The 115593-nt window shown below is 39.6% G+C and overlaps 4 protein-coding genes and 1 long non-coding RNA gene across 6 annotated transcripts in view; 1 reads left to right on the forward strand and 4 right to left on the reverse strand.

The window, feature by feature from the left end:
- The window catches only part of LOC147141958 (uncharacterized), a 10630-nt gene extending 10470 nt beyond the window's left edge, over window positions 1–160 (forward strand). Inside the window, exon 5 of one of the 2 annotated variants that reach the window (XR_015088181.1) lies at window positions 62–160. This is a non-coding gene — a long non-coding RNA (uncharacterized LOC147141958). The remainder of the gene's footprint in view (window positions 1–61) is intronic. The other variant, XR_015088183.1, reaches the window with a different exon arrangement.
- Window positions 161–16923: 16763 nt separating this feature from the next.
- On the reverse strand, window positions 16924–20187 carry LOC147141959 (PAK4-inhibitor inka2-like). The gene is made up of 3 exons (XM_086040927.1): window positions 20101–20187; window positions 19953–20000; window positions 16924–17995 (listed from the first exon to the last, which is right to left on the reverse strand). The coding sequence occupies exons 2-3, from the start codon at window positions 19953–19955 to the stop codon at window positions 17060–17062; spliced, it is 939 nt and encodes a 312-aa protein (XP_085897053.1). The 5' UTR covers window positions 19956–20000; window positions 20101–20187; the 3' UTR covers window positions 16924–17059.
- A 1822-nt stretch (window positions 20188–22009) lies between these two features.
- LOC147141960 (guanine nucleotide-binding protein G(i) subunit alpha-2) lies at window positions 22010–69677 on the reverse strand. Its single transcript, XM_086040360.1, has 10 exons — window positions 69530–69677; window positions 69224–69390; window positions 42282–42324; window positions 39797–39938; window positions 33860–34020; window positions 28648–28776; window positions 26420–26549; window positions 25509–25662; window positions 24612–24804; window positions 22010–23919 (listed from the first exon to the last, which is right to left on the reverse strand). Exons 1-9 carry the CDS (start codon window positions 69538–69540, stop codon window positions 24614–24616), a joined length of 1128 nt encoding a protein of 375 aa, XP_085896486.1. The 5' UTR covers window positions 69541–69677; the 3' UTR covers window positions 22010–23919; window positions 24612–24613.
- A 1686-nt stretch (window positions 69678–71363) lies between these two features.
- LOC147141961 (serine protease 33-like) lies at window positions 71364–85634 on the reverse strand. The gene is made up of 7 exons (XM_086040284.1): window positions 85605–85634; window positions 82123–82273; window positions 80503–80523; window positions 76987–77149; window positions 75398–75666; window positions 74052–74191; window positions 71364–72669 (listed from the first exon to the last, which is right to left on the reverse strand). Exons 1-7 carry the CDS (start codon window positions 85617–85619, stop codon window positions 72385–72387), a joined length of 1044 nt encoding a protein of 347 aa, XP_085896410.1. The 5' UTR covers window positions 85620–85634; the 3' UTR covers window positions 71364–72384.
- Window positions 85635–89223: 3589 nt separating this feature from the next.
- On the reverse strand, window positions 89224–114377 carry LOC147141962 (sodium-coupled neutral amino acid transporter 3-like). Its single transcript, XM_086040351.1, has 17 exons — window positions 114135–114377; window positions 106039–106194; window positions 105834–105854; window positions 105615–105696; window positions 105420–105535; window positions 102466–102539; window positions 102105–102197; window positions 100871–100952; window positions 97955–98037; window positions 97737–97795; window positions 97092–97262; window positions 96764–96843; window positions 96577–96677; window positions 95711–95835; window positions 95453–95597; window positions 92847–92950; window positions 89224–92760 (listed from the first exon to the last, which is right to left on the reverse strand). The coding sequence occupies exons 2-17, from the start codon at window positions 106140–106142 to the stop codon at window positions 92656–92658; spliced, it is 1545 nt and encodes a 514-aa protein (XP_085896477.1). The 5' UTR covers window positions 106143–106194; window positions 114135–114377; the 3' UTR covers window positions 89224–92655.
- Window positions 114378–115593: the final 1216 nt, after the last annotated feature.

Below are 115593 nucleotides of genomic sequence, written 5' to 3' on the forward strand. Positions count from 1 at the left end.
AAAAAACATTTTCAATTAATTTAGTTTTATCCACTGAACATTGTCTTTATGTGTTTTACAGTTCTCCTAGTATCCAGTAAAGGGCTGAAAAGTGCATCGGCGAAGATATGACAGCAATTCAGAGGAACCTCGGTTTTTGCACCCAAAAAACAGTTGGGTTAAAAATAACACAATTTTGGGTCAAAAATGGACCGATCCACAACTTGGGTCAATTTGACCCAACTTTCTTGGTTGTTTTGTAGAAAACAAGCCCAAAAATTGGCTCTTTTGTACAAAAGAATGCAAGAAAGTTGGTCAAATTGGCCCACTTTGTGTATCGGTCCATTTTTGACCCCAAATTGTGTTGATTTAAACCCAACTGTTTTTAGAATGTGTGATTAATCCGTTCCTAAAAAATCTGACTCAAACCAAATGATATAAACTGCTATTTAAACATCAACTTTTCTTTCTTGTTGTGCTTCTCTCTTGCCATTTTTTAGGACTGACAGTCATACACATGGAACATAACCCACTTGTTGTCTCGCTAAAAGTGTTCTGCACACTCTAAAAGGAGTTGGGTTAAAAATAACACAATTTTGGGTCAAAAATGGACCAATCCACTACTTGGGTCAATTTGATCCAACATTCTGCAAAACATTCTACATTCTACAAAAACAACCCCAAATTGGGTAGTTTTCCATGAAACAAACCCACAAATTGGACGGTTTTGTATAAAACAACGAAAGAAAGTGGGTCAAATTGACCCGAATAGTGGAGCGGCCCATTTTTGTGTTATTTTTAATCCAACTGTTTTTACAATGCAGTTTCATGGATGGTGCACTTTGAAAACTTTTGCCACAGAGTGCATATCTTCTCCCAAGCTCTGGCGGTCCTGCGTCTGGCGCGTGGTCTAGACATGATCTCACCAGATAAAGTGGCAACACACGGCCTCAGCTGATTGGATTTTGGACTACTGCTTTATTGTTGGACATTTTGTGTGCCACTGGAAGCCAATGTGTGCGTAATAAGTTATTATTAGATCCTGCAGAAATGAAACCAGCAAACGTAATTCTCGCTTTTAGCTGTTATCTCGCTCCTCTCTCCGGGGTTTATAGAAGATATTAGCCGACCCCTTTTCAAGCAGCTACAGACGTGCAGCTGTTAAATATCAGTGATCAGACATGCGCTATCAAGAGATCACTTTACCACCACTCAGACGTCTGTCCTCACAGGTCTCGGTTCATTCCTATCAAGTAACAGCCTTCATAGCCGTCGTGGTGCAATGTTAACCGACGCAGTGCGGCCAGATGTTGATCAGCCAGACCATCATAAACATGCCCCGCCCCCTCACGATACCATAGTGAGGCTGAGTGATTTTGGAAAAAGTACTTTTGCACCTCTTTGCAGTTGTATTGCTTTAAAGCAGATGTTTCCCCTCCCCACTCACCTTTGGCTTTCCTCCATTACTCCTATCCTTTGTATTCTGGCAGAAATATGTCAACAAATATGGGAGGCCGGCCTTATCAGCTCAACAGTTGGATCTTTCGGAATAATATTCTTCTATGTGGAGTTCGGAGGATAACATCCCGTCTCACTTGCAATAACTGGATATTGAAAGAAGCGGAAGGGTACAAAAGGTTCAAAATATTCCGATTCAATACAGGGTTTATTATTGGCAATTAAACAACTGTACAAACCGTCTTATAATTTTAATTCGTCACTAAGTGGAAAAGTGAGTGGATAAGGGTGAAAACAGAATGTTCTCGAAACATTGGAAGTGCAACATAAAAGTAATTTGTATGATGCGGTACACGAGAGTTTAGTAATATTTGTACAAAAAGACATGCCGTGTTCTTTAATTAGCAGAAAACTCCCATTATAGGAAGGAGCCTGCTGCAGATCATGCTTTAACAGGTTTGCTTTGTGAAATTAGAGTATTTTTTTTCTTTTTTACATTGTTTTTTTTCTGCCCAAACTAAGCCACTTAAGTTAAAAAAAATGGCGTATTTTATGGAATTATGTCAGGTTTGTTTTTTCTTGCTGCTTGTGTTGCTACAATATTCCTGGTAAGGAGTGCTCTAAGCTTTCCAATGTAAGCTCTAACAGTAATATTAGTAGTTATAATTCAGTAGCATTTTGTACTCATGGTCATGCACTTAGATTTATTTATTTATTTATTTGTTTATTTTTTAACCTTTGTTTTCTGGCAGGCTATGTCGCTGAAGTATTAATTTATATAAATATTCTTAATTTAGTTTATTTTTTGTGCAAAAAATATTGGAGTTGTAATAAGCAGAGTGTGCATTTTGGGTGGTCTTATTAAATATCTTTGGCCAGTGTTTATGTACATACGTATGTATGCATTTATTCATTTATTTAATTATTGTGTGCACATGTTGCTACAATATTCATAGTGAGAAACATACTATGGCAGTAATTCCCATGATATGGTGGTATAATTAGAAGTATTTTCGTACAAAATGGCCTTCATGTCTCAATAGAAAATGGACATACTATTAAAATGTGTGCAAAATCTTCATTTTTTTTTTTTGCTGGCTTTATAGCTTATAATATCAACATATTATGATATGATTAGTACACGATACTGTACAACTACCAGCATCTTAACACATACTCCACAACCTGACCTTAACTAGGTGCCCTTTCACGCTTCCCCGATGCTTCTCTTCCCAAGCTTGTCCTTTCACTCTCTTATTGAATTAGCGGTGTTGGAGGGAGGGACCAAGGTCAACTCTACACTGGTTTCTTTGTTCAACCCTTGCTGAAATGCTGGCTATTTCCTGCCTTGCCAGGACGCTATGTATAGTAAGTCAGAGTGCCGAGTCGGCATAGCACCCACAAGGATTTTGTTATGCTCCGCTAAGCATGCCAGAAAATAGGTTTCCCTTTGACTCTTCAAAAAAATGGTGCACATTAAGTAAAGTATAACAGAAATATGAAATGTTACCTAGCGTTGGCCTGACTCTTCCCTGATATTTTTCTTATATCGTTTGCAATTAAAAACAATATATATCGCATTTGTCAAAACTGTCAGCATGATCTGACAGGAGTACATGATTTTAAATGATTGGTGAAAAACATCTTATCCGGCCCCACATTGTTCCACTAATTTGATCTTCAAGAATCTATTGTGCGAAAACAACCCAGTCAGAGACATAAGGCGTGACCGAGGAGGTGTCATTCATTTGCTGTACACTTGTGGGCACACTAATAGTGGGCAAACCTCCACAGACCTGCGCTGTCTTGTTAATTTGGGATTCAGGAGCTGTGCCAAATCTATGGTGAAATATGTGTATATGCAATGAAAAAAGTAGCAATTCAAACTAATTGAATTGACAATAAAAAGTCAAAGTGAAAATCAAAATTTGAAAAAAACCCATCTATTATAACCTTGCTGTCTATTTACTGTGGCACTCCCAATCGGAACATATTCGATAGCTATCTGAATTGTACCCACATTCGTGAAACGCCTGATTCCAATCTGAAGATATTTGATTATTGGAAGAGATTTGATTTCTCTGTACGCTGCAATTGTGCCACTTGGACCACGCAGTGTAAATATAACCTTAAGAGGAATACTTTAGACAGTGTTAGTCTGACGCACGCAGTAAGTCAACCCATTTTCTTTGTGATATGAGACCATGTTCACATGGTCACACATCTGCGGCACAAATAACAGGCTTTGGAAAAGAAAGAGATGGATTCAACAAAGGAAGAGATTTGCCTCACATGTGGTTCAATCTGTGGTCCGCCTGCGCTGTGCCAGCAGAGGGATGACGAGAACCTGATCCGAGGCCCTCAGTGCTCCACCGGGAGCTCCAGCGTGGACCTCCATTGTTTGCTTTGTAACTCAAGACGGAGACATCAGTCATGAATAGTGCTCACCGCTTGGTGAATAATCAGCCGTCGGCATCGATGGCTTGTGCCTCCTGTTGTTTTCCAGACGCTGTTTGTTAATTGTGGCGTTATCGAGTGCTCCGTCTTGTTTTGTCACGATAGTAACTTGGTGGTTTTTTACGGACATGTTGTCCTTACTTTTCATATATCATCACCTTTCATGGTATTGGCATCAACATTGCTCTATGTCTGTTTTCTACAGACATGAGAGCGAGCTAAGAAACCACTTCAGGCTATATTAAGCAGAGAGCGTATGAGTAATACACCAACTATTTTATAGAGGTATAAAAGCACTATGGAACTGATGAAAAAAACATCCTGTCTCTCCCCAGCCGTTTTTATCCAGCTCGTCAGCAAGAACGTATTCAACATTTATAAGGTTCATCTGTTGCAGTGATTACAAGCAGAAGTCCTCTTTGCTGTTTTGGAGACAGAAAGCCTAATATTTGATAAAGGCTCTCCAAATCCAGTTTTTCAGTTAGAGCTCAGTGACGTTATTAAAGCAGAAGTCAACCCAAACATATTTTTTTCAAGAATATGTTCTACGCAAGCCCACTAGTTGAAACAAGTGTTAATCCACCTGTTTTTGGCCATCTCTGGGGGCGGCCATTTTGTCTTCTGTCGACTGAAAATGACATCACAACTGCTCACAACGAGCAATCACGGCTGACCTGTTTTCTGAATTTGAGCTGTGATTGGTCGTTGTGAGCAGTTGTGATGTCATTTTCAGTCGACAGAAGACAAAATGGCCGCCCCCCGAAGTGAGAAAATGGCCGTCCCCAGAGATGGCTAAAAACAGGTGGATTAACACTTATTCCACAAACGCAATATTTATCAGAATGCCTTGTTTCAACTAGTAGACTTGCGCAGGACATATTCTTGAAAAAAAAAATTTTGCGTTGACTTCCGCTTTAATGAATTGATCGCTATGAATTTGCTCGATTGTGTGGAATTGATTGCACCTTGTAGTAATTGCAACAAAATGGAGGCACTGGTGAGTGAAAGGTGGATAAATCACCTAATGTGCATCCACCTTTCCTGACTGTATTAATTTGGCTCAATATGACTCTGGGAGCAAAACAGGAGTTCAGAACATTCAGATTCAACCTTTGCATTGGGTTGGAGGGTTCAGTTCACGGCGGTTCCAGACACTCAATGTTTTGAGTTTACAAACGGTGTGTGCAAGGAACTAGTTTAGCCCTCCGTCATAAAACCAATGACCCCCTGTGTGGTGTAAACATACTCTCCGACTGACAATACTAAAGCTTTCCATCACGTGCAAACTTTTGCTTTTGAACTTTTTTCCCCGCGCCACGTGTAAGTGATTAAAAGTGTCTGTCCTTCTGTTTCATTATTTTCTAATTAACCTAGCAATGCTGGCGGCAGAAAAGGGCAGCAGGTTTCTCATTAGTGAGCTTAGTGTGACGGCCGTTCCAGATGTTTTACGCGTCCCACAGATTTTTGCCCAAAGACTCTCACCTAATGACTTGATGTTTTGTTTTGTTATTTTCGCTGTTATTTATGCGCGTCAGATATGTTTCTGGAATAAAGAATAGTTGGAACTTTTGTACTGAAGTCACTGAAAACAGTCATCCTATATCCTCACTCACTTTGTATACAGCTCCAGAGTGAATTGAACCATACTGCTCATGGTTCACAGCATGGTTCTGATTATCTGCCATGTTTACATCCATGAGACGGCCCTCATTGGATTTGCACCAATACAAAGAGCACGGGCCTCCGGTTCAACATAAGAAGCACCAATGTGTCTGCGTAAAAGGGGAGGAGGGGAGTTGTTTAGCTGCGGTCGGGTCGGGTCTGATGAGTGCAGAACCAAAGTATAATGAACCCCACAACACACATGCACATTTATGACGTATTCTTGTTTATTCCTGTAGATTGCATGTTGGAAAATGTAGATAAGTAACAAAGCTTTTGTGGTCATATAAGCATAGGTTTTCAGTTCTGTGTATTTGTTTATTTAGTCAAGGGCCACAATGAAAGGTCATTTTCTGGGCGACCATTTGGACAGCCTGGGAACACTTTTACTTTCTTGGTGCAATTTTGCTCAAATGTTGCAACCTAATTGTGAGGTTACAGACAACATGGCTCCATATTGACATTAAATGTGAGTGGAAGAAAGGGGGGGAGGCATATGAATACAGTTGACACTATTATGTTAATACCAAGGGTGTCATTCATTTGAATGGATATTATCTAATCCTTCAATGAAAAAAAAGAACATTTTGCTAACGCTTGATAGCCTCTATTTTTTTATTGCATTTTTAGCCTCCAACTTTGCCGATTTCCGGTATAGTGAGTCAATATTTACTTTTGTCATATTTACCACCTATTCCTAGTTGCTTTTTGATTTTATTGTGATTCAGTTGCCTTCGTTTACTAATCCAGATCAGATTTAGTTTTGCGCCAGCTGCAGAGACATCAATTACAATATTTTTCATAATTATTCATTTTAAAATTTGAAGTGAATTGCCTGAACTTTTTCAAATATTTCAGTACAATTCAAGTAATTTGTAGGATGAGCATGTGTTGAGTAATTCAACCGTTGACAAGAATCCAAGCTCATATTTAACCCCACTTCAATAAGTTGCTCCAATGGCCAATATGTGGAAAAGTCCATTGTGTTTTATGCAACACCGACAGTGTGACCTCCGCTTGCTTAAAGCATTTGATTAATCCATGCTCCGTGCAGTGATAAAAGCCGTTTCCGATATGTGCCAACAGTACATGACCTATTGTCAATTGCATCATCCTGTCGTCAATATAACATGTGATTTTTGCACAGCAAATGTCGCTGTTGAAACGTACATTTAGACTTCATGTCTGTAAAAGTGGGCATGACTAAAGGGGGCACTACTATCACTAATTAGCAGCCATCAGCCATTTGCTGCGCTCACGTCTCGGCAGGCTCCAGCGTGTCCGCAGCCCTCCGCTTTATTTTTTGGGGAGTGTTTTATTGACTTTAGACCATCGAGCCTTAGGTCATTATCAGTCAGGTGAAGTGCTGTTATCTTCACAATTGAAAGACAATCGCATTGAGCTGGTGTTTGCTGTTTTACACCTCAATGGGAGCCATTGAAAAGGCAGAGGGTCAGCATGTCAAAGCTTGCACTCTCCTGAGAAGTGCCTCGGCTGGTTGTGTTTTGTAAAGCGGCTGCGCTGACCAGCCTCCCTGGTGTGTGCTGGATAATTGCAGGGAACAGTTGGAAGTCCCGGCCATCTGTTTATTCATGGACGTTGATCAATAGTGATCAGGTAGCAGATGACGCCTCCCCATAAAAGAAAGAGCACTTTTACATGTAACACTGTTATTGTCAGACATGATTTTTGTAGACTCTTGTGGTAGTTTAGTCTAGTGTTTCTCAAGCTTTATTGAGCAGAGGCACATATTTTGCATTAGTAAAATGTCACAGCACACCATCAAACAAAAATGTCACGAAGAGTATCTACTGAATTCAAGCAACATCACACTTGAGGTTGTGACGTTGTACATGTAAATCATCATAGCTGTGATTCGGACCAAGGCACCAGGCCTCGTGCAGAAAATAATCTTTTTAGCTTCAAGGGTCAAAATAATGGTAAAGCTTTAAATAGTCCTTATATAAGATCCCTGATCCGACAGCAGTCCTGTATTTTTATTAAGAAACCCAATACAGAGTAATAATTCAAATTCGAGTTTGATTAGCTTTAAAATTATTCAGTTTTGATACAGCTCTTGTACTAGATTTTACTGGATTATCCAGGTGTACTTAACGTTTTGTCTTCAAGTCAATTAAAGTTTCTCCTTTTCAGTCCGTCATCATCAATCAAAGTTTGTACAAAACTAAGAGCGTGTAACATATGGGTCAAATGTGCGTGATCACTTGGCTTGCATGTTCTTATGTCACAGGCATAAGGTCATTGACAGTCAGTTTCCCTTTGCTGCTGCTGTTATGACGTTTGTCACGGTGGCTAGTGGATGCATAAAGTCAATAAAAAAAAAAAGAGGAAATTGATTGTCTGACATTTATGTTTCCATTTGTTGTTGCAGCCAACTGTTCCTGTTTTCACGCTGCCTGATGATGACATTTTTTTTTTTTTTTTTTTTTACAGATTAAAAACAATGAGGCCTTATTTCTAAAAGAACTGCATCATAATTTGTATGAAAATTAGAGTAGCAAATTCTTTCTCAAAAATAAGGATATTTCTGAATTACCCAAAACTTTTGAATGAATATGCATGAATGCTTTTTCTAAAATGTCAACAATTATTACCACCTGGTTGCTGAAAAATGATGGTTGACAACATGGCTCCATTTAGGACATCACGATAAGATAATGGCTCAGTAAAGGCGAACCACATCATGCACACAAAAAGAAATCTTAAAGGAGATTAACACACACACACACACACACACACACACACACACACACAAACTATGACGCAAAAGATCACACAGATGCTGCGTGTTTCTCCCCTAAAGTTCACTTTGATGTCCTGAAAACCAGGAGGGTTGCTTTTGAAGAAGCAGGCCTACAGCCACATGGCATGTAAAAATATTTCCACTGTTGGGATTCTGGTCAAGCTAATGAAGCTGTGGCAGGAGAGCAACCTCTTTTTTGTGGATAGTCTCTTTAGTCAGACTAACCTCCTGCCTCCAAAATCCTCCATCGGCCTAAACTAAAGAACAAGGTTAAGGATGCAGCTGGTCCCAGCCAATGAGTAATTACGGCACAGACAGGCACAAAATGACGCTAGCTTGTACGTTTAGTCACGTTATGGCAAGGGATCCTGGTAAACGTAAGCCATTTTAAACGAAAAAGAAAAACTCTTCCAGAGGGAGAAGCGGCAGCCAAAATGCGCCAGCGTACTCAATAGAAAGTTTTGAAACATCAACTTTTTTTTTTTTCTTGGGTTTGTTGCATGGCCTTTTTTCGGAATAGTATGATTAAATTCTGATTCGGAATTCATTCGCTACTGCCGACACAAATAAGAAATTGGGATTTAGAAGTCTGAGCCCTTATATTTTTTTAATATTTGAAAACAGTATTTCTGTAATAAACACTTGGAAATACCAATAGCTGCCCTTTAAATTTTACTCACACAATAAAAGGCGAAAAAGTTGCATAATACGCAGTATACTTCGGACTAACACCGCATTTCTAAACATTAGCATTAGCAGTTTCCAGTGGTGCAGTTTTGGGTACTTTGAGGAGCTAAATCATGACAAGAACAAAAAAGAAGGAAAAAAAGTACTTTGTGTATTGTTTAAACTCGAGCAGATGCTAAAAGAAAATTTTCCACACTGGTCACATGTTCACAATCACATTTTCATCTTTCCTTGGAGATGAACATTTCGTTTCTTACTGTTTCAAGGAGAAAGCTGAACTTGAGGCTAACGTTTGTAATTGTTTCCAGGAGCAAGTTGGGCTCCGGCATTCTCGTTCAACTGTTGTTTTTTTTTTTTTTTTTCTCGCTCTGCTCTGGTGTTGAATAGTTGACGTCACTCTTCATGCAGACCGATTATAGAGAGGCATTGATTGGCTCCTGCCAAAGGTTGTTTGGCTGATATGAGCGAGCGGAAGGGAGTGGAGGGAACAAAAATATGTTCAGCTTGTGTGGAAAATGTGCATGTACAACATAAAGTGTGTGAAACAACAATGAGATTTGGATTTGCAAGAGAAATGAAGAGAAAGCTCCTAGACGCCATCATCTTGCCAAAACAGCGTGCTCACGTGCGTCCTGAAAACGAAGTGCCCTACTTACTTTGTCTTGAGTGTCAGTTTGTAAAATTAAAGCCTGTAATTGTCCAACATCTTCGTATACCAGCGGTGGGCAATGTATGGCTCGCAGAACACATGCGGCCCGCTCTGTTCTTGAACATTTACATTATCAACAGTCCTGTAATGTGTCATTTGTTGCTAGCCAATTTCCCTATAAAATAGTATTAATTACAATTTTTTAAACATTTCATCTTATTAAATAATCAATTTATTTGATAGATTCCTTATGAAATAAAAAAATACACTAACATTAACATATATTCTCAAAATTGTGTTCAATCGCTATTGTAATTTTAATATGCTAAAAAAAATCCTACTTTATTATGCTCTCATTGGTTAAAACGGGATAGGAAGGCATCAAAGTCTGTGCTCAAGGCAACTGCTTTACCGCACAAAAAGACTAACTAGCTCACAAAAGCAAATAACGTGGTTACATCATCATCCCAAATCGATTTCTCAGAGGTCTTACAGGCACGAGTGACGCAAAGAAATAAAACAATGAGCTGATTTAGCAGTTTAATAGCTGGAATTGAATTTTCACACACTTACCTTTGTGGCTGACCAGTTCCTTCTGTACAAAGCATTACAGTGATCAATTCTTAACAAAATAATCTTATTTAAAAGTTTCTAACCCAACTATTTTCACTTGTTGTTGCCTAAAAAACATGCAGACGTTCAATCTCGAAGGAATATAATGCCGGCTTCAGCACAGTGAGGGAAGAGACAGAGTTTTACAACACTTTTCAAACACCTGTGCGAGTTAATATATTTGTCCTCAAGCTATTTGGAAAACTTTAAATTGGTTAATAAATATGTAAAAATAGCAGGCAATGTGGAAACAGACGAATCGTATCAATTTGTGATAAAAAAAAAAAAAATCAATTGATCATATTTGGATGTTGAAGATTTCCGTCCGACAGAGAAGGTATTAGTTTTGCAAAATTAAACTTACAAAATATTTGTTTAATTAGTTATAATTGCAGTACATTTATGTTAAAACACAATGTATTCAAATATAAAAATAAATATATATTTATAGTATTTATTGTTAATTGTTACCTCATCTACAGATGACCTGACCCATCTGTTTCCTTAAACATCAAATGTGGTCCTTGAGCACAAACGTTTGCCACGCCTCATCTAATTGCTTGGCCGCCGGAGCAGGCATAATTGGACCACACTCGTCTCCGGAGAGGAGCCAAGTGCACTTCTTGAAAAGCAAACAGCACACTCGCACATATTTGGACATGTTTTTTTTTTTTTTTCTGCATGGGAGCAACGTTGACTGGCTTCAAGTCATGTGAGTTCACATGCGTTTGCATGATGATGTTTACTGTAACTTATGTAACATTCATCCGCTTGTCCTCATTAGGGTCACACTTGAGCTGGTTTTACAGCCGACTAATGGGTGAGAGACACCTGACTGGTTCCCAGTCAAACTCGGGTCACAACAAGACAAACTAAAATTCATACTCACATTTACACCAATAGACAATTTAGAGTCTTCAATGAACCTAACATGTATTTTGGGGGGAATGTTTGGGGAAGCGTATCTGGAGAAAACGTCTGCAAGCATGGGAAAAACTCTATTTGAAATTTAACTATTTAAAAAACAAATCTATGTTTTTTTGCCTTCAGTATATTTAAAACAATTACAAGTTGGAACCCTAAAATAATAATGTCATTAATCCTTATTTTACAAACGAAACATTTTATAGCAGGCTATTTTAATAATAATCAGGCATATACAGTGTATCGTAATATAATATTATGTTATGCTTAAAATCAAATTACTTTAAAGTAATGAGTGAGAGCCAACAGTGTAGTGACAGGCACGGACATATTTTAATTTAAGTAGTTGATTGAAAAAAACCAAAACAAACAAACAAACGAAAAATACATATATATTATATCAGCATATAGAACTTTCTGTTAAACCGAACTTAATTGAACAAGAAACCTCAGTCAGCATATACTCTTCCACTCTGCTGAGGCTTGCATTTTATTCACGTCCCGCCTTCCTGCACAGTGTGATATTGTACTCATGATCGGTCAATTCCTCACCCACTGTCCATGCAAAAGTTTGACATTCATTGGACGAAGAGCCACAGATGGTACTGTCTCGACCAAACCTGCAGCCCTACCCCATCTGCAGGGGGCGTATGGCAACATCATCTGGAGAAACTGCGTAAATATTCATCAAAGACGTTTGGTTTTGGACTTCCTGGATGTGTTAAGCCAGTGGTTGTAAGAAAACGTTTTATTCAAACTGAAAAGCTGAATGTGACATAGATTATAGAACATCTCTAGTATTTATTTTTTAGGGCCAATAAGGATTATTTGGCCAAAGGTCATCTGAAAAGCCTTCAACTTCATTAAGCATCCTCTTTCTTGATCATCAAAATAGTGTTCTGATATTACAAAAGTGTTGAGACCAACATCAACTCCATCCTGAGAAAGGCCCAGGAGAGGATGTACTTCCTGCGGCTGCTGAGGAAGTACTGCCACGGGAGCTGTTGAGACAATTCTATTGAATCAGTCTTGTGCATCCTGGAACCACGGTCTGGTTAGGTGCTGCCCAAAAAAATGGGGGGGGGGGGGGGGGTGGGGGGGGGGAAGAACAGACCGGAACAAACAGTTAGAACTGCCGAAAAAATAAAAATCATTGGTTACCCCCTCCTGCACACTCTTGAGGACTTGCACGCTCCAAGAACCAAGAGAAGAGCAGGGAAAATGATCCCACACCCTCCACATCCTGGTTTTCTAGCTCTTTCCCTCAGGTAGGCACTATCGAACCATGCACACTTAAATCGGCAGACATTCCAACAGATTCTTCCCTCCCGAGTGACAGTATTACAGTCTCTATATATTTGTATAGTTGTTGTTGATCAATATTCCACACAATTGGACACTTGAAAGTTCCATAAATTGATGACTCTCCGCATCATTTGCGCAGCTGTCGTTGTTCGGCACGTAAAGACTCTCCGTACTTATGTCTAACATACTAAATATTTGTTTATATTTGATTGTTACTGCAGTACTAGTTTGGTCCATACTACCGGAAACAAATTCCTTGTGTGTTTTTTACATATTTGGCCAATAAAGATGATTCAGATTCAGATTGTTGACAGTATTGGATGACACTGAAAAAGGACGTCTCATATACTGTAGCTGCGCATACACTCTATGAGGAAGCCCCTTTTTGACCTTTGACAGCTTGCTGGGCTGTTGCAGCCTTTTTAATGGTGGAACAGAAATCTTCACATCCTACACACACGTACTCCATCTGTCAACTCTTTGTGTGTGTGTGTGTGTGTGTGTGTGTGTGTGTGTGTGTGTGTGTTGGATGCATCGTGTCTGTCAGCAGCTTGCAGGGACGAACACAACTTACACCACGACTTCCTCGTTGAGGGATGGACAGGGAGGCCAGCAGGAAGTGACCTTGGGAAGTCTTCCAGCAGTTCCAAAAGTGGAATCGCTGCCCCCCCCCCCCCCCCCCCCCCCCCACCAGGCACGGCTCTAGGATTTTTTCTCTCCTGGGCTAAAGAGGAGCTTAACCGATACATAAGGGGGCTGAGATAATCATTTACAAAGATATTTGATGATGATGATGATTATTATTATTATTATTATTATTAGTGTATTAGTATCGCTGAACGCTGAGTTGTTCTCTTCAACTTTTGTGTACTTATGTTTGGTGGCTGATTTGTTTCTTTTCCACTGACTTTTTAAAAACAATTCATCCGTAATGTCTTCCCTTCCATTCAGTACGTACTTTTCATACTTGCATGTTGCTTCTCTTCCACGTATTCCAGAAACATTTTTACATATATATGTATGCACAGCCGTCCCTTCCTTCAGGCTATTTGTGCCGAAATCTCTTCACACGCCCAATGAACCTGGCGGCGTTCGTTCTCAGGCTTTGTTTACCTTTGAAAGCCCAGGTAGCTGCAGCGTGTTTGCAGAAGCCGCCGCCGTTTGAGGTCACAGGTCATCGCCAGACCTTTTGCTCTGTTTGGACACATCTACACGGCGTGCCTCCATTCACCGCTGCCCGTGGCCCTGCGCCGCCTCCCTGGTGTTTGCATTCCGATTGCAGGAGAATTATTGGTTCATGAGGAGGGAAAACATAGTTGGAATGTCTTGTCTAAGGAGCTGATGATGTTGAAGCGACGGAGGGGGTGGAGGAGGATGGCGAGGTTTTATTTTTTTAAACAAGGACGCGGCCGCGGGCATAAACAGTAACTAGCTTTGTTTGGGTCAAATCTAATCGTCGGATGAGGTGTTTCCTCCTCCGAGCCTGTTGACACACACACACTTTAACAAGCATCAGTGGGCCGTGATGATTGCAAATGCTCCTGCTCAGGTTTCCTAGTGTTTGTTTTAGACCGGCTAAAGATGGAGATTAGCGGGAACGTTTGCAGGTCGTGGAAGCCTCGGGCTGCTGGAAAGGAATCAATGACATTGTCGGCATTACAAAATATGGACACTGCGGGATGCTGTGATTCCACAAGGGCAAAAGTTAAAATCATGTTCAGAGTTTTGAGTGGCATTATCAAAGGGAAATCTGTGTTTACATTGGTGCACAGCAGCACGTTAGGGTTGTGTGCCGTCAAGCCTAGCGTCTCTGGGGAGCTGCTGTTGTGCTCGGAGCGCCGACCATGTGCGCAGCAGGCCCGCACGACAAATGCCCCCCTCCACCAGCTTGTCACATCCTGTGCATGGCTCGCCCCTCGCTTCCTGACTTTGGGGGCAGGGAGGAGGCTGGAACTGTATATACACAGATGGCATGGAGCACATAAAGAGCCTGGAAAGTCAACTCAGAGATTAGTTTTCTCAATACATTATACGTGTTTGAGGATAACTGCTGAAAACTTGCAAAGACTGAGAACTGTGTAGGACTGAATTGTTTTCACCGTAGCAGTTTTCAGATTTTTGGGGGCATTTGCTAAAACAGTGCCTTGGGATGCTCCGAGTCACATTTACCAGACGTTTTTATTTTCACTTTACAGGGATTTATTATTGTTTTTAAATACCAAGAGATCCGCTCAGTTTAGCAGGAATTTGTGCAAAACTTCAGTTAGCAGAATCCCTATAAATACATTTGCAAATAATCCAACATTTTTTAACATGTTAATTTCATCAAAATATACTTTAACCAGAACAGGCATGAAAAAAACGATCTAACAAACACAAAATTATGCATTATGGTAATTTATAGCAGTTATTTATTTGTACAGTGTTTTATATTCTCATGATATTTTATGTATTTTGTGCACATAATGTTTTGATGTATATTTGTGTTTAATTTAGTTCAACCTTTCTATCAACTCTTAGGCGCCAGAGTTTTTTTCTAATTAAACATTCAGTTGTTGGCCTCGGGCAAAACCTCATAAATCACATTTTGGTTGATTTCATTTTTCTTTTTTTTCCAAAATGTATACTATTGGGTGTTGTTTTTACACATTACTGACCAATATAAAGTGTTGAAAATGGCTTCCTGTCTTTCACGATGCAATGCAAACGGTTGGACTAACTTGCCATTTTTGAGCTCCCTCGAAAAGTGACAATTCTGGAGGTACAATAAAAAAAAAAAAAAAAAAAAAAAAAAATATATATATATATATATATTTGTTTTTTCTTTTCTTTTTTTTTCTTTTCACAGGTTACTAAAAGACAGTTGAACCTTGCAACTGGACTCACAATGATTCAGTGAACGAAAATAGATTCCCTGGATGCGATCAAATAGTTTTTGCATTCATACACTTTGGCCTTAAATTTATATTGAAAGAAAGAAAGAAATGACACCAAGAAGCAACAGTATTTCAGGCCCACGGCGATAGGGGGGTAAATGAATCGAAATGTTTGTTTGTGTTGCAGCAGATTTGGAACCCACTGACCTTTAATTACGCTTCAAGCTTTGTATGGCAACATTTGCATTTGGGTCATGTGAGTCCTCGCAAGGTTAAGAAGTAGAAGCTGGCCTCTGCCTATGGATTAGATGATCCACTGCTGCTGGAGCGCTTTCAAGTTCTAATTGAGGACAGGCTGAGACCGCTGTTGAAGGAGTGAAGGCAGAGCCGGCAGCTGGCCCAGAAGATACTGTACACTGCACAGCTTTGACTGGTGGAAAGACTCTGCCATCTGGACACAGCTGTTTGACGTAACGACATTACCCCCCCTGCCCTTTGAGCACGTGAGCTACTTGGATAAAGAAGTCGGACGATGAGGTCTTTGTGTGTCCTCGCAGGGTTCCTGTTTGGCTTTTTCATATAACCTCAGTGACCCGTGAACAACAATACGTTTGCAGTGGAACCTTGAAATATGCATTTATCAACCTACATTCGCCTTCCTGGTCTCAGTTCATGTCATAGGGTTCTTGTATTGCCTGAGTTTATGAAGTGGTTTTATATGAGCTCATAGCAGTCGGTATATTCCCCTTCTACCACCACCACTGGTATTACCCAAACTACCCCTGACCTTATGTTTGTTTGTTTGTTGTTTTATGCTTAGGATCTGGGCATTTTACTAAAAATTTGCCGTCTGTTTTTCACCTTCCGCCTTCAGCTGGGGTAGCCTTCCACCATCCGTCTATCGGCCTTTTTGTCCAGCCGGAATTTTTTTTTAGCGCCTCTCGGTCGGTCTATACTTTTAAACGGGCTTCCGTTAGCGATTCCATATCCCAAACTTTGACCTCCACTATCACCCCTCACTTTGGAAGTTCCAATGCGCGCCACAATATGTCAGAACTGAAAGGTTGGTATAAAGTGGGAAATGTTATTCTGTAGGGACAAAATACTACAAACAGACATAAAATGAGGTTTGGAATGTTGGTTCATATGTCAGAGCCTCTGGTAATCTTCAGATACCATGCAAGTAGCAAGGTGAGCCCAACAGTACGGGGATCGCATCGTGAAAGAAATCAAAATCAATACCGCAAAGCGTACCCTGGACTGGTTGCTAGTCAGCCAAAGGGCGCATATGGAGACAGACAACCAATCACAATCACCGAGTGGGAACTCAACTCATGTCAGGCGAATGAAACGCCATCAGTGACACATTAGGGGAGAACATTTTAAAAATCACGCGGAGATATTCGAACAGAGATTTGAACCCAGATCTCCTGACTGTGAGTCAGATGTGTTAAGCACCATCTTCACCCTACTCCACATTCATCTTAATCGGTTTCATATTAGCCAATGATTGGGAGACTGGACTGTTTCTTTTGTATGGGAATTGTTTTATTGCTCATCTAGGGTAAAGAATTGTGGTTGAAAGGATTGGGAAGCAGTTTACAGATTTTTACAAACTCAGTGCAATTCAGTATAAGAAAGTTTTATTTGGGTCGATAGTCTGGACGAAAAATCCATCGTATAGAGTCAGATGTAGCCGATGATGTCGTTGCATATTATGGGCTGTCGGCTGCCCGTCTTCATGAGCGCGGTGACGTGGTAGAAGTCCGAGTCGAGTGCATGCAGGCCCGTGTGTGACTGGTGGAAGAAAGGTTTGAGCGACTGGAGTCCCACGGGGCAGGATAGCCGCTTAGGGGCCGCGGCAGCCGCGCTCCCCCGAGCGGACTCTGCCGGTTTCTGCCTCATCTCCGCACCTTTCGACATCCCGGCCAGTCGGCGCTTCATGTTGGTTAGAATGTCCTTGGCGAGACGTCGCCCAGCACTTGGCTTGAGTTCCGCAGGTTCTGGACACTCCGGTAGGTCCATCCAGTTCTTAATTAGGTCCGCAAAACTGTTGTCCCCCAGAACCAGAGGCTGTCTGTTCCTACTCCTGCTTAGCAAGGCGGTAGTCCAGTCCTCTGGGTCGCTGGCCTCAAAAGAGGTCCAGCGCTCTAAGCAAGCGTCCGACGTGGATTTGGGTCGGATCCGACCCGAAGGTCCCGTGTTTGTTCGGAGGCAAGCAGAAGAGGAAACTCGCACGTTTCTTGTCCTTCTCAGAACGACACCTTCATCGTGCCAGGAGGCCTCCGAGTAGCCGGAGTCAAAGTCCAAACTCTTCTCACTGTTGGGGGAGCCTCGGGCCAAGCGCCCGTTGGCTTCTTCTTCTTCTTCTTCTTCTTCCTCCAGCGGGTTGGCCAGACAGCAGGCCGAGTCGTAAGTGCTGGCCTCGCTGGCTTGGGAAACGCGTTGGTTGGCGAGTCGCTCCTGTTGGGCCCTCTGCTTGCAGAGGCGGCTCACGGCAAAGGAGCCGTCGCACGGCTCGCTGAGCGGCCTCGGCCTGCCCGGCCGCTTCAGGTCCTGCAGGGAACGCATCACGTGCTGCGCACCGTTCCGGAGGACGTTGCCGGACTCTCCCGCACGCAGCTGGAGAACCAAAGAGAGACAAACACAATCAGATGAAGAAGAGGACAACAGCGACCAGGCCGTCTTCCAAGCACGTCCCACCGCGAGGCGAGACCTGAACGCTTCCTCGTGTTGTCGTTCTGGGCCGGTGGGATTTTTAGCAGCTGAGATCACCGGCCTTCAAAACATTCCTGACAAACCTCCAGGCGCCCATCGGCACGTCAAGCGGTGTGATCCACCGAAAAAGTCAGAGAGCAGGATGCACATTTCAGATGGGGAGAACTCTCCCTGCTTCCTCTGGCAGGAGAGGAAATTTCGAAGGGGGAGAAGTGCATCTGAATAGCACGTATCCTTTCACACAGGATGTTGACTGCTCCGTGTTACTGTGTGAATGCGACATTGTGGATTTAAACTATGAATCACAATGAAGTGTTCAAAGTCGGTCAAACTCAAATCCGAATGATGCAGCATCACGCGTGAGTCATGTCATTAATAGAAATGGAAATTTTGGCTCTGGATAGTCATAAAGTAAACTTTTCCAAAATACTACCTAACAATTGGACACTTTATTAGTTATACGCGTCAAATCTAAAACGATTCAACTCAAGAGAATGGGGTGAATAAAAGCATAATATTAAATCAATATTCCTCCGTAATTTGATCTATCCATATGGAGTTGGAGCGCACAAAACTCACAAATGAACGGAACGGGAGTGACCACCTTGTGCGGTTCTGTGTAGACAGCGTTTGCGGGCTAAATCATGACAGTGGGCGGAGTCTAAACTAAAAGGCCCGTGTCAAAAATCTAAAATCAAAGTAAGGCATAACATCGAGAGCAAGAAAGAAGCTATCCTTAATGCGGGATCGGTCAATGTTACACAATAAACATAAATTAAGGAACAAATCTGAATCATTTCTAAATAAATAAATAAAGCACAACAAAACAAAAGTGGAACACCAAATTTTCAATTTCAAACAAATATGTATCGTAAATAAATGAAAGTGATGAATGATAAAAGAGTAAATTTGCTTTGAAACCAATGCTCTTCCCATAGTTTAATTGAGAGGGGAGGAGGGGCATCTGTCGACACGAGTCCAGAGACCACCGTCCACCCCCTCCTCCCCTGCTCCACCCGTCGCCTACTACCACCGCAGGTCCAGTGTCACACACCCCACCTGCCAAATTTATTAATATGATATAGTATAATTATTCATAATTGCTCTGAATTTTTCATTGCCTTTACACAGATTAGAATGATCAATTTTGATTGACATTGTCATACATATAATACATTTAACACTATGCTTTTTCATTGCAGTTTGTCATAACGGTGCAGCTGACAGCTCTTTTGGTTATTCGGCTACACGAGAAGGTCACGTCATTAGAAACAGCCCTTAGTAGGATGTAGTGCCGTCATACACTTACAACCACCACAATAAAAACAAATGAATACCTCTCTGACAGTCAATCAAAAGTGAACATTACTCTTCTCGTGAATGTGCATTTCTTGGACTGGATCTCACTGTGGCCACGCAGTGTTTTCATTTCTTTTGCGACTAATGGAAGAAAAAATGTCTTAAATGAGTCTAGCCTTTGAGTGTTTGGCCTTCAGAGAATCCATATGACATGATGTTATCACAGCTGTGAGTTCTGAACCATTTGGGACCCCTTCTCCTTCTCCACCTCCTCCATCTCCTCCCCCTCCCCTGACTTATCTGGTTGGGGCGGCATTGCCATTTGCCACACTGTGCCTCCATGTCAAAATGTTCAAATGGTCAAAATGCTGCCTTCACACAACACACAATTGATTTGTCAAACATGTGGACTCTCAGCAAGAACTGTTAAGTTTTCCCTCAGGCTGGTGGTTGAGGGGGCAATTAACACACAATGCCCAGCAATGAGGGGGCAACACAATCTTTTACTAAGATGTTACAGACTGTCGCTGCATGCAAGAAAAAGAGAAGAAAAGAAACTTACCATTGCTTGTTAGTGTCCGCAGTGAACCTTTAAAGTTTCTTAAGTGTTCTGCAAAGCAAAATACAATTGTAACGATGAACACAACTTATTACACTTTTACTTTCTGTAATATAAATCAGTCTTAATTTATAAAAGAAACATAACTAACCTTGGCATTTGGTTACCAGCAAAAAAGTATAAACCAACTCCTCATGTAGATTTGACTTATGATGATGCTGTGGCTGCTGAGTCCTCACTCTTTTGCTCAACATGAAGGCTGACAGCACGCTTTGTAGAGGCCGACGTGTGTGGCCTCAACCAATGAGCGCCACGCAGCTAAACTCTCGACCAATAGCAAAGCGCTTTTAACAAAGACCCGCCTCCGGCAATTTGTCATCAAAATAATGGTTGTGCAGGAGTCACAAGTGAGGATGATGAACGGAAGAAATATGATATAAGTCTGTGAATTACAACAATTAATATTCGGCCCATTTCATTCTTTTATTTGACCGCCTGAGCATTTATAATAAAACTCCTGTTTCCCCCTCCCGCAATAATAGCTTTATAATGATGGTTTATTCATTTATATAATTGGTTATTATATTAAATATAATACTTTTTAGAACCATATTGTTGGTCTCCATATATTTAAAACTTTTGTATGTATTTTATTATATAATTAGCTCATTAAATATAATTGATTAAAGAATACTTTAAAAAAAATAAAAATAGCATTGTATGATTAAAATATTCAATTACACACGTACATTTTAAATTTGTGTGCGTGTACATTAACTTTATTTATTTTCGTCATCAACGAATGGTGTGGCCCAAACCGTCCGTTTTAAAAATCAAACGTGGCGGTTGAGCACCAGTTTGCCCATTTCACGGTGCTACGGTGGAACTGCAGTACACCCCCCGGCATAAGGCTCCTCCTGGTGGCCGCGTCAAGACATCACTTATCATAAAGTATTAGCATATATTGATTGTGACTGCCGGAATACAAACACTGGACACATTTCTCTTGACGCGTCAATGAAAACCCTTCAGCATTCTTTGGTTTGGAATTTGCATACAAGACATCTGACCAAGGGACACCTCATTTCGTTTGCAAGTGAGGAATGGTAGCACCTTGTGTTACAGACGAGAGACTGAAGCATAAGAAACTCATTCATGTCAAGAAAATAGTTGGGCATCATCACACAGGTCGAAACATTTGCATGCAGTGCTCTAAAATGGATGAACTCTTGTTTATTACAGGTGAAGAGACAAAGGAATGTGCATTGCATGTTCGAAATAGGTCTACTTAAAAGTAATACACTCATAAACATGCTTACCAGCCAAAACATTAGGTACGTCTCCACAATAGGATGACAGTGTATCAAAAACATTTCAAATAATAATTGCTTATAATAATTTTATAATAATAATTTAATATATAATATATAATTTATTAGATAATAATAATATAATAATTTTCATAAACTTTTCTAGTTTATATTTTCTAGTTGAAACAAGGCATTCTGATAAATATTGCGTTTGTGGAATAAGAGTTAATCCACCCCTTTTTAGCCATGTCTGGGGACGGCCATTTTGTCACTTCCATCGACTGATGATGACATCACAGTTGCTCAGGGCTCAGGTAATGACCAATCATGGCTGACCTGTTTTTTTTTAATTGAACTGTGATTGGTCGTTACCAGAGTTCTGAGCAGTTGTGATATCATTTTCAGTCAACAGAAGTGACAAATGGCCGTCCCCAGAGATGGCTAAACAGGGGTGGATTAACTCTTATTCGACAAACGCAATATTTATCACAATGCCTTGTTTCAACTAGTGGGCCTGCATAGAACATATACTTGAAAAAAAATGCTTGGGTTGACTTCCTCTTTAAAAAGTAATCATATTTTTTTACTGTTGTTGTAGAAATAGAGTTAGAGAAATGTTTTGTTTTTCTTACTGCACATGAAAATCATATAATACGGTATGGTAAATGTGGTGTCCCACTTTACTCCCACGTTTGCATAGTGTTGCTCAAAATATTGACATTTTGGACAAAAAGACAGTAGAAAAGCAGCTCACAGGACAAAACTTTTATTATTTACATTAACCAAGCGACTTGATTTGTACTTTAATATCAACAAACAAGTACTGCATCATCCTTCAGACTCTGTGCTTGGACGCATCGTAAGCTATGGATACAGAGTAGAAATAGCCCTAATTGAAACACTGTGAATAACAAATATGAAGGTACACATGTAAACAGATATCAAGGCACAAACATAAAGTCAAAACTAAAGACTCGGAGTGAAACAAAGAGTGCACAACAATCTACAGTAGGTCAGCAACAAACATCATTTAAAACCTCACAGATTGTGTTTAGTGTATTTAAAAAGGCGGTACATAACGGGTGTCAAATACAGTAATCCCTCATTTATCGCGGTTAATGGGGACCGGAATCCCCCGCGGTATGTGAAAAACCACCAAGTAGACGTTGACTTATTATTATTATTATTATTTTTTTATTATCATTATTTTTTATTTTATTAAATTTATTTTAAAGTTTGATTTTGAGGGGATTTACGCCTCTTTTACGCCGTTGGGAACCCCCCCCGACATGTTTCCCACCCGTTTGTATACTTGTTACACAACAAATTTAACTTTAAAAGTGCAAAATGAAGAATAAATACCAAGCTGCAGGCTGTGAGAGAAACGTGACCCCGGCAGTGGGCGATTACGACGGAACGTTGGCTAATAACTACGTTGAAGTTTTAATTTTTATCCTAAAATTGGCTTTTTTCTGCCAAAGATACAATTCTGATGTAATGCACTTTTAAACCCTTGTCGCCGTTGTTGCGCAAAGCAAAAGTCTCATACTTCTGTTGTTGTTGCTGCCACTTCTTCTTCGCTTGTGCTCTCATTGATCAATCTCGCGCCGTGAACCAATCATGCGCCTTTTATGAGTATGTACAAAGCCTCCGAGTCAAATCATCTCTTTGAAGCAACGCATCTTTCTGCAATATGGCTGCCGATATGGCTGTATTTTTCCTTTTCATTTTTCGATGAATACTTTTTGAAGACCCGCGATGCACAGAGGCCGCGAAATGGCGAGGGATTACTGTAGATCAGGGGTCACCAAGTCTGGTCCTCAAGGGCAACCATTCCTGCATGTTTTCCATCCCTCCCAGCTGCAACACACCTGATTGAAATAATCTGCTCATCGGCACGCTTTTCAGAAGCCTGATAACGATAAAGATCATTTGAAACAGGTGTGTTGCAGCAGGGGGAGATGGAAAACATGCGGGATAGGTGACCTTGTGGACCGGCCTTGGTGACCCCTGCTGTAGATGGTGTGAGTGGGTACAAGCTAATTAATGGAATGTCATGCAGGAAAATACTGTGATCATTATTGATTGTAAATGGCGTACAAAAATTTGTCCCCGCCCCCACACAGTCACTCACATTCTGTATGTGTTTTAACAGTTAGTTGTTAACATGAGTTGATGTGATATAAAATATTGTTTCGTACTGTCTTTTAACACACCTCAAGGGCATAATGAACATCTTAAAAAAGTCACTGGTGAAGAAAAATGGTAACTTAATCATAATTACCACGAGATCTTCTTGATGGAGGAGAAATATTCTTTGTGCACTTTACATGCGATCCAACAATTCAGTTAAAGCCAACTCATTTTTCCACACGAGCGGCTGCTAAATTATTCACATCCAATGAGGGTGTTCAAACATTCCTTTTGTGGAGTATGAAGAGTAAAAGAAAAAAAAGAGGCGTGTGACAACTTTGTATGCATTTGTATGCAGGACCAACGTTACGCAGAGCGCGAGATGGTAGCCATTCACTGATTGTTGAAGTTCTTTCTCGGTTTCCCCTCTTGTAGGAATTACATCTGTCACGGTTTTCTTTACGAAAAGCAGTCATCGTCACATGGCTGCTGCAGTCTCTCATGCAGTGTGCGCGGCCGCCACCGTCCTGCCGCAAAACACAAACACAGTAAGTGTAGGTGAACTGGCAATGAACTCTTTTATACACTTATTATATATACATATACATAATATTATTTTTAACCCAGAGTAACATTATATAGATATATACTGTACAATAACACTGCACTTAAATATAGGAAAACAAAAATATGTACATCAATCATGATTCAATTAAAATTGGTATAAGTTAAATACAAATGAAATGTATTTAACAAATGTACTGTACTGGTAAAAAAAAAAAAAAAAAGTTAAAGCCACTGGAAAATTATGCAGTCGACCAGTTCATTCAGTGATTCTTTTGCGCACCACAAGGAGGAGCCGGCAAACGACACCACACTTTGTATCGCAGTAATTTGAAAGAAGAAGAAGAAGAAAAACAACTTAACCAATTTCCTTAAGAAATTTAAAAGAGAATACAAGAGGCATTAACACTTTGTCAACTTCTTTGCTTCAGATCCACAACTGATTTTTAAAACTGACACATTGGCCAGGTCATTCCTAGGTGAAAGAAACAGTTCAAATTTGTATGAAAAGTCTGTACAATTGTTTGACTTTAATAATGAAATAATTCATCCTTATTTTTAATTGGACGGTAGATGTTCCATTGAATGTACGTAAAATGACCAGCAGGCCTCCTAAATATCCGAACAGACTTTATAGCACTGTAAAGCATCTCACCTTCAGAAAAGCCCGCAGTCCTTCAGGTTGTTCTTGATGATGACGTCAGTGACGGCGTCGAAGACAAACTGCACGTTCTTGGTGTCGGTGGCACACGTGAAGTGGGTGTAGATCTCCTTGGTGTCCTTCTTCTTGTTCAGATCCTCAAACTTTGTCTGGATGTAACTGGCTGCTTCATCAAACTTGTTGGCCCCTGGGAAGAAGAACAAGAAGATTTTTTTTAGTTTATCTGTTGAAGCCACATTTTTTTTCAGCGATTATAAACTGGTTGGTCACTATTTTTATTCAAATTAAAATTAGTTAATATGCATCCAATGAATGGGGGGACAATTTTTTAGGGGGGGGGATCACCAGGTGTAATTGAGGCACTGAGAACTAGGGTGGGCTAACTCAAGTTCCATTGTTTTTAAGTTAAGTGTAGAAATAATAGAGAAAAGGCAATTTCATAGACATCAGGGTGCCTAAGGGTTCAGGTAACGACCGTCACGTCTCACCGGTTTTCTGGGTTTGATCATGTGACGTTTGTAAGCTTAGGCAGTGTGATGTCATTTTCAGTCAACGGCAGGTGGCAAGACAAGGCAAAATGGCCGCCCCTTGAGATGGATAAAAACGGGTGGATTTAGCTGCCTAACTCATATTCAACAAAGAGAATATTAATCAGAATGCTGTGTTTAGACTTGTGGGCCACAACGAAAAAAAAAAAAAAAAAAAAAGAATTTACCTGACTTCCCCTTCAAACTTTATATTAACACCGAAAATGGAGGTAGCCCACTCCAGCCCTCATTGGCTCAATTATGATGATATTTTTTTTTTCCGCTTTAAAGTGTCTCATGACTTAATGGGACCATGTTAAAATGTGAGTTCCAGGGTGAGAATAGTTGTAAGTACAGCTTGTACCTGTGTACTCTGGGAAGCAGATAGCAAGGGGGCTACGAGTGATCTTCTCCTCAAAGAGGTCCTTCTTGTTGAGGAAGAGGATGATGGACGTCTCTGTGAACCACTTGTTGTTGCAGATGGAGTCAAACAGCTTCATGCTTTCGTGCATGCGATTCTAAAGGAAAAAGTCATCCACTGAGCACCCCGGCAGTGAAAAGACTCAAATCGAGCCAGGACTGAAGATATCAAATCAAGGTAAAATATGCTGTGTGTGCCAAGATATCAGGCGCAATTGCAAGTTACTTAGTTATAATCACCAGGCCCATTTCTATCACTACAGCAAGGAGTCAGCTAGCTAGTCTACAGCCTGTTAGCTTGCGAGCTAGATAGTGGCTAGTGTCTCTTGTTGAGTGGAAACTTCAAATGGATGTTGGGATGTGTACTAGGCATAAGAAATATGATAGACAAAAGCATTACGGATTATGATTACATCTTAATACCATACTTCTATAGGTGTAGGTATCTTTGTGTTTTTTTGGGTGAGAGCTAGCTTAACTAGCAGGCTAGCTGTCAATTTGTTTAAAGAATCAAGCTAAGTAAACTGTTCTCTGCTCAATTCGCAGAAAAGTTTCCAAGAGTCATTACTTTTTTTTTTTTACATCATGCCACCAGAGGGAGCTATTATTCAATATTTCAAATGCAAGCATTAACGTAACATTGGGGCACGTTGAAGCATTAAACTCATAACCTGTTCAAATAATTGGGGTCAAATGGGTCAAGCCACTTTGGATTTGAACACTCAATTAGTTTAGCAGCAAAACGGATTGTGCAATCATAAGAAGACATGTTCAAAGCCTTGTAACGACGAGCACGTGACGTTCATCATGGGTGTAGATGAACATGCCACAGGAGGGTGGATCGCCAATCCTCACCATCTCCTCATCCTCGGCCAGCACCAGGTCGTACGCGCTGAGCGCAACGCAGAAGATAATGGCCGTGACGCCTTCGAAACAGTGGATCCACTTCTTCCTCTCGGATCGCTGGCCTCCCACGTCGAACATCCTGCAAGGGAGAGGTGATGAAGAGGAGACACATGAGCGAGTTAATGTGTGTACGAGGTGGAGACAGATGGAGCCCAGTGGTACTAAAAGACACAAGGAGAGAAAGTTCAGGTGAAATTCAATCCCTGAATGTACATTAACATTTTATGAGCTTGCTTTTGGAAGTGAAGGAGGGGGAAAAGCATCTGGCCTGGCAGCAATAAGAGACGTGATAGAAACTCTTCAGAAAAAAGATTAAGGGTTGTATTTCCTCTTTTACACGTATGAGAAAAAGACAGAACTACCGGTATAAAAAAATGAAAAGAAAACTTTTATTGATTCCATTCATGCATTATTTAAGTCAAATATTAAGACGGGCAGAAAAAGTATTTGAGAGCTGATCAGGGAACAGGTCACACCAAAGCCTTCCGACTGCTTCTCACTATTTTACTACCTGCACCACTTAAATACGTATTCCTGCCAGTAGCAGGCGCTCCACAAAATTATGAACGTGCCATAAACGTTTCTCAATACAAAACCCCATTGTTTGCATTTGAAAATGCAGAGCTGCGAATATGCTCGGGTTCACTATACTCGACAGCAGGGACCAAACTGTTGCCAATAGCAAAAAAAAAAAAAAAAGTACTGCATATTCACCACTCGACATTCATGAATTCACCTTTTCACATTTCTTTTGAAGCTATTCTCTATTATTTGCTGTTTTTGTGCTGAGACCAAAGCATATAAATATTTCACTTTGCCATAATGCCTTTAGCTAGGGATGTTTTCATCTTAGAAATGGGTTAGTTAAGTTAGTTATTGGTAAAGCAGTCGAAATAGGAAAGCAGCATCTATGTATGTAGACCCTCACATACTTGCTGTTCGGCACCAGCGGAGTCACATACTTTTTTTTTTTTCAGTATTTGTAATATTTTTTGCTTGCCCCTCTTTTGGTTAAAAACACAGTGAATGTTTGTCAGACTTTTTGGAAGATTTTCTTTTTAGTTTGAATGTTTTTTTTCCAAGACACTTGAATAGCTGATCATTACACACCAATTTTTGCTATTCGCTGGTCGGCTCGGTCACAATCGCCCTTGAATAGTGGGGATCCAATGTACTCTGTTTGTAGGCAGTAGGGACCAAGTGAATAGCAATAAAAAATAAATATGAGCACAATGCATTCACAGTTTGGCTTTCGCGAATTTACCTATTCATATTTTTGGGAAACTATTCTATTTATCATTATTATTTATTTACTGTTTTTTTACTCGCCAAAGCGATTCCATTGTTCACTTTCCCGTAATGCTTTTTTACTCATAATGATATTTTTAACCAACGATTAATTTAAAACATAGCTGGTAGTTAACTTAGTTATTAATAGAGTAGTACAATATTAATAGGAATAACAATGTCATGGTTGTAGGTGACAGATTTGTGGTGTTTTCTTATAATTATTATTATTACTAAATTACATATGTGATATTCAATCTCTATACTGTATAATCATTTACTAGGATTACTACTAATACCACTACTGGCTTGAAAGTACAAGTACAAAACAATGCAGCAAATATATTTTTAGATCAGTTATTGCACTGTTGCATAAACCTTGAGAATGACCGCTAAAGTTTCCTTAAAAGGGGCAACTACGCTACGATTTGGAGACATATTGTTCTCGTCTATATGCACATACATAAGTGTTAGCACAGGCCCATTTAGCAAATGTCTGAACACATAAACCTCCGCTGTCCATACGTCCTCCGTTAACAGCAACGTCAGTCCATTAGTATCCCACACAAGTGCTCGTCCAGCCATGTTTTGTGTTGCATACAAATTGTTTTTATAGACAGAGAAATAGAAGGTGGGGGTGAAGAACTAATTTATTTACTCTCTGTGTAATCATAATAATTAAGCTTTTAACTGCTGTTTTAATTTGGCCGAGTTGCGCATTTCAAGGTTCTATTAATGTCGAAATGAGCACTTTCTGTTCAATGAGACTAATGGCCGTGGTAGCTTTGTTTAAGAGCAGATAAGCACCGATTTGATGTGTTTTCAGCGCGAGTGGGCGGGAGTGGAGGTCTGTTTTTACTGCAGGAAGATCAGCAGCGGCGCGGTCTTACTTGAAGTGCAGCTCTTTGAACGTGAAGTGAGTCTCCACAATGCCAGTGGTCTTGACACGAGTTCGTAGCACATCCTGCTGGGTGGGGATGTAATCTGCTTTGGCTATCCTCTCCAGATCGTTCAGGTAACTACAAAGAGAGTGAGAAGGGAGATAATCAACACCCCAAATGATGCTCCTATTTTACAACTAGCACTAAAAACACTGGAAATGTGTACAGAAAAGAGTATAGGACTTTGAGAATCTAATCATATATTTAATGATTTGTTTGCAATAACATTATATAGTGTTTTTTTAATTTACTTTATTTTCCCCCAAACAACTATTGTGCTATGAAAATAGAGTAGTATGGTGTGTGTGTGTGTATATATATATATATATATATTTGCTTTTCAAAATAAACGTTTTTGGGGAGAAAAAGTTGCACTATTATGGGAATTAGTCATCATATTAATTCATAATGTTGAATAATGTCAATACCACATGCAGCAAATATTGAAGAATTTGAGACAAAATCAGCCTAAACCTGGAATACTTTGGCATCTTCCATTTCTGTTTCTTTTCCTGGTTCGGACACGCGCTACGCCAAATACATTTTCCAACATTTGAGGTGATATTTGTTAAATCAGAGGAGGATTCTTTTGAACAGGAGAGCCGGAAACGAGATGATGGATGAGGCCAAATACGAGCCGAACAAAGCATGATGCGCTTCTCAGGGGATTTACCACCTGCTCAACCAAGGAGCAAATGTTCAGTCAGTACCCAGCGCACCATAAAATGCTCCCAAAGCTGCACATTTTCACTGTTTACAAAAAAGGCCGGTGTTGTTTTTGAAGGTCAATAACTCCTAATGAATGAAATCTCTTGCTGCAATATGTGAATACTCAGTTGGGAGTGTGTGTGTGTGTGTATGAATGTATAAACAGTTTATGGAGGATGAAATTCGAATCAGAGTATATAAAATTGACTTGTCTGAAATCATAGTGTAGCTAAACCTCATACATCGTTGATTTTTGACCCCGCTATACGTAACTTTTATTGCTGACCCAGCTTGTCTACATTACACAGCGTTGCATTGGAAATCCTTTGCCAGAAACAATGGCTTTGTGTTATAGACAAAGTCCCGGACTGCATTTGAGGTCTGTTCACACAGGATAAGCAGTATAGGAAATGGATGGATGGATGGATGGATATATCGCTATTACAGCTTCTGCAGCGGCGCGACGAGGACGGGGTTGTCTTGTGACTTGATGTGTCCTGCGTGCAGTGGAAGTGTCACATGTACTTCTTCCTTCAAATAGGGCAGAGTTTGTTTTCCAGTGTTTCTCAAATGATCTTTTTCAAACTCTTGTTCTACATCAACGCAAGCACCCTACTGATTTTGAACGATAACCGACACACGATGACGGAGGTTGCGAACGTCACACATCAGATCACCGGTACGCCTGGGATAATCCTCCATCTCTTTTGCATCAAACCTATAAGCAGAACTGCCCTACGGCAAAGCAAGTACCCCATTGATTTTAAATACCCGACAAGATTACAGCAGGAGCTAAGTAGGACAGAAATAATTAATCAAAAAACTCAATTCCGTTACAAAAGAAAGTCGAATGAAAATTTCGATGCTTTGCCGTGATCATGTTTCCATTGATTAATGTTACTGCAGGCGCCTCTCCTCGCGGAAATAAGTTGGCTCGATGGCAGCAGGCTAGGCGTAAAGACTGCATAAAAGACAAAATGTCCCCACTAGTGGTCAAGTATAGACACAAACGCCGGCGTGCTTTTAATTGCTTTAAGGCACAAATGGTAGCAAAAGAAACACATAATCTTACACAGTTGCCACGGTATTGGCCCTGGGACTCAATGTGCAGGAAAGCTAACGGTTAGCCAGTTAACTGCTACACTCTTATTCACCGACTCCCACGTCACTCACCCACCTTTTCAAGCCACACACGATCAAAGTCACAGATATTATGGTATGGAACCTGAGAAGTCAACACAAAAAAAAATCTTTACAATAAGTTCTATGCAGCTGCACTAGTCTCAACACGTAATTCTGATTAATATTGAATTTGTGAAATATAAGTTAAGCAGCAAAATCCACCCGTTTTTAGCCATCTCAGGGGGCGGCCATTTTGCCACTTTCTGTCGACTGAAGATGACATGTAGTTGCTCAGGGACCAGGTAACGACCAATCACAGTTCACCTGTTTTCTGAAGCTGAGACGTGATTGGTCGTTATCTGAGCCCTGAGCAACTGTGACGTCATTTTCAGTCGACAGAAGTGAAAAAATGGCCGGCCCCTGAGATGTTTAAAACCGGGTGGATTTTGCTGCTTAACTTATATTACACAAATGCAATATTAATCAGAATGCCGTGTTTAGACTAGTGCAGCTGCTTAGGACATATTCTTTCCGAGAACACTTTTGGGTCGACTTCAGCTTTAATCAATGGGCTAATCGGTGGCGTTATCGATTCTAAAAATGTTTGATAGGTGCAGTCCTACAGCTAAGATTAAAAGGGTGATTAAAAGGTGCATAAATTGAAATTTTACGCAGTATGCGAGGACGACAACAGCCGCTGAGGCTAAAGATCTTACAATAGGTTCAAATTCCATGCTCAAGCACAGCCAACAACTTGGGATGGGCGAGTACCCATACCAGGTATTGGTATCGGACCAGTATTGGCCTTATATCGATACTAGCCACTGATACTGACATTGAGTAAATCGTCTTCTGCAGTAGTTGGTGCTGTACTGCGGCGGTTATACACATCGGCGAAACATCATCTGCTTCAGAAAGAAAGGTCTTGGTTCACAATTTTTGAGTCATTTTGTCAATCTAAATTTTATACATCAGAAGCACTAGAGGTATCGGAACTAGATATCGGTGAGTACTCAAAGAAAGTATGCCACCGGGCAAATCAGTTTATATTTTGGATCTTCAAACTTTACTTCTACTTCAAATCAAAGACATGATACATTTAAAAAAATATATATATAATGTACATCTTCTTCAACTAATGAAGTCTTTTTCTGGCTTTGAATGAATCTCATGAAGAGTCATTAAAGAAGCTACTCATCTTGGAAACATGCTACTCATCGCAAATATTTTCCAGCAGGATGTCAGTGAGTGAGCGAGAGAAGGCGCATCTGTGTTTACAGCCCACCTCCCTTACAGCAGCATTACATCATTAGCAACATCTTCATGGCCAGCTGGGAGCTTGTCTAGCCCAGTCAGCCATTGTTTCGCTCAGAAAGTTGCATTATGCGCAGGCCTTGGACTTGAATGCATTTCAGTTAACTAGGGAAAACAATATGAATTTCACTAAATGTTTAATTGACACCCAGCAACAATTAAACTTTGTTTTTGCCAGCACTCCAGGTGAAACTGAATGATTCTCACTGTCCAAATTGCTGGCAAAGAGATAACACTATGGCACAAGATTTTAGCTCAGGATACTGAGAGAATAAAAGTGATTGTGGTCAGTCAAGAGTCTCAGATTAGAATTTTATCACATATATATTTTTAAGCATTATAACTTGGGCACACAGATACTATTCTTTAGCTCATCCATGGCATTTTACATTGTGTTTTAGTGTTAAGCTAGCAGCTATTGACAGCGACGTGTTTGTTTTACATACACAACAGGAACTCTCTTTGTTTTATGTTAAGTTTGACAGTAAACTTCAATTTGGAGTGGCAAACAGCTTTAAGCCTCATTTTTTGCTACATTTTTCACTATCTGCTAAACTGTTGATTGTTCATCTACATACAATATTGCTCATACAGTATGAAAAATTTTGGTTCGAACGTCAATGCAAAAAAAAAAAAAAAAAGTCAAGATATTTAGACGACATTAAATGCGATTGAGCTGACAAGAATTCCTTTAAATGCATAAAAGAATAAAAATTAAACTTGTGCATTTGGGCCTTGTGAAAATTGTCTTTCAAATGTTGAAATTGAGTTTGAAATTATATTCCTTTAACTCTAGAACACTAACGTCGGGTGATTTTCACCCACACATTTTTTTGATGTGATGTTTTGTATTGGGAAATTAAAGGAGACAACATCTAATTTAGCATACAGTGTTGGACTTTTACATAAATTAATGAAAACTGTATTTTATCCGCGATATTACGGGTATATCGGTTAAATGTACCCGACGTTAGTGATGGTGTTGCAAATTTTAACGTGAGTGTTCTACGACTAATTGCACTTGAAGTACAATTAGACCACACTTGCTTTGTATGCACTCAGTACACAATGAAAAGGGTGAAGCCGCAAGAAAACAGTTATATGGCAAAGAAAAAAATACTAGTACACACCATTATAAAGGAGGATTAAAGTTCCACAATTGACTCGCTTGTATTATATTTCAAAGAAAAATTGGCACTCTTGTTTGTGCATATAGCAGACTGATATAAAATGTTGAATTTAGATTGTTGTTGTTTAAGACTTTTCATCAACCAAAATTCATTTGAACTGATTTTTAAAATTCAATGCAACCACTATTAGCAACTTGGTTTGCAATTAATGGTCATCATAGTGAAGACTTTTCCAAAGGTTGTCTGAAAAAAAAAAAACACATCATCATCTCATCATCTGAGCAACTCTCGCAAAACATGTGCAGTTTCAATAATGAAGGAAAGTATTTAGGGATTCATCATCACGAGGCCTGTTGTCATAGTTTACTCCGTTTTTTTTTGTTTTTTTCTCAAGCCATCCGGCAAGATGATTGCACTCATCTGCTTGCAATATTAAAGTATGAAACCGCAGGGAAGGCTAAATAATCAGGTTACAGATGATATCTCGCCAGTCTCTATGGCTCTCCGGGGAGGTCAAAGCAGGTTTTCCAGTGCAGACAGAGGATATAACAGAGGCGCCTTTCGATACGTCGCAAAATCTGCAGAAATATAAGCAGCCGCGTACGCGACGCAAAACATTCAATCAATAAGCACCACGGTACAAACAAACATCAGTAGCGTTCCTCTTCTGATACAGTGCGAGATGAGTAAAAAAACACACATTTAAAAAGACATCCTCTCAATAAGTTGCATTTTCATTTATGGCGGTGGAATCGAAACTGTTGTGCAGTGGAGCAGAATGCATGTGAACTGATGCAAAAGTGGCGTCCCACTTTTCTGCATCATTCGTGAATTCATTATTTCCCCGACTGGAAACGAGCCCGCCAAGCATAGAGATTCCAACTTACTATGCAGCCGAGTCGTTGAGCTGGTATTCCCGCGAGCGGGCGAAGCAGCTCTTTATGCCGCCGTCGGCCCACAGTCGCAGGATCACGTTGGCCAGGTCGTCGGGTAGGACGCCCTGCTCCTCGGCGGCGGCGGACAGAGCGAAGAGCTGCTGGGCGTCGTCCTGCGAGGGCCACACAAACGTACACGGATCCTAGTATTACAAACTCTGAAATGGGATAATAAGTGATTATTCTAATACGTTGGAAGAATTCTGTCCTGGGTGAGTTGCTGCTCTCCAATGGCGAAATTCACAACAATGAATTGGCTATCTCCTGGTTCAAGTTTGTTTTAATTTTCTCATTCTGTTTGTATTTTGACATCATGAGACCAAGACGACGACTAAGAATTGGTCAACGGTAGGTTTCAAACGGGATCCCCTCAGAGGGAAGTGGCCAATGAGCTTAGAGTGTCTCAGAGTCATCAGCAGGTTGCAACAGAGATACAGAGAGATTGGAAGAGTCACAGAAAGGCATTCAAGTGGACGTCCTTGGAAATTTCCATGAATTAAGCACCTGTTTTGAATTTTGCTGTTTAGCTCCTTTTTAGAGAACAGCAAGTTGTGCACAAAGTAACAAAACTTTTAAAGAGCTGAATATAAACATTCAAATGTTTATAGGATCAAAACGACTATTGCATATTTGTTTCTTCCGGGAATGTTACCCCAAAATATCTTTAATGTTGTTACTGTTCCTAAAAACATATCGTCGCTGTCCTGTGAAAAACACATATGTCCAATTTTGGAAATGTTTTAAATGTTCACGTTAATGCGACGGCTATAATGCGGAGGAACACCAATCCCGTACAAATAAAAAAAAAATGGGAAAAGAAATGGACATAAGTGTTTTTCACAGGACAGCGAGAATATGCTCCCAGTGACTTTCTGAGCACCTTTGCCATGTAAAAAAAAAAAACTCAAGCATGACATCATCTCATGCATTTTCCTGACCTTTATTGAGCCATTTTATATGGAAAATACCTCACAGGACACCAGTTAAGTGTGAAATTCCATTGAGCACAAAGCTGTATACTCGATACAGGAAGTCATGACTTATTTATTCTGTTGTATGAATGGCAACAGGTGAACCCACAACACACAAATGAATTGTACTTTGTGACATCATCCTGGAACATGCCAAAAACATACATTATTTGTAGTAGCCCGACCAATTAAGCAAAACTGGATAATTAGGAGGGATACATGCTAGCTACAGCAACATTCCAGGCAGCATTTTTTGCTCATTATAACACTGGCATGAAATGAGTTAAAGTTAGAGAGTTAGGCATTTTTCCATCATTTAAACATATAATTTTTGAAAAATGAATTATCTGATAAAAAAAAAAAATAATGCCCATCCCTCCCAAAAAAAGCTACCGATTCAATTTGCTCCGCCAATACTCTTATATACTTTTGTCAATACAGTATATAGTAATATACTGTATTGACAAAAGTTCCTTTAAACTTGTACAGTAAATGAGTTTCATCCAGCCATCCATCTTCTATATCGCTCCTCCTCACGATAGGGTATCATGATTGAATTGAGCCCGTTAAATGATTACAATCGTCACATAATCTGTTTCCCTCGAATGGGACAGCAGAGTCCTCAGCCGCAGGTTACCATGGAAACAGCACATGGAGCATGACTGGCGCTGTTTAATTGATTTATTAGGCTTTACTGAGATTGACGAGAAAAAAAAAAAATAATCAGAGTATTTTTATTTTTCCGCCAACTAGCTGAAGCTGCAGGCGATGTAAAAGGATATTTCAGTTGACAAGAGACATGAACAAATAGACAAGTTTTGACCTTCAGCTGCGCTATTTGCTCACAAACAAGCACTTTCATTCATATCCGATATGGGTTTTTGAAAGGGAGAATGGAAGTCACGCAAATGTAGAGGCGCTTCCTTATTTACTGTCACGCTGTTCCACTTCAGACTGCAAGAGTGAATATGCAAGGCCATATTTCTTTTAATCAGACCTAACTATGATACTTTTTTAAATTGGGCTGATATTCAGCACATAATGAAAAATCCATCCGTCCATGTTCTATTGACTTTATTATGGTCGCACGTGATCTTGAGTCTCACCCGGTGACTTATTCATGGACAATTTAGATTATTTAACCTAATGTGTATTTTTGGGAATGTGGGATTAAAAAAAAAAAACATGCCACAAAGATTCAAGCAGTCCTTCGAACTACTAGTACACTGTGCCCCCCTTTAAACAAAAATGTTGCAGCGAATACAAGCTTGCCAGACTGATTAATAAAGTGTCTTGGCAATTAAGTGGTTAAAAAAGATTTCATTGTTCAGCTTTGATTTCTAGGCGGCAATATAATGCCATGATGATAACCATAGGAACTAATGATAGACTACTGCCAGTGGCTCTAAGATGAGCCCAGTAGAGGTAATACATTTGTGTGTGCAGGATTGCTTTGTGGCTTCTTTACTACGGAGATGACGTGCCTCAGTCATCTCTCGGCATAATATGAACAATCCTCTATTCACAACAGCTGGCATGATGTAGTAAAGCAATCATTCCTAGTGTCAGTGGCGTGCATTCAGGGGAGGCAAATGGCCTCACCTGCATCATAAAGAATATACAAATAATCCAATAAAATGATTTTCAATTTTAGTTCACGGATCTGCGTTCATATGGATTTTTTTTTTTTCTGAATCCAAAACATTTCATTGTCAATATTGCTGAATTTTCTGTCCAAATACATGAGACAGGAAGTGAGGCAACCTCACTTCACCTCAAATTGCACAGTTGACCCCGCCCCCTTAACTGTCTTGAGGAGGATTGTGATTGCCTTTTTCTTCATTATAATGTTTTCTAACACTTTTAATACGCACTCTAATTTTCCATAGTCAGGCTAATGTATTGTATTAAATATTTGTGTGTTACATATTGTGCAGATGGGAAAAAACTCAAGGCGAGGCAGAGATTTCTGTGCCTCGCTGAAGTGGGCGTCACATAGAACACAGATTCAAACTTCTACTCAAAGACGGGGGGAAACTAGCTGGTAACTGCAATTCTAAAAATAAAGTGCATCGCTGCAGTCTGCTTCATGCTAACATCGAGAAATATATGAAAGCTAAACATGGAAGACATATCAGTTTAACTTTAAAAAAATCTCAAGAATGGACTTCTAAACAAAAGTGGGTCTCTAAAAACCCTACTAAGGATTATGACAACAATTTAATGTCTACCGTGAACTACATTTGAAAGAAAAATAATCTAACTAGATGAGTGGTTGGCATGTCTCCCTCACAGTTCTTAGGTTGGGGGTTCGAATCTTGACTCCGGCTTTCCTATGTGAAGCTTGCATGTTCTCTCACTTTGGCTTCCTCCCACATTCCAAAAACAGAACAAGCGGGCATAGAAATGGATGCATGGATAATCGAACAGGTTTTTTTTCACAACAGCAACCTCTGGTGGACATGGTGGGAAAAAAAACAGACCACTGCAGCAAAGCGGAGGACGTGGAGTATAATACAGCAGCATCTAGAGCAGGGGTGTCCAAAGTCTCGGGGGTTGAGACACCCACATCACTCATTGCTTTGACGCCCCTGACAACTACTGTGAGTACTACTAATAATACATGGTGTCATGCCGAGCTTTTTTTTTTGATATACAGTCCATTTGCACTTCAAAGTACCTGCAATTTTTCAGACATTTGTTACCTTCTATATGCATGTAATTGTTCATGAATGTATGCCCACCTGCAGGATACAGTTAAGTTTTCCAATGGTGCAGCAGGTCCATTTTGGTTTAAGAGCCACAGAACGCATGCACAATTCTTTTAACGGCTTTAAGCGAGACCCAAGGGACTCTCAAAAGGCCGCTGCACGACGTGCGGATCGCTATATTGATGTTGATAGCGCTGCGTTTCTGCACATTTGAGCGTTTTCATTTCACTAATAATTAGCTTGACTTGTGAGCGTCCTGCGAGTGTACGATAATTATGGCTACGGCTAATTAAGCTGTCCGTTTGAAGCCCAAGTCTAAAGTCTCCCAAACACAAAATCATTAAGATAGTACAAATCGATACAAAGCTTCTGTAACGTTCAAAGCGGGAGCTGGGCTTTCAAACAGTCTCAGAGGAAGTCCGTGAATGGAAGGAGGAGAATATTGCATGTTTTTTTTTTTTTTTTTTTGAATTAGGTAGACCTGCAGTACAGTATTGCACTGCCTCACTCAGCGTTGTTTCTCACCACTTACATGTAGCCAAATATGGTTATGAAAATAACAGAAGTTTGATGCATTGCAGTTGTTTACCGCTACAACCACTATAATAAACATTTCCTTTGGTATGCGAAACGCTGATGCGTCATAAAACACTGGACCTAAAAGAAACTGGCCTAAGTGAAATGATAAATGACAGTAGTTAGAAAAAAGAATATTCTAGGCCACTCAATGCCTGAGGAGTTCATTAGAATGTCATCATTATGGATGCTGAGAAAGCACCTGGGCAATTAAATACAGTATGCTCTGCTAAACAAATTGCCAGCCAGCAGTTTGAAGCAACAGAAAAACAAAACACAAATATTTTCTGAATCTGATGGAAGAAACTGCAACTCTTTACCCGCATTTAAGCGACTTTGTTTTCCCATAAATAATGAGTGGCACATGTTAAGTACTCTAATAGTGTCGTCATGACTAATTGACAAATCGCGGTGGCAGCCCTAGGAGCAAAGTCACAAAATCCCCCCGGTGAACAGAGAAAAGAAAGACAATAGATCGTAGTGCCGGCTTTGATCATCAAAAGATGGCGAGCTGTGGTCAATCAACAATCTTTTTACTGTCAGAATGAACAGTTACTGTCAGCCGTAACAACATAAAAAGAAAAAACAAACCAAAAACGGCATATGGCACATCCCACATCCCAATCACAAATCAGACTCAGACACATTCAATGCCTCACAGACAGTCGGAACTTTGACAACTCAAGCCTAATCCAAATAACACAACTAGAGTTCCGTCAACTTCCGTGCAATACATTTTGATCAGACCTGAAATTTTTGGCTCTTCTCCGGGTGTCAATTGTGTTTTAGGTTAATTTATTGGCTTTTTTTATTTATATCTATATTTATTAATACTCGTGTATTACGGCCTTTTATTGTCTTTATTTATTGTCTACTGTTTGTAAAGTGCTTTGTTACAGCTCTAGCTGTTATGAAATGCGCTGTATAAATAAAATTGTATTGTATTGTATTGTATTATAATAATGCAGCGACTCTGCAGTTGCATTATGGGAATTTGTGTTAGACTTCAATAAATTACGACTGTCTCTGAGGCCATGAAGGTGTCTGAATGGGACTGAATGAGGGAGGGGTCTAAATGTGATTGGATGAGCGGGTCTGGTGGTGGGGTGACTGCGCCTGAGGGCTGAGGCTGTCAGGGCATATGACTGAAGAGTGAGCTTGTATTTATATTATTCTGAGGCTGGAGGCAAACTTGCATGTATAGCAAGTGGACATCTAAAAAAAAATATATTTTTTTTTAAATCAATGACATAATAGATTAACCCTAGAGACTGCTTTGGTGCTGCTGTCTTGGTTAGCAGCTGAGTTAGCAATGGAGTCCAAATTACCTCGGCGGTTATTGTCTGTGTATGAATGATAGCATGTATACATGAAATGAGATGATTACAGCTACTACCTTTTTTTCCTGATTGGAAACATGAGGCAGGGGCATGTCTCAAGGTCAAGCAACAAAATTAGGCATGGCGTCTTAGACACGGAGGACATTTGAGGAGGACATGGTTAAGATCGGGGGATGTCGGGTATATGATCTGGTGCATATGTGAAGCCCTTTGAGACTTTCTTGTGATTAAGGGCTATATAAATACATTTGACTTGACTTGAATTTGAGGAAAATATGGGTGTTATCTTACCACTCTGCCAGGGTTGCTGTAGTCTATCTTGAGGCTGAACATGGCTTTAACGATGGCCATGATGGACTGGATGGTGTTACTGTAAACCACAGCTCGGTATTGCTTACACTCGTCTTCCGAGTAGCCATCTTCGTGGATAATCCTGTGGAGATGTGAAGAGGACGTAATTTTAAATGGATAAACACGCCATCTAATAATAATATCACTAGGGCTCGATCGATAAGGAGTTTTTGAGACACAGAAGAAATTCAGATGAACAATTAAGACAATGAATAAAATAACTTGTTTTTTGGACCCCTTAACGCAGGTATGTTGGAGGAGGAAAAAAAATCGATTTGGACATCCCTGCCTTAGCGGTTACACTTAGAGCAACAAAGAAATGAATTACAGGCACAACATCTGATTGTTTTACAATTCGATGTTCTTCAGTATTTGTTTAACTTTACAATAGAGAGGAATTTTCATGTACAAGTACTTGCAAATAGCATGAACTGATTAAGTTAGCTTAGGCCAAAAATTTGTGCAGCACCGAAGCAACATAAGTGAAATTATTGGCGAAACATGATTTATGCATGATGGCCTTTAACATGATCACATTTCCTGCACTCCATTATTTTCTTTGCCATGACGTGATAACTTCAAAATAAAAATCGGAGAAGCCGTTCTCACGTCAAAACTTCATGTTTGACAGAATAGGGATGTCACAATATCGTGATCTTAGAATTGCCACAATATATCGTCGCGTCACGATATTAATAGCGACAAATCTGTTTAAAAGCCCAAGTTGTTTTCCATTTGTGCAGTTCCAGCACCCTCTGGTGGTTAGTTTCATTAGTGCAGTTTAATTTGATGCACTTTTTTTGCCATCTATAATGGATGGATAGATGTTTAATTGCTAATCGCCAGATAAATATACGTGCATTAACAAATATTAGGTGTTCGGTCATTGTAGGTCAACTATTTGTTTGTGAATGTTGTTATTGTAAAAAAAAAAAAAACAGAATATTGTGAGGCTTTTTTTAATCTCTTTTTTTTTTTACAATATCATGATCTTTTATACAGTATCGCAAGCTTTTAATATATCGCCAAACTCCCCACAATATCATGATAATTATCGTATCGTGAGGTTCATATCGTAATATTATCGTATCGTGACATTTGGATATCGTGACATCCCTAATATAAACAGTATATTCTGCAGGTGTACCCAATATTGTGGCCCGTAAGTGTGCACGCATGTCTGCTCTCGTGTGTACTGAGCATCATTCAGCACATCAGTGCGTTGCGGTGTGTGATGCGCAACAAGTCGATCACCCCGAGCCCGATTTTATCGATGCCATTACCGTACACCTGAAAGAGGAATTTAACTGTCTAATACTGAGATAGAATCTTTCAGACTAATGAATCAGACCGCAGAGGGAGAACACGAGGACGTAATCATATTGACTCTCAAGTGAAAAGTGCTTGCTGCCTGACAACTGCCGTCATTTAGCCGACACATAGCCTAATTTAGGAAAAGGATCATTTTCCTCAGCGGCGTGTAGTGTGTGGTGTTATATAATCAATTCATGTTTGTTTCTCGTAGGCTGACACAGATGTGTGCGCACATGTGTGTGTTTGGGATAAAAATCATGCTTCAAAAAAAGGTGACAGACTGTTCTTACTCCAAGCTCATAAAAAATGGATCCGGTGCCCAGCTAGCCTCGAGGAGTGTGAATAATTAAGCCATTTCGAATTTTGAGTGTATTCGGATTGGTGCACTAGCACGACAACACCGCCCTTCTGTTCCTCTAGTTTGAGTAGTAAAAGGCAAGTGCAGGCAACAGAGGCCACACCATCCCAATGAAACCACCGAGGCGCAGGAGCAGTTTTCTGTTATCAAAACATTGCATGGGCACTGCAAATATTGAGCTTCTACTTAGTGAGGGTGTCAGAATGGAACTCTTTGTGGTCTGTTTGTTACGTTTAATCTTCATTGGTATTTTTAAAAAATCATTGCAGGCTGCCGGAAAGTATCTTGAGCGCTTTTGTTTTTTTCCACATTTTAAGTTACAGCCTCCAAAATAGAATAAATTATTTTTTCCACTCAAAATCCTAACCTGCAACACCCCATCATGACAAAGTAAAAAAAAAAAGTGTTTGTGACATTTTTTTTGGTTAATGTATTAAAAATAAAAGCGTTAAGAAATCACATAAACATAAGTATTCACAGCCTTTGCCATTAAAAAATTGAGCTCAGGTGCATCATGTTTCCACTGATCATCCTTGAGAAGTTCCTGCAGCTTAATTGGAGACCACCTACAGTAAATTCAGTTGACTGCACATGATGAATCATCCTATATACAGTATGCAATGAAAATGTTCAAGTGAATATTTGCCCAAAATGGACAAAACCATCATCGTTTCACTATTTTGGACCATTCATTTTAACACTGTGAAATCATTAATGTACTACAGAGAAAAAAAGCGATATCATCATACTCACTTCATCTGCTTTACAATGGTGCTTTTCCCAGACTCCCCAGCACCTGTTGGAAAATCAAAGATTCAAGTAAAAAAAAAAAAAAAAAAAAAAAAAAAAGCTCAAATGTCTTTGTTGCCTTTGTGAGCAGAACAAAGTTGCATTGGATTTCAAACTGTCTCAAAGAAAGCAAGCAAGCCAGCGTTGAACTGTCAGTGACATCACAAGAGCTCCTGTGGGTTGTCTACCCTGTTGATGTTCTTTGTGAAATGCATGAAGTGCACATAGACTGTGTTTGTTTCTCACTTGAAGGGAGGGAGACGTTTTTAGGCTCACTGCATCACTGGAGGCGAACTTTTTGTTAGCAGGACTGTGTTAAAAATAGACAATTTTACAAAGTGTGGAGCAGTTGAAGCCAAGGGGGACACAGTGAAACGATAGGACATACACTGCACTATAATGGACACAACAGTGAGTGATGCTTCCAACTTTGTAGGAAGACTTTGTGGCAGTTGTACCAGAGACACCAACGTCAGTCACAGCATTATCTTCTGTAGTAAGAACAGAAAAGGAATGTCCCTGTAAAAATAAACAACTTTTCTACATAATTTAAATGATAATTGCATTGAAAGAGGACTACTACTCTGTTTATGAGGGCACAAACATGTCGTCGCTGTCCTGTGAAAAACACTTATCTCCTATTTTGGAAACTTTTTTTAATTTTCACTTTAATGCGATTTCTGTAACGCGGAAACATTATTCAGGTAAAAAAAAAAAAGAAAATAAAAAAAAAATGGAGAAAAAGTGTTTTTCACACGACAGCGATGATATGCAGTTAAGACAATGCAAATGGAGCGCAATATAAAAATATACTGAAAAAAAAAAAAATATATATATATATATATATATATATATATATATATATATATATATATATATAGAATAAACAACACAGGTTTATGCTACCAACTACAACAGCACATTTTAGAGTGGCCATCTATTGTGGGCAGCCTAAGGCAAATATTTGCAATAACCATGCAGTGTAATCAGCAACTTAATATGCCACACCCGTGAGATGAATGGATTATCTCAGCAAAGGAGAAGTGCTCATTATACCAGATTTAGACAGATTTGTGAATAATATTTGAGAGAACTGGGCCATTTTGTGTACATAGGAATATCTATATCTATATAATATATTTGAAATGGGAGGGAAAACAAGTGTTGTGTTTATATTTTTGTTCAGCAGATTTTCTTTTCTGTCTGCAGCTCTCTCGTGTTGAATATCATTCTGAATGAACAGGTTACTTTCTCGAACAGAGAAAAGAATGTCCCTAAAGTTATTTGTGTGGCTTCACAAAAGAAAGGAGGCCTATACAATGTGACGGATGTAACACAGCATCCCATCTAATAGAAACAGAATTAGGAGAAATAGCACTGTTCCAGCTGACCTGATTTTTGCAGGGTGGCTAAAACGGCACCACATGAAGAAGCACTTTGGAGTCTGGTATGAGTTGCCCCTAACCCACTATGCAAGAACTTGAGTACCTTCGTTCGCATCAGCAGTTATCTGGCACAATTGCAATGTGAAATATTCTTCCCTTCAGTCCAACAGTATGACCTCTTTAGAGTGCCTCGTTGTCAGCCATGAGTGAAAAGCAAAGAGGTCTTGAAAGCCAGTTTAGAGTGCCTCATTGTCAAACACAAGTGTGCGCATTTCACAGTGAGAAAGACAGAAGAGCGGGGAGGAGGGTGGACATTTTTTTTAGTCTTTCTTGACAGCCAGTAAGTGGACCGGGGCTTCGGGCTAGCGTAGCCACTTTACAGTTCCACGTTGAAACGGGTGTGGCTAAAAGCGGACATGTCCACTGTCTGAGAGTAGGGAGAATAGCTTGATTTTTCAGGATTAATGAAGCCCAATTTTAGATAGTGGGTGTTTTTTTGTTAATCATTCAAATTTGGCGGTGTTGTTAACAACACTCTTCACTGTTGTGTGTCAAATTCAGATTCATACATTTGAATGCAATTATAAAAACATTTGGAGGTGGCATCGACTACTTGCTATTCACGGCAGGGCTCCGTCTCTAATCCTGCGAACTGGAAGGGTTTACGGTTGTTTACTAGCAGCTAACATATCACCATATAGTTAAATCCGTGCAAAAAAGCCACCTTGGTATGATTGAGCATCAAGTTTAAGGTATTTCTGTACATTATGTGGTTTTGTGAAAATATTATCTTTATCATTAGTAGTAGTAGTAATAGTGGGAGTAGTAATAATAGTTGCACCCTAGAGCATTTTTGGATTGAGAAAAAAATACAAGCTGACCAGTTACCACTACCACAGTTCTTTGAGGGTTTGCATAACCAATGGAAATACTAACACATGGCATTAAAAATTTAAGTAGCATATTGTTTCCCACATGTACACAAATATTGTGTGAGTGTTTTGTGACTCTCCTGTATATAAAGTAGGGCTGGACGATTTTGAAAATAAAATGTAATTGTATTTTTTTTCCCCCTCTGTATTGCGATTTACTACGGGTATATATTTTTTTCAAGATCCTCTTTTAACAGACACAAGCATTAAAGTAATCAGTATTACAACAAACTCCGACAACGTTGCAAAATTCCACCAAACAAGTGTGGCATGAACATAAGTCAGTCAGTCAGTTGTTTACAGTACTCTAAACAAAATTTCAGCTTTTCATGAAGCAATGATTATGTAAACGTGGACTGCACTTCTTAAACACTGAATTTATTGGCACTATATAAATAAATAAATAAAATATAGGCTACTTATATTATGAACATTAAAGCTTACTGACCGACTAATTATTCTTTTTCTCAAATTGCAGCCTTTGATAGTTGTAAATTACATTCTACTACATTGCAATGTCAATTTGAATTCCATGAATCGTTCAGCCCTAGTATAAATTAACGGCAGACATGTTTGATGTGTGCTGTTGTGGGCAAATGCCCAGCACTGTCAGGTGGGCGCCACCATGCACTGACCCGGTCACGCCATCTTGACCCGGACGCCAACAAACATCCGGCCGGAGTGACGACGACTGAGAAAGTGGGAAAGCAGCACTAGCTCCGTTCGCACTGTCGACGCTCATCATGGTCGCGCCATTTTTTCCCCCCTCCCTCTAAGTGACGCGATGTGTCGTGCCAAGCTGCAGTAGCAGCAGTATGGGTGTCCACGCAAAGCCTGGGGTGGCTTTTTCTGTCCGATCAGCTGCCTTCCGTGTCTGCCCGCAAAACAGCCGGGAGGGCCAACTAATTTTGTCAATTCATTGTCAGTCTTTTTCTAAGTAGGGAGAGCTCTGGAGCAAAAACACAAACATTTGAGCTAATTGAAAGAGACATTAACAAGGAAAACAAAAATGTAAAGTACATGAATACACACACAGCCGTGTATGTATGTCCCGAGGAGTTTACGGTAATTAGCGCCGTGACCAGCTTCGTCACTTCAAAACATTCTTTCTCCAAATGGATGGAAATCCCGTCAATCTGTTCCACCAGCCACCTCCAGAAAATATTTGTGAAGTCTTTTTTAATGACAAAAATAAATTCTATAGTATTGTACGAAGAAAAATATTTAAAAATTATACATAAGTAAATATAAAGTGAAGAATTAAAACTTTTTTGCCACATTTTTTGCTTCATTTACTAGACGTTGTGGGGGCAGTATAACACAGACATACAGAGATAGATAAAGATGTTCACAACTGCCCAGTAAGATGCATTTATAGTATTCGTTTTTGTGCAGAGGAAAAAGAATATACACTTGTGAGCATTTTTATTGCTATCTACACGTGTTGCTCCACCATTAGTGTTCAAATATCTATTGCTTTCCAGGTTATAATACAGAGACACTGACGCTATTTGGTAGCCCATCTCTGGCGTCTTACAGACTGTTTTTCTTGATGGTACATGACTGTTCTTTACCGACTGTGTTGATGTTTACGGGCTTTTTAACAATGCCTTTGCAGTGTATTTCCATTTAAATCTTAGGTAGTTATAATCAGCTAACCAACTTTTGGTTTGTATTTGTTTCATGATAAGGCTTAAAAGGCAACACTGTCTGCCTCCATTCAGCAGATTTACCGACAGGATGATAAACACAATTCAATAAAACAGTTTAAGCATCCGGCTTATTTCTTTCTTGCATAATACTGCCGGTTTGGGACCCAAAATCTGATGTTGGAACGAATACAGTATTAGTCTCTCTGTGGACACACTCGCATGAAGGTCACTTTCTCGAATCCAGAATAAAACGCGGTCATTAATATTTCAGGCCCGACGGGAGCATGTGAACACTGGTGAGGAAGATGAGTGCAGCCTTTTTCTTCATGCTCAAGATAGTTTGGAGGAAAAGGGGAGCATTGCTGTGCCACTTCAGGGGGGAAATTCCAGCTTTTCATACTGGTGCACCAAAAGGGGATTAGAAAAAATTTGCTTGAGGTGAAAACAAGATGGATTATCATTTTGCGTCCCTGTGCTGAAATAAAACTAGTAGAGCATTAGGGCTTGTTTTATCATTATTCAGTTTTAAACATGGAAACACACAGATATTAATTAGTTAACTGATGCTCTAAAAGTAGAAACAAGTAGTATATACATGCACTGGTGGAAATTCTGTTGTTTGTGTGGAAATAATTGTTTTTTTTATGTATTGGAGCAAAAACGCACAGCAGTATTTGACAACTGAACAAGTTGGTGGAGTGTCTATTGCTCAATACAACATTGGCATGGAAACAGGAGTCCAGAACATTCAGAGAGAGATTTTCCCATTCCTTGAATGCAACCCTGCATACTAATGGAAAGTAGAGCAAGTTCACCGAGGCTAAGTAAGTTAGCACATCTGGATCTCTGCATTATAAACTGTATACAGTCTGACACAGCACACGGGGCTCACTGTTTAGCAAGATGAATCGAACGGGAGGCTCAGCATTTGGATCAGTATTGAGATCTGCTCCGAAAACGCAAAGGAAATCCTACGATGCGGCCTTCAAGTTGACCTGGCTATTGAAAAAGGCATTCGAGTCCGAGCACATCAAAGAAAAGCTGTCCACCATTATTGATGGTTTTTACAAAGCTGGACTGTTGGCTGCAGCAGACGATAGCGCAAGCGACGAACTAGTAGCGAACTTCAACTTGCGTCAAGGTTCATCAAGTGAAAGAGAGGCTGAAGTAGGTAACGAGGAGAAATGTGTGTGTTGCTTCTCTTGCAACTAGGATTCCAAAGACAAAGATTACACTTGCCAACAAATTTGTACGAAATGTTGTAATCAGAAATGCAAGTAAACTTTTTTATATTCATTATTTTACGCGCATTCCAAATTCACCCTCGTTTTTTCTCTAGCACATTGTTTTAATAATAGTAATAATAATAATAATAATAATGATAATAGGGCGGCACGGTGGGCAACTGGTTAGCACGTCAGCCTCACAGTGCAGAGGTCATGGGTTCGCATCCTGTGTGGAGTTTGCATGTTCTCCCCGTGCCTGTGTGGGTTTACTCCGGGTACTCCGGTTTCCTCCAACATTCCAAAAACTTGCATGGTAGGTTAATTGGAGACTCTAAATTGTCCCTAGGTATGATTGCGTGCACGGAAGGTTGTTTGTTTGTCTCTGTGTGCCCTGCGATTGGCTGGCAACCAGTTCAGGGTGTACGACGCCTACTGCCGAAAGACAGCTGGGATAGGCTCCAGCATGCCCATGAACCCTTATGAGGATAAGCGGATTGTATAATGGATGGATGGATAAAAATAATATGTGCTATAGTAATACTTTGAGTAATATTTAAGAATTAAGGGTTAAGTTCAGCAACAGGTGGAATTTTTTTCTGAAACGTCAGTGCTATAAAATACAAGGCATGATGAAATCCGGATCTCAAAAACCTGATGTGTTTGGAAAAAAAAGTAGCCTTTTTTAAATTTTTTTATATAAAATATGTTTAGGGACACAGAGAGCCATCTCCGATTAGAATTTGCAGTCGGCCAGTGTTATCTGTATTACAACGGGCAATCAAAAAGCACCTTTCTTAGATTTCCTAGATCCAGAGTACTAATACTATACAGTAGATACAGAACAGTATATACACAGTATAACACTTAACTATATTTATAATTGTGCACATTCCTGTCGCTAAAAAGCAAAGCGTGGAGAGTCTTGGTTGTCAAAATGCACAAGTGCTGTCAATGAATTGAGCCACGATCCACTCAAATATCTCAAATATCCAAATATCGCGACATGTTTTTGAGGTTCAATAAAAAATTTAAAAAAAAAAAAAGTACATTATACGAAGAGCCTCAAAATTTTGAATTTTGATAAGAACACCAGTGGTTAATTTTTTTTTCATTGCAGCAAGTTTGTACGTATGCGAGGGTCAATATCCGGGTGTGCGGATGTGAGTCGCAGACTGTAAATTATTTGCAATTGTTTATGGTATCATTTCACGTCACTTGGGGTGAGTGGGCCTTCGATATTTAGGTGTGAACGTGTGTGTTCATGGGTGCTTATCTATGTTAGCCCTGCGATTGGCTGGTCCCAGTCCACGGTGTAGCCTGCCTCTGACCCACAATCAGCGGTACCTAACGAAGACAAGCGTTATAGAATATCGCCAAACGGATGACTCAAAGCATCGTAGATTCACCGAATATTAAATCTGTGTTGTTGGTCATTGTAAATTTGTCATTTCCTAGAAATATGCTACAAACAAACATTTGGGTGTCAATTTTGAGCAGGATATTAAACACGGTGCGATGTTGCAGGGAAATCAGCAGAAGCCTAATTGCTTTTCAACCTTTCATCACACGGAGGTCAAATATTTACACGATGGCGTGAGCAGAGAACATCAAACAGCCTCAGATGATCAGCACGTTCAGTTGTGTTATTACAGATAAATCCGCAGTGGGCTCTAATGGATGCATGCAGTCGACGCCGCAGCAAGGACGGATCAGTAGAGTGCAGTTTGCAGTTCCAGCACAAGCTCAATAAATAATATCACTATCTCGGACTGTGCCAGAATCATTTTGTGGCTCCTTTTGCTTTCTCGATCCACGACGTCTTAGGAGTAGTAACTTGAGCTGCGTAATATGAGGACGACAAGAACACTGGTTGAATTGTCACTATCCATTTTATTTCTTACGACTTCACATTTTGCAGCTGCCCTCTGAAACACCCTGCGATTATTTCAAAAGTGTGATACAGACGGTATGTTTTTACATACTGCCTAAGTAGCTCGGTGCTACGCCAACATGTTTTTGTCTTCAAGTGAGAAAAGAATGCATCTCCATACAAATGCTCTCAAAACAATGTTAGCAGATTGATGCGAATTGGGTTAACGGGGTTTCTCCAGGTACTCCAGCTTCCTCCCACATCTCGAAATCGTGCATTAGGTGGTTAATGAATAAATGGAATAGATTCATGGATGAATTCATACAAAACCTCAAGTCAGCAAGTGTCAAATGGTTAACTACGGTATGTGAGTTTTGCTTTTTGGGGGGACTGAGAAGAATTATGTCAGTTTATCCAACTAGAATATTTTGTTTTAAGTTCTGTATACCTTTGGGTGGCCGTTTTAAAAAGTGAGGTGCATCTAAAATCATTTTGATCATAATGGCGCATGTTAATTTGTTATTATAGTTCTTTATTGTTGAGTGTTTTAGTCATAGCTGAGGTTAATTATAAAGTTAAGAAAGCTCAAATTGATAGAAAATATTTTAAAACGACTTTTCTGTTCAGTTAATTAACATTAACAAAAGTTGGATCCCGGAACAGAAATGGGAAATCGTTCAAGGTTTTTGATGGGGTTGAGGTCAGGGCCAGTCAAGTTCTTTCACACCAAACTCATTGAAACACGCTTTGCCTTGAGCACCGTTCTTGCTTAAAGAGAAAAGCGACTTATTTTTTTAAAGGAGGAAGTCAACCCCAAAATTGTCTTTACAATAATATGTTCCATGCAGCCCCACTAGTATAATCACGACATTTTGATTGATAGTGTTTGAGGAATATGAGTTAAGTAGTAAAATCCACCCATCTCAGGGCTTTCCTGTTTTCTGAAGCTGAGCTACGATTGGCCGTTACCTGAGCAACTGTGATGTCATTTCCAGTCGACAGCAAGCGACAAAATGGCCGCCCCCAGAGATGGCTAATGGCCACTTAACTCACATTCTGCAAACGCAATATGAATCACAATGCTGTGTTTAGACTAGTGGGCCCGCATCACACATATTAGTGTAAAGAAAATCTTGTTGTTCTAATGTCCCCCAAACAATAAGATACCTTGCAGCATTGCACATTTATTAAATATTCAGTGTAAAAGATCCTTAAAAAAAGAATTACAAACAAACTTGGGAACGCCTCACAAGTGTGAGTTTACAGCAAGCAAATGCTTCACTTGCGGGAGAGGTAGCACAGATTGTCAGTGCAAGATTCATTTTCAAGATCACGCTGTACTGATTAATAATAAATAAGATTTATTATAGTGGACCATCCGAAAGCATCCTGCTGCTATTAAAAAATCCATACTGAAGCACTGACAGTGGACACTGCATTGCATCTCCGGCTCAGCCACAATCCTATTCACCTACACGTGAAAGACAGCAGGCGTGCACTGTCACAGCATCATAAATTGACTGCCTTTTGGCACAACACCGCAGCACATTCACATCTCTGCATTCTGCAACTGTCAGTTTGGAGCTGCAAGTGGCTGTGACACAATTCATCTAATCCCAGCCCACCAACCCCCCCCCCCCCCCCCCCCACCCTCCTCCACCCCCAACACGACGGTGTCACGACAGCTCGCAACCAACGAGCTTTTACAGCCATTTAAAAGGTTAACCTCCTGTGGGCGTCGATAAAACAGAGCAAAATACAAAACAAGCTGTGTTTTTGCTGACGGACAAAAGCTAAATTGATTTGTTTTATGGAGTAAACACATCTTTTGTCTGTTTGGTTTGCTTCCTGACAGCAGGGTTGGCTCAACACCCGTTTTGGTATTTTCAGCAATCGGATAAACACAGGGTCAAAAGTTGAAGAAGACAAACTAAAGGAATTGACGTGGCTATCTGTGTTACAGTGAACGTCGTATGATATTTTGCCAGGCATGTAAATAAAAGTTTTTTAGTGCTGCTACTCAAACTATTTTGAAATGCATGCATTTTATACTACTATGTTTTAAATTGATTATCATTAATTGAAACACCCAAAGCGCCACTGCATCTGCATTTGAATGCACCTATATATATATATATATATACACACACACGTGTGTGGGTGTGTGTGGTTGGGGGTGTGTGTGTGGGGGTGTGGGTGTGCGTGTGCGTGTGCTAATTCATTGTTTCATGAAGTGACAAATCCACAGATTTGTTTGCGTAATTGTTGTAATCTGACTTAATCTGAAGATTAATTGACATGTTTACGCCTCACTCCTTTGGTAGAATTTTGATAAAGTCTCTAAAATCATAGTGAACGCTTAAAAGACTGCAAGTCAAAGTGTTTCATGTTAATTCAATGTTCTTTTGCCTTTAATTTTGCGTAAATCTGATCCATAAAACCAAAGCATTTATGGTAATCTGATATTGTTTCATGTAATACAAATTGCTTGAGTTTGTTAGAAAAAAAAGGGATGAGGAACTTGAAAATATTATAGCATAATAAATCGCAATCACAAATATTTAAGGGAATAACAGAAAAAATCACAATTAGATTATTTTTAAAAATCATTCAGCCCTGTCTAAGATCCTGCTTCGTTTGCATCATAGTTTCAGTGGTTCCCTCTGCTCATTATTTTCAAAATGCTCACAATAGTTTGACTAGTAAGTAAATGTTTTTAAATACTTAAAAGTACAAACATATTTCATGTTTACTAACAACAACAATAAAAAAAAAAAAAAAAAAAAAAAAAAACAGGCTTTTTTCCATGCTTCCTATGCATGATGATTGGCAGTGTCATTGATGATATAATAGATCAACTATAAAGCTGACTGCATAAAGTCAATTGCTGCTCAGTGCACCTGTCACAATCTCCACGTGATTGACAGGCGGTCTCTCCAGGGCATAGCCTGCCTGTTGCCTCAAATCCGCTGAAATACTCTCCGCCCCCCACAACGACGCTGAACAGGAGAAACCGAATAGAAAATGGATGGCTGGATGGATAGTGATAAATAGCAACCACTTATCCCTCCATATTTCCGGACTCATACACGTGTACATTCATCAAAAAAATAAATAAATAAATAAATAAAAAAAGAAAAAAAACCCACTCATGTTCGTCATCAATGGCCAATCTCCTGCTGACAGAGTTTGGTTGGGATGAGTGAAGGTCCATTACAGCTGTGATAATGTGATCACAATGCACACCAATGATTACATTGGGCCCCCTGTAGGGACTACATGACTCATTCTGCTGCATGACGGGACTCAGGAAGCCCTAACCCGTCGATAGAAATACAAGTGATTCATCGTCACAAAAAGACAGCATTGATATCAGTAGTAATAGTAGTAGTATAGTGAACAATAATGTCTATCAGACTGCTGCTATTAAAAAATCCATACAGCCTTGTCCTGCCTGTCTACGGATTCAACAGATTTATACGAGTCACAATGGTATGTTGTCAGGTATAACCCTTTGTGTTTTCTTTAACCTAATCTATGACAGCCATACATTCGCTGCACTACTTTAGTGAAAACAACGATCCACATTATGCATACTCTGTAATCCATGCAGGTGGGCGGTACAAACAGACAACATATGCAGAGTGGGCAGCAAAGGAGAAATGTGGTATGTGGTGGTTGAGCATAGTATATAGTACGTTATATCGTCTGGAGTGTTAAAGTAGGTCATCAGTTGTGCAGGGAAGATGAGCTCTACCGCTAGACGCTGGTGCCGGTTTCTGCATCAAAGCAGACTGCGTTGAGTGTACACAATGTTTAATCCCTTTGTTCTGTTTGCTCACCAGGGCTCCCAGTACTTGGGATGGATGTGAGCTGACTGCTTAATTTGCACCCCACGATTCAATATACATCTTAAAGACACTGCAGTAACAACTAAAAAATGTGTTTCATTAATACAGCTTTGTGACCAGTGGGATTGACTGAGTAATATCATCATTCTGTTCAAGTTTCTTCTTCTGCGTTTCCTCTTTCATTTTAGAGGCGCCACATGGAGAAGCCATGGAATATTGACCCACACTGTAAAAAAACACAAATGTAATTTTTTTGAGGTGGCTAAAACAGTAATTTAAGTTGGAAAAACATTCAAGTATAAATTATTGATATTTATGGCAATAATGTTAGCACAATAAAGCAAGCAAGTCGTTTGCTCCAAACCATTTTTTGCTGAAATGCTTTTACTTAAATCTTGGGGGACAATCCAAGAAACAATTAGTTCTGTAAACTCGTATTCCTTTGCTGGGAAATGCGGGGAAGTCAATTTTCACAAAAGCAAAACTCCTAAAAAAATATTTTGTTGATCCATCATCGATCCATACATTTTGTATTGCCCTTGTCATGATCGCAGGTGAATTCAAGTGTATCCCATCTGAATTTAGCCTGAGACACCACACAACTGAATTGTCTTGTGTTACAGGCTACGTTTAAGTGAAACGCATGGCAAGACTGTTAGGAATACATCCAGTTCAAGAGCTACATTTGAGAGGAATGTATGCTATGTTAAAAAAAAGTGTGTATTTTTTAAACAATATATATTTACTGTCCATATACATAATCTTAGTATATATATAGAGTAAATATATTTAAATATATGTCTTTAATTGGCTCTTCCTTGTAGCATATGCGCCATTATGCAGCGTAGGCACGGAGCTGCTAATTGACAGATTCAGGTGACTATCTTTGAAAAGGCTCTGGTGCATATAATTACAACAGCAACCTGAGCAGCTGTAACATGACATGCATACAAAATGTGAGTATTATAATCAATCACGGATCCCTGCGGCTTCGCACTGAGCTGTACGTACCGCAGCCCATACTGGAGGTTGTGGTGCTTTATTACTGTATCGTACAATAACGTCACGGTCACTTTACTGTGAATACATTTGGACTATTGCGCATCTTTCTGCACGGGTAATCTGGTGTCTAATGCATGCCTGTGGCCACTGGGTGGGTGTCACCGGCACTGCTCTTGACTGCTTCATCTCACCAACCAACATAATGACTCACCATTGCAACTTAACCTCCTCAGTGAACGCCACACGTGCCGTGACACAAGACTACGCTCTTTGTCTAATCCGTGTCATTTGCAAGATGTCAGTGTTACTGGATCAAAGTAAAACATCCTGAAAGTGGTGCCAAGAGGTCTCTTAGAAGAAGCTGATTCAGCCATGGTTGACATTTCAAGGGAGTGACCGGAGGAGCTGTCTGCTGAGAAAGAGGTTGATGCACCGCCCTGCAATATAGTATATTTGAAATACAACCAGATATAGATACGTCTTCTCATTGTGTGGATGCAGATAGATAAGCGCTCAGACTGATCCTATTGTGTGCCCCAAAAAAGATATTGTTTAAAGAACCTGTAAAGCGTATTCAGAAATTTGTTCCTAAATAAAATATACAGATGTAGGGAGTGTGGCTAAAATGAGGGACACCCTTTGGGCCGCCTCTACCCCACTAAATAAAAATGGAGGGCGTTCGTTGACATCAGCGGTTATTGCCTCCTGACGTTAGCAAGCTAGCAGACAGCTAGCGAGCGGACCATCGCTTCAGGCTGTCGTTGTGGTAGATTAGCCATCTTTGGCACACATAATTAGATAGGTGACTCGAGCTAGGCTGTTGTATAGCTGTGACCTCGCTCTTGATTGGTTTTTCTTATGGCACTCTGTGGCACACACATATAGTGGAATCCAATTAAGACCATCAAGCCACACATTGTCAAATAGGCTAGGCAGAGCCGCCCTCTGTGGGGAACGGCCAAGACTGTGTAAGAGTAGGAACCACTTTGGACGGATAAGACCTTCTTCAGCATCTGGCAGAAAAGAGCTCCACGGCTGTGTCTCGATCTTTCTGCCATCCATTAAATAATTCAACAACATACAGTCTTATGGTAGCTATTGTTAGTATATTAGGTGAAGGTTCACTCAGAAGTTTACAGTTGGTACCGTGACGTAGATTTAACTTCAACGCATAGTAAATACTATTGTGATGAGCTTTTTAATTCAGGACTTGTGTTACATATGATGTTTTCCGCGGGAACTATTTACCACTATTACACACAACACCAAAGTATGCAACTGACCCAGAATCTACCATCCACCAATCAGAAAACAGGTCAGCCGTGATTGGTCATTGAAAGCAGTTGTGATGTCATTTTCAGTCAACAGAAGACAAAATGGCCGCCCCCGTAGCTGGCTAAAAACAAGTGCATTTTGCTGCTTAACTTATATTCCACAAACACAAAATTAATCAGAATGCCATGTTTCCACTAGTGGGCCTGCATAGAACAATATGTTTGGGTTGACTTCCGCTTTAGCGTAAGCCATTTGCAACTAAAAAGAACAACTATTCCGGAGTTAGAACAAGGTGGCAGAAATTATTTTAATACATTTTCAAATAACTGATTGTTGGGCTTCGTAAAATGGTTTGGGCACTGTATGGTGTACATAAAGCGCGATATATGGCTTCTCCAAGTTACTATTTCGGGCAAATTGTATTTATTTTCCAGGAATACAATATACATATATACAATATGAACAATATAAATATATACCATATATACAATATATGTGTGTGTATATATATATATATATATATATATATATATATATATATATATATATATATATATATATATATATATATATATATATCAAATCCATTGGAAGCCTCACGCTCTCCCTTTCTACAGGTATCATTAGACATCCATGATATGCTCCTCAAATGACTCACATCGGAGCTTAACAGCTCAATTAAGTTGTGCGTCATGCGATGTGTCAGAAGTTGCCAAGCGTGCACTATTAATCTCTGAGGGGAATCAATACGCACTTTGCCTTGCGGGAGTCCCAATGAATCACGCTAATCAAGTGAATGTGTATTGTTAATCGATGCCATCACTTGACAAGGATGAAAAACGGATCCGGCACTAAGGAAAATAAGTTGTACCATGGTTCAGGTCTGCTTGAAAGTAAAGTAGCTCAAGTTTGTTGCTGTTCTTTTGGTAGCAATTTCATTTGCACTGAATTAAAAGCACCTCTGCTTGGTGCAGCCAAGTAGTGTACTCAATTTATTCAATTCCACACTGTCCTGTTTCATGCAAATGAGCCACTGCTCACCCCACCCTCCAAAATCCAAACTGCTTCCTTGCAGACATATTCTCCTACATATGGCAGCTCTGAAAAATTACCGCGTTGTGTAATTTCACACCTGGGTGCTCAGGCACTCCGCACACTCAATTATTTCTATACAAGCAATTCAAGCGAATTTTCCATAATATTCACCACTTAAAAGTTGTAGTTGTACCCCTAAATAGCGTGGATGCATATGTGACAAAATATTGATTGTTTAGACCTGTAATGTTGTCGGCAAATACACACAGTTTTCTCATTTAAATTAAAAATACACAAAATCAATATTCGCTACTAAAATATGACTTCCAATCTGAAAACCAAACGAACATACATACACACACAGATACATACATGCATGCATACAGTCCATATATATATATACACCCACCCAAAATACCAAAACATTGATACCTTGTGAGGATAAGCGGTATCGATAATGGATGGATGGATGGATGTATCTTTTCATACGCAGAAGTTTGAGCGCATTCGGGACGAGATTAAGGACATCGCTCCTAAAACCATGTTGAATTCCGCGAATACTGATGCTAGTAGGGGTATTAATGCTGGTAACTGTCTGACAACCATATTTCTTTTTAAAATAGTATCTCTTGAAAGCCTAACAAAATTAGTTGGTGCGGCAAAACAGACAACTTGCGACTTCTGAGTTTTGTAAAGTTACATGTGGAGTCCCGCAGGGATCCGTACTAGTAGGACCCCTATTGTTTAGCATCTACATGCTTCCGCTTGGTGACATTATACGTAAATATAACATTAGTTTTCATTGTTATGCTGACGATACCCAATTATATATGCCGCTTGAGATAACAAACCCGGCTAATCGCTGTAATTTAGAGACGTGCCTTGCCGAGATTAAACAATGGATGACTCTCGATTTTTTGCTTTTTAACTGTGATAAAACAGAGATGTTGATTATTGGCCCTGCTCGTCATCGGCACCTATTTAAGAACACCACTCTGAGGCTCGATAAATGTACTATTACCCAAAGTGACTCAACAAAAAATCTTGGTGTTATATTCGACCCAACTCTGTCTTTTCAAATGCACATTAAGAATATTACTAGAACCGCATTTTTCCATCTCAGTTATATTGCTAAAGTTCAGCAAATGACTGCTACAAGATTGGAGGCTGACCACATTCTTGGAGGCGCTCTTATGGAGATTTCCACATTGACCATTGGGCCCCTGCTCACTTCGATGTCATCTTCCTGCAGCACTTCATTTAATTAACTTTCACATCACTTTAACAAACACCGTATAGTACTATAATATGTGTTCAACGTTGCCCACTCGGCATCCATTGCAGCCTGATCATTCTGGAAGGGGGATTCCCCCCCATCTGTGGTCCCTTCTCAAGGTGTCTCACTTTTCCCCAGATGTTTTTTTTTTTTTTAGTTTTTCCTTGCCCCTCCTGGGGGTTAGGATCAGGGGATGTCGTGTATATGATCTGGTGCATATGTGAAGCCCTTTGAGACTTTCCTGTGATTAAGGGCTATATAAATAAATTTGACTTGACTTTTTGTGAGCTGAACTGCAAGATCCAACACTTTTTGTATGTACACAAAAGGCCTGCTTCTCTCAAATATTGCTCACAACTCTGTGTAAATCTGTGTTGGACAGCACTTCTCCTTAGCCAAAATAATCCATCAACCTCATAGGTGTGATGTATCAAGGAGAATGAAATACAAATAAAACAGCCTTTTTGGGGTGGCCTTTTATTGTGGAAAGCCCATGGCACACCTGTGCAATAATCATGCTGTTTAATAAGCATTTTGAAATGTCAGGATTACCTCGGCAAAGGAGAAGTGCTCACAAACAAGTATTTAGAACGATGTGTGAACAATATTTGAGAGGTACAGCCGTCTGCGTGCATGGAAGGTTTTAGATCTTTGAATTCAGCTCATGAAAAATCAGCAAAAAAATGTGTAGTGTTTATATTTTTCATCAGTATAATTTTTGCCTGCAACTCTAGTATTGGTTATCATTCAGACAGAACTGGGATTTTTTTTTTTTTAATCTTGCCGAGTAAAACTGTCCCGAAAAGGTCTGTGCAGCACACAAAAAAAGAAGGCCATTACAAAGTGACAGACGTAGCACGGCATCCCAACTGACAGCGACGCCGCTTTAATCTTTCAGCCGGTCGAATGCATTTAACAGTGAAGTGTGCCTCTGAGGTTGGGTTCAAAAATTGGATATGATTCATTTCCCACAGATCAAACCAAATACATTTTTTTAGGCCACGGTAAGCTCACTGCCTGTCCAAGCGCGAAGAATTGATGTTTCATTACTGCTGACCTGATGCCTCATCTTCAGGGAGACAAACGGGGCTGTTGCACCATTTCCACTTGTAGAGCATGTTTAATTGTTGCTATATGAAGGTGTGACCTCATTCGTTAACAGCTTTCCCTGCTCTCTGCGGAATCAGTGGAAGGAATACAGAGGTGGATGTTTTTTCTCAGTTGTCAAATTTGTAGAAACTTGCAAACACCGAATGCTCTCATTCAGTGCGGCTGTGGATTGACTGTCACCCTCCTAAATGCCTCCATCTCTTTAAACTGCAAATCTGTTGAGTTCCAAAGAGGAGGTTTATTTAACACCGACAAGACAAAGGTGAAACTACTGGAAAAACACTGTACTGAGACACAATACTTATTTCCAAATAAATCTTAAAAGGGAAGTCAACCCAAACATATTTTTTTTCAGAATATGTTCTATGCAGGTCCACTAGTCTAAACATGGCACTCTGATTAATATTACATTTGTTGAATATGAGAAAGCCACCCGTTTTTAGCCATCTCTGGGGGCGGCCATTTTGTCACTTCTGTTGACTGAAAATGACATCACAGTAGCGCCGGGCTCAGATAACGACTAATCATGGCTCAGATTCAGAAACAGGTGAGCCGTGATTGGTCGTTATCTAAGCCCTGAGCAACTTCGATGTCATCTTGAGTCGACAGAAGTGGCAAAATGGCCGCCCCCTGAGATGGCTATAAGTGGGTACATTTTGCTGCTTAATTTATACTCCACAAATGCAAAATTTATCAGAACGCTGTGTATCAACTAGTGGGCCTGCATAGAACATATTCTGGAAAAAAATATGCTTGGGTTGACTTCGACTTTAAGGTGAGCTAGCACTGTAAATAATACAATAAATGCACACGTCATTATTTACACCTGCAAGGGTACTCTTATCCAATAGAAATAATCTGCTTTTATGAAGATAATCATACCAAGATGCCAACCACAGTAGTAATAATATTGTTTACACGGTCATCGTTACATAACGAGTAATCTTTCATACAGCTCTTGTATTGGATTTTATTAGTATTTTACCCGTGAATGTATAAGAGCAGAACAATGCTCTTTAATTCCAGTTCAACAAATGCAATGAGGAGATGTGAGCTAATCCAATTAGTTGTAATATATTCCATGGATTTGCTTTTCCGCAGTGATGATTATATAGAGCAGCTCTTGGAAATGTCCGAATCAACAACTTGGGTGGGATGAAAAAACATGATCACAATCAGCTTGATCAGCAAGTATTTTGTTTGCCTGATGTTTTTTTTTTTTCTTGATTATTATTTAGAAAATGAGCAGTGCAAAGCCTGATGGATGAAGCGAGTATAATGGCAACCACATAAATAAGAACAGACTGTGGGGTTGCAGTTGGCCAACTCTTCCAACTTCATTAAGGACATGGGATACAGTGAAAGACCTTAAAAGAAGTCAGTTCAGCAAGCGTCAACGGATTAACCCACGTTTGGCTTTTTCTTTGGCCTTTTGCGACACATGCCCTAAAAGAAGGGCCAGGTTGTGAAGAGAACAACAAGATTATACACCAGATTATATACACAACTGTTACACCTACAACGCAAGTGTTTATCTTAAGCATTTTAGAGTGGTTAACTTATTTTTACACTTGAAAGCTAATGTTATAAAATGACGGGCATGAGGCTTTCACGCCCATAAATCTTTGTCATTCACTGTTCAAGTAAAGATAATAGTTGAAGGGGTGCTATATACACACATTTATATGTACACAGTATACATATATACACATATATACATAGTATATTGGCAAGCTAGCTTTCCATTTACGTTGCCCTATTTTTATCTTCCTAATGACCCAGAATTGTAAATATCTGGCATGCTCTTTTTCGCCATTCATCACAATCCGCCATCGAGCTGAAGAGTGTTTTTTTTTTTTTTTTTTTTTTTTTTAAGTCGACAGAAACAAACTCCGTCAAGTGCCTCCTCCATTGGCTGACTTTGGAGTCAAGTGCAATTATGCAGATAGATTGGAGTCAATAGTGGGAGCATCTTGATGAATACTCATCTTAAAACACTCATGCGCTCTTCATCTAAGACAAAAGAAGTGCGATGTGAAAGAACCAGCAGGAAAATAAGGTGATATTAGACTGCATCCTGAATTATGAATGCCACTGATAATGGGAGTGTGACTGGAAAATGAAAGATGAGGAAGGATCCAATTAGGCAGAACCCTGTGGAGGAAGCGTTTGGAAGTAATGGTGGTTCACATGAAGGCCTCGGGACTTCAGTCACTCCGAAGCTGCAATGAATGGTTTTGATGTTTGCTTGGAATCTGTACTTCCCCTGGTCTTATGCTGCATTTGAGACTACCGGGGAGTTGAAAAATAAGCGTGTTACCTAAAAATCATAGTATTTATTGAAATGTCCTCCGACTATGGCTATGATAATCATCCCCATGCTACTCAAAGCCTTAAGGTCAGTACATATTTGCATTTGTACATCTTCTTATCAACGGTTGAACATTTCTGACTTTCACGTTTTCTGCATTGCAGTGTTATTGGTTTAGTCTTAACATTTTAAATGAGTGGTTTCCAGGTGCTGGCACTGCAAGTGATCCCTGGCCTTGCAGTTTCAACGTGTAGCCAGCCCCATCGTGGATCGATCCGTCGAAAGGAAAAAGCCAGGAACAGAGTTGGAAGTGTGACACGATTGCGATGCATGCCGTTCGGATGAAGTGTCGTCCACACAGTCAACTGGAAGAGGAAAATACAGCGAGGGCTTGAACCTAATTGTCGACGAGTAGAAGTGGTGACTTTACCGCTGCGTGATAATTACAAGTTGTTGTTGAAGTTGTTCAACCGTGTGTTTTGGCAGGAGGTCGGTCCGCGCAGCATATTAGCAGTGGTATCTCAAGTATTTTGACTAAAAATAAGGCAGGTAGCATGATCACTTTGGAAATATGCAATATTTACTGTATTCTTGAATATAACAAAAGCACAAGTGCCATGCATGGCGCTACACCAGGGCTAAGGGGTGCTATAGCCCTGTCAGAAATCTGTCAAGGCCCTGTTCAGCCACCCCCAGCTAGTTGATTATTTGTTTATATTTTCGTTTGACTTTAAAAACATTAAAAAGTTCACAAGTAGCCATTCTGTTCCAATTCCTGTTCCTGTGTTTGTGCTGCAGCCGTGCCCCGTGTGTGTTTGTGAGGATAGGAAGAGGGGGTGTGAGTCCTTCAGTTACTTGTGCATTAACATAGAGTTACTACACATTCAAACATATTGATAAAATGTAGGCTAAATGCTAAAAACACAGCATATTGCCACAGGGTATTGACTTGCGCATTAGCCTGAGGCATTATGGGAAAAAATGCTGAAAGGTAGTCATGCGCTGCAGACATTATAAATTGATAAAAATGACTAATAAACAATGTTTGATACATTTTCAAACATATTGGTATAATGTAGGCCAAATGCTAAAAACAGCACTTTTTTACTTGTGCATGTGCCAGTCAATATCCCGTGGCATTATGAGAAGAAAATGTTATGTTTTAAAAATCTAGCCATCATTTCATTAATACGTTCAAATGTACTTTGCAAATATGTTCGCATGAGTTCGCCAGTCCAAAATGTCTACTCCACATTTCCACGCTCGCTTCTGTATGAACTTGCTTGTGTTGTGTATCATGCTTTAATTGAAACAAACGAGAGAAGCTTTCGAGTGAAGTCATGAGAATCTTTTTTTTTTTCCCCTCAGTACCCCACACCTCACCCCGCCCTCCACCTATCGGTCTAGCTCCCCCTTAGCCCCGGGAGAGAAAAAAAATCCTGGCGCCATGCCTGACAAGTGCTATGAACATCCATCTGAAAAAGCATCCGCTAACACTAAAGCTGACGAACAGCCTAAGCCTCGTATCAATCTTTAGCGAGTCCACCAAAGTGTCTGCTTGGATGATAAAACAAAGATATGTCTTGGCGAAGCAATAACCGCTTCATTGTGACAATGAACAGTTAATGTCGCCAACAACTTGTGTTTTGCACAAGCCTTCATCCCGCATACACACAGGAAGCTTTTCTTCCTCCTTCCAGTCGCACCGACTTTACCATCCTACCACAAATCACACTCAGACTCCTTCATACTTCGTTACAATACGTCGCAAAGGATTCCCCCCCCCCCCCCCCCCCCCCCCAGTCATTTTTACAAAAATATATCCTACTATCAAGTGAGTATCAACCCCGCAGGTTGCGTTATGTGAATTGGTGTTCCACTGCTAGAACTTCCAACTGTATGCAAAGCTGTGAAAGGAAGTGAATGTGATTGGTGTCTGATATGTCTGAAAAAGTGCGCACAGTGAGTTGACAAGTGAAAAAACAAAACAAATTGAGTACTCGACATCAACTCGACTATCATCACCTTAGTGTCGACTACAAAGAATGTCAAGTTCTTCAACGCCTATCGAGGACTACATCAACTATGTCAAGGGGCACGTGTAGGATACACAAACACTTGAAGTTCTAGATCATTTTTTTTTTACCTTTGTCAACTGCATGTCTGCGAGAGTGGGTTTTCCACACAGGCATACTTGGAAATAATAAGAGTTGGACCGTGCCAAGAATAGACAGGCTCTGTGCAAGTCACCGCGCTTTGAAATCATAATAATAGGTAAGAAAACAACATTCCAACAGCTAGTCCCCAAGTAACTTCGTTGTCAGGGTGGATACAAATCAGCTGAACCCTGACGTCTTACCCCATTACTTGAACGAATGAACTATTTGACTGCTCATTTACTTCACTCAAAATGAACGGTATATTTTCCACAGTAGGATCAGTTTTCTATTTTAATATAGTCCAGCAAGAAACGCAACATCAGTCAGCCCAAGACACGCGATAACAACTTTAAAAGATAGTGACGGTCTCCTGGATTTAATTTTGCAAGTGGCCGCTGTAATTTTATTTGAAATGAGACTGAGGTCAGTAAGATAACAGCTCACTGCAGCAAAGTGGACTGTAGAGTATATTGTAAAACCTCCATGTCCAGAGCTAAGGCACAACAACATAATAGCAAACGTGTTCATTTTTTACATTTCCAGCCTTGGATCCTCAAATGTTTCAATGAGGCAATGGTGACATATCAGCTCAATGAATGAGTGAGCAATAGCGGTTTGCATTTATGTATTGACTCTGATCTATGGAAAAGGTACCTGTTAATAATGTTTCCCAATGGAAACGCATCAAGTAGAATGAGCAGAGGCCGTTGTTGGCACTACGCCGGGGAAAAGGGGCACTACATCACCGTCAGCATTTGATTTGACATTCTAAAATATATGTCTAAATTATTTCCTCAGCACCCCCATGTCTCAGTCAAGCCCCCCTTTAGTCCCAGGTAGGGCTGAATTGCATTTGCAATATAATCGCGATTTTAGAAAGCGCCATTTTCGAGGAACGCTAAGCTAATGCTCTTTTTTTTCGGTGTCAATTGTATATAGTGTTTTATTTCACTTTATTGATTAACACTTGTGTATCATGGCCTTTTTATTGTTTATTGTTTTGTAAAGTGCTTTGATACAGCTCTAGCTGTTATGAAATGCGCGATATCAATAAAATTACATTGTACAGCATTATATAACAGATCTAATATTGTTTGTTGGATTAATTGTTGAAAAATACATTAGGAAATGACCTTGAGGGCAAAAAAAAAACCTCCTATCGCAATCGCAATTTTTAGGAAAATAATCGCAGTTTGATTATTTTCGATCTTATTTTCAATAATCGTTCAGCCCTAGTCCCAGGAGATAGAGACTCCTGGAGCTGTTCCTGGCAGAGCCACGTCGCACAATTTCAGTTCTCTTCTATTAAAGATATTTTTCCTCAATGCCAACCCGTTTATCTGATATGCTCCAGCATCTGTTCCGTTGCCTCAACAACATAACCATCAACCGTGACACTAGATGATGAGGGATATTAAACAAGACAAATACTTGATTAAAAATTCTGGTAGGATTCGATTGCTTAGTAGTGTGCAACGATACTGCGGGAGATTTGCCTGCATTTTGTGAACGCGGGCTGGGAGAAAGGGGCTTTACGGATTTTATTAAAACTTGTAAATGTAAAACATTGCTTCGGTAAATCTGTTGACACAGGTCACATTTTACCTAAAGTGCATAAAATCAAACCTGCTTGGGAGTGTATTTCAATGTCAAAAACAAAAACGTCGAAGTAGAGAATGTAATCTCTTACACTTGCCTCGTACAGTAACTACAAAGCAATTATCTATAACGAATTAGGGGCATTGATGAGAGACATGACTAACTGTCTAGCTTGTCAGTTTGTGGGCAGTTATTATCGTTTCTGGACAGACAATCTCCCCCTGAGACGTGAGTCATGTCGCTGAATATCTATTGTTATCATCATGTGCCCTGGGTGGGATTTACACGCAAGATGCAATGGATGTTTGGCAGTTAAAAATAAAGTATACCCATGGATATTTTCTTTTATAGTTTAAGAAATTGAGAATGCAGTCATTGCCGAAGGAACACACTCCAAATAAGTTCTGGCCTCAATTCAATCCAACTCCATCCATTCCATGAAAAAAAATCCACCTGTTGCTGAACCTAACCCTTAATTCATAAATATTACTAATTACTGTATGTTCCATTTTTAGCATTTTATTTTTGCTGTTATTTTGAAAATATGATGTGCTCGAGAAAAAAAACGAAGGCAGATTTGGAATTAGTGCAAAAAGAAACAAAATCTAGATGTTTATTTGCATCTCTGATTAAAACATTTTGCAAAAAATTGTTAACCAGTATATTTATTAACTCTACAGAGATGTTTTTGGGTAGCAACAAAAGAATGAGTCTAAACTTTAATGACAAAGCTGCAATGTGAAGTTAATTTGTCTCAGCCCTTTCACTTTTGAACAGGTTCAATCGTCACACAAGTTTAGAAAGAAGTTAACGGCTGTTAAAGATGAAGTCAACCCAACTTTTTTCTTTACAATAATATGTTCTATGCACCTTCACTAGTCTAAACACACCATGTGGAATATAAATTAAGCAGCAAAATCCACCTGTTTTTGTCCATCTGAGGGGGCGGCCATTTTGCCACTTGACTGAAAATGACATCAAAGTTGCTCAACTTTCTGTTGACTGAAAACTACATCACAGTTACTCAGGGCTCAGGTAACGACCAATCACGGCTCACCTGTTATCTGAAGATGTGAACCATGATGTGCTTAAAAAACAAACAAACAAAAAAAAAACTATTCCATAGCTCTGATCAGAATTTGCAGAACTGGAATTGGAATACATGTTGCAAAAAGCAAAAGAAAAGAGAAACCTCAAAATGGTTGCTGAGATGAGGCCTCATGTTGTGATGCATCTTGAGAGAGTGTGTGGTGATTATCCATATTTTTGAATAAGTGTTGCAAAAAAGCCAAACAAAAAGCAATATGCAGTACTGAAACTACTCTGTAACGCTAGTTAGTTGCACTTAATGCGCACCAACATGGAGTCATCCTTTATATTCAGCCCTAAACTACCTCATTATGATGACAAAACTTTCAAGGGGGAAAAAAAACATATAAAAGAAATAAGATGCTTCCCGCACTCATTAGTCAGTAGCCACTATGGAATGACTCATCATCTCTTTGCCAGAGCTAATGCGCATCCTCTCACACACCACGCTGACAAACATAACAATTACGGCTTGCGAAGGGTGTCCTTAGATCAACCGCAAAATAGACAGACAGCAGAGTTAACGTCAAATAACGCACGGGAATATTTATTCCGTCGTCCTAGCAACAAACTAAAGTGAGTTCGCAAATTTACGCCGGGCCTGAGTTTAGCGATCTTAACTAGTTTAGCGCCTAGGTTACGATGAGGCTACAACGTAGAAGGGACCAAAGACAAAAAAACATCCAGTCTGCCATTATAGAGTGATACATACTGTAAGGGCACTTACTACATTTATCATTTTGATCAAATTAGATTTTTCAGTTGTTAGACTATGACAATTTCCGAATTGATTCGGTGATTTGGCTGCGAATGTCAATAAAAATAGCAAATGTGGATTTTGGGTGCAAGTCCGAGCCCTACTAATATCCAAGCTGTCCAGCTTGCACGTGTTTCTCATGACATGCTTTTCCTCAAAGTGAGCTGTGAATTCACTTGGACAGAATGTTGACTGATAAACGCTAATTTTACCACTGCTCTCCATTGTAAATCCTTCGCCTGCCAACATCGCTTCTATCCTGCCAGAATGGCGGCGTAAACAAATGCACGTAGGGATTAGTGACATCCGAGGGATTACTGGCCGGGAAGCAAGTCGGCTGTGTTAACTCCCACAACGGCGCAAACGCCCATGTCTAACTGATCCCGACTACGAAAATATCAAAAGAAAGAAAACTCCACCAATGCGCTCAATTACACTGCACTTTGTACTCGCCTGGGCATGAAAATAGGGCCCTAAATCTCCCCAGTTCAGTGCTAACATGTGCTTTGCACATGTTTTTCAGAAATTATATTCAAACAACATGTTTGGTAAAACATATTTAAAAAACAAAACAATGAATTCACTTAAAGACGTCTTTAAAGTCCTCGTCCCATCATTCAGCGTCAGTGCTGCTTTTACTGAAGCAAAAAGGGCAACAGACTCCCCACGCTGGCAAGTAACATCTGGCAGCATTTTATCAGTTTTACACACAATGTTTACGGGCCGCTTCTGCAGCATTCAGTTCAGTGCTGAAATTGCCCACCAAGCACAACAACATGTTCATGGTGCTTCTTCAAGATTTCACACACAGGTTGGAGCAAAAGCATGCTGGTGTGGACCTGGTAGAGGACACACAAACACACACACACACACACACACACTGGCCTCTCTTATTGACTTGTCAGCGGACTAGCCATCCTGCAGCTCTCCATCCTGGCTTGCGTTAACAGCTTGTCACAGCAAGATGACACACGTCCTGCACCACACAAGCATCCTCCCACTCAGCAACACACAGACACCCTTTTGCACACGAGGAGCTGTACAAGATAAGATAAACGAGGAGTGAGGTGAATGCAATCTGCACTCATCTAGAGCACAGGGATATTTTTTTTACTCATAGTTTGACCTTTTCCAGAGCCCAAAATTAACAGGCAGGTGTGTTTCAAAGCTAGGTCAAGGGTAATTGAGAACAAGAGAACATGTTAAGATACAAGCCAGTTTTGACTGCAGTATTAGTGTGATGATGATGCGATTGTATTTTGCAGAGATGTGCTACTAAACTGTACATAGAGCTGTTTTGAATATGTTGGGTAACCTAATAGAGCAGGGGGTGGGAAACATATGGCCCGGGCTGTTCTTTAATTAGGCCCATAGAGCATTTACTTTAATGAGTCATGTAAGATTGTTGCATGTATTCCTTTTAATGAACATTTTCCTCCAAAAATTGGTGACTAAAAATATATTTATTAAATTATTTTTTTAGATTCATTTATTTTGATTTACAAATGGTTAAATGATTGATTGTAAATAATATTAAAATATAGTAGTAAAATAAAAAATACATACATTATAATTTATTTATTTAAATAATTACAAATAATACATTTTAACAAATCAGAACTTATTAAAATTGGTTCATTAAAATGTATTTAAACATTTTACTTTATTTATATTCATTCATGCCATTAAATAATTTTGATGATATTTCTTCACAAAAACTGTTCAATTAAAATGTATTTATTTGTTTGAATTCATTATTTTTTTATTTTTAACTCGTTCAATAATTGTTCAAATGATTTATTCTACAAATAAAATCCAATTAAAAATATAAATGGTTAAAACAAAATGTAAAAATCACGTTTTAATTGACCACATTTTCATTTATATTATTGAATAATTGGTTAGTTAATTTTAATAAATTCATTATAAATCAAAAAATGAAGACTTGAGAATTAACTATGATTCTTTTTCATTGAAAGAAACTATTTTAGGTACTTTCCATGCACATTTTATTTTTATTTCATTTTTTTCCTCAACTACTAATGACAGGTCCGTCCTTTTGAAAAGTCAAATGTAGCCTTTGCCCATCTCCGTGATCGACTCTCGAGCAATGGGAGAGTTTTATTAAATTATTAGAGCCATCAGTCAGTATGAATGAAGAGTGTCATGAGGGCGCAAAAATAAGAATGACTGACGGTCAAATTGACAGTCAAAACTGAGCATCATTACCTTTGCAAGGGCATATTTAGTGACACCGATCTATGGGTTGTTATGAGATCGAGTGTGCAAGTGTTTCAAGAGCAAGTGTTTCCTTGCTTGCCGAAAGATCATCGAGCTACATTGTATCTCATTGTTAGAGCACAAAACCGTGGCTTACCTAAAAGGAGCAGCTTGACTTCTCTGGCCGCCTTCTCCCCGTCTTCTCGGAGGTTCTTGTCGATCATTTTGGACCTCTCCGCGGCCGCCTTGTCTTCGGCACTCACCGTGCAGCCCATGGCTCCAAGACAGGGCAGCGCCAAACCTTTCGCCCGGCAAAAAGGCTCTCTAAACACACAAAAACCAGCAGAAAGCTTTTAAAAAAATGTTTGGGAGGAAAAAAAAATCCAATGGGCAAAAAAAAAAGTCAATGTCTCCGGATGAATGGGAGATTAAATGGTTCCGGATCATGTGTGTTGACTGTTACCGGTGGTCCATTTCCAAACAGTCAGAACCGCGCGTGTTGCTCGCGTCCACCAAGCAGCTGAAATGTTCTCGCCTGAGTCCAAGTCAAGGCTGCTCCCATCCCAGATGCGACCTGTCTGCTTCTTGCCTCGCGCTACGGTGGCCAAGAGAGCTCAAATGCGAGAGCACAATCCAAGAATTTGCCTTCCAGAAGGCTGTGATGCGGAAGCTGAAGTGCTCAAGGGCCACATTTGATTGTCCTTAAACGGACAGATCGACCAGCCAGGTTATTCATAGGTGAGGCCATAGGATTAGTATGTTTTAATATACTTATTTACAACTGTTCAATTTAACAAAACAACCATTGTTGCATACAAAATGCTGTAGATGCAGTAAAAAGCAATCATAAAATTAAAAAAAATAATTTAATTTCCATAGTAGTGCCCCCCATTTTTTAACACTTCAAGTCCCACTATCGTGACCAAGATTAAAAAAAATGTAGCATAGTAGGCCAAATTGGGAATCAAAAAGGACACAAAGATTTAATGTTTTAATATACTTATTTACAGTTGTTCAATTTAACAAAACAAACATTGTTGCATACACAATGCTGTAGATGCAGTAAAAAGCAATCATAAAATAAAAATAAATTTTTTTTAATTTCCATAGTAGTGTCACCCATTTTTTAACACTTCAAGTCCCACTATCGTGACCAAGATTTTAAAAAAATGTAGCATAGTAGGCCTAATTGTGAATCAAAAAGGACACAAAGGTTTAATACCCCAAAAGTAAATGTATTTTATTATCTATTTTATTTTAAGTAAATGTAGTATATCTAATAGCGCTTCTCAGACGCAGATATCAGGTATCGTGAACAAACATTACCAATAGATATCACTATAAACCCATTAATGCTAATAGATTAAAAAACAAAATATACACGAATGGTTCAAAAAAACCTTATGTGCTTGGATAGACTAGCCATAGCAGCCGCCAAATATGGAGCAATTACAGAAAGTGGTGTACTGTAATTAGGCACTGGTCCATACCAAGTAAATACTAGTCCAGTAACCAGTATCACCATATACAGTATTCACAGCATATTATATATAGATGAAAAATAACAAATATTCATTGATTTTGACCGTGCATTTGAAAACTTTAACTGCAAGGTTGCTGAATTCAAGCAGGCTCAAAAAGTGAATATACCATTTAATACACTTAATTCAAGTAAAACTTCCTAAAATGCTCAAATATGCCATGTCATGTCATCTTCCAAACCGCTTATCCTATACAGGGTCGCGGGGAGTTGCTGGAGCCTATCCCAGCCGTCAATGGGCGAAGGCAGACTACACCCCGAACTGGTCGCCAGCCAGTCGCAGGGCACACATAGACACTGTCACTGAGCGGGAATCGATCCCACGCTGCCCGCACACAACTCAGGCGTGTGTACCACTACACTATCAGTGGACACTGCTCAAATATGCTTTATGTCTTAATCTATTTTACTTGTAAATTGAGATATTTACATAGTCGTTGTGAAAGTTTTCAAATTCATCTCAAATCTACTAAAACCTTGGCATTTTTTTGTTCATTTCCTTTTTATTACTGATTTTAATAGAAAACAGTAATGAAAAAAAAACAAACAGCAGTACAATCTTAGCATACATTCAGCAGCAATATTTTAGCAAAATGTGTTTTTTACGTGGACCTGACATACCCTGACACCTGTATACACACACAATAAAATAGTGTGATTTTTTTTTTCATTAGCCTATTAATTAGCTAGCACCCAAGACAGACTGGTAAAGCTATAAAGCGAAAATCCATTTAAACCTTATAGAAGAGTATCAATACACTGTTTTCTCATACGTTTTAATCAGTGATTTTTTTTTCAACGCCCAAAATTTTTAGTCAAGAACAAATCAAAACATTGTATTAAACAAATCATTATTTTGCTAGAAAATAACTAAATTGAAGATAATCTCTACCCCACAGTGCATTTCTGTTCTGTTTTTAACGTACAATTCAACATGCTGCTAACTCTGCCACTGACCCAAATTCAGCTGGAAGGTTGGAGAAACAATTGTGACAACAACTATAAAAAAAAAAAAAAAAACCCAAAGACATGAATCCAAAGAAATATTCACCAATATTTGTCGAAATCGTATACTTGAGAGAAGTTAAAACTTAAGTATCTCATCATGACACTATACCAACATTGATATTATCGATATTTGGATCGATCTGTCCTCCACTAATTTGTGTTGTGGCGATTTGAAGTCATTTTTGTTCTCACTATTCAGACACCGTAAACAACAACAACAAAAACTAATGTTGTGATGAACATTTACTTAAAGAGAAACAACCCAAATGCAAGTAATACAAATATCTGACATTGCGGAATAACCATTAAAAAAAAAGCTTCCTACATTCAAATGTCACACAGTGCAAGAGAATAGCTTCTTACAGACCCCAGATGGCAGCATTCACAACAGTGCTTCAATTCAAATTGACAACTTCACATGTAAATGTTGTAAAGTTGCAGTGCAAAACTTTACATGAGGTGAACGTGTGGCAAAGAAAAGTCACTTTGCCATGCTGAGCTTTGTGACTTTGTACATTTCAAACCATTTGGCACGGAAAATCAGTATGTTCGACAAAAAGCAAAGTGTTTATTTTACTGTTCATTTGGGATCAGTTCACCAAAAATAATGGAGAGAAACCTAAGAGATTAAAAAAAGAGTAAATTAATTCTTCATTAGACGATCAAATTCATTCAAATGAGTTTGTAATAGCTAGCTTTCTGTTATGTAACTTGGAGCCACCACACTTTCGTTTGGTTCGAATCCTTTCACTTGATGTTGGTAGTCCTCATCACATGAGCACCAGGGAGGAGAGGATTGCCGGCAGAAGAGTGAGCAGCAGGGGAGCCGAGAGGAATACCGACGTAGCCACACCAGTGGTGGGTGTGCCAGCCACAAAGTTGACGAAGCCTGGCGCTTCACCAGTTACGCGCGTCGTGATCCACGTCTGGTACTGGGACACTCGGGCGTAGACTCCCGGGATTTCGGGCAATGCGCATCCTCGTCCAAAGCTCACCACGCCGAGTTGGACCCACCTGGTATCGTTCTTACTCACCATCGGACCGCCTGAATCCCCCTGCGAACATTGACACGATTGTCAAACATTTTTGCAATGTCAGTAATCTGAATAACTAAAAGAGTACATCAGAGCTTTTTTTCCAAGGAACCCTCTCATAGTCCTAATACCAATTAAACATAACTAAAATATGCACCACTGAAAGTCATGTTAATTGTTGTGATCAGAAAGGAACTTTACCAAATGCAACTTAATTAAACTGAGTATGTACGGTATCCATTGATGCCAACTGATGTGCACTACTTCCACTCAAAACAGAGTTGCAAACAGAGAGGAGCATAAAAGAAGCATAGTTTGTCTGGCCAATTTTGCAATTTGATCGCTATATTTAACAGCTTTTCTGACTGCTCGAGAAACTGTTCAAAAAAAGTAACGAGCAAGTTTAAGGCCCAGCCCGCACCGAGCGATGTGGCTCACTTCCACAAGTTTTTTTAATGAGTGTCTGAATGTTACCAAAATTTGAATCACCTGTGTTGCAATGCTGCAAATGTAACAGACAACAAAAATGCACGAGTTTTCACAACAAAGAAAATAACAAGTTCACGGGTTCTAAGCTTAAGTGAGACCCAGTCAACTGATGGCTGTGTGTTTTACAGTAACGCTTGTAAGTGTGGCCTAAAACCAGATACAGTGCACGGTCACTGATTTTCCATTGCAGTACAACAGTTGATGTGTAGTACTCAATCGCTTGTTATCTCTCAAAGCGTCGGCAACTGTTGGTTTGTTTGTTTTTTTCCGCGATTGTTTGGTTCAGTCGCTTTCGGCTATGGTGCTCAATTTGTGTAAGGCCTAATTTGTTGTCAGCAGAGCTGGGCATTTTACTAAAAATTTGCGGTCCGTTTATCGTCTACCGCCTACAGCCGGGGTACCTGCCTTTTTGTCCGGCCAGAATAATTTTATTCGTCTATACGCTGGTCTGCCCATGATTTTTCCTAAGGTTCTTCCGTTAGCGTTTCCGACTGCCAACTTTGACAAACTACCATTTTGTGACCTTCCTGTAAAGATCTATATGGCCACAAGATGTAAGCCATAGCCGATAGAAAAGTAGTCATTGGTGTCAAAGAAGTATGTTGAAGTGATACATCGCAGCGAGAAAAAGTTTAGCCTGGGTTGATAGTAGAAATTACAAAGAGTCTTCGCTCCATGTGCAGTTCACGGCACATACACTTTGCATGCATTTTTTCAAAATTAAGTCGAAATTTACTTTCAAGGGTAATGTTTGAAACTATGTTGATGAGCTTTGGGATCATAGTTTGTGGCAAATGTACAGTTTAAACTGTTATTAAAGGTAATTACAAGCACAAGAGGCAGTGAAGAAAACATCCAATAATAAGTCGGACGATGCTCAAATATTCAATACATGGTGGCAGAAGCTGGGTCACCTGGCACGAGTCCCGCCCCCCTGCTTCGGTTCCAGCGCAGATCATGTTGTTGGTGATGATGCCGTATACGTCATTGCAGTCGCTGTTGGATACCACAGGAACAGTCACTTCCTGTAGCGCCTGCGGCGACGGAAGCGGTACTGAAACGGCAAGACAGCAGTAATTTTTAAAATACACTCATTTGGAAGATACATAGAAACACAGAATTGTATAAAGAAGAGGTCAATACTATGGTGCAAGAGGGCACCAAATAGCCCCCAAAGACCACATGACTACTCCGTGGGCCTGTTCTCAAACTAGCTCACCAGTGATATACTGTAACAATGTGTTTTCCTAGAAAAATTGGAGAAATTATTATTTGAAAACGTAAACACTTGCAGTCTTTTATAGTAATAATGTGTTGCATACTAACATTCATCTGTTGCCTACCTTGTTAAATTATTATGATTTTGAGAAATCTTGAACATAATCGTTTAAAAAAAAAAAAATCCTAATTTCTTGAAGTTGGTAGTCAAAATCGCTAACAGAAGCCAGTAGGCCGATAGACGGTCCGACCTCTCGGCGATTACTATTTGGTCCATAAAAATGATCACCCTCCGACCCTGTACGTCCTCGTCCTTTTAAAGTGGTTCCGTCCTTACGTCCGCTCACACCCACCCAAAAAAAAAAAAGCGTCCGTGCATGACACCGCGGGAGAGAGGTTAGCGGGATAGAGGCTAACAGCAGAGGTTTATTTAAAGCTAATTAGCTGATTTACTATCCAAATCTGTTTACCTTATAGGCACCCACTTCTGGGTTAACGGTTTGACGAACCGCTTGCCACCACACGTATGTATGTAAGGAGACAAAGTGTGCGAGTTGAGAGTTGTAATGTAACTGCTTTATTTAACGAGTGTGTGCATTGCACAGCGTTCCTGCCTGGGCGTTCCCAATGTAAGTAAGTACGTGCAGTTGGGTAACTAGTGGCGCGGTTGAAGTGGTCGGAGGCAATTTTGGTCGTTTGCCCATTTCGGTTGAGATGAACTTTGGCTGCCTCACGACCACGTCACACGCATGAGGGATGATTAGTGGGCCAGACTAAAATCCACCTCTGCCCTTGCTTACTCCATCCCTTTTTTTCAAACTTGTCTTCCCCGTCCTGCGTCCCAAAAAGGGGCATCCATCCGGGACGGACCGTTCCGCCCCCGGGACGGAATGCCCAGCACTGTCAGTTAGGGTTGGAGAGGAGGGTATATATTTGATGGTTCACCCCTGGGGCCTATGAGGAGGTAAAGGCGGCCCTGCCGACCCCTGGTATAATAGTAGTGGGTAATGTGCTAGCTAGCTAGCCAAATAGATAAATGTACCGCCACTGTCGATTGTGCCCCATCCAGTGATCCAGCTTTCGGTTCCAGCTGGGACGTTGCTGCCCCCAGCGGCTAGACAAACGGGATGGATGAAGGTGTTGAACTCGACGGGCGAGGAGAGCCGCAACAGGGCAATGTCGTTGTCGTTGGTATTAGGGTCGTAGTCTTCGTGGACGATGATCTGCGCCACCTGACGCACCTGCTCGTTCTCATTGCTGCCCTCCAGAGTCCGGAGGCCCAGACGGATCAGCAGGTTGGAGGTGATCGTGCTGTTAGCAAACACACAACTCAGTGACATCATCGCACCAATCGACAGAGATTTTTTTGCCTCATTTCCATGGTCATTATGTTGCTCCTTCTAGTGTGTGTGCATTGGCCACCTGGGGCAGTTTAAAACAGAAACACGGATATATACATGGAGATGGAGTCTATCTTCAACACCACCATCACATAGATGCTATGCGTTCACGTTTGTTTTGGTGTTTCTCGTTATGGGCTCGGTATTTGTGCCCAGCGCAAGACTGGCTCATAGCGAAGTCGAACTGTGCGTAGCAGCAGGCTACATGTTTTGATATTTTTGCAAATGCACTCATCCTAGCGCAGTTTGAATCCAAATCCTGCACCAATACTTAGGCCTGGTATCCACAGGCGTAGAGTTTAGTTTACTCTCGGCCGGCTCTCAAATTGTCAGGTGCACTGGAGGCGTGTCAAAGGGAACACCCGGTGTACGCCGGAGTGCCTAAGCATGGCACAAAGCCATGTGCCAAATTCTCAAACACGCCTACCCCACCGAGGGGCGAACAACTGCGACTGTTGTTGACGGTAAAATGCAAAATGAGTGCTCACGTCAGGGTTCGTTCAAGGTCGCAAATGTTCGCCAATGGGTTTTTTTCTTATTGCAGGGGAATTTTGAACATGTTCAAAATTTTGAACATTCAAAATTACAGGCGAACACCTGCCAACTGTTTGGCGAACACCTGCAAACATGAACAAACCCTGACAAAAACACAACATTCGCAGCCTTCGCAAATACAATTGTTTACCGCACAGTGGGGTTGGGGCTTAAACGAGGCTTGAAAATCGAGCATGAAAATCGAGATGCCCCAGTTTTTCCGCTTGAGCGCACCTGTGCTGTTTACCAATATGGAGGCCTATGTGTTAGCATTAGCGTTAAGGCATCTGACTTAAAGGCTAATCTATGTGTTTGTTTTAAAAACACCTTGTGTAATTCTCATTGTTTTATGTTTAATTTGACCGTAAAATTCAACCGGGAGAGGCAATAAAAGGCTTAAAGTCTCATTTTTGAAAAATGTATCACTAATTCTGCCAAACTGCCACTTTTTGTGCGTAGCCAATGCCAAAATACAGCACTCAGAGCAAAACAAATTGGTGAACATTAGCTCGAACTTTAAAAAGTATGTTTTAATGTAGTTAAATGTGTTTATATCGTGTGGGAAGGATACAACTTTTTTTTTTAAGTAACATGGTCTTCACTGTGTCTTGCGGATTTTCACTCTGGTGGGTTTGTAACGTATCCCCTACGATGAAAGGGGGTTCACTGAACTTCTATCAAGTGGTGAGAGCCTCACTTTGGGAAGCAGTGAGCAGCACAGAGCACCCATTGATTGTTGATCAGAGACACGCCACATGTGTGGAAGTTATTCCTGTTCAAGCTCCCCTGCCAGGGCCACGCCCCCTCGGGTGCCGGCTCACCGCCCACGATCCTGGAGTTGATTTCCACTATGCCGCATTCTGCCACATACACAGACGCACATACATAAAGTACATACAGCATTTGGGATTTTGCATTAGCATCCTCATAGCGAACAGGGGGTGGGGGGGTTGATTTTTAACAATCTGGAGCACTTTGAGTTGCATGGCGATGTATGAAAAATGCTCTACGGTTAACATTTGATTGATTGACTGCTATGTACGGACCTATGTGGTTCTCAGAAAACGTGGTCCAACTGGATGGTCAAATGCTGACCCACTTTACCCCTTTACAATCAATCATCAGATTTCACTGCTTACAGTATTGCAGACATACTGTAGAGATAACAAGAAACTTTGAGATTTGTGCGAATGTGTGAATGGAGTGGTGAAAAATAGCTGTCGCGGCCACGTCGTCCAATTGTCACATGGCAACACACTCATGCAAGTGAGAGTCCATTTTGGCCGTAAAATGCATCAGCTTCAAAAACAGTTTTTACCAATAAACTAGCAGAATGTCAATGCAACACATAACCATTTAATCCAGTCCCACACTGTCTGTAATTTGATAATACGGCGCCAGAAAAAATAGGTGATGCTCCTTCCCACTTACCCCACAATCTACTATGTAATTTACTGTATTTTCAACTTCAGTAAATTGAATCGGAAGTTCAATGTGTTTGCTGGAAAATACGATACAAACATTATTAACTTTTTTTTTTTTTAATTCTACGACGGCCAAGTAAGCTACGTGTCAAGCGTGGGCTCCTTTTTATTGGTTCGTTCGATAAAATACATCGATAATTTTTTTACGCTAGTTGCACGCATTATTTCTTTAATGTATTCTTACGCGTGAGTCACCAGGATTTTAACGGTGCACAATTCAGCTGAAGGCATTGGTAGAATAATATTAACCATTCACAGTTCATTTTCAACGTACATTAGAAAGACACATGTACTCTGACGTCACGTTTGTGCACCGTGTAGAAAGTGTCCATGTTTCAGGGCAAGCGGTCGAGGGCACACAGTCCAGTGAGTGAGACAGCAGAGGCAAAAAGGTCGGTAAGTCCGTTTTATGTTTACTAGTCATAGCAATGTTGAACACCTGTGCAGAAAACAGTTGCTACAGTCGCTCAACTAGACACAAGAAATCATTCTTTCTGATACCGTCAGTGATTGTAAACCGGGGGGGAAGGAGTTGTGTGAAAGAAAACGAGCACGATGCATATGAAAACTCCAACGTGACCACTTTTCACCATCTAAACAAACAAGGACTTGCTCTGATCACATTATATCAGTTTTTTTTCTGTTTCATGTGCAGTGGGTCATAAGATTAACCTTTGTAAACTCGATGCAGACACGACGACGCTTGTTTGCGTACACATGGAAGTTTCAGTTCGCATTGCCGTTCAACACTAATCTGTGAATTATGCATTAATACACATGTTAGTTTGTTAATGTCAATCACCATTAAATCCTTTTTAATCAACCCGCGAAAAAAAAACAGCAGCTGACGGCACTGAAAGCATTTATTTCAAAAGAAGATTTTTTTTTTTTTGTTTTGGACGTCACGTCTGCTGTTCGCTGATTGGTTCATTTCGCTGTCTGTTTGCACAGGTTTGCCCTTCCTGGGAAATGCGCTTGATGGGACTAACCATACTCAATCGCTGGTACAGTGATGAGTCTGGATTTCCAGGCTAGCTTTTAGTGTAGTTATGTATATGTCACTAACCTCTCTCTACTCCTACATCCGTTATGTAATTGCCGCTTTCATCAGTAGTGCTCCCAAAAGTACAGTTAAGAAACGGCAACACCTTTAAATCAGCTACTATTATTACATTCATTTAGTAGTACCAGTGTTGGGAATAATAACTTTTAAAGGAACAATGTAGTAATGGGTAATCTAATTAGTGAATATTTCAAATGTTAGAAGATCATTACTGTTACAGATAATGAAACGAGACGTGTCATTATGCACTGATTACCAGTGATAAACAGCTTCCGAACCTGACTCACGCAGCCAGGCACAGGACAGAAGCTGCAAATAGAAAGTGATTTTTCTGATTGTACTTCTTTTGTAAGTGGGGCGGGGTGACAGACATAAGTAATAATCATTTGCTCATGTTAAGAGTACACTTTCATATCATCAGTGCCAGGGTTCAAGTAGATGGGTGTTGTCACAAACCTCAAAGTGCAGCAAACAGCTACACAAGAGTGCGGGATCTGCCAAGTTACTAACTGGCTTTTTGTGTTTGTCCACATCCATTGTTGGTAACTTTAATCCCATAAAACGGCTGTCAATGCCAAACCAAAGCGTGATTTATTGAATTTACAGTACAAAGAGTTTCAAAGGTTTTATCTTTAGTGCTAAATATTTTGTTGGAAAAAAAAATGCATTGGACCAATTGTTTGGAAGCTGTGTGAAAGATTTGTTTTATGTTACACTATAAAGAGTTGAAAGCAATGTAAACGCGTTTGCTAGTTAAGAAATTACTTGAATAGGACCTACAGTATGTCTGCCAGTTGTGGTCAGAAGTCCAACAAATGTTAAATAAAGCACCTGTAAATCGTCGGTGTCCTGTGAAAAACACTTATCTCCATTTTTTTTTTCATATTTCTTATTTTTACATGAATGGTGTTTCCCCCATTACAGACATTGCATTCATGTGATAATTCGAAAAGTTTCCAAAATTGGAGACGCGTATTTTTCACAGGACAGTGATGAAATGCTACTCAACTCTTTGAAACTGGCCCGTGAAACCCGCACAAAAATCCAAACTCTCTATATATAGTACATATAGAGTTTGGATTTTTATATACTCTTTATATTCTATATACATATTTGAAGGTTTTTCAAGAAAAAGTAATGCAATTATTACTTTCTGTAGCAACTAATTACATTTATTTTGGCGTAATCCAGTCACGCTTACTTTTTGAGGAAAGTAACTCGTAATCGCAACTACTAACGAGTACTTTGCCCAACATTAAGTAGTAGATTGTTAATCACAGTAGCCTTAAAATTGCTAATTCAATGAACACAGTACTTGCTTAATCCCAACTGGACCCTCCCTCAACCCAACCGATTGAGGCAGAAGGCCGGCCCACACTGAGCCCCGGGCTGTGTGAGGTCTGCATGAGGCGTGTGGTTCAAGACCTGCTCCATAATTCCTTGAGGTAACTTCTGTTCTGAATTGCAGCAATAAAAATCAAATAGAATTGAGAATGTCAAACCAGGATTTGCGTTAGCGTTGAAGTTAGTATTCTCTGACTTCATGTGGACATGTAAACAGACATTTGTGTGTGGTTCACCTTAAACAAACCCACACCCACTGAAGTGGTGATTAAGCATTTCTCTTCATTATGTAAACTACAATAGAAAGGAAAACAAAGCTCACCTGTTATCTGCCCAACGGCATCTGCAGAAGAGAAAAATGTAAAATATTCAAGAATGCGGGCGAGGCTTGTTGGACACATAACACAAATATCAGCCATGATTGAAAAAAGTAGTAGAAAAATTCTGCAGATGAAAGAACATAAAGTAACAGGAAGTGACTCAGACACAATGCAAACTGGTTTATCTGCAATGACTCCTTCATTACTTTATAATTATTGTTGGTTTATTTTCAAGATTTCTGTAACACATTTTCACGAGAAGACCAAACACACACACGCACGCACCCACACGGATCGGATAATGGATGGATGAATATACAGTATAGATAGAAAAAACACCCTTATGTCATGCAAGGCAGGGATGAGGTGGGGTGGGATGGTGTGATTATGCTTCCTTTACTACAGTGGCCCTCAACATACTTGCAGCTCGGCAGCGGAAGATTCATTTTTTCGCAGATTTTTTTCTTCAATATTTATTTGATTATCTATTTGTGTTTGTTTTGTTTTGGGTTTATTTTTGGGGGGCAGAACACCATTTTTCATGAAAAATGACGTCATTAACACGATTTTCGCGAGCTGGCACAGTGCCTGCCCCTTGCGAACGGCGGAGTTCCCCTGTATAGTTTTAAGTTGCAGCGTCACCATTAGATGGCAGACTTGGAATGGAATGACATACAATAATATAAAAGTTTTGAGTGAGTTGATTTCCGTGGAAAAAATGCACAACATTTTTGAGTTCCTTTACTTAATGTTGGTTTGCTGTTCGGCAGTTTTGTGCCACCCTTGAATGGTAATTTTTACCAGAGCCCTTTGCACTGGGGAAGAAAAATCACGGAATGTGGTTACTTTTTGATTGTTCGACATCAAACACGTTGTTGAAGGTCAGAACTGCATTGAGTAATGTACTGAACTAAAATATTAAGATCCTACAATGTACATTATTTCAATAAGAAACAAACATGCACGCACATATTTTGTCCATATTCAAAAGGTAATTTTGTCATACATCTGGTGAGGAAGTATGTGGTTCTATGTGGTCCCTTCGTAGCACTGATGAAAAATTGTGGACCCTCCATCATTAAGTTGCCCATCGCTGATGTAAAGAATGATTGTCACGTACACATTAATAATTACTACTATTATTAATACGTAGAATGTGATTAACAAACGGGAATAAGAAAAAAAATAAGAATAATTAAATAATGATTATCAAGTCAAATGTAAGGAATGATGACGATAAGCTGTCCAGGTAATGGATGGATGGAACATAATCTAAAATGTAAAGAATCATCATGCTAATAATATTGATCAACTATCTCTAAGATGTATCCTCAACGTTTAGAATTTCACTTTTTCATATTATCTTCTTATTTAAGGTTTTATAGTTGCACTGCACTTGTGTTGTCTCCTGACCAACTTTAAAATGTTTTTGAATTGAATTCAGTTTATATTTTTGGTTTTGTTTTCGAACATCACAACTTTGTGTCTCAAATCCAAGTTGTCATAGAGTCAAATTGAACCTTGCTGCGTCACCTTTCGTATCTAACGACCACCCTGCCCTTGACACTGTACACACACTCTGTGTATATACAAAATAAAAGTGAAAATGAAGTCAAACTCACCTGGGACCAGGAAGGCGAGGAGCAGGAAGGCGAGTCGACAGAATTCCATGTTGTGAATGAAGGAAGTGCAAGAAGACAAGCAAGTCAAGGGAGTGCCTGAACGTAGGTACACCTCCCTTATCAGTACGTACACGCCCATCTTTGTCATGACCTGTTGTGGAAAGCAACAGGTGTACACACCTTGCGTGCCACTCAGCCAAATACAGCAAACAACGTAACCTGCCATCAGTCACACAATGGGCAGAAGACAATGGACAACATACGCACCAGGCACTTTAACACATGAAAGTCCACATGCATACAACACTGCAAAAAGTGAGCTCCAACCAAGATGACATATCTCAGATCAAGGCAAAAAACAAAAAATCCTTGTCTGGCAGTTTTTTTTTTCTTCCCTTTTAGCAGTTTTGGTGAGACAGAATTTCCTCTTAATTCAAGCAGTTTATTTTCCCTTACAAATATTCATAAGGCAATAGAACTAACACTACCTTAACCTAAACCTAGTAAAAAAAAACAATAAATAAGAAAATTAAGAAATTAAGTAATGTATCCCTGACTTTACTGCCTCCCCCATTGCTGCTACTTAATTTAGCAGTAGTAGCACAATGGAGACTTCCTGACTGTTCTTAGATTCACCGAAGTGATTGTTGCAACAAAGGAACTAATCCTTCTAGGAACTAATGTAGTTCTTGTGAACTGTTGTTGATCTTTAATACGAATCGATTGGAATAGAAGAGATTAAAATGTCCTTTTTTTTTCCCCTTCTTTTTGAAGAAATACAATTTATTGGCAATACAATAAACAAAAAAGCATTTCCAAAATTACCATGACAACACAACTCAACCAAGAAGAGCACTGAACTGAAGTTCGTTAGGTGGGGAATAATGCTTAGAATCTTTTCATAACTCCACATCTCCTAATTATTCAAGTTTCGTGTGGTCTTGTGTGGAGAAGCAAAACTCCAGCGACTGCCTCATCTTCACATTACACTTGCACAAGGCCACAGCATTCAAAGCATTCAAGTTAAGGCCAGAGTACAATTCGTCTCTTACACTGATATAGTAAGCCAACTTCGCTTCAACAAATAAAAAATTAAACAAGAGTTGGCAGTTGGCACTTGAATTTGGACTCTTTCTCTTATTTGACCTTGCAAATTAACACAGGGCAAGGAAAAAGAAAAGAAAACGAAACCAAAGAGTTTTAAAGCGTGTCTTACACTTGACAGAACATGGAAAACAGGTTCATGCAAATCACAGAATAAGCGAATGTAAGCATTTGTCGAGACCACGATTATAACAGTTTGGGATTTTTCATTAAAATTAGTTTGTGTCTTGTTTTGACTTTTGTATTTTAAATTCAGTTTTCTTTTGTTTCAAGAGCGGCTTGGTTACGGTTGTTTCTATCATTTTTTTTTTTTTCAAAAATCATTTGTTTTAGTTTAGTTTTTATTCTTTTTTAGCTTTTTTTTTTATATGTGGAGTATTTGTTGAATGTAATATGGAAAAAAAAAGTCACAAAGTATTGTGTAACAACATAAAGTAAACTACAATCCCTAAACAACTGTTCAACCTTCTTAATTCTGTATGGCCGTACAGTCACACCGAAATAAATTTAAAATATACCCCAAAAGCTCATGTATAAAATGAATTGTATAATAATATATTTTATTTCATTAATGAAATGTTTTTATGATTTTTATTATCCATACCGCTCGTCCTCACAAGGGTCACGGTCGTGCCGGAGCCTATGCCAGCTGTCTTCGGGCAGTAGGCGGGGGACACCCTGAATTGGTTGCCACCCAATCGCAGGGGACACAGAGACAAACATCCGCACTCACAATCACACCTAGGGGCAATTTAGAGAGTCCAATCAACTTACCATGCATGTTTTTGGAATGTGGGAGGAAACCGGAGTACCCGGAGGAAACCCACGCAGGCACGGAGAGAACATGCAAACTCCATACAGGGAGGCCGGAGCCGGGATCGAACCCACGACCTCTGAACTGAGAGGCGGACGTGCTAACCAGTCTTCCACCGTGCCGCCCGAGTCATTTTATTAGTTTTTGTTAAATAATTATACAATTGGTTTTTGAAAAAAGTAATATATCGTCGCTGTCCTGTGAAAAGCACGTATTTACAATTTTACGAACTTTTTTAATTTTCACATTAATGCGATGTTTGTAACATTGAAACACCATTCATGCAAAAATATGAGTGTATTTTTCACAGGACAGCGACGATATAGTTGAAACATAAATGCAGTCAGACTCGTTTATACAAAGAATAGCAGAAAGTATTTGAGAATAGTAGAAAAACAAAGAGTAGAGAAGAAACTACGTCATGCGTTGGCAGCGTCAAGTATTTGGACAAAAGCAAGTTATGCTGAAACACAAATGCAGTCGGACAAGTTTACAACCGCGACGCTTTGTGGTTTTCTATTCAACATTTCTTTCTCTTTGAATCATCCATCTGCAAGTAAGGAACAAGGAACTAAAAATCCATACATTTTCTTTCCTGCTTGTAATAATTAGGGTTTCTGGTCATCTCAGGTCTCACCCAATCATTTGCACCTAAGGACTAAGTAAAGCTGAAAACGGAAACTAAAACGCATGTTCTCTGAATGTGCGAGGAAACCCGGAGAAGGCTGCCGATGTCCGTCGTTCATCCCAGTCTTTTCAAATGAAAAATTCAATTAAAACGTTTCCAATTTAAAAGGCACCTACAAATATAGCTGTAAGAAACTTTGGGTCTACTTGTGATGGTTGAAATAAAAGGCCCTTTTGTCTTGCGTTTCATTTAATAATAAATTAGGTTTGAACTAGTGCTGTCAAACGATTACATTTTTAAAACTAATTGATCGCATATTTTCCATAATTAATCACGATGAATCGTTTTTATTGTTTTTTTTAACAAAGCTTGGAGCCGATATTTACTTGAGTAAAATCTTGGAATTAATATGGAAAAAAACAACAGCTATATTTTGATTCAAATACTGTTCTAATAGCTTTCATGGATCCATGAATACGATTATTTTCCTGTAAAATACAACTGTTGAATGATAAACCAAAGACGTACACTAATATTGTATTTGGATTTGGCTTTGCATTTATTTTGGATCCCTCCAATGAGCCATCGAGCAACTTTTTAAAGTAAGACTACATAAAGGTCCGTCTTTGTGATAGTGCCTCTCCTCTAGTTTGGCTGCAAAGTGAGCAGAGGGAAGGTGCCACGGGAAGTAAATAAAACTGAGTTAACTGAGTTAATTTTTTTTTCTAATGTGTTATAAAATTTAAATGAATCTCCACAGTTAACGCTTTAACTTCGACAGCCCTAGTTTGAACACACTGGTCTTGATGAAAAGTACATCATGGTGCATGGGAAGGTACGGCAGAATATACTCAAAAATGTATTGATTGACAAAAAGCCTCAACAAAACAGTACATGAGCAGCAGGATCAAGACCCCAGAAGAAACAGTGACTCACCACAACAGGCAACATGTCACGTGACAAGGCCAGAAGAGCCTCCGCGGTCACAGGAAGTAGGCATGGAAATTAGTGAGCTCAATATACATAGATTGATGAGACAACAAGACAGACAAGTGGATGGAGAGAGCTGATTGTCTGATAAGCAAGGGGAGCAGGTTGATGTGAACAGGTGGAAACAAAGACATAATGAGCAGGCTCGTTCACTACACTATCAATGACACCCACATTATCTCAGTCGTTTATTTTTACAGCCCGTCTCCAAACGATTCATTTATTTTCATTCAAGTTACACAGGTTATGGGTTGACTTGAGGGATAGACCAATTATCGTCTATGCCACACCGATATTTGGCAATTTTGCTGAATATCGGCATCGGCCCTTTTTACAAATCTGAAGGCCGATAAAGTTGGTATTTCACTGAGCAGCGAACGCTTGCTAACATAGCACATTTGGGGATCACGTCAGGGTTCGTAAAGTGTTGCAAAAGATTGCAAAGATGTTTGCAGACGGTTTTTACTTGTTGCAAACCGGTTTTCTTTTCATAAAGAAATCTTGAACACGTTCAATCGGTTTTTCATCGTCTGTTGAACATCTTTGCCACATTTTGCGACCTTTTTATGAAACCCTGATAGAAAAAAAATCACTAGCATTCACAAGCATTCACCTCTCAGTGAAATACTGTTTAGGAGATTTGAAAACAGGGTTAATTTCAGGGTACTTTTTATGTATTTATTTTATTTAACTTTTGTTTTAACTTTATAAGACATGTTCCTGATACTGGGAACTCCCTGAACTTTTATTTTTTGTTAGTAATTAATTAAAAAATAATTGAAAGTTCAACATTTCAAAATTTTGGAAAAAAACCTGTATAAAACTTTGGGGAGCTATTTACTTTTTTAGTTTTTCATTTAGCTTAAGACATGCTAATGAAAGCTCCCTGAACTTTTTGTTAGAATTTTAACCCAAAGCCATCCATTCTCTGTATGTTCAGGATTACAAGAAAACCTTCAACATTTTGAAAAAATGTTCAAACAAAAATGTTTAATGGCATTTCAACAAAGTTATGTTTTTTAATTTTCACGCCAAAATTTTCACTTTTACAGCAAATTAATATCGGCTCCAAATCGGTTATCGGCCCCCTTGACTACTAATAATTGGTTTCGGTATCAGCCCTCAAAAAGACATATCACTAGTTAACTTTACAGTGGAAAATTGTATTATGATTGACGTTGGTCAGATTTTTCTACAGCACAAATACTTGGCACTTCAATAGAAGTGTGACGTATATGCACTGGTGATAAGATGTGACTCATTCAACTATTTGTGTGCCAAGAACAGTGCACTGTACTGTTTGACATGGAGGAGGCTTGATTATGTTCTCGGGGCCGCTTATCTTGTACAGGGTCACAGGGAGCGGGAGCCTATCCCACCTGATTCTGGGCAAAAGGCAGACTACACCCTGGACAAACATTCCCAATCACATTAACACTCTCACTGAATGTGAATAAACTAGTCCAACAATAATGGCGCGGAACACACATAAATGTCAAAATGGATGGATGGATGGATACTTTGTACTGTACGTCCCTTGAGGGAAATTAGAAAGTGGCTTATTGGTGGACGATTACAGTTCTAAATATTTTGAAAAACGTTCCTAAAAAAAGAGTAGAAAAACTACAAGTACCATGATATAACTTAAAAATGTTGTGTTTGGTGCACAGGTGAACCATGATTGGCCATTATCTGAGCCCTGAGGGTCTATGATGTCATTTTCAGTCAACAGAAGTGACAAAATGGCCGCCCCTGGAGATGGCTAAAAATGGGTGGATTTTGCTACTTAACCTATGTTTAATATGAATCATATTGCCTTGTTTCAACTAGTGGGCCTGCATAGAACATATTCGTTAAAAATATATATGTTTGGGTTGGCTTCCACTTAAAGGGGCGGGGGTTAAGACAGAGCAGAGTTACACTTTCCCTCAGGGTAATTTACACAAAAAGGACATGTTTCTGTATTTTGTGCCAGGTAAGAACAGTTGCACTATTCTGAGGAGCCCTAATCTTGTTATCATCTGACGTATGAGCAGAGACATTGAAAAAGGGGCGGGAGAGGAGTTAGGGAGTGGAGAAATACCTGTAAGAGGTAACAGGTGAACAGGTATTAAGAGTTATGCAAATGATTTGGTTGTAGTTTCCCTCCAAAGGTTGTCCAACAGTACGTTCATTTTAGTCCAGGTCACATTTCTGTTAAACCACAAATTTAAAGCAATGCCTTATTTTTACTACAAAGTAGTTCATTTTAATTATATTTAATTTTTTTTTTTTGTAATTATTATTTTTACTTTATTTTGTATTACCACTGGTTGGAGGTAAGAAATTTCATTTCATTGCTGTTTACTAAATTCACTTCATTACTGTACTTGAGTAGATTTTTCAGGGAGGCTATTGTGCTTGAGTATTTTTTTCTGACAAGAGGACGAAGGCTAGTTCAAATAAAGTATGGGAAGTTGACGAACAGCGGCCTCTAGTGGACAATCATAGATTGCCACTGTAGGTTACTCTATGAACAAAAGACTACACTCGTTTGTTTGGCAATCAGAAACGCACACTCCAGGAGAGTATTTGATTTTATTTGTAATTATATTAAGATAGATATTACCAAGCATTTTTGAGGGGCATTTTGCCCTCCCACTTTCTGCATTCGAACCAAGGACAGATGAGAGGCAAACTGCATTTGAATGACAAATAATGTTCAGTACATACAAATTAATAGCAAATAAAGTAATTATCATTACTTAGAGCCACTTTAATAGAAGGAATAGAGCTCTAACGTGAGAAAAATACAAAATAAGTGGTACAATGTTAAATCACTTTTTATCTTTCAGTTGACAATCTGCAAATATTGAATTTTTGCTAATTCATCAAATAAGATGAATATTTGTTTGTAATCATATCTGAATTGGCTAATTTTGGGACTAAAAGATAAAAACCTTAAATGATGATCAATGTATGCTGGATATGAAGTGAGAGTCTCAAAACTCCATGATGCTGGTAGCGGTAATTCATTTACTCCAACAAGTGCACATTTTCAGTCGCAACTGCTCTAATGTAATACTTTTCCCAGTCAATCAGACTACAGCACCACAAAACGTTGCTTTGCAGTATGTACTTACTTAAACTTGAAGGCAATGCCAGGATTTCATTGTCAAATGAGAAAGTTAAATAAGAAGAAAAATAATTATAAAATGAGACCAACAGTTACTGTGCACTTATCACATTATCGTATTGTCTAGAACTTTTTTTTCTTTCAGCATTTATTCGTTTTTTCCATAATTGCCAACGTTCTAAAATGAACTATGGCCCAGGCGCAATTATACTTGAAAATATTGACTATATAATTTTTTTGGTCAATCAGAGTCAGATTCAAATTGCAGCGCAGATTTTGGGGGGGTTCAGGACTTTTAAGTAATCACAATCCGGGAATGACGTCAAATGACAATATATAGCTCTGTAGTAGCAATGATAATAATAATAATAATAATAATAATAATAATAATATACACTTCCATATAATAATAAAGCTGGAGTACAAGACAAGACACAAGACGTGGAAAAAAAACATTAACTATTATTTTATTGTCAAACTAAACCTGCTATTTACACTTTACACTTTACTAGGGCAAATGCAGTATGCCTCACAAATATAAAATGTTTACATTTATACACATTACCAATATAAAGCCTAGTCTCAATCCCCAAAAGACTTTCATAAACTATCTGTCATTACCAGAGACGAGTGTAATGTAACTTCTGGTACATTAACATATTTAGGAACAGGAATTACATGTTAGACGTAGTCTATTCACTGACCTTGCAGCATGCAGTGTTCAATAGTTAAAGGCATTTTTTTTTTCAAACAGCAGGTAGTTTGTTGTCATTTTGGCATTATCCCTTCAAATAAAGAACTCTCTTGCACAAAAGGATGGAGCTCAAACACTGCAAATACATTGTAAGGGACGGACAATGATTTCCTTGAGTTGTTCACAATTTATCTGTGAAAATACCTCAATAGCATTCATCCAAATGGCTCCAGCTACAAATAATAGTTATACATAAATAAACTGTGGCATCTGGTAAAATGTCAAATCCTTTTTGGGCACAAGCAGCATATCTTGGGGGGGAATAGCTAAAAATATATATCTCTGCATTCATTTGTTTTGTACATTTACACTTCATAATACATTGTACATAATATATTTCCATGGAAAAAAAAATCAATCAGCACAAAGAGTACATACAGTACATGCATGTTGTTTGTGATCTGTGGGAAAAAAAATTAAAGAAAAAACGAAACAATCACCACAACGATAACATGACCCACAACCCCAAATGAATAAAGCTTGAAATGAACAGGTGATCATCAACATCAGGTGAGTAGAAATACGAAAAATATAACACTAATCTGTAAAGGATTTCACTTCAATAGACAAGCAACAATAAGAGAATGATGTTATCCTCACAAGAGCTCGTCAAAACCAGCAGTCGCTGGATATTGATGTTGCTCTGCCTTTTAGGGAAGTGTCATTACATTTGGATTTTTGATCCTAGAATGTATCTGAAACCAGATCATTAACACAAATCAATCATGACATTCGCAGACACGCACTGGCTGCTTTTGTCATTCACTCATCTTTCCCTTTAAAAATGTCTTTCATTTATTTCTCAAATCTTAGAGACCACAATGATAGTACTATATTTATTATTAGTCAATACGACTCATATGCCATTAAAGTTTTGGTAGTAGTTGAATTAGTCTTTTAGCTGGAAATAACACAAAAAAGTGACTAAACAAAAAACTGTGAAAACGTATAAGCGTCACCCAAGACCATGTAACTACTATAATGTCTAATTTCTGTTTGTAGACTGCATGAAAAAGTACAAAAAAATAAATCAACGATGAACCATTGACAGATTAGTTGACAAATCGTTTTTACTACGCCCCATCGAGGATAAACATTTGAAGTCGACTAATCGCTAATCACATTTTTTTAGGGCATCTTGTCTTCCAATCGGCCAATTTACAGAAGACTTTTGACTCATGCTCTGCGGTGAAATATCCAGTCAACAAGGCGACACGGTCTTCATATCTGAAACTCCATATTCATCGCAAAAAAGGTGACTCTATGTCTAATAATGCATAGGCAACAACTGCGTGCTAATGAGAACTTTATTCATCGTAGAAGTTGTTTGAGACGCATACCTGTCAACTTGTACGTTTCCCCCGTATTTTATACGTTTTTTGATCATTTCAAATTGTGTATGCCGTATTTTTTTGTACGTGAACAAAAAAAAACGTGTTTTTTGTTAAACCAATCTCATTTTACCCATTTCGGCTCCATTAGCGATTCCGACTGCAAACTTTGGCCGACTTTAACGAGCATAGCGTCCCCCCCACGCTCACCGTTGAGCGATAAACACTGTGTAAGATTCTATCTAGAAATATCCGTTCCGTTTCCCCCACCTCTCCCGCTGAGCGATAAATACTGGGTAAGATTAAAAATAGATACTGTGTAAGATTATATACAGAAATGTACGGGCAAATTACAACTTTTGTAAGATTCAGCACAGCCCGGGGTTGACAGGTATGGATACGACACACCAACATCACGACACTTGTGTCGCTTTACGACATGGACGTCAGTGTATATGATCGTAATAGACAACACCAAATAAGAGACAAGTAGCAAGTTTATCCTCAAATACAAGAATAGCTGAAATGAAATGAAAACCAGTGAAACTGAGAAATGCTTAAAGGGTCGGTATCATCTATTTTTAAGCTTTCCACAGTCAACTTGGCACATTGTTGCAGCATGGTTGGTTAGCATTTAAGCTATCACTTGTAGCTCAGTGCAGGAAATCGACATTTCTTTGTAGAAAACATGTTAGGTTAGTTGAAGACTCTAAATTGTCTATAGGTGTGAATGTGAGTGAAGGCTTGTTGGCTAACCGTCTAAAGTCAGCTCCAGTTCACCAACGACGCTAATGCAGACAAGCGCTATGGAAAATGGAGCGCTAAACTGGATATGTGGTCGGATTTGACTGTATTGAGAAATTTGGACATTTTTCCCATCTTAGTGTCTTTTGGCACTTTCTCGTGTCACCTCCACTTAAAAGAGAGCTATTATTCAACATATACAATTCAACATAAACTCAAAATTTGACCAGGGTGTGTAGAATATTAGTTATATATAAGCTCACAATTAGTTGTGTTTTATCATAATTGTGCAATGAGTGATGCACGGTTGAAAAAAAGAGTCAGTTTGACATAAGATTAATCAAAATCGAATTATACATAATGTATCTGAGCAATAACTCTAGTAGTAGTTAAATGAGCTAAAAAAAACCAGCAGTTATATAAATACACACTCCTGTTTGAATGTCTCTCCTCTACTGCACATGAAAATAACTTATTAGCCTTTTTTAGACACTTTATAAATGTATACAATGTTTGTTTTTACAGTTCCAGCTGCAGTTGTTCATGGGTAATGGCTGGTTTAGCTCAACGCTCATTGTTGCATTATTCAATTCATGAAATTAAAGCGCATTATTTTTGCTCTTGTCCACTCACTGGCCACAATAAAATTAGATCTGTAGCAATAAATTTGCTTTTGCAAAGATAATAACGGTAAAAGAGATAATCATTTAACAATATGTTTATCATAATGTTTGTTTATTATAATCCCACTAGGATGTATTTAACTTCAGTACTTTGGTTACCTAGTTTAGTCGGAAGAACCTTTTTTTTTAAAAAACTCTGATGCAGTGCGGTTTAGCCCCCATAGCATCATAAAATTATCGATGCCACTCTGATGCCTGCGCATTATAAGGTGTACCTAATCAGGTGGCCAGTGAATATTTGTGTATAACATTGCAGTAAAATATTATTTCAGCTCTAACAATACAAGTCTGACATTTTGCTTGGCATTTTTATATGCGAGCTCTCAATTCTGGTCGTTCGTTCCTCAGCTCGAACACACTCACGCAGCTTTTAGTGGCCCCTGCCGGCATTGCCGCTTCCCGACGTCCAGTCGATTATTATGAAGCTGAGACTCATTACCATGAAGGAGACACCCAAAGCGGCAAAGCAGGTGGCCTATAAGAAAGAGTTGGGAATAGCATCAGCGCATCGCAGAAGGCTTCACATAATCTAGATAGTAGAAGTGGTCTAAATGATCTTACCAGGATTTTGGGAACGGAGCTCATGGGTTCGCTTTCTTTGGGAACAATTCGGATGTAGAAGACAGCAGGGAAGATGAAAATAAGGCAAGGAGCAGACGTGGCACCTGGAACCATGAAAGATAAAACAAACTTTTTTTTTTTTGAATTGTAATTAGCAGCACACTATTTCAGCACTGTAAGTTAGTCCCGGGTATTACTCCCACAGTCCAAATAAATACACACAAAAAAAAGTTGTTTTGCTAACCTACTTGCTAGGTAGCTGTGGATTTTGAGCAGATTGAGTTGATTTTACCCAAAGTTGCGTTCAGTATTTTGACCCAGCAGATTGAGTTGAAGATGGCTTTAAGAGCTGAAGCTGGTAGTCATTTTGGACAGTTTTTGTGTACTGAAGTTGAAGTAAATTTTGGATTCTAGGCAAAAGTTGGCAGCAGCTTGGGTAGGTTGGATCCAGGAAGGGCATCCAGTGTAAAAACCTTGACAAACATATGATGCAAGTGACTTATATAAATACCCAATGTGGGTCAAAAAGGGACCGACCCGCTACCTCGGTCTATTTGAACCAAGTTTTTGGGGTGGTTTAGTCGCAAACAACCAATTTTCGGGGGTTGTTTTTCAAAAGTAATGAAACTTCCCAAGGACGGGGAATTAACTTCAACTCTTTAAATGTGTCAACAATATACTGTTTACATTTCACGTGGCCTATGTGGGTCAATTGAAAGCAAATAAAACTATATTTTGTTCATTGTAACTTACACAAATACATAATAATACATAAAACATACATAAATAATACATAAATACATAATAGTACATAGTTATTTTGTCTTGAGCATACACGCAAAATCAACATCAGTAATGGTCTTCAATGTACCGCACACAACAGGAATGTATGATGGGATGATCATTGATGACTCGAATCAAAGTGTGCTAAATGTTGTCTCTCTCTGTCAGTTCTGTTGTTGACAGGTGAGATGACCCAGCTTCTATCCTGCATACCACTGATGTGTGTTTAAAGGCACTCCATGTTTGTACCCCATGCATGTTTGTCGAGCTATCGGCTGCTTTGAAAACGTCCTTGGCAGCCTGTAAACAGAAACACTTTCAACTTTCACCTCTGGACAAAGAAGGATGACCTCAATTCCGTGAAATAAGTGGCACATTAATATTGACTCTTTTTGGCTGTACATTTTTCCCCTTTTCTGTGTCAACATGCAATGGTCACGATTTTTAGATTTGCACACAGGGGTACTGAACAGGTAAAAGATGGGCTCTGACTGTAAACACAAAAAGTAAGTCATAATCCTTCTATATGCGCTACTAAAATACATTACATAAATCAGTATATTCACTACGAGTAAGTGCCTTTGCTAAGATATTAATGCTCAACTTTTATTGACATTTTTAGAGAGGTGTTTATTTGCAGATACAATTATTTTAGTACTTGTAGTTTGGGGTCCCGCTGCATAACTGAGTGCATCATACTGAATGTTGTTTCAAATGCTGGTTAAATAGGGTAGGTAACACTAAAGTAACGTTTTGCAAACATGAGCAGCTGTGTAAAGGCAGACCTGTTGATAAATTTCTCTAGACTATAAATCAGGGATGGGAAAGTAGTGGTCACACTGAGTGGCCTCTTAATCTAAAAAAATAAATAAAGAAAGAAAATCTTTTTTTATTTTATTTTACTTTTTTTTACAAAAAAATTTACAAATCACAAAATGTTTTCAGTCGACTGGTTAGCACGTCCGCCTCACAGTTCAGAGGTCGTGGGTTCGATCCCGGCCCCGGCCTCCCTGTGTGGAGTTTGCATGTTCTCCCCGTGCCTGCCTGCGTGGGTTTTCTCCGGGTACTCCGGTTTCCTCCCACATTCCAAAAACATGCATGGTAAGTTGATTGGACACTCTAAATTGCCCCTAGGTGTGATTGTGAGTGCGGATGTTTGTCTCTGTGTGCCCTGCGATTGGCTGGCAACCAATTCAGGGTGCCCCCGCCTACTGCCCGAAGGCAGCTGGGATAGGCTCCAGCACGCCCGCGACCCTTGTGCGGATAAGCGGTATGGATAATGAATGAATGAATGAAAATGTTTTCAAAATGCTAATGCTAAGGGTTTTCTGATATCCTTGAGCTTTCTGACGCAATGGACAAACACCTTGTACCTTTAGAACACTGGCGTCATAGTTGCTGGAAATGGGCCTCTATACACCTATGTAGATATTGCACCAAAAACCAGACAGAATTGTCAGCTAGAATTGTCATTTACCACGTTAATAATGTGTAGAGTGTATTCCTGATTAGTTTAAAGTTATTTTCATTGAAAAAAAAAATGCTTTTCTTTCAAAAATAGGGAAATTTCTTGGTGACTCCAAACTTTTGAACGGTAGTGTATATAGGAAGAAATATATATACATATTCATTTCAGTTGTCAAAAAGTGTTTGCGGCTCCCAGTGTTTTCGTTTCCGTGGAAACCGGGTCGAAATGGCTCTTTGAGTGTTAAAGGTTGCCGAACCCTGCTATAGAGCTTCCACTTTGGTGAAAGACTATATTTTTCCATTTTGCGATCATTTACAGTAGTAGTACAAAATAGTTTTGAATAGTATATACTAACCGATGATTCCGAAGATGCCCAGAATGTTGGGAGCGAAAATGACCAGCATATTGATAAACATGAGCAGAACCACAGCGATGGCGATGTGACGCAGCCAGCTGAAAGCTTTGGTGGGGAACAACATCTGCTGGAGGGCTCTGCGCACCTTTGTACACACACACACACACACACACACACACACACGTAACAGGCAAAATGAGATTAACCACATTATTGTGCTGTATTGTGGTCTCCAAGCATAACAAAGTGGAAACTTACAGGAAAGAGCACAATGGGGACGGTAAGTGTGACGGCGGTGAGGACGGCCACACGCACACACAGGATCAACGTGTCGTATGGGTCAATGCGGCTGTACGTGTGCAGCAATTCTGGCTCCACGTTGCCTGCAGGAGTACATTCAAAAAAGCAAATTATATATATATATATATATATATATAGAGAGAGAGAGAGAGACAGAGAGAGAGAGAGAGCTATCAGGTCACCTTATTTACATTTGATATAAAATTCCACACAACCCTGTCCAAATGCCTGTTTTCTGTGATATAAAAAAAAAGAGGTTAAGATAAAAAAGAAAAGATGTATTAAGCCAGTAATGTGACGTCGGTTTAATCTGTACAACTCAATGAAAGAAAAAAAAAACTCCACCACCAACAACAATTTTTAGCTGACATGTAGTTGCACAAGTACGCACACACTCATAACTAGGATGTGGCTGTGTTCAGAATTAACTAATCCTATTCAAACACATGTTAAATGGGAGTCAGCACACATTTGCCACCTTTTAAAGTGCTTCCGACTTACCCCAAATACATCTAGTTGTTCAAATAAGCTTTTCATAATTTGTATTTATTTATTCATTTTTTGGCTTTATTGCAGAAGGCAGAAGAATTCATGGTTACACTGACTGCTCATACTTTGATCCGACTTGGTTGTGCAGGTGTACCTAATGATGTGGCCGGCCAGTTTAAAATGAAACATTTTCCCCATTTTAGAGCTTTTATGATGGGTTTGAAATGGGTACATTTGTTTATCCTATGTTGTTTGCATATTCCAAAAGCAGCACTGTATATATTCTGTTCATAACTACAAAACACAAATCAATGTGTGGACAAACGTGCACTCACCGTAGAAGGTTAGGTAGCCAAAGAGAGCTGCCAGAAAGTACATGGTGTACATGACAAAGATGGAGATGTTGGACACGTTCTGCATCTTCTTTTTAGTGGGGCTGCAATTTCAAAGAAAACATCTGAGTGTCGTATAGTTTCAGGTTAAACATGATTAAAACTTGCAATTTAGAGACAAGCAACTCACTTGCGGAGCTCAGTGTAAATGGGGAGGACCTCGGGGTGGCAAACAAAGGCAAAAGCCAAGATGGGGATAGTGTAGGCTGTCTGTGGAGAAGCACACAAATGCGTTACACCAACAGGAAGTGAACAAGGAATGAAAATATGAATTGTTTTTTTGAAAGTTGCTTGGTGGAAGTTCTTCCACACCAAACTCATCCAAGAAGGCCTTTTTTGACCCTTGCATGGCACACATGGACCCCTTCTCTTAAACTGCTCCAATCTGTTTTGTAAGATTTTCAACCACTGACTGAATCACCCATTGATTAAGATCCACATCGTGTGTGTGGGCTCACCTGTGAGTTGATGGTGAACATGCGCGGCGCGCAAAGAGCGTCGTCTCCTTCGTGAGTCAGGAGGTGATCGCTAACGTGGTTCGACACGTTCAGGCTGTGGTGGGCTGCGGTGTTGTTGAGCGAGTTGAACTCCTCAAAAGGGCACGGAATTTGAAACTTCTTGTATATGACCTTTAGGGGAGGAGTGACCGGAGGACATTTGTTGAAAGAAAATTCTATTTGTAAGCGCACTGTTACGAGAAGACACAAATGGGGTTCATGATAGTGAGCGGTGGTGTGCTACTAAACTTAGCAAAACGTGCACGCAAACTGGCAACCATGTTAGCAGAACATACTGTGTTTTTTACACCACTCAAGAAAGTTAAAACCTTAATTACACTGTAACCTTTCCAAGTTAACTTTATTTGACAAGGAGATGAACGGCAAAAGTTGCATCAAGGACATCCACTTCTAGGCCTTTCCGTGACTCTTCCAGTCTGTCTTTATCTCGATTGCAACGGTCTCATGACACAAGATTTGATGATGAACAGAACCGTTTCAATACCACTTCTAGTTGAACCAGGAAATAGATTGTTCCATTTGTGGATCAAACATCTATCTGTTTTTCCTTAACTTTTGACACCATTCCCTACTCGGCGAACATACCGCAGTGAGGAAGAACACCATACAGCTGAGAGAAAATCCGCTGGTATAGCCAAGGTAACCTGAAAGAAAACAGAAAGGTTGTAACTGGCAACAGAGGATACTAACTCTACATTGTCTACAAAAATAAGATTTTATATATATATATATATATATATATATATATATCTTGAACTTTGAGTCAAGCAGTATGTGGAAGGGGATTGAGTGTCCACACTCACCCAGCTGCTTCATCAGGGCCAGGGGCAGGATGATACTGGCGGAGACCATGATGACAAGGTAGTTGCCATTCAAGTACCAAAGACTGTTTAAGAACGGGCAAAAGTGTACTTTCGTAAGCTCATTGTTTGGAATGCAATGTAAATTATGATATTGTGTAATGTGCACGTTTAACTGTCCTGATTTTTGGACTCTCAAACAGTGAAATACTTCAAGTTGAAATTGTGCAGTGTTTGCCTCTGCAGTCACACTGAAATCGAATCCTACATAACTGAGGATTTACTGTGAGAGAGCGCGCAGCTGCACAGAAGGAAGGGCAAGCTTAACCCAACTGATGTGACATCCCCATGCAAGCCTGTAAAACAGACACGAGTGGAATTGCATACCCAATGGTGGTATTGCCTCGCTTTTATTCCTGTGTTGCTGACTCACCATCTGCTAATGTGGACACGGCATGTACGCCCCCCCCCCCCCCATTCAACAAGCTGTTCATTGATGACATTCATAAAACATGAACCCTGAGGGATATACTATGTACAGTACATCGAAGAAGTTCCAAATGCTGGTTGACTTCCAAGTTGTTCTAATTTCAACCATAGCAAATCATGTTGATGTGAACATTGTGTTCCTATAGCTGATACCAGTATAAACCTTTTGTTTTTAGTTGAACTCTAAACCATTCCACTTTTTGGGGCATTTGATTTTAAAGTGTCCGCCGAGCTAAACCGATTGGCACAGAATTTTCATTGCCATTGTTGCTTTGTGTCTGTCTATCATGTCTGACGTACACTTTGGTTGAATGGACCGCCAGTATTTTTTTCATTGTTTTGACACCCGTCCACAACAGTTTACAGTCAACAGAAAACGTGCGGTTGCCATCGGTCATCGAGGCAGGGGGCTAACCGTGGGCTTAATGGCGCAGGGGGGAAAAAAATTCCTCACCTGGCCTGACAAAGAAAACAAATATCATCTCGAGGGGGCAATAATAGTAAAGTGCAAACATCCATATTTGGGATACAGGAAGAAGGACAATGCCTCAAGAGTGTGTTTGTGAACGTGTGTTTGTGTGTGGGTGTGTGCATCTTTAAATGTATGTGTGTCTATCTTTTTGTCTTTTCTCAAAGCAGCTCTTATATTGACAAGACCCCCTGTTGTGTGTTATTACATTACACTTTTTAAATGTGCATTTATGTAACCAACTGAAATGTGACACTATGTTAGCTTCAGGGCCTGAAGAGTCAAGTGCAAGTTTAAGGTTCACATATGTGACTTCAATTTCGCCTAGTGTGGCCAATCACATACGAATCCACTTTATTATTACCTCTTATAGTGTGTTCACATCTTGTACTGCTATAAATATACACACACACACACACATATATATATATATATATATATATATATATACAGGTATATGCATTTATATCATGATATTTTAATTACTTCTCAAGCGGAAGGCGTCGTTTTGTTGTCAGCCGCAAGTCATCGCCATCTATTTTAAGAACTGAGGGCTGTAAATAAAAAAACACGACTCCCTCCCACTCATGCCACGCTCGGCGCTCGATGCCATGGATCGGAGTGGCGGGAAGCACGCCAGGCGGACATGAACCTTCGATGTGGGGTCAGCACCGAGGCGACCTGTCGTCTCACTCGGAATGAAGACCTCGTGTCACCATCTGCTGCTGTCACTTCAGTCATTCAACTTAACAATACCTAAAGTGAATCTTGCAAAAATATGCAAGCATAAAATGTGTAGATAACCCTGTGTGAATTTGTCAGTGCGTTAAGCGGCCCGCCGCAACACCCCGGCACCCCGACACCCACCCCCCCCTGGAAGCCAAGTAGTAGTCTCCGTCGAGTAACGCTAATATTAAATGAACTAGCTAGCATCTCCTTCGTGTAACGCTAATATTAAATGTACAAGCTAGAAAATGAGTAAAACAAATAGACGTATTGGGCACCAATGCCGCCATTGATTTCTTTTGTCAGCTACAAGAAAATGAATGATAAGTTAGAAGGGGAGTTTGCAATTTGAAAAAAAAAAAGATATATATTTTTTTCACATTTGTTAACTGTCACTGGCATTATTCAGGGCCTCTAAATTCAAATTCAAGGAACCACCGCTCTTGTTGAAATACAACCAATCAGAGACAGAAAGTGTGACTCACGATGTGTCACTTATTTGGGGCGCACACTGCGTTGCAAAAAGGAAAAATTCAAATCAATCAAATTTCATACAACGGTAATACTTCATTACGAATAAGATGCTTTTGTGGGATAACAAGGTAAAATAACGCAAGACGGCACGAGAGAGTATGGTGTGAAAGAACTCAACCCAATCCGACACCTTTCTCACGTCCAACATAAATAACCATATCGTTGCTGTCCAGTGAAGAACACGTATGTCCATTTTTTTTTTCACGCGAATGCGATGTCTGTAACGCGGAAACTCCATTTACGTAAAGACAAGGAAAAAGAAAAAAATGGACATAAGTGCTTCTCACAGGACAGCGACGATATTTCTGTTTCCTGTAGGTGTAATTGCCAGGTGTCCCAATATGTAATACGTCCACATTTCTCATTCTGAGGTATTGTTGATTTAGGTATACACTCGAAGTGAGGGATGGGAGTGGCCCGAAGGTATGTGGCAGAAGTCCATTTTGAGCACACTGTTTACATAGGAAGAGGCGGTAGGAACCCAGAGCAGTGCTGTGTGGTCTGTTGCAAAGCATCTTCGGCGTGACTGAAGGTTGACATTGTGTCCACACCAAATCAGCCGACAACTATCAAGACAAGCCCACCTCTTGTCCGTCCAATTACAAGCTTCCATTCACATCACACCCCTTCAACGCCAGCTGGTAAGCCCTTGACCGGGCAGCTGTGAAGTCACATGCCGTGCTGTTAATGCTGCTACTCACTCTGCGCTAGGGTCAGCCTTCAAGAATGCTTGGATGACCAGAGGTAGCTCGGATTTGACAATGTACAGGTAGCTGGACATGGCTGCAACAGAGACAAAATATAGAACCATGAGTGGGTCTCACTGTAATAACTGGCACACTGTTAATGTGAAACCTGTGATAGTAGACATTAGGGTCAATAATCATTTCAAGTGCACTGGCCCATCAAGGGGAATTTAGGGTAAGCTGAACTAGAAATATTTATGGCCGATTTATCATGACTTTGCGAAAACAATGGCGTAAGTCGTTCTCTCACAGTTTTTCAGATAACACAAAAAAACTGAACGCAACACTGAATATATCATATTTGTTAATAATTTCATGATCCACGAGCATCACGGGGAGGTGATTTACTTAACTTTTTTGGGGGCAAAATGTGACTTTAGATCAATATATAAGTAGTATAACGATATTCAGATCATGCAATTTCAAAAGTGTTTGGCCTTTAAAGTGATCAAAAGATAAGTGAGAAAATCATTGATACATAATGTCTATATGAGGGGTGGGTAAAATATGGACAGCGGTCCACAAATGGCCCATTCCATTTTTAATCAGGCCCACTAACCATGCACATTATCAAGAGTCCTGTAATATTTATTATATTAATCTAGCATGTAAGGTGATTCACATGTATTTTCACTTTCACTATCACTTTTTTATTTATAGTCTCATTTCATAATTGGTCATTTTGATTTATCATAAATTATCAAATAAAACTCTAGGGAAAATAAGAATAAAAGAATGAAAAGAATGATTATTTTATTAACAAAGTAAACTAGCTTACATATGTCAAACACAGATTTAAAATGAAAAAAATAACCTCTTCTATGAAGCACCTGGTCGATCTGTCTATTTCAAAAGTCAAGTGTGAGCACAAATCCCAGCTTTGTGTAATGGCGCTTTCCTTGACATTACAAAACAGACCACCGATGGCTGACGAATATAAAGTAAAAGCACCTTCAAGTCTTGGGCACCTAGAGTGATATCATCCACCTGCACTATGATGACCTGCCCTGTCAGTTTTGTAGCATTCATCTTAATTTGAGCAGATTAAAGACCTGCACACTATGGATGCGCATCTCCAACACTTGCTGATGCGATGTGTAACAAACAAAAATAAACTGCTAATGATGTGATAAATTCAAGTTAAGTCTAAAGCTACTCCCAGTGTGAGATAATCTGATTCCTCACTCACCTCCAATGTTCTGCAGAGTGATTGCAATACCGGCCGCCATTTTTCCAGGAGTGCCAAAGGCCCTGAAGCCCAGCTGTTCGTAGGCCCGAATTCCTGAAACCACCAAAGCATCACTCATTATCTAGGAGACATTGCATATAAATGGTGAGCCATTTAACCCACAACCGTTTATGGCTTTGTCACACCCAAGTTTCTACAAAACATTTTGTGCATTCTCCTTCTTATAATAGAAGTGAAAGAGGAACCAACATCTTAAACTTTCTATAAACAGCTGCTTAACATTCTTCACGCGTAAGAAATCATCAGCTGAATAGTCAATGATGTCGACAGTTTCTATACAACCGGGCTAAGATATTCTTACCCACAATGCCGGAGGATTTGAGCAGTAGATGAATGGAATAAGATGACAGGGCTGCCACTGCAGTCAGAAGAAACCTGCAACATGATTCAAATAAATTATATTTTCTGTCCTTGTCCATCCCATTTCTTTGTACAGTCGTTGGAAAGCAGATTGACATTCTAAGGATGGTGTCCAACTACTTTTGTCTAGCATTAGCAGTTCTTTCCATGTCATGTTAGACAAGTGTTGTTACCAGTTTTATTTTGGTACGCACTTCCCATTTTTGTTCAACTTCTTGCTATGATTCTCAGATGGCATTAGCTATCTTTTTGTGAAACACAAATTTGGATAATCTGTGACTGTTGACATGGATTTGAGTCCTTCTGTTTGGAGTGTTTGACCGAACTGGGCATTGAATAAAGCTCTTGACTGCCATGTTAGCTTCTCATAGCTAGTAAGCTGCCCCTGACATATGTTTGTCACTTGTAACCAAAAAGTAGAACATTCGGTGCATTTGCATTATGTTTTCCCATTTCAGATTACGTTAGTGGTTAATTTATTGTTATACTTGACTGTGGATTTGACTGTGAGTGCTGTTGGATGGTTCGGGTTAAATTAGCCGGGGCACAAGTGCCATCGATTTGCTGTCTGGTCGCGGGGAGGTAAACATCTCCCACTCTGGATGATGATTGTTACTAAGTCATCAGGGAACAGTTTTAAAATGTTAAAAAAAAAACAACAACAATAATCCCGTTTGTCTTCTTGAAAGGGGAAATCAACCCAAACACATTTTTTTCAAGACTATGTTCTATGGAGGCCCACTAGTTGAAACACGGCATTCTAATTAATATTGCGTTTGTGGAATATGAGTTAAGCAGCAAAATACACCCGTTTTTAGCCATCTCAGGGGGCGTCCATTTTGTCACTTCTGTCGACTGAAAATGACATCACAAATGCTCAGGACTCAGGTAACGACCAATCGCGGCTCAGCTACAGAAAAAGGTCAGCCGTGATTGGTCGTTACCTGAGCCCTGAGGAATTGTGATGTCATTTTCAGTCGACAGGAGTGACAAAATGGCCACCCCCTGAGATGGCTAAAAACGGCTGGATTAACGGGTGGTTGACTTCCCCTTTTAAGGAAGGAGATGCGAGGTGCAACAATGGCATTTATGATCAGTCCTGATTTCACACTAAAGATTTAAGCATTTTGTTGTTGTTAATTTCTCCTCATGATGTTAAACTGTTAATGTACAAATTAAAAAAAAATATGACGGTGACAGATGGATTTAGGAAGGAATTATTCCAAACAGAGGCTCACTAAACCCGAGCCAGAGAGAGACACATTGGGCATCATAGCCAGCATCTCAAAACAGATCATGAGCCATAATAAACCCACCTATATGTACACACTCTTACAGACTCCAGAAAGGCCACAGCCGAAAATAGTCCAATCTGCAGCCCTAATGTGGGATCTGGATTTGCTCATTTATGTCCCCTTACTACGTGCAGAGTGCAGCTGTCAGACATGGCCTTGGTAGGCGCTGGTCATTTAGTCTGCCTGCCTGTTTGTTTGAATGCAGGGTGCAAAAGTGGCAGGATTGGGATAGATAAAGACTCTAATGTCTAGCTACCGTCATGCACTGAAACTAAAGACCTTGACACTACGGCAAGCTTTCCTGACCTCTGTTTGGATGTATAATAATCAACCTGTATGGAATCTTTACTACCTCAATGTTTGGCCTCAAACTTTCCACGCCTCACCTGAGACAAGCCGATGGGCTGAAACTAACTAAGATCTGCATTCTCTGAATGCTCTTGTGTTCATACGATTGGTTGATTTCTTGTATGGAATCTCCATTAGACTCTGCAGACCATCTGTATCTAACTTTGCATCTAACGAAGTATAGGTACCATAATGTGCTTGAAACAGCAACAACTGGCCATTGAGAACACACACAGTCATGAGATATTTAAATGCTGAGGCTTTCTCAGGGTTCGGCCTCCATATCAAGTCAGTCTTACAAGGCCTTCCCCACATCCAGAGATACTGAGTGGACTTAAGGGCTTGGGAAAGTGGATTGATGTGCGTGCACCCTCTGACCAAATAGGAACGTAGAACAGTGGGTTCACTCGCTTGTTTATTATGAGAAATGGCATTTCCATCAATGTGTGGGTCTCTGTAGCCTTGAACATATTATTATATTATTGAATATGTATTACTGCTTCTGTTGTATTGTAACAAAGTTTCCCATGCTTCAAAAAAATAGCAAATCTGATGGCTTTAGAGAATACGGGGATATGTTGGGAAAAAAAGTTCTCCCAAACATCTTTAAAAAAAAAAAGTATTACATTCAGTTACATTCTTAAAATGATCATTGGTTAACTAATCATATTTTAGCAACATATAGTGGATGGGTACTTAAAAATAACACTGGTCAACACATTTTTACCATTTTTTTTTAAATCAGAGATGCAAGTAAACTTTTCTAGACATGGCCTTTTTTTCTGAAATATCATAGCTATAAATTACAATGTGCTGTAAAATCTGTATTGCGCAAGCTTTTATAGGTTAAACTTAAAAGCAAAAATGAAAATATCTCAAAAACCTGATCTGCTAGAAAAAAGTATAGACATTTTTGAAAACAGCATCAAAATGTGTTTAGGGACAAATAAAACTATTTTAATTTATCAATGCTTATTTCCATATTACTGTCTTATAATATCCAAAACCGTTAAACTGGTTTCTGGAGTCCTTTCTCGCCATTGTTACGTTACTGGTCTAGGGGAACCAACTATATAACATCATTATGACAACTTAAAAGTCAACCCATTTTGCCTCTTATGCTAGCTGAAGTTATCCTATCGGGTTTAGAGAACATGATTTACTTTATTTTCAAGCTAAAATCTTCACACTTTCAATACCACCACTCTAGTTGATCCTAAATAGGGCACTGGAAATCATTGGTATTACTCACAAGAAGAGGAGTATGCCAGTGTTGGCCATGGCATAAGCCAGTCCCAGAATTCCACTTCCCATAATGGCATTACCCAGGTTGAAGACAGACATACCAAAGGAGGTTTTCCCTTCAAACTGATACAACAAGCAAAGAACAAATATATAAAGATAACAAATAAACAAACTACTTATGTAGTGACTTGTGTTTTCTCACATCTGTGAATCGAACTGGCTTCTTTCCATCTGCGCTGGGCAAAAATTCCTCATTCTCCATTCCTCCATCGGGGTCATCAAATCTAATGTGAGACATGTAGGCAGTTACTTCAAATGCAAGTTAAAACTCTCACCCAATTGCTAATATAGTTCAAACAACATGATTCATTAAAGTCAGCAACAGTAAATTAAGTTGAAATTCAGTTTAAACCTGTCATACCTGACTGCTTGAGTGCCATTTCTGTGCAAGGATCCACCCATTGAGGCAATAAAATAAACATGCAATAATAAAAACAAAAAGCAAACAGGCATTTAGTCGACACTCATCCAACCTGTTATGAAACTCATTAGTAATGACAAATTCAAGGCACAAAATAGACGTGGGACTGCCGAGGACCTGCTTGCGGAGTACAGGAAACACTCACTGATCATCCTCGAGAGACGTCTTCATCAGCACGTCAACATCGTCCCCGAGGTTGTGACTTTTCCCGTTCGATAATATGTTCATCTCGGACTGATCTTGCTCCATCGTGAAAGGTGTAGCTCTTTGGATCGCTTGTTGTCAGCAGAATTCAGTGTCTCTAATGGAGTAGAAACATGTGCTATACTTACAGCAAAATGCACAATGGACAAACAAAATGGATTGACTATCTAATTAAAGCCACACTATGTCATATGAACAAAAAATCTGCAAGTGATTGCCCACTCTCAAAATATTTGTAATTGCTGCGGTGCCACGAGTTGAAAATGAAACTACTCAACTCACTACAAATATTTCCTAGATATCAAATGACCACTAGTTGCCGCTAAATCAATACTTATATTACGTTGGCCAGAGCATAAAAATAGTGAAAGGGGATGTTTTCAGCGAGAAAAAGAGGATACGTTCCCCTTAAAATATATTCAAATTTACAAAAGCTAAATCCCAAATATACAGGATGCCGTGTATTTTGTTGTGTAAATAGCAACCGGTGGATACACAAGTGAATTGTACTTTCTGACATCTAGTAGAAGAGCATTTTATTGTTCCGGCTATCGAAATAAGCGATGTCAAAAAAACTTGATCTTTCCCCACACGTTTGTGTTCGTGATAGCATCGGAGCTAGCGTTGCTGCTCAGAATTATGTAGTGTTCATAATAAGTGTATGTTAAGCGTTAATGATATTAAAACACTGAGGACTGCTGTTAGCATGTTAGCACATACAATCATTAGCTTGGCTTCTTTAACTTCATTTAAAGACAGGCGTATTCAACACTTTAAAAAATGTCAACTTCACAAAGTAGGCGAAGCATTCTACTTTTGTTTACAGCATATCGTTTGCCTAAAACCATAATTGCCCAAGTCATTTTTGAAAAAGTTTGAAAACGTGAAAAAAAACACAAGAAATTTGTCAAACAGGAGGAGTCCAGTTGCCTGGATTCATGTTTTGAGGATTACCATGACCTAGATAACTGAGAATCTACACAGAAATAAAGTGAAAAAAATACACACACTTTTTTTAGCACATGGATATTTTTAATTGATATAACAACAGTAAGCTAGCGTGACTTGGGCAATTATGTTATTGGACTAATGATATATCACATGCTTGGAAAAACTCAATTTACATTGACTAACAGCTCAGTTGCGTTTGGGTCTGCAGCACTGGGTGATTTAATTTCATGGTAAGGTGGCGCTCATATATATGGGACGTACACGCATCAGCCACTTAATTAGGTACGTCTGTACAATCTAACATGATCCAGTACTGGAGCTCTGTGGGTAATAATGCTGTCAAAAATATTCATTGAACAATACATTATTTTTGTGGTTGCAGTTTGCAGTGGGATACAACTGCAACGCATCACTATAACAGCTGCGTATTGGTTGTATTATTTGCCTCTGCAATGCATCCTGCATGTGTGCACAAGGAACCTTTCGTTTGAAAATTGAAGGCAAAATGTTTTCTGGTGTCTGTTGCATGGCTACCCGGCCGTAACTCATATCCTCTTTTGAAACAATGACTTTCAACACAACCGACTCCAATTCATTCACAAACAAATCTCACAAGTTCGTCTCAGAGTGCCGGTTGGGTAACACAAATGTGTCCTCATCACAGAATATCGCAGCCCGGCCAGGCAAACAAATCACACCGCCTAAGGTCAAGGCCTGTTTGACTTTGGGTGTTTGCTCTTGTGTTTTGCGAACTGCGTGTCATAAGCTGCGGATTCTCGGAGGCGGCATTAGTTTCACACGCTGGAACAATGCGGTTGCAACAGATAATAATGCAGCACGGTTTAACAATACAGTAAAAGCACTCAAATCTGGCAGCTCTCAAATTATTAGCATATGATGATTTACCTGATTGGGATACGCAATGGAACCCTGATTGTCTAAATCAATTACAGGTGCATGTACAACTGGAAATAGTCATATTGACTAGAGATAGACCGATATGTTTTTTTTTTTTGGGCCGATACCGACAGTTAGTAGTCAAAGAGGCCAATAATCGATATTTGGAGTCGATATTTTCACCAAAAAAGGAAAATATTGCCATCAAAATCTATAAAAACATAAACCTCTAAACTTTGTTGAAACATCTCTAAGCATGTTTATTGAACAATTTTTCAGATTTGCATAATGTTAATATTTTTAATTATTATTATTATAAATATTTGCCAATATACATCTTAGTCAGTGGAATCTTTTATAAAGATAACTTAAAATGTCAATAAATAATTCCTTCAAGTTAACACATGCTCTCTGTCACCAACCGCACCAAACTCACACGCATCACAAACACAGCAGCTAAAATCATCGACCTATCCACACCAAACCTCTCAGACTTAAACAACAGGTCCATCATCCGAATGGCGAACTCAATAGTACAGGACACTATTCACCCACGACACCAATATATCATTCCCCTACCCTCAGGGCGTAGATACAGGTCCATAAAATTCAGGAGGGCTCGCCTGGGGAAGGGCCTGATCCCTACTGCCATTTCCGCCCTAAACAGTAGACCACGCTGACCAGGCTACAATGTAGTGGCACCGTTGTGTTAATAACTGTTGTGTATAGTGTTTTGTTTTGGTTTGCTGTCTTGTCTGTGATGTATGGCATTTGTTGTGTCTTTATGTGCAGTCTGTGGAGGCGAATTTCCCCACGGGCACCAATAAATAAATCTAAATCTACTTAATCGACCAAATTTGAGCTGATCCCCCGTTCTCAGATGTCTCGAAAAGATAATCCTGAGTGATAACCCTGCCACGTGTGGCGTCTTCGGAGTGATTTCCCCTCCCCTACCTGCTCGGAAAACACAGTTAATCATAAATATTAAACCTGTTCAACATCCAGAATGGAAAATCTTGATTCACTCTCCATGATTGTGACGTCAAATGCAACGATAGCCAATTAGGGTGCACTGGGCATTTGCTGTGAGTCCAGCCTAGATCACACATTACAAGAGCAGTAAGAACACATTTGTCACTTCTTTCTTCTCATGTGTGGGGGCTATAAAGCTTTAAAAAATGGGTTAGGACGTTCAAAATGGGAACATGTGAATTAAGTGGGTTGAATTTTCAAAATTCTAGTACTCAGTCAAATATTAGGGGTCACGTCCATAACCTATATCAGACCACAACAACAAAGAAACCACTTGCTGTCGACTGAAAATGACATCACAGTGCCTAAGGATCATATGACCAAATCCAGAAAAAAGGTCAGCCATGATTGGTTGTTATCTCGGCCTATAGTCACTGTGATGTCATTTTCAGTCGACAAAGTGGATGTACATGCCAAGTGATCGTCCGCTGAGATGGATTAAAAGGGTGGATTTTGCTGCTCAATCCATATTCCACTAACGCAATACTGATCAGAATGCCATGTTTAGACTAGTTTGAGCGCATAGAACATATTATTGTAAAGAAACATTTTGACTTCACTTCAGAAAATATCAGAAGTATCAGAAAATAAGTTCATCACTCTTAAGACCAAGAATTTGTGTGCTCTGCCATATCTTAACTGGTTATACACACTTCCTGGTCTACATTCAGTTTTCCTTTTGGTTTTAAGAATATTGTACTGAGCAGCGAGGACAGAAATGAGTAATGTTTTCTTTGCAAGGTATAATAATAGTAATAAAACTTCCCGGTTGTATGAAATGTCATTGTTGGAACACTAATACACATTTGTCATGCTGTTATGCATTGTGCCCATGTAGTACCATCATTGGTAAAATGGGGGTAAAGCTTCAGGAAGAATTATGGATTGAAGGGAAGAATTTTTGAAAAATGTCATTTGGATGTCTCCGTGTTATTTGAAGCATGTGAAGTTCGCGTCTTTGTCGGCACAGCGCCAGGAGGGGCTCCACAGTTGTTATACAGTATAAGCAGTTGTCATGAAGAACGTCTCACTCTGCACAACTTGCTGTGAATTTTGAAATGTTTGAACAGGTGAGTGGGAAATGTACAAGCAAATGCATAGAAACTGGGGCTGTTCAAGATCTCGCAACATTTTCCGTTGTGTCAGTTGGACAAGTGTTTAGGGGAGGAGGCCCATGTGGCCGTGGTCAATCAGGAACAGGCACGAGGTTCAGTCGAGGGCGCCTGGCAGCGTCAGCTCATCCTCGGCCACGTGCCTTCTGAGATCACAGGAACACATGCTATCCTGTGAAGGCGGCCACCCCTTGATGCACACACCCTGCTCTGTGCTCAGCCGTTCACTTTCGGAAAGCACACCTAGTGCCAATATCTATTGACTCAACAGCCACTTCATTACATACACCTGCAATGTAATAAGATTCAAGAGAAGAGCTGGATTTTTAAGAATCTACATCTTGCGTGACATCATAGTGAGGACTTTTCCCCTTCATTAGCCCTTCTTGTTTACTTCTAATGTATATGAAGAGTAACATATATATATATATATATATATATATATATATATATATATATATATATATATATATATATATATATATATATATATATATATATATATATATATATATATATATATATATATATAAGGGCTCGTTTAAAAAAAAACAGGTATATTTTTCCAAAGTTTTTACTTAAGTGCCATTTGACATTTATTCAACTGTCACGATTGAATGGTGCATGAACTGTAACAGTAACTGTTCCCTATACACAGGAGTGCAATGAATAAAACTCCGTTCACAAACCTTAACTTTAGAATTTCAAATGTTCCAAAAGTATGCAAAAGTAGAACGTGCGAAACATAACATAAGGTAACGGTAGTATCGGTACTTCATCAACATATCAATACTTGGTATCGGCATAAAAAGTATCACGATACATTGCGATACGATATTTTTTTGCTTTAAATCGTAGTCAGGCCTAATTAATTTCATAAGGAATCAGTTAGCGGATATCATAATCACAAGTGGGCTAGCTGCTTGCTGGTTGACATTTTTTTTGAGAAAGCATTTTGTAACCAGGAGTTGGCAACATGAGGTGTGGCTCAGAAATACAGTATTACAGGTTTCTAAAACACTTGAATTAATTTGAAACATTCTAAGATGAAAGTCAAACATTAAACACATTTAGACCTCTTAAGCATACTCATGCATGCCTTGAAGCAATCAGTGCGCTACTGAACAGTCTGCAGAGACTGTTGATTCACTCTCAACTAGGGCTGGGACATTAAGGGATTTTATTGATTAATTCAAATGGATTTGTCAGGCTGACTTTAATCTTCAATCTCTTTTTTCTATAGTTCCAACTTCAAAGTGCGCCCCCTCTGACTCGCACTGCTTCCACTAACAGCATGGCTACAAACAAAGAGAAGCAGAGTCAGTGTTGCCATTGCATGCCAACTTTGCAATATGGTCATTTAGGCGATTACTAATTATGTAAAAAAGCGAGCAGTAAATTTAATTCCTGCTAAGAGACGTGCATGAAGGAAATCAGTTTAACATTAGTGAACATATAACAAGAAAGGAGTCTGGTGGAAGGCAATCATAAAAACAACAGCGACATGGTGCCCATTTATATGTTGCAAAAGCACTTCTTTATTGACATCTTGGAAACTTTTGACCCGAGGAATGGTATGTGCTTACAAATATTTTGCCAAGGTCACCTTGCCTCACCTGCAAGACTGTGAGAGATCTGGAATGGGTTGGACGTTATGAGAGGCTGCGCAGTTTGCCGGTTCATTGTGTCGTCAAATTTCTTAACATTTAAAATATTAATTAATAATACATTGTGTTTAAATGTTTTCGCAAAACGTGGACATTTTTTCCAAAGGAAAACTTTTATTTTCACCCTACCTATAAAGACATTATTTCTTTATAATTAGAGATTCTACCATTATTTTTGTCAAATATACTGTAATTGTTTGTTTGTTTTCCCTAATAATCGATGAACAGAATTTTGTCAAATACCCTAATTACAATCCCTAATGTTAAAAAGGACAAAGCTGCACAACACTGACCTTCCAATAAATCTGCTCATTTCTATAACTTCAAAGAAGCGCAAAATTGTACATTTCCACCTAGTTTTTGTTCTACATTTAAAAAATCTAGAACAAGCAAATATTTTCCCTGTCCATGCAAAGTCCATTGCCAGTAGCCTCTTCCCAAAACAGATTATTGGAAGTGGGTCCACCGTTATGCCTGTTGACACAACATTGTACATTTCCAGCATTGAGCCACCACAAGAAGTTTGCACGTGGCTTCCAGTAGCAGTCCCAAAATCACAGTTGATCAATTTCATAAGATATTGAGCTTACCTGATACTTTAGATAAATTTGGGCAAAAGTATTGGAAAACCAGGGCGTCACATCTACTGGAAGAGCAAATCAAAGCTAAAAACAGATTCCACTCTACTTTCTACAAGATTTTGCCATGTCTGTGCAAATATTTTAATATTCCTCCAATGAGATGATGTGGTTAACTAACAATCTGCATTCGAGCCTAGCATGTCTTGATGAGGTGTTCCCCAACCATTATTTATTTACATTACAAAAATGTAACAACACACCACTAAACAAAAATGTCGCAACAAATATAAATGCTGGAAAAATGAGGATATCTCCTCAATTTACTCACAAACTGACTTGGTGTGGAATCTGGGCCTGTTGAATTGTACTGTCATCGAAATTGACATACTCCCGGGAAGCCACGATTTATTTTTATTGTGTGAATGGCAACAGGTGGATACACAGTTTAATTGTACCGTCTGCCATCTAACTAAAGGGCATGTCATTGCTTTGCCTGTCACTGACAGATGAAAAGAGAGGCATTAAATGTAGTAAATGAAAAAAATTAAGTGAAACTGGATTTCCGTTGCAACGCTAATGATCTCTACAGCACAGCTGGCTGCCTCCCGCATGAATAAAACACCCGACTGCTGGAACTAGAGAGCACATGCAGAGGTCGTTAACCGCAGCCGGGCTTATCTGACCACTAGGACCCAACAGGACAAATCCATACAGCAGGAATTCTTTTTCTGGGCAATAGACCAGACACATGTCACATAGATATTCCATCCCCAGCCCCTGTCAACGAAAAAAAAAAAAATGAGGGGGCATTGACGTGCTCGCCAAACCTGTTATCTATTACAGGTGCACTTAATCAAGTGTCCACTGAGCAACCTACTTTACATTGTTGCCTTTCAACGTTGGTTTATGCAGACAGCAGCAGCAGCAGCAATAAAACATGATTAAATATAATTAGTATCAGTCCATATTTTTTTTCTAAAATGCTAATCCTCACGGGAGGCGCCGCTGAGCTGCAAGTGATCCGATTTTGGGTGAAAATTGGGGTATACACCCTGGACTGGTCACCACACAACGGCAGGGCACGTTGACAAATGACATGTTCACAATCACATTCACATCAATGGACAAGTCTTTTATTAACCTACTATTCATGTTTTTGGAACGTGGAAGGAAAGCCAGCGTACCCAGGGAGAACATGCGAACTCAACACAGCAAAGACGAAGAGATTAGAACCCAGAACCTCAGAACTGTGAGCCAAATGTACCAACCACTTGTTGCCAATCTGCCAATAATTATTACATTAGATGACGGTTTTAAATAACATGAATCTGTTGAGTTTTGTTGAGTTTGTTGACCTGTAACTGCTGTTCCTTTCAAACAAGTATTGATGCAGCCTGACAAACTGAGCACTTCACGATATATATTTCCGTAGCCATGTGAAACAAAAGATGGAGCACAATCTGTCAGAGAGCCACATGGTCGTGACATGTGGTCTTGGCGCTCAACACAGAGGATCTCAAAAACACTTTTATTTTGTTAATTATTATTATTGACAAAGACTAAGACACCTCTCTAAACCCAAAACAAAACCAAAAAAAAAAGAAAAAATACATCTGTCTTCAACTTGTATTTGTAATATTTTATTATAAGGTTTTATATATCTACTATAGTCCCTTAATTCAACCGGATCAATCCAGTGCGGTGCACGCATGAGCAATACAAACATAATGAAACGTAATAATAAAAAATCAAATAAAGAAAGAAAAAGAAGAGGAAGAAAAGGGAAATACGCCTTACCAAAAATGGTTCTGCGGGATTAATTCCTCACGCGCGTGACGAAGAGAAGGCCGTCCTCCTTGGAGTTTTATATTAAAATGTGTTTGGGAGTTTTACGCACAATCGAAAGGGCGCTCGCCTCGGTAGAAGTGAGCAATGTTTGTGGAGAAATGGTCGGCATTGTGAAGCACATTGCAGCCCAAACTGTGGGGGTTGGAGAAGGTCCGCCTCCTCTGGTCGCTCTCTCCGACCCCCCTGCTAAACCACCCACCCACTCACACTCACTTCCCACACGCACACTGCCACTCCTCGTGCAGCTCAAGTGGAAAACCATTTACGCACCGAGAGCCATGTGCGTAAATCACGACGCTCGTGTTTCTGCTCAGCGTCACGGTAAAACACGCGCATCCAAAAAGTCATTATCGTCAACCCTTCCTCGTTGTGTGAGCATGTAAATCGTGCCAGTCTCAACATGGCGCAGCAAGTTGTGAAAGTGTATGGGGCACAATTTTTACGAATTTTAATGATGTGATTTTTATGATGTGTTAAACAAAATATCCATCTCGCAGTGAACATACATACATAACATAACATACATGCATAACCGAGTATTGTAGTGTAGCGTTACGCCCCACGTCCGGTTACACGCATCCGACCGACAACAATGATCGCTCACTACCGCCACAAAAGGTTAAAAGGGCAGCCAAAAATAGTACAGTACATGCACCTAGGGTGGCCATTTCATTAGGTACACCTGCACGTTTTAATGAAACCCAGTCCAAGAGCTGGCAGTCTTTTACAACGTTTTACTGAGCCAAACTCACAAAAAGTTATTGATAGTGTACTTTTGGGTGAAATTTCAAGAACATAAACTATCACCAAGTGAACTTAGTTTGACCTTATTTAAACGTTTGAATGCACATGTCCAACTGCACAGCATGTTTTCTTGCAACACTATCGGTTAATAGTAGCCAAAAGTGGGTGAAATCGCTAATTTAGCTCTGGGTCCTCAAGGGACTGAGACATTGCTGTTTTTTTTGTTTTGTTTTGATAGCGCATTGAGTTGAGGATTTGACCCAGAATGTTGGATCAGTAGTTTGATCCTTTGAGGCTTCAAACCAATGGGGCAGTGGCCCCGGGCATCCACCAGATGGATCCAACAGCAGGTGAGTGTTTGTGTGTAGGCCTAGCATACTGTATATAGTGAACTAATGATTATCTTGTGACAGCTTCATTTACTTATAATTTAGGGAAAATGAATCATGCATGACACACGGTTAGGAATCACTAGCTTGGCCTGTGTTCTCTGACAGGAGCACCCACATCTATGCCTTGTCACTTTAAAATAGGGGTCAGCTGGAGACATCATACCAATCATATGATCCTCTCCGTTTTACTTCACATTATGCACAGTTCATCCAATCTTGCAGCCCGAGTCAACAAGAAAATTGTTTGCAGTTTGGCAGGAGAAACGCAGACG

The sequence above is a fragment of the Filicampus tigris genome, chromosome 9, assembly GCF_054856515.1.
Source record: "Filicampus tigris isolate MCC_2025a chromosome 9, RoL_Ftig_1.0, whole genome shotgun sequence".
In the NCBI taxonomy this organism is placed as follows: Eukaryota; Metazoa; Chordata; class Actinopteri; order Syngnathiformes; family Syngnathidae; genus Filicampus; species Filicampus tigris.

Coding starts and splice junctions, on each gene's coding strand:
- LOC147141961 (XM_086040284.1), bottom strand. Junction 77,150..80,502: donor TGCCGTTGGGCAGATAACAG/GTGAGCTTTGTT, acceptor TGTATGTGGCAG/AATGCGGCATAGTGGAAATC. Junction 75,667..76,986: donor GCTGCTCACTGCTTCCCAAA/GTGAGGCTCTCA, acceptor GTTTGCTAACAG/CACGATCACCTCCAACCTGC.
- LOC147141962 (XM_086040351.1), bottom strand. CDS start 106,142: ATGGAGCAAGATCAGTCCGAGATGAACATATTATCGAACGGGAAAAGT. Junction 105,697..105,833: donor AATGGCACTCAAGCAGTCAG/GTATGACAGGTT, acceptor GTCTCACATTAG/ATTTGATGACCCCGATGGAG. Junction 95,598..95,710: donor TCCCCATTGTGCTCTTTCCT/GTAAGTTTCCAC, acceptor GTGTGTACAAAG/GTGCGCAGAGCCCTCCAGCA.
- LOC147141960 (XM_086040360.1), bottom strand. Junction 34,021..39,796: donor ACAGCAACCCTGGCAGAGTG/GTAAGATAACAC, acceptor TGGCCCTCGCAG/GACGACGCCCAGCAGCTCTT. Junction 28,777..33,859: donor CTCAACGACTCGGCTGCATA/GTAAGTTGGAAT, acceptor CTCTCTTTGTAG/TTACCTGAACGATCTGGAGA.